This window comes from Bos grunniens, chromosome 18 (genome assembly GCF_055505025.1).
Source record: "Bos grunniens cultivar Pamir isolate PY7600 chromosome 18, Bosgru_T2T1.0, whole genome shotgun sequence".
NCBI lineage: Eukaryota > Metazoa > Chordata > Mammalia > Artiodactyla > Bovidae > Bos > Bos grunniens.
Window position 1 is genome coordinate 25,294,707 of NC_141182.1, and position 143,306 is coordinate 25,438,012.

Sequence of the window (143,306 nt, forward strand, 5' to 3'; positions counted from 1 at the left end):
AAACCAGGTTGGGATTCCTGGGAGGTAGCCAGAAGGGAATAATGAGGAGGCAAGGAACTAGCCTAAGCCACTCCTCATTAGGGGTTTGACTTTCAGTCTAGAATGCTCCTGAAAAAGTCTAGAATGCCCTCCCAACTCTGGGTTTGAGAAATCAGACCTCTCTCCTGGGCACAGGGCTGGCAACAGCATTCCTCATAGACAAGCTTTCTCCCTCACATGGTTCAAAGTTGTAAGACGACTACCACTCAGGACAATGCAATAGGTTTTAAGAAGCCACCCCAAATCCCAGTTTTATTTCTTATTATCTGGTTATAAAATCCTAATTATCTACTAAGGCAGGAGAGCTGCATTTTGTGATTTAGGCAGTGTTTCCTTCTATCTTTGGTTTTCCTGTTCTTTGGGTTTGAAACACACAGTCTACACTAGATGTTTTTCCAGGGCAGCTTCCTCCACTGGGCAGACCAGACCCTGCTTTGCTACTGATGGTTTCTACAGAACTCGTGTCTCAGCTCCAGGGCTGTCCACTAACAGGTATGGTGAAAGATGAAATGATCACCAGTGATCTTCAACCGCTCTTGTGACATACAGAGCAGAAATCGCAGTCTGAAGAGTCTCAACCTCCTCGACACAATCTAGCTGTTACAATGGACAGGGAGGGAGTTGGAAGCACAAGCTCCAGTACAGGAAAAGCAAGATCTTGTTCTCTGACAGGTGGATTAGCTTTCAAAGTAATGCAGGTTTTTAATCCATGCAACCGTTTTTCAACTTCTCCCAACATCAACAGAGGCCATGAGGCATAGTAATGGCCTCTGAAAAGTCAAACCACATGAAGATCGTGACTTTGGCTCCTCTGTCTGCCTCCTGAGATGATCTGAGGTTGCCCTGGGTACGGGCTGTAATAACAACAGCACAATCGCAGGAACAATGAAGCATAGGCAGAAGGTGCCTACAGTTTACCTCAGTCTTGTTTGTTAGGATGGAGCTGGTGCGCCTGTACTGACAGTCAGGAACAATTAGCACAGAGTAGCTCTGAAAAGGAAAAAAAATTCACAAGGCATCGGTTATGGGTGAAGGGAAGTCGCCATCTGCCAGTGGGCACCAGTGTGTCAGTGCTTTGGGAGGGAAAAGGGGTGGGCTGGAAGAGATCCAGGGGCCTCTCTGCCCACAATAAAACAGAGTAGCTTCTCTGCCTGCCAGCATCACAGTGTCAACACATTCTGTGTGTGTCTCTCTGTCTCACACCCAAGGAAGTAGAAACAATTGACGTACAAACCCAGGGAAAGAAAGAACTCCATGGGCTCATTCCTCTGAAGCAGGGAAGCCTCCAGATTGCTGTTGTTAAAGCTGACGGTCACCTCTGTTCTCAGTGCCTCCATACCTTGTCTCCCCTTGTCCTTCTTTCCCTCCCAAAGGGAGAGCCCCTGCCCCGCTTTAGGAGAGGGGTGGAGCAGCACCTCTGGGTCTTGGCTGCTCTGAATGGGAAGAGCAGAGCAGGAAGGGCAGCAGACCAAAGCAGAGAAAAGTAGGAGGGCAGCACCTTTAGGTTAGAAACAGCTTCCACAATTAGAAGCCACAAATATAAATGTATCCAACAGAGAGGGCAGTGTTCCACTGACTTGCAATACTAGAATCAGGAGCTGCCAGAAATAAGTAATCTTGTCCACACACTATCAGTACTTCTGATTTCTGGCTACAACAAAATAAGGCCTGCGTTTGTTTCTCTAAGATTTAGAATCTGAAGTGGGATTAGATGGAGGGAGAAGGAATAGCCAAGGGTAAGAAAAAACTTATTAATGAACAATAAGTGTTAAGTGACACCCCCTGTGGACGTAGTTTAGAATCTTTACTTAGTCACACAACATCAAGAATCGGCCAGTTCCAGGGCCTTGCGCGCTGTTCCATTACTAGGGCTCTCCTCGCCCCACCCCCGCCTGCCACACATTCCACAATGCAATATAATCACTTAGAATAGAATGTTTAAATGGTATCTATTCAATAAACTGTCCCTGCTTCTTAATGATGTTGGAAAAAGAAAAAAAAAAGAAAAAAGAAAAAACAAGAAGGCACCAGAATCCAAACTCTTTGCAAGCTGCATGGTACCTATCTTCCCAGGGTGTTTTTGGTGAAACTTCAGCTGGGCCGCAATCTGCATCAGTGCGGACAGAGGTTGCGGGACTGGCTTGGGCATCTGTGTTGGAGTAGAAAGAGAAACCAAACACAAGTCTGGCCACAGGTGGATTCTGGCACATTTTAGATGCAGTTTAAAATGTCATGGTGTGCATAAGGAGCAGGCAAAGGAGTTTTCTGTGGGAAGTAATGCCTGTAGGCAGAATGAACTGTCCAGTCTACTCTTGGGGAGGAGCACCCTTTGGTGAGAATAGAGGAGCTAGGGGGCCTCGAGGAAGGTGTTGGTTCGGAAGATGGAGGAGACGATCTTGCCCGTGGCGTTGATGGTGCCTTCGCTGTCTGAGCTGGACTCAGAGTCGCTGCTCCCGGAGTAGGCGCCCAGGCCCGGGAGGATGCCAATACAGACAGCTGCGGATGGACAGTGGATGGAGGGACTGCTCAGGGAGGTGCTTCCCAGAGACATGCAGGACGAGGCTTCTGCAAAAAAGCAGGTGGGATTGTTACTTCAGCACCCTTTTCCAAAGTTGATGGCCTGCTTTCCATGTGTTGAGGGCTTCACGTTTGGAAGCCTCAAAACAACACTATGCAGTCAACACTATCATCACACTCATCTCCTTTGAATTCTCGTTTGCAATTGAGAAAACTAAAGCCACAGCAGCGAACATTTTAAGACCACATAGGATGTCACCAAGTAGTTGAGGCTCTTCTCGCCCAAGGAAACCCACTGTCATGGCCTCACTTCCATGACAGAAAGCCTCAACCTAGAAAACACAGAACTTGAAGGTTAGAGGAAAAGTTAAGGACTCTCCTCCACCCCTTCTTCTTCCCTGTTTCAGCCTCATTTAATCACTGAAACAACCTGGTATGTAAGGATCCCCCATTTTGCTGATGAGGGAGGTCCAAAGACCCACCTAAAGTTAAATGCCACTTAGAGTAGAAAACATTATACTAAGCCTGAATCAAAAGATGATGTTCTAAAACGTTCCCAGAGCTCACTACACAGTACGGCTGGAGTTCCACTCATTGTCTCCGGCTGACAAGCATACTACCTTCTAGGGTTTTGCCTTAACAAGCCCCCGATGCTACTGCTGCTACTAAGTCACTTCAGCCGTGTCCGACTCTGCGCGACCCCACAGACGGCAGCCCACCAGGCTCCCCCGTCCCTGGGATTCTCCAGGCAAGAACACTGGAGTGGGCTGCCATTTCCTTCTCCAATGCAGGAAAGTGAAAAGTGAAAGTGAAGTCGCTCAGTCATGTCTGACTCCTAGCGACGCAACAAGCCCCTAACACCTCTGAAATGAGGAGTAAGTAAAAAGATACCACTGAGAAGCAGACACAGATCTCAACCAGCCAGTACACACAGTTCATTTGCTCATTCAGGAATTACCAATAAGGAAAAAGGAAGCTGCTACAGATAAGCAATGTGAAAACATGGAGATGCAGAAAAGTGACATGAGAGTTGACAATGACTGCAGAAGAGGTGGTAACAAGGTTACAAAAAAACAGGCAAATATTTACAATTAGTATCACAAAAGCTAACTTCTTTATGATATAAAAAATTATTCCAAAACCAACAACCAATCAACAACCACATAGAAAAGCAGACAGAAGACACAAACAGTTCACCAAAAAAGAAACAAATGACTTTAAAGCATAGACAATATGTAAGGAGGGGCATTTATATATGTTTTATATATGTTGCTGAGGGAATGTAGGCATTTATATATAATGTTGCTGAGGGAATGTAGGACAATGTGGCCATGTTCTTCACACTTAAATGATATTCATGCAACACTGCTGATAACAGAAACCAAAAGGTGCATTAATAGAGGACCAATGAAAGGGACTAGTATCCAGCCATTAAGAAGAGTAGAGCATCTCTGTGTGTACTGGTATTCAATGATCTGTAAGATAAAACAACTTTTCATTCCACACTCTTTTGTCCCTTTTCAATTTGTTATTATGTGCATAGGACTACCTAATTCATACAATTTTTAAGAAAGCCAAATGCAAAAATTTAAAGAGTATCCTAGGGTACTTAATTAGGAAGGACAGCCCCTCTAGCTCCATAACTCCTGTATTATAGCCAGGAAGGCTATAGAAGACTGACAGTCCTAATGACTCTCTTCTCCTTATCCACATTCTCTTAGACTGTAAGTCTCCGGAAGGTAAGGGCTCTTTTCTCTATCCCACCCCCTGGGCACAGAGCAGGACAACATTCAGAATGTGTGAGAACGCAGGAAAATGCATTACAGAGTTTCACTACAAATGGCTAGATTTTGGAGGTGGGAGTGAAGAGAATGTGAAAATTTAGGACAGAATATCAAACTGTATTTCATTTATTACCTGAACATTCATTGTATTACTATGCTCAGACATACAATGACACTTTCAGCATTTTGAGGAACGTTTAAAAAAAAAAAAAAAAAAAAAAACCCTGATGTCATAAGGGCATGAATCAGCTACTTAGAAAAGGAATTTGTGTGGAGCTATTCAGTGAGATGTATCATTTTATTAAGTATTTCAAGGATGAATTGAATTTTCAGGTCTATCTTAGAAAAGAAGGGTCAAGTTCACAGCACCTGTGGAGGACTAGAGCTGACCTAAAGGAAAGATGGAAGCCAGCCACAGAAATGTAACCAAAGGAATCGGGACCATGATAGCATTAGCAAAGTTTAAGTGAAAGAACCATATCTCCCAATTATCTAGGAAGTTTCAAGAAAGAAAAGAGATGGCAGCTCTAACAAATTTCATTCCAAAAGCAGTTAAATGCCCACAGAGAACAAGATGGTGCCCTCTGATCTCACCCATTTGGTGAAGTTTCCTGCCAACTTCTGTATTTGCAAGACCACATTATCATACTAAACTGACGCTGAAAATTACTAATGGAGAACATTCTTGGGATTCAGACAGATGCGTGACATGAGAGTAGATGGGACCAACTTGCACATTCACTGGATCTGCTCAGAGCTTAAGCCAGTGCTTCCAGTGGGGAAGCCTGAATCTCCATAAGGACAACAGAGCTATCTTCTGGGGGACTCAAGGGACAAATCTTTCTATTGGCCAAGGTCAAGACTCTAAAGCTTCAGGCGACAGTCTTCTCACCGGGCCTTAGCTCCTACCAAGAGGATATTTCTTGTCCAGTTTCTAAAATAAGAATGAAAGGGTAGGAAGAAGGGCTTTAGAATAACAAAGAAAAGATGGCTCTTAAATACAATTTGTCTGCCTTTAGAGAGTTTAAAGAAGCCCACAAGTTTTCCTTTCCACTGACTGATGGAGATAGTTCCTATCAGTGTATAAGCACCAGATACAGGGCTCCCTGGTAACTAGTTGTAATACATTTAGATTTCTACTGACACTTTACACACAGTATATATACTTACCCTATTTAAGCAGCCACAATTTAGCAAGTTTCTTATATATTAAAAAGATCCCAATTAAAATGGAACCCTTACATCACTGATGGGAATATAAACTAGAACAACTTCTTAGTAGGGCAATTCGGCAATATTTATCTAAACTACAAATGTATATCTGACTCAATAATTCTACTTGTAAGTATTTAACATGACATATTGTGAATGTGAAAAATAATGCATGCACAGGATTATTTAATGAAACATCACACTAGAAAATAAAAACAATCTAAATGTTCATCAATAAAAAAACTAAATAAATACACTATGGTACAACCATACTATGGATTACACAGCCTTAAATAGGAATAAAGAAGCTCTTTATGCATAAGTATGCTATGACTCCCAAGGTAACTAAGCAACAGAGCATATGTTAATTAAGATAATGATGATGATAGGAAATGCAAAACAACATATGAAGTAATCTTACCAAAAAATCAAATTGAATTGATCAAGCTCTAGATCTAATTACCATTTTACACAAAACAAAGGGTATAAAGGAATACCATGGGGATGCAATTAGCAAAACTAGAGGGCAAAAAACTCTACAAGACAGAGACTCAGTTTCTTTGTAAGTAAAATATAAAGGAAACAAAAATAAAGAAAAAGGAAGAACCCACAGGTTAAATGAAACTTAAAAGACATACTATTCTACTGTTAAGATGCTGTAAGATGGCAATATTCCCAAACTGATCTACAGATTTTGAACAATCCCTATCAAAATCCCAGCTGCCTTTTTCATAGAAACTGAATCAGTTCAGTTCAGTTGCTCAGTCGTGTCCGACTCTTTGCTACCCCATGAATCGCAGCATGCCAGGCCTCCCTGTCTGTCACCAACTCCTGGAGTTCACCCAAACTCTTGTCCATCGAGTCAGTGATGCCATCCACCCATCTCATCCTCTCTCGTCCCCTTCTCCTCCTGCCCCCAATCCCTCCCAGCATCAGAGTCTTTTCCAATGACTCAACTCTTCGCATGAGGTAGCCAAAGTATTGGAGTTTCAGCTTCAGCATCAGTCCTTCCAATGAACACCCAGGACTGATTTCCTTTAGGATGGACTGGTTGGACCTCCTTGCAGTCCAAGGGACTCTCAAGAGTCTTCTCCAACACCACAGTTCAAAAGCATTAATTCTTCGGTGCTCAGCTTTCTTCACAGTCCAACTCTCACATCCATACATGACCACAGGAAAAACCATAGCTTTGACTAGACGGACCTTTGTTGGAAAAGTAATGTCTCTGCTTTTGAATATGCTAGCTAGGTTGGTCATAACTTTGCTTCCAAGGAGCAAGTGTCTTTTAATTTCATGGCTGCAGTCACCATCTGCAGTGATTTTGGAGCCCCAAAAAATAAAGTCTGACACTGTTTCCACTGTTTCCCCATCTATTTCCCATGAAGTGATGGGACCGGATGCCATGATCTTCGTTTTCTGAATGTTGAGCTTTAAGCCAACTTTTTCACTCTCCTCTTTCACTTTCATCAAGAGGCTTTTTAGTTCCTCTTCACTTTCTGCCATAAGGGTGGTGTCATCTGCATATCTGAGGTTATTGATATTTCTCCCGGCAATCTTGATTCCAGTTTGTGCTTCTTCCAGCCCAGAGTTTCTCATGATGTACTGTACATATAAGTTAAATAAGCAGGGTGACAATATACAGCCTTGACGTACTCCTTTTCCTATTTGGAACCAGTTTGTTGTTCCATGTCCAGTTCTAACTGTTGCTTCCTGACCTGCATACGGGTTTCTCAAGAAGCAGGTCAGATGGTCTGGTATTCTCATCTCTTTCAGAATTTTCCACAGTTTATTGTGATAGTTGATCCCAAAATTCAAACAGAAGTGTAAAGGACCTCAAGTAGCCAAAACGATCTTGAAAAAGAACAAAGGTGGAAGACTAACAATTTCCAGTTTCAAAACTTCCTACAAGACCAGAATGATCAAAGCTGTGTAGCTGGGGCTTCCCTGATGGTCCAGTGGTTAGGACTCTGGGCCCTCACAGCCGTGGAGCACAAACAAACAAACAAGTCAAAAGTGTGTGATGACAGCATAAGAACAGCTATACAAATCAATGGAAGAGAAAAGACAGTCCAGAAACAAACCCATACATGTTGTCCAACTGATTTTCAACAAGTGTCACAACAATTCAGTGGAGGAAAGAAGTCCTTTCAACAAACTTTTGAGTCAAAAAACTAACATAAAATGGGTCAAAGATCAAAATTTATGAGCTAAAACTATAAAACTCTTCAAAAAAATTTAAGTGTAAATCTTCATGACCATGAATTAGGCAATAGCTTCTTAGATATGACTCTTAAAAGTACAAGCAACCGAAGAAAAATAAATTGATGGCATCAAATTTAAAACTTTTGTGCTCCAAAGAACACTATCACGTGTTCTTTCTATACAACCCAGAGAGACAATATTTGTAAATCACCTCTCTGACAAATAGTCTAGCATTCAGAACATATAAAGAACTCTTATAACTCCGCAATAAAAAGAAAAATAACCCAATTCTAAAGTAGGCTCAGGATATGAGTATATATTTCTCCAAAGAAGATAAACCAAAGGTCATTAAGTACACAATGCCAACATCATTAGTCATTAGGGAAACTCCAATCAGAACTACAATAAAGGATCACTTCATACCCACAGGATACAGTAACAAGTCTTCTATTTTTTCTTCTTCTTTTTTTGTGTGCCACATGACATGTGAGATCTTAGTTCCCTGACCAGGGATGGAACCCATGCCCCCTGTGTAGAAATGCAAAGTCTTAACCACCAGACCACCAGAGAAGTTTCTGTAATGAGTGTTGATAAGGATGTGAAGAAACCGGACCCTCATATATACTGCCGGTGGTATATAAAAATGGTGCAGCGACTGTGGAAAACAGTTTGGCAGCTCCTGAAAAAGTTAAGCATAGATTTACTATATGACCCAGCCAATTCCACAACTAGGTATATTCCCAAGAGAACTGAAAATAGTTGTTTACACAACTTGGGCATGAATGTTCATAACAGCATGGGTCCTAAAAGCCCAAATGTGGAAACAACCCAAATGTTCATCCACTGATGAGTGGACAAAAATGAGATGTATCATACGATGGGATATTCAGCTGTAAAAAGCACTGATACATGCCACAGCGTGAACTATGAAAACATGTTAAGTGAAAAGAAGTCAGACACAAAAGGTCATAGGTTGCATGAATCCATTTACATAAAATTTTCCAGAAAAGGCAAATCCAGAGAGACAGAAAGTAGACTGATGATTGCTAGGGCTGGGGAGAGGGAAGAACGGTGAATAACTGCTAATGGGCATGGGTGGGGCTTCATTTCTGGCATGACAAAAATGTTCTGGGATTAGACAGTGGTGATAAATGCACATTATTAAAAACCACTAAACTATCTCCTTTAAAAGGGTGAATTTTATGGTATGTGAATTATATCTGGATCATTTTTTTAAGCCATGTAAACCAAATACAATGTCTAATCCTTCCTTGGATACTGATTTTTAAAAAACCAATTATCAGACCAGAATTCAAATGGCAGAGTAGCAGGACATGGAACTCACCTCTTCCCACAAATGTATCAAGAATACATCTATAAATGGAACAATCTCACTGAACACTGACAGAAAATCTCAAACACCTGAAAGGACAAGACAGATTTCCAGGTAAACCAGTTAGTACAAAAGGAAAACGAAAAGAAGCAGAACAGGTCCTGAACCCCGGGGAGGGAGCTGAAGGAGAACAGAAGTTCCGGCACCCTGGGAAGTCCCCTCACCGGCAAGGAGGTCACCTGAGACGAAAAAGAGGCTCAGAGGAAAGCGCAACAACCAGTTAGTGGCAGGCAGGAGATAGACTTACAGAGATGGTCTGTGCCACCATCCTGTATGCTACAGCCTAAGACACATGTCTGCTGGTAGGGATGGGAGCTAGGTGTTGGAATGCAGGCTTCAGAGGACAGACCCAGGGAGAGGACTGCTGTTGATTGTGCAGAGACAGCTTGAAGGGGGTAAAGTGTAGGGCACAAAAACCAGGAGTGTAACCGGAAGAATCCTAGGCCACCAGAGAAGCTAAGCACCACTGTTAATCAGCATGCGAAAGAGAGGGGTGGGGTTGCCACTGCAGCCTCTTTCCCCACTTGCCAGCTCCTGCTTCTTCTCACTCCAGGAGAGGCCCCGCCCAGGCAGGCTCCAGCACTCTGGCCACTGCCTCAGCAGTCCTGGGAGTAGACGCTAGTGGGCTGCCCAACAGAGGTGGGGCTGAAATCACAGCTGAGCCCCCAGGGATCATGGGACTTAGAAAGCAGAGCTGAAATCTTTCCCCACAACTGCACAAACCACAGATTTACACCTATATGGCTGGTTTTGTGAATTCAGTGTCTGTGGAACATCTGAATGGACAACTGCTGCTCCTGAGACCAGGGAGGGCTAGGGTCTGAGCTGCCTCCACAGCTCCCACAGAGGGTCCAGATGTGCAACTACGGCAGTCCTGGGACCTGACTTCAGTGGATCTGCATTGGTGGCTTTGTGAAAACAAAGCCTGAGAGGCGCCAGGGCCGACTGCCAGAATACCCATAGTTGAGGTGGGGCAGAGGGTGGTGCCAATGACAGTATACTTTGTGAGCCCACACAACAGGTGAAAAGTGACACAGCAGAGCACACACACAGGTGATCAGCTCTAACAGAAAATACTCAGTGACTCCTCCCCGAGTGGGAATACTCTAATTCCACGTACCTCACACCACAGATCAGAAATGCAGCTCAGGGGGCTTTCCCTGATCCGCCTTGCAATACCAAGGACATGGGTTCGATCTCTGGTTTGGGAAGATCCCACATATAACAGGGCAACTAAGCCCACGTGCCATATCTACTGAGCCCGCGAGCTGCAACAACTGTGCTCACATGTCTTAGAGCTGGTGCTCCACAACAAGAGAAGCCATGCAATGAGCAGCCCGTGTACCACAACTAGAGAGCAGCCTCATCTCGCCACAATTAGAGAAAGCCCATTCATAGCAACAAAGACCCGACACAGCCAAAAATAAGATAAATAAATAGATTTTTAAAAAGAAATGCAGCTCAGAAATAGAGCTGGGGGCTTCTACTCCAGCACCTAGGGAGCAGATCCTGCCCCAGACAGGGCAATGACAACCAGAGAGCAAAAGGGAGGCCACGCTCAACATCCAGTGCAGGCTCCAATCACCACAATATCAATCACACCTCCTCTCAGGGGGACAACGCCAGCATGAACTACGGAAAGAGGTGGCAGGCATCCAATACTAAAAACAGCCCTCACATCAAAAAAAAGTAAACCCACGCAGGCTACAAAGGGTCGTTCCCGTATAAAAATAGGCCTCCAAGACTACAGTAGGTAATTGCTTCTCCTAAACTCACAGAGCAAGAGAAATGTAAGTAAAATGAGGAAGGAGAGGAATCACTCCCAATTAAAGATCAAGAGAATTCCCCTTAAAAGAGCAAACAATGAAACAGACCTCTTCAGTCTGATAGACACCAAGTTCAAAAAGGAGATAATGAAAATACTGAAGGAATTAAGAATATCAACAGAAATATAGATTACTATAAAAAGGAATTAGAAATGACAAGGAGGAGCCAAGAAAAATTAGAGAATTCATTTGACGAGATAAAAGCTGAACTAAAAGCTATGAAAAGCAGAATGAATAATGCAGAAAAATGAATGTGATCTAGAAGAAAAAATAATGGAAATCACTCAATTAGAACTGCAAATTAAAAAAAAAAAGATATCCAGATACAGGAAGCACAGAGGGTCCCAAACAACATAAACCCTAACAGACCTACATCAAGACATATTATAATAAAAATAGCATAAGCTGAAGATAAAAAGAGGATTCTAAAGGCAGCAAAAGAAAAATAAAATTAATTACAAGGGAACACCTATAAGGCTATCAGCTAACTTCTCTACAGAAACAATGCAGGCCAGAAGGGAATGGCAAGATATATTTGAACTCCTGAAAAGGAAATATCTGCAACCTAGGATATTCAACCCAGCAAGATTATCATTCAGAACAGAGGGAGAGAGGGAGAATTTCTCAGATAAGCAAAATGTAAAAGAATACAGCAATACTAAACCTATCTTAAAAAAAGAAATGTTGAAAGGTCAGCTCTAAATAGAAAAGTACTAAGAATCTATAGAGAGGAGAAAATCACAATAGGAAATAAATCACTTAAGACATTACACAGATTTTAAAAAATTTAAAACTTTCTCTGAAAGCAATGATAACCACAATAAACAGCAAAAGGATGACCATGAAGATGCAAAAGAGGACATCAAAATCATAAAATGTGGGAGAGTAAAGCAAGAAAACATGGATTTTTTTTTTTCTATAATGTGTTTGAGCCTACATGACCACCAGTCTAAAGCAAGTAGATAAAGGAAGGGGTTAACATACTTGAAAAACAGGGCAACCACAAATCAAAAACCTACAACAGATCCACAAAATCCAAAAAGAAGAGAACATAAGCTTAACGGACAAAAGAAAAAACAAAAAAGAGGAAGAAGAAATAAAATCAACAGGCAAACAAAGTTTAAAATGGCAATGAATACATATCTATCAATAATTAAATGTCAGTGTATAAGTGCTCTATCAAAAGACACAGAGTGGCAGACTGGATTAAAAAAAACAAAAGCCTACAACATGCTGCCTACAAGAGACCCACTTTAGGGCAAAGGACACCCACAGATTAAAAGTGAAGAAATGGAAAGTTATTTCATGAAAATGGGCATTACAAGAAAGCAAGGGTAGCAATACTTGTATCAGACAAAACAGACCTTAAAACAAAGGCTATAAACAAAGATAAAGAAGGACACTATATAATGATAAATGGATCAATATAAGGAGAGGATATTACTCTTGTCAACATGTATGCACCCAATATAAGAGCACCCAAATACATAAATAACATAAAAAGGGAGAAATTGATAGGAATACAGTAATAGTAGGAGACTTTAACACCCCTCTCAACATCAATGGACACATCTTTGAGACAGAAAAGGCAACAGAGATCCTAAATGATACAACAGAACATTTACACTTAATTGATATCTTCAGGACATTACATCCCCCCAAAGCAGAATACACATTCTTTTCAAGTCCACGTATAACATTCTCTAGGATTAAACACAAAAAAGCTTAAACAAATTTAAGAATATAGAAATTACTTCAAGCATCTTTTTTGACCACTACTGCTACTGCTAAGTCACTTCAGTCGTGTCCGACTCTGTGCGACCCCATAGATGACAGCCCACCAGGCTCCCCCGTCCCTAGGATTCTCCAGGCAAGAACACTGGAGTGGGGTGCCATTGCCTTCTCCATTTTTGACCACAAGGGTATATAAAACTAAAAACCAACCACAGAAAAAGAAACAAGAAAAAAAATTACAGGAAGGCTAAATAACATGACTAAAAAACCAATGGATCAACAAAGAAATCAAGGAAGAAATTCAAGAAATATCTTGAGGCAAATGAGAATGAAAACACAACCACACAAAATCCATGGGATGCAGCAAAAGCAGTTCTTAGAAAGTTCATAGCAATATAGGCCTTCAAGACAAGATAAATCAAACAGCCTAACCCATCACCTAAAAGAATGAGACAGAGAACAAACAAAACTTAAGTCAGGAAAAGGAAGAAGATAATAAAGATCAGAGAGGGAATAAATAAAAGAGATTTAAAAATAGGAAAAAAAAAAAATCAATAAAACCAAGAGCTGGTTCTTTGAAAGGATAAACAAAATTGACAAGCCTGTGGGCAGGCTCAACAAGACGAAAAGAGAGAAGACCCAAATAAACAATTAAGAAATAAAAGAGGAGAAATCACAATAGATACCACAAAAATACAAAAAACCGTAAGAGAATACTATGAACAATTATATGCCAACAAATTTGACAACCTCAAAGAAATGGACAACTTTCTAGAAACATACAGTCCACCAAAACTGAACCAAGAAGAAACAGATAACTTGAACAGACCAATCACTAGAAATGAAACCGAATCTGTAATAATAAAAACAAACAAAAGTCCAGAACCATATGACTTCACTGGGAAATTCTACAAACATACAAAGAAAAACTTACACCTATCCTTCTCAAACTCTTCCAAAAGACTGAGGAGGAAGGAACACTACCAAAGACATCTATGAAGCCATCATCCTGATACCAAAACCAGACAAAGACACTACCAAGAAAGTTACAGGCCAATAACTTTGATGAATATAGACACAAAAATTCTCAAACTAGCAAACAGAATCCAAAAACACATAGAAAAGGTCATACACCATGACTCAAGTTGAATTCATTCCAGGGTCATGACAATGGTTCAGTGTACTGATATCAGCATGATACACCACACCAACAAAAAAAAAAGGACAAAACCAACATGACCATCTCAATAGATGCAGAAAAAGTATTTGATAAAAATCAACCTCCATTCATGATGATGAATCCTTGCAAAAGTGAGTATAGAAAGAACATATCTCAACATAATAAAATGCTTTTATGACAAACCCACAGCCAATATAATATTCAATGGTAAATGCTGAAAACCTTTCTGCTAAAAATCTGGAACAAGACAAGGATACCCACTCTCACCACTTCTCTTCAACACAGTATTGAAAGTCTTAGCCACAGCAAATGGGAAACTAAGATCCCACAAGTCATGTGGTATAGCCAAAATAAAGAATAAGAAAATAAAACTTTCTTTAAAAAAAAAAGAAAATTGGACATGTTAAAAATTGAGGGTACATGATGGGGTTCATCATACTATTATCTCAATATCTACATATGTTTTAAGTTAGCTATAATAAAACTTTTTTTTTTTAAAAAAGAGCGTATTTGTAATTGCCTATATGTGAAAGTTGGACTGTGAAGAAAGCTGAGCGCCGAAGAATTGATGCTTTTGAACTGTGGTGTTGGAGAAGACTCTTGAGAGTCCCTTGGACTGCAAGGAGATCCAATCAGTCCATTCTAAAGGAGATCAGTCCTGGGTGTTCTTTGGAAGGAATGATGCTAAAGCTGAAACTCCAGTACTTTGGCTACCTCATGCGAAGAGTTGACTCATTGGAAAAGACTCTGATGCTGGGATGGATTGGGGGCAGGAGAAGGGGACGACAGAGGATGAGATGGCTGGATGGCATCACTGACTCGATGGACATGAGTCTGAGTGAACTCCGGGAGTTGGTGATGGACAGGGAGTCCTGGCGTGCTGTGATTCATGGGGTTGCAAAGAGTTGGACACGACTGAGCGACTGAACTGAACTGATACACACATAGAATAATCTGGATATACACATATATCCAGATAAACATGTAAAAAAATGTATTTCCCTCTGGGAAGGAGAATTGGATGGAAGAGTACATACAGGGAGAAGGAAAGTTCTTCACTGAAGATCCTTTTCACAAGTAACTTCTAGAGCAAAAAGGTATCAGCAACAGCCCACCGTTATTGGACTTCAGTGGATACGTATTTTAAAATATCCATTAAATTTTTAAAGAAAAAACATATTTTAAAATATCTTTTTTTAAAAGAGAAATAAATGTAAGCCCTGTTTCAATGATGGCACTTTGAGTTCAGCTCAGAGTCTCAATTCCACAGGAAGTCAGAAGAACTGAAAACACTCTTGAATTTCTTATCCCTGATTCAGTCCTGAGTAACTCACTCTCACTTATAACTTGGTGCCACTTAATACAGTACCAGATTTGATCACATGAAAGAAACCACCAAAGAAAGTGTACTCTTTGGAAACTATTTAGCTTCTTGGTCCAATCCAATCCACCCAACAGAAGGAGCCAGGCATTCTACCTCTCACTGGTAGCCAGCCAGGTGAAATGAAGAAACTTGACATTTAAGGGAGAAAGAAAAACTCTTTGTGAGTAGAGGTTGGTATCACCAGGGCTTTGGCTTTGTTAGCACTCCTGAGAGAACGTAACTGTCATTTATCAGTTCCATGGTTTCTAACATATTACTTTGTTGGGCAGCTGATATAATCCTAGGTTTAAACCCTGCATGGTTTAAAATGGCTTGCTAAGTTTAGGTAGGTTTGCTCGGGGATACACGTGTTCCTCCACAGATACAATGCATTCCAGCCTTTTACCATGGTTCATGTGTATGATGGGTAAAGAATGATATGAAAGCTGCCACCCACCTTGATTCTTGTCATCTGGGTCAGGGTCAGATTTCAGTCTTTTCACACTGTTTCCACTCTCTGAACTGTAACAAACAAACAAAAAAATATGTGATTTGAGCTAGGTCAAATCTTAGGGAATCAGGAGCTCCAAAAACCATTTTATATGGGTTTTAGGTAGCCTCAGGAGCTGAGATGATCTGAAAGTCTTCATTTCAGCTTCTTAATCTCCTTCCAATTATACTATTTTTTAAATCTATTTTTTAATTCAAGGATAATTGCTTTAGAGAACAATTAAATTATTGTTATAAAGAATTTAAACCTCTGACCAATTCAAGGGGTGAAGTAACATCCTCAAGTATCACTTAAATATCAGATTCTTTATTGTCATCATTCATCTTGGTTAGAACCACAGATCGATTTCAAGAATATCTAGACATGCTTATAAATGACAAAAATGTAGTTATTAAAGACTAAATTTAGTGACACGCTAGAGAGTCTGAATGTCACCCAAAATACCTTCACTAAAAGATTATCTAAAGAATGTACTTCTCTCACCACGCAGCTCAGAAAATGCACAACGTTCTCCAAGTCCGCCATTACTACTACTATGTGTAATGTTTGTAAATTTGTACCTATTAAACAAGTTAGGACAGTGAGAAAAAAAAGAATGCAATTCAAAGAGGAAGAAAACGGTCCTAAAAGGAAGGCCTTAATCCCAAAAGGAAGAGATGGCGAACAAAGAAACTGGCCAATACAAATCTAGACAAACATTGTCTATATAAAAAACAACATCTAATTTGTGGTATTAAACATGACCATACTAAAGTCCTGGACAGCGCGTAAGGAAGGAAGAAGGTTATTGTGGCTAAAAGTTCTAGGATCTATGGATAATTCTGCAGGCAAGTAAGCTATTTACTTTATGGTTTTGCTAAGTATTCCTGGTAAATTGCCAACTTAAGGCACAAAAGAACAGAAACAGAATACATAAATCCAAACTAATAGAAAAAAAGAGAATTAAAAATTTTACAATTATCATCAAAATTTTAATAAAAAGAATATAAGGAAAAGAGTTTTCAAGTAAAAAGACAAATAACATTAGATAGTAGAAACTGCAGAGTTCCTTGGTGGTCTAGTGGTTAGGATTCCAGGCTTTCACTGCCATTGTCCACATTCAATCCCTGGTCTGGGAACTGAGATCCTGCAAGTCACGTGGGATGATCAAAAAATTAATTTTAGAAAAGATAGTAGAAACTATACAAAAAAATCCTAGTAAGTCCAAGCCTACCTTTAAAGAGAGTTTAACAGATGATTTCAAGTCAGCTATTTATGATTAACTAAAAACTTAACAGAAGCATAACAAACAACTTAGAAGATTTACAGTAAAGGAATGGAAAGAGTCAGCGTAGCTAATACTAACCCAAAGAAGGCTGGAGCACCTATATTAAGAAAACAGACTTTAAAAACGAAAGTATTACAAGGGATAAGGAGGTTAGTTTATAATGAAACAAAGTTTAAATCACTACAAAGAAATAACAATCCCAAACATCTATGCTTCTAATTAAAGAGCTTAAAACTATATTCAATAGACTCTGAAGAAAAATCAAGAAATCATTACAATAATGGGAGATTTCAAAATACTCCCCTCAAGTACTAATAAAACAAGCAGACAAATACCTAAAGACACAGAAGATTTGAACAATACAATCCACAAGTTTGTTTTGTTGTACCTACATACAATCCAGAACAATCACATAACACAAATTCTCCTTAACTTGGAACATACACAAAAATTAATCTCAGGAAAAGGTCACAAAGCAAATCTAATTTCAAAAGAATTAGTACATACAAACCACAATGCGATTAAGGCAGAAATTTGCTGGATGGCATCACCGACTCAATGGACAAGACTTTGGGTGAACTCAGGGAGTTGGTGATGGACAGGGAGGCCTGGAGTGCTGTGATTCATGGGGTCGCAAAGAGTCGGACACAACTGAGCGACTGAACTGAACTGAAAGACTCATTGAAAGACTGAGGGCAGGAGGAGAAGGGGACGACAGAGGATGAGATGGTTGGATGGCATCAACTCAATGGACATGGGTTTGGGTGGATTCCGGGAGTTGGTGATGGACAGGGAGGCTTGGTGTGTTGCGATTCATGGGGTCACAAAGAGTAGGACACAACTGAGTGACTGAACTGAACTACCTCAGTATGTCTGGAAATTTTTTAAAATGTCTAAGTCATGAGTCAAGAAAGAAATCAAAATGGATATTTAAAAATACTTACTTGGAAACAGAAAATTGCATACAATGAAAGGTGAGGAAAAACTATAGTTTTCAATTCAGTTGCTCAGTCGTGTCCGACTCTTAAAGCGACCCCATAAATTGCAGCACGCCAGGCCTCCCTATTCATCACCAACTCCCGGAGTTCACTCAAACTCACGTCCATCGAGTCGGTGATGCCATCCAGCCATCTCATCCTCTGTCGTCCCCTTCTCCTCCTGCCCCCAATCCCTCCCAGCATCAGAGTCTTTTCCAATGAGTCAACTCTGCATGAGGTGGCCAAAGTACTGGAGTTTCAGCTTTAGCATCATTCCTTCCAAAGAAATCCCAGGGCTGATCTCCTTTAGAATGGACTGGTTGGATCTTAGATGCCTATAACTGAAAAGAGCTGAAAATTAATTAGTTTGGTATCTGACAGTTGTTTGTAACAGAAATAATAAAAGTATAAGCTTGAGAAAGTAAAGAATATTTCAAAGAAGGAATGCAGAAGACATTAAAGAGCAAAAATAATAAAAACTAAATCCAAAAGGCCTTTGAAAAGGCTAATAAAACAGACTACCTTCTCAAGAAAATAGTCAAAATAAGAATAAAAGTACAACTCATCAATATTTGGGGTGAAAAGGGGACAAGAGCAGTTAGATAAATAAAGAATACTGACAATTTAGCTAATGCATTCGAAAAAAGACAAAACGAACAAATTCCCAGAAAATACAACTAAAAAAACTGATCAAAAAGATTTGGAGAAAGGTAGATAGTCCTATAGTAACAAAATAAAGAGGGGCCCAAAGTGATTTTATTGAGTTCTACAAAACCTTCACAAAAGAACACTACTATCTTATACAAAGTGCTCTAGAAAAGAGAAAAAGAAAGAACACTCCCTAAATCATTCTGTGAAGTTAGATTTAATTTTCACATCAAAATCAGATAAAGTGGGGGAAAAAGTACAGGCCAGTCTCAATCATGATGAAAACTGCAACAACCTATACAAAACATTAGCAAGCCAAATCCAGCAAAGTTTAAAAAAAAGAGAAAAAAATATATCACTGCAAGTTGGGTTTATCACCAGGAATGCAACATCAGAAAAATCTTTATTTTTTTCACTGTAACAGTAAAAAAGAAAATTTTATTTTATCAATTCAAAAGCAGGAAAAAACTGACAAGATTTAATAATTCATGGCTACAAAAAAAAAAAAAAACAAAAAAAACCCTCTTAAACTAGGAACAGAACTATAAATACCATCCTTAGCAGTGAAAAGTTATAAGCATTCGGTTTAAAATTAGACATAAAACAAGGATGTGCACAGTAATTGTTCTAGTATTTTGCTGGTGGTCCCAACCAGCTCAATAAGAAAAAGGAATTAAAAGGTATAAGGAAAAAACTCATCATTTAGTGACCTTCTACATAGAAATTTCAGAGAATTCACCAATAAATTATTACAGTTGATAAGAATTATCAGTAAAGTTAATAAAAGTTGGGTGGCTGGATACAAATATACTAAAATCAAATGCATTTTTATTTACCAGCAACAAAAAAAGATAAAATACCTAGGAATAAATCTAATCAAAGACATGTACACAATCTTTGAAAAAAACAACAAAACTCTTAAGACTTTACTGAATGACTTTAACTAAAGGAAACAAACAAATGTAGATATAAACCATGAATAAAGGCTCAAAAACATAAAGATCTGATTTCTCCATAAATTTATCAAGCAATTTAATAGCATTCAATAAAAATCCCAATAGGGGCTGTTAAAGAACTTAAAACTACATCTAAAATTTATATAGAAGAATGAAGTGGCCAAAAATAAACAAGACATCCCTGAGAAGAATGTACCTTCTATCAAAAAAATAAGTTCTGAGGATATAATGTACATTACGATGACTATAGTTAGTGATACAGTATTGTATATTTGAAAGCTGCTAAGAGTAGATCTTAGAGTTTCTCATCACAAGAAAAAAGTGTGTAACTATGTATGGTTGTGTAACTATGTCAACTAGACTTATCGTGGCCATCATTTCACTATATATACATATATATTATCAAATCATTATGTTGCATATTTGAAACTGTTATACATCAATTATAGATCAGTTTTTTAAAACCGACCATCTTAAAATTAAATATATTTGACCACTTTAAAATTAAAAAGATAAGCTATAAACTATAGGAAAAAAATGTTAAAAAAAAAAAAGCCTGTTAATTAGTAAGAAAATTACAAATAACTCAGTAAAAAAAAAAAAGAATATAAATGAATAGATCTTTTAGGACAATGGGACACATGAATGGCAAACCAACATATAAAATGTCAACTACATTTGTTAGCAGGGGAATGCAAATTAAGACCATAAGGAGATACTATTTTATAAATCACTTTATTGCTGTATCTATGTTATCCCCTAGGGTAGCAACAAGCCACATGGAGTCATTTAACACTTAAAATGTGACTACTGTGGCTAGGAGACTGCATTTTAAATTTCTTTTAATTTTAATTAATTTAAATTTACAGAGCACTGGGACGACCCAGAGGGATGGTATGGGGAGGGAGGAGGGAGGAGGGTTCAGGATGGGGAACACATGTATACCTGTGGTGGATTCATTTTGATATTTGGCAAAACTAATACAATTATGTAAAGTTTAAAAATAAAATAAAATTAAAAAAAATAATAAATTTACATAGCCACAGGTAGTCAGGGGCTATCATACTGGACACATGACTCCAGAGAAACATGCACACACGTACAAAGTTTGTCCTTGGCCCATCGGCACCATGTGTCCTAGTTCAAACATTCACTCACAGGAGAATGAACAAAGTTTGATATCTCAAATAATGTACTATTATACAGCAATGAAAGTGAATGAATTACAGCTGCACACACATATACACAAAACTGTTTTAGTCACAGAAACAATTTGAGCAAAAAGCCGAATTCACAGAAGATGGTGTACTGACAATGAAATCATTTTTAATAAAGTTCGAAAACAAACAAGTTATTATATGGTTCATGGATACCTACATAGGAAACCTACTAAGTAAAGAAAGACAAAAGAATGATGAACTAGACTAAGGAAAGTGGTGTGAGGATGACAAGGCAGGGAGACAGAACGGGGAAGAGCACAGAGGCAGACTCGGTATCACTAATGTTCTAGGTCTTAAAATGAGTGATGGGTTCACAGGTTCTTGTTTTATTACTATGCTTGCTTTTCTGGTGGCTCAGTCAGTAAATTGTCTGCCTGCAATGCGGGAGACCTGGGTTCAATCCCTGGGTCGGGAAGATTCTCTGGAGAAGGAAATGGCAACCCACTCCAGTACTCTTGCCTGGACAATCCCATGGATGGAGGAGCCTGGTAGGCTATAACCCATGGGGTCGCAGAGAGTCAGACACAACTGAGTGACTTCTCTCTCTTCATACACACATCAGGCATCAGACTTTCACTGAGCATTAGAGTCATCCACGAACTTAAAGACTCCCAGACCTCACTCCATACTGAGCCAGAATCAGTGTGAGGCAATCCACAGGATTAACAAACTCCCAGGTGACTCTAATAAACCCAAAGCTGGGTAGATTAGGAACACCTGCCCCAGGAGACTCATTTATTACCTTGCTGCACAAAACAACAATAAAGGATTATCTAATAAAAGGTGGTATAGAAGGACTAGGAGGGGCTTCCCTGGTGGCTCAGATGGTAAAGACCTGAGTTTGACCCTGGGTTGGGAAGATCCCCTGGAGGAAGGCATGGAAACCCATGTCAGTATTCTTGCCTGGAAAATCCCCATGGACAGAGGAGCCTGGGGGGTACAGTCCATGGGGTCGCAAAGAGCCAGACACAGCTGAGTGACTAAGCACAGCACAGCACAAGGACTAGGAGAGATACTTACAACACCCATTCTGCTAGAAGCAAGACACTGGAGACACTGACTGACTACCTAGAGAGCCCCCTCTTGGTGCAGCCCAGTACAACTGACCCAAGTCCAAATCCCCAAAGATACTGGACCAGGCAAGCAAGTTTATATGAAAAGCTGAAAGGAACAATCCATGGCTTGGGTAACTGGCCCTTTTCAGGCCTCTGATATGCCTCCCCTTTGCTGCTATGCCACGATGACATTTTTACATGTAAACAATGTTGCGAGCAATGTTTCCAGGAAACTGTTCCAGCATTTAGTGTTTTCCAAACCACAAAACTCCATCAATGCACTTTCTTCAAAACATGTGGCTGGCTGCCAAAATACCATATTGATTTTCCTAACAGACTGCACTTCAGCTTAGTATCATTTTACTTATAGTAGAGTTGATCAAATTGAAATGACCAAATTTAATCACTTTGGTGCCATTTCAGGGTTTGAAAGAAGAGAAACAAACAACAGACAACTTACCAAAACCTCTAGGAAGTGCTGCCACCCCACATCAAACAAGCAGAGTCCCAGACAGGTGTGTAACCCTATCACAGCTGCCACCTTCTTACAGATCTCACAGCCTTTGACCCAGCTCTTCTCCCAGCCTGGGATGTTCTGCTCTCCTTGTCTGCCTGTTAAAGCCCTCATGCTGCTGCCTGCCAAGTCGCTTCAGTCATGTCTGACTCTGTGCGACCCCACAGACGGCAGCCCACCAGGCTCCCCCATCCCTGGGATTCTCTAGGCAAGAACACTGGAGTAGGCTGCCATTTCCTTCATAGTCCTACCTAATCAGTCTCCTTTCTAATGCCTTCCTTAACTTCCCCAACACAAGTCACATATACCCACTCCAAGCAGTTATTCCTCCTCCCTGCTCTCATTCAGTTCAGTTCAGTCGCTTCAGTCATGTCCGACTCTTTGTGACCCCATGAATCGCAGCATGCCAGGCCTCCCCGTCCATCACCAACTCCCAGAGTTCACTCGGACTCACGTCCATCGAGTCAGTGATGCCATCCACCCATCTCATCCTCTCTCGTCCCCTTCTCCTCCTGCCCTCAATCTTTCCCAGCATCAGGGTCTTTTCCAATGAGTCAACTCTTCGCATGAGGTGGCCAAAGTACTGGAGTTTCAGCTTCAGCATCATTCCTTCCAATGAACACCCAGGACTGATCTCCTTTAGAATGGACTGGTTGGACCTCCTTGCAATCCAAGGGCCTCTCAAGAGTCTTCTCCAATACCACAGTTCAAAAGCATCAATTCTTCGGCGCTCAGCTTTCTTCACAGTCCAACCCTCACATCCATACATGACCACTGGAAAAACCATAGCCTTGACTAGACGGACCTTTGTTGGAAAAGTAATGTCTCTGCTTTTTAATATGCTATCCTCCCTGCTCTCAATACACCCTATATAAATCCTTCCACAGAACTTGCTACCTTGTTTGCCTAGAAACACAGATGCTCAAATGTTGAATTCCACCTCTCCTGTTACTTTTTGACTTTGGACAAAGGTTCTCAACCTCTGAGATTCTCAGTCTCTGTACTTCATAGACGAATAAAATATCACCTGCACTGAAAGTACTTAAGTGTCCAATGAAGAGTGGTTATGTTGAACGAACAGAGACACAAAGGTCAAAGGCGTCAGAAAACACCAAATCTGACAGGGGAGCGAGGGAGGGTCATCACCAAGCCTTGTGCTTAGGTAACTCTGTGCTGACTACCATTACTCTGGCATTTGGGGGCACACAGGCAGAGGGAGATTAAAGTCGTGTAAATGAGGGCTGACCTCTTATGCTTCACAGCTCCTGCCAACAGCTTTGCCTGGGAGAACTTGTTCTTGGTTTCTATGGGTTTCACAGCTTTCTTCTCCACTTCCTTCTTGTTTTCTGAAGAAATTCCAACCTTGTTGAGATTACTGTGAGTTACAGGTTAAGGATCAAACTAAGCAAAAAGGAGAGCTATAGCAGGACAGGGATAAATCAAGACGTGGAAGGCACCTGTAACTCACAAGCACTTCAGCTCTGCCATGGAATGTTTGCCCTACTTATTTAAAAAACGCCCTCCCCAGACTTTTCTTTGAGTCCAGTGTTTAGGATTCTGTGTTTCCACTGCAGGGGGATAGATTCAATCCTTGGTTGGGGAACTAAGATTCCACATGCCAAGAAGCACTGCCAAAGGAAACAAAAACACCCCCCCGCCTTTATTCTGCCAGTCAAATCCAGCTGATTTAAAGAGAAATGAACATGACTAGGAGGAAGATGGTAAAGCAAGCCCAAAATAATACAGAGAAGCAAATTTTTTCCCTTTGATTCCCAAAGAAAATCCTGAGGATGACCAGAACACGTGCTATTACCAAAAACATGGCCAATATCATACTTGGGGAAAACAAAGATCCTGAAGAATCCAACAGAAAAAAGTGTAGCTTCCCTGACTGCAGAAAAATTACTTGCTTTTCCCCCTAAGAATAAAATAAAAATTTTGCAGAGTGTCCTATGACTAGTAGTATTCAGCTTTAGATATTATGAAGACTAACTCCTATTCTGCGGATGTAAGACAACATCAGAATCATCTTAAGGCTCATTTAAAAAACAGGGTCCCTCCCCTATCCCAAACCTACTTACTGAATGAGGACTTCCAGAGGCCCAGGAACCTGTATTAAACACTCTGAGGGTGATTTTAATGAGAAACTCCTGTGCATAGACAACACAAGGACTGAAAAACTGTTTAAAGGCATAAAACAACCAGTTCATTTGTTACATACTGTTTTCAAACTTGATTTCAATCTATGGCTCTCAAGGTTTGTCAATTTCTTTTGTTCTCTTCACCAACTCCCTCCTCTCCTTCCCTTTCATGCTCTCTCACAAGGTATTAGTCAATAAATAAGTACTGGAACATGGTGCAGTTCCTTACTTAAGATGCAGTGGTACCTTGCTGGAACAGCAGCGACATCTAGTGCTCAAGATATCCAAGACTATGTATTATCAGCCCAAAGGAGTGGAGGTGGGACTTTACGGTCTAAGCTATTCCTGTATGTTTGAACAATGGAAAAACTGGGTACCAGAAATTAGGAAATTTTAATTTCTAATTCTAGTGTCTAATTTTCAGACACTCAATTCTTGTGGGACCCAGTTATCTTAAACATTTGTAATATTCAACAGGGATTATACTTTATACTCAGCTTTATTCTGAGTTTCATCTATTTAATGTTTTTAAGGTAATCATGGAAACTGATATGTTAATACTAAATGTTCTTTTTTTTTAGAATAAAAATGAAATAGAAATTTCATCTTTCTAGTACAGAATACCAAAATCCATGAGCATGCTGTGATTTTTACCTACAACTCCACTATTAAGGATAGAAACTTTCAAGTACAACAGAAAAAATTTAACAAAATCACACATTTATAATACCAAGACAAAGACAAAAACCAACATTTAACTTTTATTCTTCTTAAGTGAAGAAAAGCTCTCAACTTCTTTTTTGGTGGGCAGGGAGGGAGGTGGTAATATTTTTGATCCACATCCAAAGCCCAAGTCCTTTTTCCCCCTTAAGATCCTCTCCCCCTAAAATGTTTTAAATATACAAATACATTTCAAAAGTCTCAAGGAATAGACTACATGAAGCAGTTTTTAAAAGGTCACATTGTATTTGAACACACATATTAATAAATACTGTTCTAACCTAAAGAAAACAAAAGTTCTGTTTATACTGGCACAAACTGCAGCTTACTTGTATTCACCAGTATCACATTATAAAATATATCTTATACCAACCAAGCAAAACCAAGAACCATCTCCTGATTTAGAGCTTTAATAAAAAGATGTCTAAACCTCAGTTCCTACCTCAACATGTCTCTGGCTACATGCATGCTTGGGATTAGCACATTATACATCAGTCGGTTGGAAGGCTTGCTTTGTCTTAGTTTTTCTAGACAGAACTTTAGCCTCTTCAATGTTGTACTGCAATGTTATCAGGACAGAAAAGTTTCTTTTACCTCAAGGCTGCCCTGTTCATCTTTCCCTTTGAACTGAAAACCCAAGGGCCTCTCATACTCATACCACACCAACAATACTCTCCAGAATGTTGCCTTGGGAGACACGGTCTTATTTGCTTGCCCGCCAAATTAAGCACATAAAACAAGGCATAATTCAAATGAAAATATATTTTTTCCTTAGAGGAAAAAGCTGGATGCCTGAAACAATGCAGTACATATACCTGCCCATCTCTGCCAACATCAATGCATAATACCATCCTGGGGTTATGACGCAATAGAGTAGGGGAGGGAAGCTTCATAAGAATCAGCCTCAATTCTACAGTTGGGATGGAGGTGTAATTTTTTCTATCAACTTCTACCTTAGTGTTATACCAGAATTCCACTTGGAAAACAGAGACTGGCAGCCATGTCTTTCACTACCTGTTCAGAGCACATTTTGTGGCAGCATGTTGCTACCTTATCTCAACCACCGTCAGTCACCTTGTCTTTAACCAAATTCCTGGGAATCTGTTCACATTTTCTCCTACATAACTCTTTAATGGGACCAACTGCACACACTCTGCAAAAAAAATACCAACTAGTGCTTACACACAGTCATAGCACCAATCTTAGAGGTAAAAAAGCCTGTTACCACACTAGTGAGGTTATTCAACATATAAGCTTGAAATACTCAAATAAGCTTTCTCACAGGAGGAAGATGCTAAGGTGGCCTTTTTAACCTCTTCTACGAGTCATTCATTAATTTCTTCACACATATACTGAGAACCTACTATATATACCAAGAACAGGAGAAATCAGTGGTGATCAAGTCTTTGTTCTTATGGTGCTTACTTTATATTTCAGCAGTAAAGAGGCAAACAAACCTATAAGTATATAAAGATTTTCAGGTAGTGACATACTATTTTAAAAAATGACATTATAGTCAGTGATGGGGTGGCTGCAACTTTACATGGAGTGCTTGGGGAAGATCTCTATGAGGAAGGGTGCTGAGACCCAAGTGTCATGAAATGCAAGCCCTGTAAAATCTGAGGGCAGAGCATTCCAGGCTGAGGAAATAGCAAATACAAATGCCTTGAAATGGAATCAGAGCTCAGTATGAGAAGAACATAAAGACGGGCAGTAAGCTGGAGTGTAGTAAACAGGAACAAGAGTAGTTCAAGATACAACAGGGAGGTGAGTTGGCCTAAATCATGCAGAACCTTGTAGGACCTGGTTAAGAATGCAGATTTTAAGTCTAAATGCAACAGAAAGCCACTAGCGTTTGAAACAGGAAAGTTATATGATCCCACGTATGTTTTCAAAAGTTCCCCAGACTATCGTCTAGAGAATGGACTGGGAGGGAGAACAGAAGCAGAGACAATTAGATGGTCACGTAGTCCAGAGAAGGTCTATGACGACTGCAGTGGCAACAGAGACACCAAGAGCTGCAAGATTTGGAGTACATTTTGGAGGTAGTTTGGCAGATACCAGAAAGAGATTTGGAGGGAGGTAGTATAGTGAAGGTAGGAGTAGTGAGGCGTGGAACTGAGAATTTTGATTCAGCCAAGTTACATTTGGGATGCCTAGTAAGACATGCAAGTGGATGCCAGAAAGATAACAGTGAGTCAAAGCAAAGTCCTCTTGGCTGCTTTCCCTACCCCTCTACGGAGACAGACCAGGCTGTATCTGTAGGGAAGGTCTGAGGACACAGGAGGGTTGCTAAAAATTTCCTTTAAAAAACCTAGAAGCCAGTTTCTCCCCTGGATGAGGTTTATTTCATCGCCCATCTGTTTCAGAGTCTAATCTCACAAGGCAAGAATACTGTGGTACTGACCATTAGGATTTAGGCCTTTAGTTAATCCTGAAGGATCTGGACTTTTGATTGCAACAGACTCTTGCACGCAACATAACTCTACATATCGCTGACAGTTATTCAGCATCACAGGAACACCACAGTTGAAAGGGAACTTAAAGATGACCAGGCAGAAGACCCTCATTCTATAATGAAAAAACTGAAATGCATAGATGTTGATGAGAAGCTGACACCTTACAGATTCCTAGCAAAGTACAAAGGATATTCTGTATTCCTTCAGTTCTTTCAGTTCTTCTTCTCTTCGCTGTTTTTCTATTAGCTCTTGCTGCCGAGAAACCTCATCAAGGAAGTTGGTCTCATCTTCATCTAAGCCTCTTACCATGTTTTCTGAGGAAATAATTAAACAAGGAACACTTAAAGCAGGCTAAAGGGAAAATACAGTCAAGATTTTTCCTTGTCCTATTTTTTAATAAACAGCAGATTGTTCAGGGGATTAGAAGAAAGAATTTGTAAACACCAAAGCTTTTGGATAGATAACATGGCATAAAATCAAAGCATCTCTCCCATTACTAGATGTTAGCATAAAATTTTAAATGGGTATACTGAGTTCTAAGCAAAAATGTTCAATGTGGTCTAGATGGTAGAAAGCTGTCTCTTTTCCACCAAATGAGCACCTAGAGACTAGATAATCAAGACAATTTCATGGCTGGTTAGAAAAAGTGTTGCACAAGGCAAAAGTGCACCAAAAAGGCCCTGCAGAGTCCCTCAGATGCTGTTTTTTCCGAAGCTTACTGAATTTGAACTGTTCTTCATACTCCTGCTGCTTCCTGTCTTTCTGTTCCTGTAGCCTTTCATACAGGGACCGAGGGTCATAAACCTCCTCTGGGCATTCTGAAAGAAAAGGGAGGGGAGAAAAATACATACTTTACAATCCATTCATATTATTTTGGAATCACAAAGGATTTAAAGATAAAGTCAAGTCTCTGCAAGATCTGAGGGCAAAGATAACACAAAAATAGTACAAAGTTCACAGCTTCCCTCTAGACCTCAGACAGAAGCCAGCAGTTCTCAAAGCCAACTGTGAGTGTGAACAGGGCCCATGGACTGAGACAGCTAACTGGATGAGGGATCCACTCCAAACAAACCCTGCATGGTAGCAGCACTCTCAGCTATTCAGATCCTGGATCCACCTGAATAGCTAGAAGACCAGTGGAATCTTCTGGAATAGTGTGGTAGAGTGGAAAGGGTATGGATGTGCAGATCCTGGTCTGCTCCCAGCTATGGAGATCTTACATAGGTCCCTTCAGCCCCTCAGCCTCAGTTCTTCTACTCTAAAGTGATGTTAATAGCCTGCAGGGTTGTGAGGATTAAAGATCTGTGAGCCTATATACCTTCTGGATCTTCAGGTTTTCGAACTTTTTCCCATTCTTCTTGTCTCCTTTTGCGCCGTTCATCTAGCTCTGCCTCAGATACAAACCTCTTTTTGATAACAAGGTTACCATCATCCCCTCCATCCATAATGGAACAGTCTAAAAAACAAACAAACAAACAATTTCAAGTGAGAACTGTAATTAAAATTCTGAAGAGACACAAGGAGATTGAACTCTGTCTCCCCCAAGCAATGGACTACCTCAAAACTTCCTTCAGCCTTAAACTGAGAAATCCTCAAGTAGTTTAACTCATAAGTCACTGACAAAAGCACAGGATTACATTTTCTTAATGTATTATGTAGTTTTATCAACATCTATGCTTATCTACAAAGTCAGCAAGAGGACCTGGAATAATTCTAAGGTGGTGAATGGTGGAGCTGAGAATCAGCTGAGAGCAAAAATTCATACTCTTACCCACTTAATCATACCCCTCCCCAAAAACCAGGGATCTTCCTTAAGAAGAAGGACATGTCAATTTCAGCTTTCTTCTTATATCAAATTCCAGTGCTGAGAATGTTCATGGAACATCTTCCTCTAGTGAAGACGAAAATGGAAACGGAGGAAATAAATCCAAACATGTAGAACAAAAGAATAGTCTTTGCCTAAAACCTACTATTGAAGTTTAGTTCATTGTAACAACACAGAAAAATTTTAAATTTACTAGAAAGAAAACCAAATCAATGGACACAAGTTGTTGCTCTTACCTAAAGCCTACAATCCTGGGCATTTCTGACTTAGCATTACTCAATGTCTCTAGCCAAAGGCCTATTCAGTTCAGTTCAGCTCAGTCTCTCAGTCGTGTCCGACTCTTGGCGACCCCATGAATCGCAGCATGCCAGGCCTCCCGGAGTTCACTCAGACTCACATCCATCGAGTCAGTGATGCCATCCACCCATCTCATCCTCTCTGGTCCCCTTCTCCTCTTGCCCCCAATCCCTCCCAGCATCAGAGTCTTTTCCAATGAGTCAACTCTTTACATGAGGTGGCCAAAGTACTAGAGTTTCAGCTTTAGCATCATTCCTTCCAAAGAAATCCCAGGGTTGATCTCCTTCAGAACCGACTGGTTGGATCTCCCTGCAGTCCAAGGGACTCTCAAGAGTCTTCTCCAACACCACAGTTCAAAAGCATCAATTTTTCGGCGCTCAGCTTTCTTCATAGTCCAACTCTCACATCCATACATGACCACAGGAAAAACCATAGCCTTGACTAGACGAACCTTTGTGGTAATGTCTCTGCTTTTGAATATGTTATCTAGGTTGGTCATAACTTTCCTTCCAAGGAGTAAGCATCTTTTAATTTCATGGCTGTAGTCACCATCTGCAGTGATTTTGGAGCCCCAAAAAATAAAGTCTGACACTGTTTCCACTGTTTCCACATCTATTTCCCATGAAGTGATGGGACCAGATGCCATGATCTTCATTTTCTGAATGTTGAGCTTTAAGCCAACTTTTTCACTCTCCACTTTCACTTTCTGCCGTAAGGGTGGTGTCATCTGCATATCTGAGGTTATTGATATTTCTCCTGGCAATCTTGATTCCAGCTTGTGCTTTTTCCAGCCCACAGTTTCTCATGATGTACTCTGCATATAAGTTAAATAAGCAGGGTGACAATATACAGCCTTGACGAACTCCTTTTCCTATTTGGAACCAGTCTGTTGTTCCATGTCCAGTTCTAACTGTTGCTTCCTGATCTGCATATAGGTTTCTCAAGAGGCAGGTCAAGTGGTCTGGTATTCCCATCTCTTTCAGAATTTTCCACAGTTAATTGTGATCCACACAGTCAAAGGCTTTGGCATAGTCAATGAAGCAGAAATAGATGTTTTTCTGGACCTCTCTTGCTTTTTCTATGATCCAGCGGATGTTGGCAATTTGATCTCTGGTTCCTCTTTTTCTAAAACCAGCTTGAACATCTGGATGTTCACCGTTCACGTATTGCTGAAGCCTGGCTTGGAGAATTTTGAGCGTTACTTTACTAGAGTGTGAGATGAGTGCAATTGTGCGGTAGTTTGAGCATTCTTTGGCATTGCCTTTCTTTGGGATTGGAATGAAAACCGACCTTTTCCAGTCCTGTGGCCACTGCTGAGTTTTCCAAATTTGCTGGCATATTGAGTGCAGCACTTTCACAGCATCATCTTTCAGGATTTGAAATATCTCAACTGGAATTCCATCACCTCCACTAGCTTTGTTTGTAGTGATGCTTTCTAAGGCCCACTTGACTTCACATTCCAGGATATCTGGCTCTAGGTAAGCGATCATAGCATCGTGATTATCTTGGTCGTGAAGATCTTTTTTGTGCAGTTTTTCTGTGTATTCTTGCCACCTCTTCTTAATATCTTCTGCTTCTGTTAGGTCCATACCATTTCTGTCCTTTATCGAGCCCATCTTTGCATGAAATGTTCCCTTGATATCTCTAATTTTCTTGAAGAGATCTCTACTCTTTCCCATTCTGTTGTTTTCCTCTATTTCTTTGCATTGATCACTAAAGAAGGCTTTCTTATCTCTTCTTGCTATTCTTTGGAACTCTGCATTCAGATGCTTATATCTTTCCTTTTTTCCTTTGCTTTTTGCTTCTCTTCTTTTCACAGCTATTTTTAAGGCCTCCCCAGACAGCCATTTTGCTTTTTTGCATTTCTTTTCCATGAAGATGGTCTTGATCCCTGTCTCCTGTACAATGTTATGAACCTCAGTCCATAGTTCATCAGGCACTCTATCAGATCTAGTCCCTTAAATCTATTTCTCACTTCCACTGTATAATCATAAGGGATTTGATTTAGGTCACACCTGAATGGCCTAGTGGTTTTCCCTACTTTCTTCAATTTAAGTCTGAATTTGGCAATAAGGAGTTCATGATCTGAGCCACAGTCAGCTCCTGGTCTTGTTTTTGCCTATTACAGAGAGAACTGTTCCGTCTCTGTGACCATGCCAGAAATTCCCAAGTTTTGCAGAACGACCTCTTATGGAACAAGGGCCAACATTTTAAATGTTTCTGGCAGAGAAACATCAAAGATGTAGAACTTTAGTGGATGGAAGAGACAATTTAGACCCTCACTGTCCTCTTTCTCAGCTGTAGCTCTCCTTTCTCATCCTATATTGGCTGTCTGGTTTCCTCCTCTCACCCTTATTTACTGGGAAATAATTCAGAATGTGATGGGTCCTCATAGCCCACCTCAAACAATTCTACATCTGGCAACAGAACCCACCATTCATACCCAGGAGATTTTCATCCAACCCATACTTTAAAACTGCACTCCCTTCAGGCAGCTGACTCTCTCTGAGCAGATCTGACTAGCTCGATAGTTATTCCTTAAACTGAACTGAAATCTCTCTTCCTATAAATTCCACAGATAGGTTGAATCCACTGGGACTACACAAAAGAAGCCAAATCCCTTTTTCAACACGACAATGCTTCAGCTGTTTGAAAACAACTCCCATTTTCCTCCTAATTTGTCACTTTTCTAGGTCAAACATTCCTAGTTCCTTTAATCTTATAAAACCATGAAAAAACTGTCTCAAAACAGTAACCTTAAACTGTTATGATTTAAACCTGGGAAAGCAATATTAGGATATGGTAATACAACTGGCATGCCATTGAATCCATCTCTTTACTCGTTACACTTAAAAAAATACAAGTATTAAAAGAACTCTTCTTACAGTTCAAAATAAAAATCTTGAATCTTACATGCTTCCATCCAAGTAAGAATTCAGACTCAAGATTTATACTCATAATGCAAAACTAAGGAAGTAAAGCCATCTATTTAATTTTCATAGCCTGTTGAGTTTTTGGATAAAGAAGAATTCATTTGACTTCAAAAAAAATGAATTTGACTTTAAAAAATAATTCATTTGACTTAAAAAAAAAAATCCCTGAAACTCAAGGGTCAGAGCCTTTAAGATACTTGTAAACAAAGGTTTGAATTTGAAATAGAGACTCTTAGAGAATAAGAATTTTCCCAACATTTATCAATTACTTTTGGAAAAAGACAAATTTATGGGATTCCAAGACATTCTTACTCTCCTTTTCATCTTTTTCTCCAGTGTTAGAACTGAACTTTTACCCAAAGAGTTTGCCCTGTGCTATTTCCCCATCTTTCACATGTAGGACTAAGTCAAGAATCACAGTTGGTTAAGGAAAAAGAAAACAAGGTAGAAGCATGTTTTAAAAAGGAAATGTAAAGACAATGGGTTTATACTTTGACAAAAAAATTCTTTCAATGCGTTGGTTTCCTGAGAAAAGTCGCACTATCAAAACTAATGTGCACTTGTAAAAATCTGTTCTTTAAACCTAACATAATCCCAACATTCCCTCATTCCCAAAATAAAACTAGATGGCCATGCCTAATTATAAAACATTTCTGTGAATTTAAAAGGACCAACACTAAACACAGACTGCTTCATCCATCTCTTTCTTCCATTTGCACATCTCCTATAGGTCGTCATTCCCTGGCCCTTCAACTACTATTCCCTTCTGGCCTGCAATGCCACCAGTGGCCCTCTGGTTAATGAATTTTCTATATTAGGAGAAGTCAAAGGACAGAAACAAGCTGGAATCAAGACTGCCGGGAGAAATATCAATAACCTCAGATATGCAGATGACACCACCCTTATGGCAGAAAGTGAAGAGGAACTCAAAAGCCTCTTGATGAAAGTGAAAGAGGAGAGTGAAAAAGTTGGCTTAAAGCTCAACATTCAGAAAACGAAGATCATGGCATCTGGTCCCATCACTTCATGGGAAATAGATGGGGCAACACTGGAAACAGTGTCAGACTTTATTTTTTGGGGGCTCCAAAATCACTGCAGATGGTGACCACAGCCATGAAATTAAAAGATGCTTACTCCTTGGAAGGAACGTTATGACCAACCTAGATAACATATTCAAAAGCAGAGACATTATTTGGCCACAAAGGTTCGTCTAGTCAAGGCTATGGTTTTTCCTGTGGTCATGTATGGATGTGAGAGTTGGACTGTGAAGAAAGCTGAGTGCCGAAAAATTGATGCTTTTGAACTGTGGTGTTGGAGAAGACTCTTGGGAGTCCCTTGGACTGCAAGGAGATCCAACCAGTCGGTTTTGAAGGAGATCAGCCCTGGGATTTCTTTGGAAGAAATGATGCTAAAGCTGAAACTCCAGTACTTTGGCCACCTCATGTGAAGAGTTGACTCATTGGAAAAGACTCTGATGCTGGGAGGGATTGGGGGTAGGAGGAAAAGGGTATGACAGAGGATGAGATGGCTGGATGGCATCACTGACTCTATGGACGTGAGTGTGGGTGAACTCCGGGAGTTAGTGATGGACAGGGAGGCCTGGCGTGCTGCGATTCATGGGGTCGCCAAGAGTCGGACACAACTGAGCAACTGAACTGAACTGAAGGACAGAAAATGTTTATGAACAACAAGTGGTCATACTCCTCAGTATGCTAGATAATATTCAGAATATTCCTTCTCCAGCAGTATTCAAAATTTCCCTATCAATAAATACTAACAAGAAGCCAGCTTAACTTCAGACACTTTTCATGACAACCTAATCTAACTCAACGAACATATAACAGATACCTTCTGTTGAAGTCTCCTTACAGGAGGGAAAACAGGTAATGAGGAGTATAGATTCTGAGATCAAGAGACCTTGGTTCTGCCACTTGTAAGTTGTTATGATTTTGGGCAAGTCATTTAACTCATCTAAGCCTTAGTTTCCTAATCCACAGATTGCACTCATCAATGGAGATTAAGAGTACTGCACAACATAAAGCTTTTGTGAGATAAACTAGATAATTCATATAAAGCAGTTAGCACAGTGTTTGGGACCTGCTTAAAAATGCTTTAAAAGGTCTGTCATTATTGCAAAGAGCTATGCTGAGCTCTGGTTATGGGAGTGAAAGAAATATACTACCCTATGCTCAAGGAGTGTAGGAGAAATAAATCAGTGACATAAACAACCATGATAAGTGAAGTGGGAAAGGGACCAGATGAAACTGAGGGAAATCAGGAAAAGCTTCCATGTATACGTATTTGGTAATTCTATAATTCCCCTTTACCATAGTTATTTTATTATTAATTCAACTTAAATAAACTCAACATCAGGCTGAATGCTGAACTCTGCGTCCAGGATTGTGCAAATTCTATGGGGGTGCATAAAGAAAATAAACTTTAAAGAGCTAGTACTCTTGTATTAGTTCCTAACAGGTAAACAGTGAATGTAATGAATTACCAAAGTAAATAGTACAACTAAGAGGCAGTAATGAAGGGCACAAACAGGGATCAACCCAGTTTCCCAAGCTGAAAACCTGGACATATACTTAAGACTCTTTTTTCCTTATTCCCTTACATCCCACTAGTCACCAAGTTCTGTTGTTTCTACTTCACAATGATCTCTCTTTAATTCATCCTTTCCTTTCTAATCTCTTCTTTTCAGGGCCTCATCTTGCATAAACTACTCTAAGAGCATTCTATTAAGACTCTCTGTTTCTCCTCTGGCCCCCATTCCAGCTATTTCTAATTCTACTACAGCATTTATTCATTGTGTTTTATCACTTAGAACTATTCCAACAGCTCTTTGTATCCACAGTGCTTATTAGCACAGTGTCTGACATATATTAAATATATAAGAAATACTTACTGGATAAACCAACCAGGGAGAGAATTTGAAGAATTTAAGCAGAGAGGAATGCTCTCACATACATATTCTTAGATACTGTCCAATGTAGATTATAGAAAATAATAGTCATCAAATAAGTATTCACTAATGTGTCTTTGTCCCATAGGGAATTCTACTCAAACATCATACAACTTGTGCAATAGGAAACACAGGACCAAAGATTACATCACCTTGCTATATTAGATAACTGACATCTTCTTCAAGAATAACTCTTGCGACTTACTTTCCTTTAATTTCAGCTAACTAAAAAAAAAAAAATCTCATACTAAAAATTTCTTAGACAAAGCATTTTTCTCCAAAGAGTCCAACATTCATTAGCTGTTTATTTTGCAACAGAAAGGTGATTTCTACCCTCAACTTATTTACCTTCTCCCAGAAGTAGAGAAATCAGAAACTAAAGTGTTTATTTCTAATTCCTACAGCTTACCTAAATTTTCACAAGTCTCTTATTCTCTTTTGTTAGAATAATTAAAAACAAAACACAAATAAACGAAAGCCCAGAGATCTGGGGATTTAATGATAAAAATTCATTTAGGGATGAAGAAGATTTACATTGAGAATGCTTATTTTGTCCTTATTGTATTTAATTTTAGAAAGAATAACTGTGCCAACTTTTCTTTACTTTCATAGCATTTTTTATGGTGATTCAAGTTCAATTATCAAATTAAACATTATAGTATTTTTAAAAGGATTCTATAAGTTCTTCAAATAGAGAATTCATGGAAATCCAAAACCATACCAAAATCACTTTGTCCCTACTTAAAAGTTTCAAGCTGATGCAAATTTTCAAATTTGCTTGACAGCCAAACAATGTTCTTATATTTCAAGCTGAAATAAATGTTAAACACTGCACTACTGTGTTTGTACTGGAGATTATAGTATTTAATTTCCAGACTGGTGAGACAGAATGGGTTTATGCACAGCATGCTATATAAGTTTCAAGAAACTAAACTTACATTGCTGCTCCCAAGATAATTGCCATTGCTGACATGAAAATTATTCCATTTAGCTCATGCCATGATGCAAGTACATGAGATCTGGTTTCCTCTGGAATTGAATTTTGTGATGGCACACTACTTAAGTGTTTACATCACTGACCACCATACCCTCCTAACTTCTAACATTAGATACACTGTACTTGTAAAAATACACCAGGGCAGATCAGATCTCTGTGTCACAATGTTCTAACATTTCCCCAAAGGGAGCAAAAACAATAGGCCAATCCACATTTTTTCTGTTAGTAAATATACTTAAGTACTGCTCTTCCAACATTATCCTGATGTTCAAGTCACGTGAGATTTTAAAATGTAGGACAGAAACTAAGGAATTTGGCAAACTAAAAATCATTCTAGAAAAGACTGCTTTCTGGCCAGAAGGCACTTCTATCAAGCTACAGTAATTTAAGTCAAGCCAACTTTCCCTATAAAACTTCAGAGCATGACAACTACTAACAGAGAACAGTCTGTTAGCACTTATTACTAGAAAAAGTAATTCTCAGTCACTCTTCTAACACTGAGGCTTATTTAACCTACTCCACTAGCAAAGAGGACTGAAAGAATCTAAAAATGAGGGCACAGCATTAGTAAATGCAATTCATATGTACAATGTTTACTATAAACAGCAATTTGAAGTAACCTCTTTTTGCAAGACATCTAGAAAACACATGCCATGTATTCTTCCACAGCATAAGAACAGTTTCATCATATGTACATTTACCTTGAATTTATCTACTGATAGATCCACTGGAAGAAAAAAAGGTAACAATATTGGTTCCCTTAGCTGATCCTCAACTCCCCAACTCATGCGTGCCTCTCAGAGTGTAAGCCCTTCCCTCACTATATGTAATTCTAATATGAGCTATATTTTTTACAAACAGTGATTCTTAAATGTGAACCAACTACTTTATCTAAAACTCAAAGGAAAAAAATAGCATCTGTTTCAAAGCTGGAGAAAAATCTGGCCATGTTGGAATTTTGCTACACTGGTATACCTATACCCAACATGGTGCCTCCCTAATAGATTTCCGAGGATAGCTTTGGCTACACGTTAGTTTACCATCTGGGTTGACTTTCACCTCAGTCCAGTCGCTCAGTCATGTCCGACTCTCTGCAACCCCATGGACCGCAGCACGCCAGGCCTCCCTGTCCATCACCAACTCCTGGAGTTTACTCAAACTCATGTTCATTGTGTAGGTGATGCCATCCAACCATCTCATCCTGTCGTCCCCTTCTCCTCCTGCCCTCAATTCTTTCCCAGCATCAGGGTCTTTTCTAATGAGTCAGTTCTTCACATCAGGTTGCCACCGAAGTATTGTGGAGTTTCAGCTTCAGCATCAGTCCTTCCAATGAATATTCAGGACTGATTTCCTTTACAATGGACTGGTTGGATCTTCTTGCTGACCAAGGGACTCTCAAGAGTCTTCTCCAACACCACAGTTCAAAAGCATCCATTCTTCGGCGCTCAGCTTTCTTTATAGTCCAACTCTCACATCCATACATGACTACTGGAAAAACCATAGCTTTGACTAGATGGACCTTTGTTGGCAAAATAATTAACATGCTGTCTAGGTTGGTCATAACTTTTCTTCCAACGAGCAAGCATCTTTTAATTTCACAGCTGCAGTCACCCTCTGCAGTGATTTTGGAGCCCCAAAAAATAAAGTCTCTCATTGTTTTCATTTTTCCCCCATCTATTAGACACAAAGTAATGGGACAAGATGCCATGATCTTAGTTTTCTGAATGTTGAGTCTTAAGCCAACTTTTTCACTCTCCTCTTTCACTTTCATTAAGAGACTCTTTAGTTCTTTGCTTCCTGCCATAAGGGTGGTGTCACCTGCGTATCTTGAGGTTATTGATATTTTTCCCAGTAATCTTGATTCCAGCTAGTGCTTCATCCAGCCTGGCACTTCGCATGATGTTCTCTGCATGTAAGTTAAATAAGCAGGGTGACGATATGCAGCCTTGACGTACCCCTTTCCCAATTTGGAACCAGTCTGTTGTTTCATGTCCAGTTCTAACTGTTGTTTCTTGACCTGCTTACAGATTTCTCAGGAGGCAGGTAAGGCGGTCTAGTATTCCCGTCTCTTTAAGAATTTTCCACAGTTTGTTGTGAGGATAGCTTTGACTACACACTATTTTACCATCTGGGTGGACTTTGGAACCTAATCCACACTAAATTATACTCTCTCTCACCCCCACCTTCCAAGCTTTATGGATCTCCTGTCCAAACCAAATTAAAAAAAAAAGGACTTTACACTACACCAAACATACAAGGCCCACTCATTCAGTTGTATTTTTGAAGTAAATCTTTACAGGGAATATATGTGCAAGGCAGGGCTTCCCAGGTGGCTCAGCAGTAAAGAATCTGCTTGCCAATGCAAGACTTGCAGGAGATGTGGGTTTGATCCCTGGGTAGAGGTTCCCTAGAATAGGAAAAGGCAACCCACTCCAGTATTCTTGCCTGGAAAATTCCATGGACAGAGAAGCCTGGTGAGCTACAGTCCCTGGGGTTGGTTGCAAAGACTTGGACACCATCAAGCAGCAATAGCATTATGTGCAAGTCACAATGCTAGGTACTAAACTGACAGTATTTTTTAGCAAATAAGAAATTTGAATTCAAAAGAAGAGATAAAGTAAGTACAGGAGCAATTTAAGGAAATGGAGAATGAGCGTAAATGCTCTAAGAGAAAAGAAATTAAGCACTAAGGAGTTCAAAAAAGGAAGACTAGAAAAAACCACTGGGGAAGCTTAATTTTGATAGCAGCTATGACACTGCTCCAATACTTTGGCCACCTGATGTGAAGAGCCGATACGTCGGAAAAGACCCTGATGCTGGGAAAGACTGAAGGCAGGAGGAGAAAAGGGACAACAGAGGATGTCCCTTTGTTGGATGTTGGTGTTGGATGGCACCACCGACTCAATGGACATGAGTTTGAGCAGGCTCTGGGAGATGGTGAAGGACAGAGAAGCCTGGCGTGCTGCAGTCCAAGGGGTCACATAGAGTCGGATACAACTGGGCAACTGAATAACAAGGACACTGCACTGTGAAAGGTGGTGGAAGTTTTAGATAGGTGAAGAAAAATAACCTTTAACTCAAAGTTGCCTGAAAGACAAATTTCACTCCTAAAATCAAAGGGGGCTTCCATTTCCAGAAATAGCGGGCTAGGTAATTGAGACCAATCCCTCACTTCTGCAACAAATAAAACTGAAAGAAGTTTTTTTTTTAATAATTCTTAAACAAATAGAAAAGCTAACAAGACAATAAAGAATTCAGCAAAAACCCAAGACACGGTGAAAACCAGAAACTGAGCCCAATATTCAAACTGGTTTTCATCCTGAGGATTTCTCTGATCTTGAAAGCTACTGTTAAAAAAAAAAAAAAAGAAAGCTACTGTTTTGGTGCTCTTGGTAAGTAAAAGTCAAAAGCAGAGAGCCCAGGTAACGTGTGTGGGGTCTGATAAGCACCTCTTTCTCCATCTTAATCTGGTATCCCAAAGAACTACAGCATCAGGTATAGGTGAACTGGTAAGACAAAAAAGCAGGAATAATGGGCAACAGAAAAAGACCAAAGGACATCCAGACAGTGGAATTAACACATATAGATTACAAAACAACTATGCTTACCATGTTTAAAGAAATAAAAACCAGGCCTCAAAATTAACAGCAGAGCATAAGAAACCGTTAAAGTGGAATGGCACATTTGAAAAGAAAAAACAGAACTTCAGTGACTAAAACATGCAATAAATTAATTCAAAATCACAACAGATGAGTTTAGTAACAGATTAGAAATAACTTATGAGAAAATTAATAAAAAACAAATTACGCAGACTGTAGTATAGAAAGTAAAAAGAGGAAAAGGCATAAAGAAGAGAGGGGGAAAGGTCTACATTAAATCAGTAAAGAAGGAAGATATACAACAGGGCAGAAACAGTACATGAATATAAATGACTGAGAATTTTACAGAACTTATGAAAGACACTAATCCAAATATTTAGAAGTGTAATAAACACCAAACACACTGAACAGAAACCCACAGTTGCATACATCATAAGGAAAATTCAGAAGACTAAAGATGAAATGAACTGTAAAACACATGCTACAGAAAAAGCGAAACAGGTGGTATTTGAGAATGAAGACAAAGCATCCTTCAAAACGAGATCAATAGTGAGCACACTGAAATTGCTTAATTTACCTGCCATGAAGATATAATTATGCTGATTGAGTCTACAGCTGAACCATGCGCTTAAATCACTTCATTTACCAGATACATGGTTTTCAATTTCTGCAGCAGCAGCTTGAGTCTAATCAAAACAGCAAGATTCTTAAACGGGAACGACTGCTAACCAGGTAAAAGGTATTGATATAATTGTTACAACCACGAAGAATTTCCCCATGAGGGAAAGGCACCAAGACCCCTCTGGGCAGCCTCAGCTTTCAGACCCTTACAAACTGTTCATCTCAAGCTCTATTTTTAAGACTGTAAATGCTGCCTTTATCTCTACTCAATTCCTTGTATCAAAAAGGAGTCTACACACTAATTCCTTTCAAGGCGTTCAGAAGCAGTGCTTTCCAAACCATTTTTTATGGGGTCCTTGTTAACACAGCAATAAGGCAAACAGCTGAATTATCAACGAATCTTACCCAACAGCTGGTACACAAGAGGTCACTGGGAATTCTGACCGCCAGATCTGCACTTGTCTTCCTGGGTCTCACTCAAGACCTGAGTCGGACTAGCTGGGATGGAGGAGAAGGCAATGGCACCCCACTCCAGTACTCTTGCCTGGAAAATCCCATGGACGGAGGAGCCTGGTAGGCTGCAGTCCATGGGGTCGCTAAGAGTCGGACACGACTGAGCGACTTCACTTTCACTTTTCACTTCCATGAATCGGAAAAGGAAATGGCAACCCACTCCAGTGTTCTTGCCTGGAGAATCCCAGGGACAGGGGAGCCTGGTGGGCTGCCGTCTATGGGGTCACACAGAGTCGGACACGACTGAAGCGACTTAGCAGCAGCAGCAGCAGGGATGCGGGGGGGGGAGGGGGGGTGGTCCGAGAATCTGCATTTTAAAAGGCCACAGAAGCTCCTGTTTTCTGCTAGTTTCAAAACCAGTGCTAAGAAGGAATAGGTCTCCACCTTTACCGCGATGCGCTCTGGCTTTCACCTGGGCCAGCAGCTCTCAAGATCCTTCAACCCTCAGTTAAGTTTTCTGCAAGACGAACACGCCAGTTTGATTTCCTTTACAAGAAAGTGCACTGAGCACAGAGACTGGTACACGGAACATAATTAATGTTTCCATCCTAAACTAATTCTGTGACTCAGAAACTCGCAACCAGGCAGGCAACCCCACATCTCCGGAGTAGCCTGGAGCCATTCCAAGACCTCTGAGATAGAGCCCACTCCTCGCTTGAAGCCTGCCACCTGGTAGAAAACGTAGAAGGGAGTCGACAAGAGACCCAAAGCCCCAGGACCGCTTGAAAGGGTCGGCATCCTCTTCCACAGGACCTGGAGGCGTTCCCGCGGGCTCCCTCGGCTTCCCTCAGACTGGGCCCCACAAGCCCCTGTCTCTGGTGACTCAGAACCCTGGGCGAGAGCGCAGACTAAGGGCAGGCCTGGCCCTAAACTTCACGTCAGACGCAGCCCCCCACTTCCTCAGCGAGGATGCTGGCGCCCTGGTCTCGCTGCCTGGCCAGGGCCCAGGCCGCACTCACCTACCAGCGTGCGGGAGGCGAGACCCCCTCACCTCGGCGGCGCCCACCCCAAACTGCCACCGCAAACGCCGCTCGCTCTTAAGAAAAAATAAAAAGAAGGAAAATAAAAACAGAAAGAATGAAAGCAAGAAAACAGCCTTTGCTTTGGTATTTCTTTCTACCCTTCAGGGCTTCCTTTTCCTCACCGCCACAACAAAGTCCCGCCCCTCTTCCGGCGGTGTAACCCAATCCGTACCTCCCTTCCTCCCGTGGAGCCAAATGGAAATCCGGTGCCTTGAAAGCTAGCGGGAGAGACTTGATTGGGCCATTCACACTTCAGCAAGGGGATTGGCCAGCTCCCTCTAGGAGGGCGGGCCGAGCCGTGTTGTCACGTGACGTGTTTCCTGAAAGATGATTGGATGTGAGGAAGAGGGCTTGCCACCGAGGAAGGGGCGTTTCCTAGGGGACTGAGGGAGGGCTGGGGCGGTACGAAGCGGGGGTGGGCCCAGCACGTAATGGCAGCGCCGTGGCCTCGCGTCCATCTTTACCGCTCTCTTGGACCTGTCACAAAGGAGTCGCGCCGCAGCCGCCGCCGCCCCCTCCCTCGAGTGCGCCCGAGAGCTGGAGAAAGTCAGTGCCGCAGCCCAGCCGGGAAGCCCCTAGGAACGCGAAGCGGGGGGAGTTCCAGGGCTGGGGACGTCCGTGAGGGAGGGGAACAGCCGCCTGAATCTGCGGCGGGGAGACGGGACTGGGCTGGGGGAGATTCTGAGGAGGGGGCTGGGAGCGGGTGGCGTTGGGCAGAGCCCAGAAAACAGCCCGGAGGTTCTCCAGCGAGGCCCGTGCTGAAGGCGCCAGGAGAGGACCTGGAAGAGGGTGTTTCCGCTTTAGGGGTTTCTTGACCGAGGAGATTGTTGGGGGTCGCCCTTCTGCGGAGGCCGCAGCCAAAAGGGCCCAGGTGAGAGGCAGGTAGCTCCTGGGAGGCTCCTGATACATAGTGGTGCTCCTCAGGGGTGGCCAGGATAGAAGGGTAGATGGGAGGATGCTTGGGGAGGGTTTCCTTTTGTGGAGTTTGAGGTTTAGGGGGAAGGAGTGGCAGAAGACCATCCCTGGGGAGGCTTAGACGTGCCTTAGGGTCAAGAAACGCCTCAGAGAGAGCGAGAAGCTAGGAGTTGGGAGCCAGAGCTAGCAGGTTTCCCTACTTCGGAGGCCCGATGTGAAAAATGAGTAAGAGCCTGGGGAGAGGGGATTTGCTGTGCGGTTCCGGGAGGAAGATCCCCCTCCCCCCCGCCCCCCCAAGCCATAGGAAAGCCCTGGTGGGAAATAGAGGGAAACGGGAATGGCAAGCTTTTTCCTTTGAAACATAGGAATCAGCCGTTTCTGGACATAGTGCAGGTGGAGTGGGGGGAAGTCCGTCCCACCGACACTCCGTGCGTGACTCTTGGATCAAGCTTTTGTTCTACCTGCTACCTCAGTTTCCCTGTGTTTGGGGTCGGAGACTGAGGCAGAAATGATCCGCTGAGACTCTTCAGTTCTATCCTGTATAGCTGTCTGAATGAGGTTGCTCCCCCTGGAGTGTTGTACTTTGAACTTCTAAAGGTTAGAAGAGTCTATTTAATTGACTGAAGGGAGTCCCCTGGTTGGCCAGGCCCCTTACCTGCCATCTCCTCCTCCTTAACCTCCTTGGGTCTCTTCTGTAAAATAACAGTGTGTGAAAGTGTTTTGCAGAGTACAAGCTGTGTGAAAGTATTGTGATTCTGCCATCAAAGGGGTTGCTGTTGAGGAGTGAAAGTGAAGGCTCTTTCTAAACTGTGAAACAGTATGTAGATGTAAGGGATTAGCATTAATACAGTTGTTGATCACCTATGGAGTGGGGGAGTCATATTGTACTGAAAGCTTCAAGGTTTCCAGCTTTTTAGGTCATATAGTCTAAACCCATGATTTCAGCTCCTGCTTAGATGGGGGTGGAGGATGGTTTTTTCCCAGAGTTTTAATTTACTTTGAACCTCTGATGATACTGCAAGAGATAGCACTATGATATACTCTTTTCCTTCAGGAATTTTTTTTTTTTCCTGACAGCTGAAATTTTCTTCCAGGCAATTTAATCTCATTATTGTAAACCCCCCGCCCCTTTTCCATATATATGTATTTGTGGCCTCTTTATGTACAGGTAGTGAGTATCATGTGTTCTCCCTCAGTTTTGATTTTATAAATGAGACCTCTGTTTTTTCTCCATAAATATTATGCCTTCCTGTAGTCACTCCAAACCATACATTATGAGGCACATTAGCAATGGCTTTAAAAGTTTTTTCCCACAACGGTTGTTTCTGCTTTTCACCCATGTATAGTTTGCACTTCCTGGGATGACATCTTGCTTTGTAAATCCCTCTATGAGGTTATAAGTACTGTGTCCATGTATGACATTTTCCTAATTTTGGGTTAGTTGCAATTGTTCGAGCTGGTTTAACGAATATTGAGTAATTTGTGATTTTTGAAGTTTCTTTTTTTTCTAAACAAAAAGCTGACTTGAATTTCCTGTTTTTCTAATCTTACGTTCCATGAGCCTTTTTTGAAAAAAATCCCTGTGGTGATTCTGTGAGCTTTCTGGTTCCCAAGATACACATTGTCCAGACCTGCTGCTTTAATTTAAAGTCCTGCTTTTGCCATTTTCATAAACACTTCATTATTTCTGCACTTCATGATTATTTTTACTTTATTGATTATAAGAAGTGTTCCAGCATAGTCTATGTGGACTTTTTCTGCTTCATCAGCAAAATAACTTTTCACTTAGTAAATTGGCCAAGAATCAAGGGGAAATAAAAACTTAGCATTTTGTGTGAAAAGTGAAAGTCGCTCAGTTGTGTCCGACTCTTTGCGACCCCATGGACTGTAGCCTGTCAGGCTCCTCTGTCCATGAAATTCTCCAGGCCAGAATACTGGAGTGAGCAGCCACCCTTCCCTCCTCCAGGGTATCTTCCTGACCCAGGGATCGAACCTGGGTCTCCCGTGTTGCAGGCAGATACTTTACCTAGGTTACTTAAACTTGGAAAATTTCTGTTTTGTGGTGGAATTCTTGTAAAGTAGGATGTGACAGTCACAGGGTTGCAAAAGTAAGTGAAAAGTCATTGGACACCACAGACGGGAACCACAGTGGAACCAGTAATCTATTTCAAAAGAGTTATGGAGTGGGGTAGTAAACTATTTAGCTTCTCGTCAAATATTTGGGCATTTTCAAAGCATTTCCCATTGAATTTGGATAGTTTTTCCTGGTATTCAAATTATAAAATTGAAAAACAGAATAGTTAAGAAATAGTGAATGCCATAACTTGGGCCACAACCTGAGGAGGAGACTTTCCCAACTTTGTAGGAATGCAAATAAGTGACTATGTTCCCTTTGGTTTATCTGTTCAATATGTTATCTTGTGAAATAGTTTTCTTGCCAACCTTTATGATTAGAAAAAAGTACATATTTGTTCTATTTTACTCTCAATGTCCGTTTTAAGAGGGAATGCTTGCTGGTTCAGTATGTAAAATCATTTTTTTACTGTAGATAACTATGATATATACAAGGCTAACTGAGGTAGTACCTAATAAGTAGTGGTGAACTCTTGGAGAGTATTCCACTTTCTCCCTCTCTAAGCTTTGGAAAACTAAAAATGCATTAGAGACAGCAGAGGATTGATACACTCCTTAAGTTTGTTAAGGAATGAACCCTGCATGTAACTTTCTTATTGCTTGAAATTATAGTTTTCAAGCATAATTTCATGGGTCTTGTATACATCAAGTAGAAAGTTTTGAAATACCTTATTTGGCAGGTTTATTATTACCTCAGTTTAATGTTTCAGTGTTAGTTGTTTTTTTTTTTTTTCTTTACCCTTTCTACCTCCTAAAGAATTAAGTTTCCTTTTCTGTGCTCCTTTAATGCAGTGATTCTCAGAGTATGTCTCCTACCCTGCCCCGCCTTGTTGAAAATGTGCTCTTTTTTTCCAATTCTTATTGCTTCATAGTTGTTCATACTTACCTGCACCTAAAGGCTAGTTATTAATAATTTACCAGGTCACTAAACCATGATGTTCATGAAGTAAAACTAGCATAACGTTGTCTCTGATACCTTGTTTTCCCAGAAAGCACTGTCGTGAGACACTTGGCAGCAACACAAGCTTCTTACCATGTCATGTGCAGAATAGGGATTCTTATAATATTCAGGAAAGGTGCTTATTTGGGAGTCATCATTAGTATTGTCTTGAATTGATCTTTGTTTTTCATTGTACTTCCTCTTTTATTTATTTTTCATTAGCATTACCATTATCTTCATCAACTAAGTTTATGGACTTTCGGTTAACCTTTCAACTGCATGGTCAGGGGTATATGTACCAACAATATTTTGGCTTATCATTTAAGACACCAATGTGTTGCAGTGCAGATCTAAATCCTTCATTCCCCTATTGCCAAGGCTAATATATATAGTCACCTAAAAACTTTCTGGTACAGATACTTGCATGTTCACTAAGTTCCTTTTCCACTGGAAAAATGGTGGAGTGAGAGGCTTCCTTCTGGTGGGCCTGACACTATATGCATGGGCTTCTATGGCAGGTGCTGTATTATGGATTGGGCACTCTGTTGTCTGTGGCTGCCCTTCATCCCTTTAAGAAAAGTATGAGGGACCTTTTTTCATCTTTGCTCTGTGCCTGGCATATTAGCATTGGATTCATATTTATTGAGTGATGTGTTCTCAGCTTTTCAAAGAATACTTTTTACAGATTTTAGAATGAATTCACTTAAAATACTTACTGAGTATCTGTTAGATGGGCTACAAGTCCACGTGGTCGCAAAGAGTCGGATACACCTGAACAACTAACACTTTTTCTCTTAGGTTCCAGTAGATAAACGGTCAAGTGTGCAACTGAGTGTTTCAGACACCATTTTAAGTAGATTTCATTGAGAAAGGTGTTGCTATTCATGCTATTTACTTTTTGTTTGCTTTTCTTAGCAGCAAAGAGTTTTCTATAACAGAAGAATCTTTTCAGATTTGTGAATCATGTGTTTGGATGACACATCTATATTATTTCCTGTTATTTGGTCTTCTGGAGGTGAAAATCCCCCATAGTATGGAGTATTACATTTGTTTTTCTCCTCTGGATGGCAGCTATCATTAGCACTTACCTCAGTTCTTCCTTAGCGTTTCCTTTTTGGGTCCAAGGCAAATTTTTCAGCCTTTGAGACCAGGCAGGATTATTCATTTCTCCTTATTTTTTTTCGCCTCTCTCCTTTTTACTGTCATTTGCTTTTGGTAATCCCTTATTCTGTCCTACCCTAAGTACTCCTCCAACAGTTCAACCAAAAAAAATTGTCTACTTTTCCCTCGAAAATGCACTTTCTTAAACCAACCTCAGTGCACAAGAGAAGTATTAGAATCATTCAGTGCTTTTCCCAGACAACTTGAAAGTTACAGTCCAGCGGATAAGAATACCTTATGTGACTTAAACCTCAAGTGCCCAGTGCCACTGCAGACAAATAGTTTTCAACCCCTGAGTGGCATGTAAAAATATCAGAGCTGCCCTTCCTTTTGGGGGAAAAGTGAAGCACCAACCAAATATTTCACAATCTTTCCCTTCCCTTTGCTCTGAGATATCTTAGATTCTAGAGGCAAAACATGCTCTTGTTAAAATGTCCTCAGGTGGTTTCTGTTTCAAATGGCAGTGTACTCTTGATATACAATACATCTTTCTTACCTATTTATTTTGCTACCAAATAATCTCGTTGACCTACAAGTTTTACACATTGACCTCCCATTTAAACACAAGAAAATTGTGGTCTTTGGAGTGTCCAGCAGGATATTTTAAAAGCAAATGTATGGGGTAAGCTTCCCTATCTTGATAGGGTTATACAGCTATATGCAGTAGACAGAGTTCAGCACCTACATGCTTAAGAACTGTACATTTTATGTAAATGTAACCTGAAAACATATTGAAGCCAGTTAGTGATATACATGCTGATTTTTTAAGGGGGAAGTACATAGATGCCTTTGAAATGCATCAAGAAAAAAAAAGGTGGATTGATGATGGATAAAGGTGTGTACAGATGTGATAAAGCAAGTACAGTAAAATGTAAATAGTAGAATCCAGGTGGTGGGTATATAGGTATACACTGTAAAATCCTTCTTTGCTGTATGTTTGAAATTTTTCATAATGAAATATTTGGAAGAGCATAGTAAACATCACACTAGAAGCTATCACTTGTAAATGCATTCACTGTCTTAGGAGAAAATTCCAAAACAATTTTTAAGAAGAGAAAATCATTAAGATTTCCAGTGTATTATATATTGTTATTGTTCATGCTGTACAATTTAGCCTCTGTGGGGTGGACTGGAAAAAAGTGCTGCATTCACTATTTTGGAACAATAAGGTGAAAATGACAGCAATAGTAATTTTATGCCCAAAGTTTGGTTTTTCTTCCTTCATTTAACCAGCCTCTCCTTTCTTGGCAGCATAGTCCTGAGATTTTATTTTTCAGAGAAAAGAAAATGTTCTTAAAGTTACTAAGCTGTATTATGATTGAATTCAAGCAAATATTTGAATAGATGAATCATTGATTCCTGGACCATTTGTTAGAGAGGGTTAGACCAGTTGGCAGATGTCTTTGTGGTGAGCTGTTTATGATGGTAGAGGTCTGTATTTTGAGTACCAGCCCTCACTGCTTTAACACTAACCTTACTGAGAGCCCAAGTTTGATTTTTTCCCCCTCTCAGAGCAGCTTTAAAATATATAAAATGGAGAATAAGTCATAAATGATACTGAAATGGAAAGAATAGCCTTTATTTTCATTTTTCAAAGGGGAGGATAAAAATAATACTGCACTTCAGAGAAGTAGATTTGCAAAGGAAATGTTTGATTGTAATTAGGTCCTTTCAGCAAAATGGTTATGAACACTGAGATGATTTTAAAAGCATTACCATTTAGATGGTAAGAGAAGTATACTAAGTAATGGCATCCAGTGCCATTTCATCTATCAGAAAATAATTTCATCCATCATGAAATCAGTTGATGGTTGCCACAGTTGCAGATCTGATAGTTGTATATACTTAAATTATGTGACTAGATTTTTTGTTTTGTTTCAAAACTAACTTGACCATCTAATGCTCCTGCTGCTGCTGCTACTAAGTCGCTTCAGTCATGTCCAACTCTGTGCGACCCCATAGACGGCAGCCCATCAGGCCGCCCTGTCCGTGAGATTCTCCAGGCAAGAATACTGGAGTGGGTTGCGATTTCCTTCTCCAGTGCATGAAAGTGAAAAGTGAAAGTGAAGTTGCTCGGTCATGTCCAACTCCCAGCGACCTAAGTAGTCTTAAAAGTTAAGGTGAAGTATATCAGATCAGATCAGTCTCTCAGTCGTGTCCGACTCTTTGCGACTCCATGAATCGCAGCACGCCAGGCCTCCCCGTCCATCACCAACTCCCAGAGTTCACTCGGACTCACGTCCATCGAGTCAGTGATGCCATCCACCCATCTCATCCTCTCTCGTCCCCTTCTCCTCCTGCCCTCAATCTTTCCCAGCATCAGGGTCTTTTCCAATGAGTCAACTCTTCGCATGAGGTGGCCAAAGTACTGGAGTTTCAGCTTTAGCATCATTCCTTCCAAAGAAATCCCAGGGCTGATCTCCTTTAGAATGGACTGGTTGGATCTCCTTGCAGTCCAAGGGACTCTCAAGACTCTTCTCTAACACCACAGTTCAAAAGCATCAATTCTTCGGCACTCAGCTTTCTTCACAGTCCAACTCTCACATCCATACATGACCACAGGAAAAAACATAGCCTTGACTAGACGAACCTTTGTTGGCAAAGTAATGTCTCTGCTTTTGAATATGCTATCTAGGTTGGTCATAACTTTCCTTCCAAGGAGCAAGCGTCTTTTAATTTCATGGCTGCAGTCACCATCTGCAGTGATTTTGGAGCCCAGAAAAATAGTCTGACACTGTTTCCACTGTTTCCCCATCTATTTCCCATGAAGTGATGGGACCGGATGCCATGATCTTCGTTTTCTGAATGTTGAGCTTTAAGCCAACTTTTTCACTCTCCACTTTCACCTTCATCAAGAGGCTTTTTAGTTCCTCTTCAGTTTCTGCCATAAGGGTGGTGTCATCTGTGTGTTGCCTTTACATAATCTCTAGTCTTACTCATTTTCCATCCCATGACGTCTGTCAGGCCTTGAATAACATTACCCATAAGCAGCGTACCATCGTGGTTCAGTATGATGCTTCATAGGGGGCTGTGGTGGGAAATACAGGGGACTGCTTCCTCCATTGTGTTGACGTGTACTGTACATCATCCGTACTAGATGTAACTGTATTCTGGTGGGTTTTTGACTGACTTCTCCAAAAGAGTATATTCAAAGATAGCCTCAGTTCATTTCTCTGGAAAAGGAGATTCACTTTTTAGACCCCAGAAGAATCACTCTTTAGTGTTCCCAGTTTGTCCTTTCACTCAGGCAGGAGGTCCTGCGTACAGTCCCAGTTTTTGTGTTAGGTTCCATAGCACAGTGATTTCCAGACATGGCCACCATCAGAATCATCTGAGGAGCCTTTAAGAAAAACACATCCTAGAAATTCAGATGCTGCCCATTTGGAGTAGAACCAGGACTTGGTATTTTAAAAGACACCTAAGTGATTTTAATGCCCGTCACCTTTGGGGTTGATTGTTAAGCTACATTCTTTTCCAAGGTTTTTTTCCCAAAATATACAGATAAGTAAACATCGTTTCAGTGCAGTGTAGATGAGTTCCATAAAAGGTAAGTTTGCTAGTTATCTTAGTCCTCATAATTAAGACAGGTCTTATTCCTAGCCCCCAACTCCCAGATTATTTGGTTACTTCTGATTAGCTGTGTACGCATTTGATAAAAACATCTTGCATGTGGGGAACCTTTTAAGAGTTGGGCACCATGCCATGTTTTACAGGTACTATTCCAAGTAGTCCTCACAGAACTACTGTGAGGTGTAAGAACTGTTACTATCTTCCATGTTTTGAAGTGTGTCAATTGTCAGCGTAATTAGAATGCATAGCTGTAAATATTACAGGGCTGGGACCTGCGCCCAGACTGACTGCAAAGCCTGTGCCCTGTACTGTAGGTGGCCTCTGGTGTCCTGTATGAGATGGTAGGCTGAATGTTACTGTCTTAAAACAATGATCTGTAGAAAGTGAACCACATAATGCTTTTTGGAATGAGATAAAACAGGGCTGTATAAAGTGTAATTGTTTAGCTTCACCACTCAGTCCTTTGCCTAAAGTATTCACAGTTTAGTTTCTGAGAAGTGTCGTGAGTGATGCTTTTCCAGATGAAAAGCTATCCATGTTTTAGTCCTGAATAAACCTGAAAGATCATACACTATGTTCACTTAATTGCCCTGCTTTTGGCTTTAACCTTCAAGAGCACTCTGTATGCTCATTTAAAGATCATGGCTAAAAAATTTGAAGATAACAGCTCTTATTTTTTTTTCCTTGTTTGTTTCATAGTCTTTCCTTTGAAATGCCTCATGGCTTCTCCCACCTAATTAACTTCTTTGCACCTGGTCTTTATAGCTAGTTCTTAAAAAAAAGAAAGTCTTTGGTTTTAAAATATTGAAAATATAATCTTTTGGTTTTTTTTTTTACATTTCCTTCCCTTAACAAATTTTGTAGCTGACATCATTTTCTAGGGCATTTAAAGAAAATGACTCTCTTGGAAGAAATTGACCTGAACTATACTTCAGTTCAATTTAGGAATAGGAAAAAAAAAAAAATCACATATAATTCTTCCAAATTAGTCAGATTTTTAGAAATACCCATACCCATTTCTTCCATTTGCTTTGAAATGTACTAAATAGAAATGTGCATGAATTATTCTACATTCAGTTTAAATAAGGCTTAGCAAAAATAATTTGGATGGAATAAAGTTTAAGAATTTGAGATCCAACAAACTTATTTTCCTTATATATTTATTTTTAAATTAAAATTTTTTATCCTTTTGGAATTTTCAAATATGGGGAGGAATCTTGTGATTGTGATAGGAATCTCATTCCCTCGACTTGGATAGTTAATTCATCACATCACATGTGTATCATGACTCATACTTTCCCACTGGTTTTCCATGTCTACAAATGTCTTTTTAATCCACTGCTTTCCTCACAATCACTCCCATCCTTACAGTGATGGGAATGGTATGGTATTACTTGCACTCTTTGCTGGTTTAGAGTGTGTTCTCTTTTATCTATTTATTTATGTTTGGTCACGCCACACGCCTTGTAGGATCTATTCCCTGACTAGGGATTGAACCTGGGCCACAGCAGTGAAAGCACAGAATCCTAACTGCTAGACTATCAGGGAACTCTCACTGTGTTCTTTTAAAAGGTTATTTTCAGCTGAATCCATGCATCACTCTCCTACCTATGCTTCAGTCACATGCTTTACAGTACAATCTCCAAATTTTGAAGATGGCCTGACTCTTTTGGAAGAACCAAGAACATCTGTGGTCTTATACTTGGCTCAGCTGTTGCTGTCTTGGTACTCTGGAGGGAGATAATGTCTATCCATTGCTTCTCCTCTCCCCTTCTTCCCCTCCCCTGCCCCTCCCCCTCTCTCTACATATTATATTAGATTAAGTATTATATATATAAAGAATTTTTATTTGTTGGTACTCTGGAGGGAGATAATGTCTATCATTGCCTCTCCTCTCCCCTTCTTCCCCTCCCCTGCCCCTCCCCCTCTCTCTACATATTACGTTAGATTAAGTATTATATATATAAAGAATTTTTATGGAGATAAAAATCCTTCCTTTTTTTCTTATGAGTAGTAATTAAACTGGGCAAATATTTGAAAGAATTTGCTGCAAATCTGTCCAAAATAACAGAAACAAGTTTTCTCTTGCTTCTAATCCCACCAAGTTATTTTATTAATATTTATATCTATCCCTAAGCCATTGCTCAAGATAGGATTTATTTGTAAATAGCAAATGTTGCATAGAGACTCCATACCAGTCTCTAATCCTTATGTGTCTGTTAGTGTCCTTACAGGTCCTGGTCTTCAAGTCTCCACATGATTTTGTTTTCATCCTTTGCTACTGTGTTAAGTCTCCTGCTTCCAAATCTTTACTTCCTTTTACACCTAACCAGATTTTCTCAACTTAATGAAGGGCTGACTCTATCATTAGGCTTTTTTTTTTTTTAATGATAAACATGCTGTGTGGGATGAGAATGGCCATCCACAAATTTCTGGAGGGTGGGGACTGTATCTTGTTCTTTATTCTCCCAGTGCTGACCTGGTGCCTGGTAGCCTGGTGCTTAGTATTTTCAGACAAAGATCATTCAGTTCAGTTCAGTCGCTCAGTCGTGTCCGACTTTTTGCGACCCCATGAATCGCAGCACGCCAGGCCTCCCTGTCCATCACCAACTCCTGGAGTTCACTCAGACTCAACGTCCATCGAGTCATTGGTGCTTCCCTATTCTTAACCTTGCAGCAGACATGTGCAGCAAGCTTATCATTGTGAAAAATGTAACCTTGTGATATATATTGACCTTCCCCAAACAAAGTCTTGCTTTCATAAAGGAAAAACTTTGTAACTACTTGTGTTATCTCTGTGAATTCTCAAGTGTCCTCCAAATGGGAAATCTATGCAGTTTGGTCATTTAAACGGAACACTATCCTTGTATTATTCTTGTTATCAAGTGGGTGCTATCACATTGTATCATAACTTTTTTTAAACAACAGACATTTATAATTAGATATTTTATTTGAAATATATTAAATTTTCTCATACACTCAAAAAATAGTGTTGTTTTTTTTTTTAATCCACAAAAGGAGCCCTTAAAGCAATTGCATACATTCTTCTAATGTATTTCTATATGGATAGAAAAATACATTTAAAAAAAATCTATTGTAACGCCTGTAGTTTACAAGGATGTGGTTTAGCAACCAACTTTATACTGTAATGATAAAAAGAAATCACTGGTTAATTCTTACATAAAGACATCTCTTTGCATCAGAAGCCTATAAAAATAACCAAAGATGATTCTTCACTGTAGTCCTAATATCTATAAAATCAAACTAGGAAAGTTTGAGTAATTGAGTAGCCAAGAAACCTTTGACTCATTTTCCTTTTCTCTTTTAGAACTGCCACTGGATGACCAGGATTCCTTATAATTGATAATGTTGGAGATCAACTCTGCAACTTTCTTCAGCATTCAGTTGTTAAAAACAAATAGGATGCAAGTTCCTCAACTCCAGATTATGAAAACAGTACTTGGAAAACTGAAAACTATCTAAATGATTGTCTTTGGCTGGGCCGTGTTCTTAGCAAGCAGAAGCCTTGGCCAGGGTCTGCTTTTGACTCTTGAGCACATAGCCCGCTTCCTGGGGACTAGAAGTGCCACTGCGACCATGGGCAATTCCTGTATCTGCCGAGACGACAGTGGAGCAGAAGACAGTGTTGACACCCAGCAGCAACAGGCCGATAACAGCGCAGTACCCACCGCTGACATGAGGAGCCAGCCCCGGGACCCTGTTCGGCCACCAAGGAGAGGCCGAGGACCTCATGAGCCAAGGAGAAAAAAACAAAATGTAGACGGGCTAGTGCTGGACACACTGGCAGTCATACGGACTCTTGTAGATAAGTAAGTATCTGGCTCACGGTCACCTCCTATCTAATGAAAAGCCTTATGCCAGGAATCATAACTCTTGGACTCCTTCAGTGCATTAAGATATATCTGCCAAGCCTCATTACTCATAGGGGGAGACTATTTCATTTCTCATGAGAGTAAATTATAAGGTTTGATCATTTTACTTGCTAATATCTACTCCAGTCTGGAAATGTCTAAACATTTCTGTAGCAGAATACACTGATGAAAGCTTTGATCTCTATTGGGGAATGTAGTCAATATGGAGTTTGTGTTGAAACCTACAAGAGGAAATGGTTTTGTGAAGACTCACTCTTATCTTGCTTGGCTATCTGCTGTACTAACTGGAGATTCAAGATAAGTTGTTTTACCAAGAACATTCAGTTCAGTCGCTCAGTCGTGTCCGATTCTTTGCGACCCCACTGTACCAAGAATGTAGCTGCATACAACTTCTGTTGGCAATGGAAGGACGTAGGTCAAGGAGAGTTTCTATCCTTCTCCCTCTTTTACCAGTATATCCCTTAGATGCCCCTCCTAGATCCATTTGGGAAACGGAAATTGAAAGAAACGGCAGGACACACCTGTACCCTGTTTTGTTTCTTCCCCTGCTTTGTCTAAGTGCAAAATCCCAGGTTGAATAACTGAGATTAAAGGGCATTGTTCAAGTTGAAAGAAGTACTTTAACTCAACCGTATAGCACAGAAAGTAGCAGTAAGTTTTAGAACTGTAGTGAACAAAGGTTCAGATTCTGGCCCAGCCCCTTGACTAGCTACATGACACTGAGCAAATCACTTCTTTAAGCCTCAGGTTCCTCATCTATGAAAAGAAAATAATACCTTTCTGACAAGGATTATCATGAGAAAATATATATAAATCATCTAGTAAGGTGGCGCTAGTGGTAAAGAATCCACCTGCCTATACAGGAGACACAAGAGACTCAGGTTCTATCCCTGTGTCAGGGAGATCCCCTGGAGAAGGAAATGGCAACCCACTCCAGTATTCTTGGCTGGAGAATTCCATGGACAGAGGAGCCTGGTGGGCTGCAGTCCATGGTTCAAAAAGAGGACGTGGCTGAGCACAGATACAAATGGTGCCTTGTACAGAACATGTCCTCAATAGAGGATAGATTTTTTTTTTTAAGTTCTGTCTGGGTTCTTTTTGCTTCAGGGTCTGCCAGTATATTTAAGTATCTAAATATTGATAATCACGTTTATGAGAAAACAGTTTTGTTTAGTTCCTGAAAAATAATAGCATAAACCAAGATATACCTGTGCATATTATTTTGAGGGTTTTTTTTTGTCCTCATAGAAATAAATTTATTTTGCACATTTTCTTTCTGCTATAGAGCATGCTAGGAAATATTCTTACATATATGCTCTGTAACCATCTCAGAAAGGCCTTCCTAAGTTATTAAAACCTGCCTTTGAAGTAGTTCTGGTATCTGAATTTAATATCATTTTAATATGTTTATAGGAAATATATTTAATATAAATCTATGCCACATACATCCCCTAAATTCAAGCACAGGTCTAGAAACTGTTACGTAAAGTTTCTTCATGGTGACATTTAAAGCATGCTGTGAAATTGTAATGAAAAATTGTCCTTCCCAAATAAGGAAGTAAACCACAGCAGTCTTATTTAAGCCCATTGGGAAAACAGGTACAGAATAGACTTCCACATATTTTTTATAGGGTGGTTAAGAGAGTGTAGGGGCAAAGCAGGAGCTTTATTTCTAAGCTTCAGAACAGTATTACACATTATAAGTGGACTTACGAGGCAAGTAGTGTACACTTGAATAATAGGGTAACTTTTACCTTAAACCTGTTTTTACTGAATTACAGTGAAAACTCTTCTGAAAATGGAAAAATTTGGCAGGTGCAGAACAACTATAAAGGGACATGTTGGAGAACATAATGGCAAAATCAGGTTCAGAGAGTCTGTAAACATAGTTACAGAGCTTTTTTTTTGAGAAACTGCTATAGAGAAAAGAATTTGCTAACCTACAAAGTTTATAAGGCTATTAAAACATAGAAGACAAGACAGATGGGCTTAGTAAGAATACGTGTAAAAGGATGTATGCAGATATCACATTTATAAAACGATCTTAATATTTATTGTTCTCCTCTTGTTACTTACAAGAGAATGACCTTGATTTGAGAGGACAGCATGGTTCCTAATGGCATAGTGAGAGCGTTGCTATAGGAAATACACTTGAAATATATACTTAATTTAAAAATCATTCTGAAGTTCAACTCTTTTGCTTTTTTTTCTTAGTATTATATCCTCAGATCGCTGATGGTATTAATGTTACTTATTCTCATGACTTTGGAATTTTAATTTGCAGGCTCCTCTCTATGGAAGTTTTTTCTGTGTGTGTGTGTGTGCGTGTTCTCTCTTTTTTTCCCTTTCTCTCTGTCACTTTTGTTGTCTCCATCTGGGGCCCAGGGGCCTTCAGGCTACAACTGAGCCTAAAAGTGGTGGTTCTGAGGCCCCACCCCACTCTAGGAAGCCCAGGCCCTGCTGCCTGGCTTTCTCTGCCTTTTTCTGTCACTGGAGACTTGCAACTTTATGTCAGCTGCAGCTCAGGCTACTATTTAGAGCTTTTCAACTCCTTTCACTGAGAGGGGAATGCTGTTCCCACTTGATTTGATAAATCTGCTCCATCCTTTGCAACAGTGGGGCTTTGGTCCCCCTTACCTGCCTTGCAGATGTAAAGCTCCTTGTGACCTCTGTCTAGTTCCTGGCCCAGAGCTTAGTGATCTTATGGTTTTAGCATTTGCCTCCCGCCACAAGTTCCTGCTCTGTTTCTGTTCCACAAAGAATTTTTGTCGTCATCTTTTTTTATATATAGTATTTATGTTTTATTTGTTTGGCTGCATTGGGTCTTAGTTGTTTCGGCCCACGGGCTTAGTTGCCCGGTGACATGTGGGATCTTAGTTCCCCAACTGGGAATCAAACCCACAGCCCCTGCACTGCAAGGTGGATTCTTAACCACTGGACCACTAGGGAGGTCTTTATATTATTTGTTTGAGGGTAGGGATGTGCGTGTCCTTTAAGTGTGTCTGTATAGAATTCAGGTACTCATATTCCTTACTGGTCACTGACCTTGTCATTTTTATTATTTTGCCCTTCCCTAATCACATTGTCCCTTTTTACCTCCCACATCCAAATATCAGTGGGTAACCATTCTTCTGAATTTAAGGTATGTTCTAATCTGCCTGACATATGTTTATGTCTGTGTAGGAAGCTTATATATATTGTTTTGTATATGATTTTTAAAATTAACGATTAGAGAAATCTCTTTGGTTTTAGTTCCTCTCAACATTGTGTTTGAGACTGCTACGGAGTATTCTGTTGTATGCTCAAAAGCACTATATTTTGTTACCCAATAATGTGGTGACAGTCACTTAGGTTACTACTTCTGAATTTTTGTTCGTACAAATAGCATTGCAGCAAATAGCCTCATATGTACCTGTGTAATTATTTCTCTAGCACTGGTGAATATATGCATACTTAATTTCATTATTGCCAGATTGCCCCAGAGCAGTGTTTGTATTAGTTAGTTATATCATTTAATACAATTTTTTTAAATAAGAATTTTCCCTTGTTTTGAAAAGGAATAGGATGCATCCAACACTGGCACCTAATGAGTACCTGACATGAACTGAGTAATTCCCATATTGCAAGGTTATTCTGAGGATTAAATGATTGAAGACAATAGTTGTTTTTTTTTCTTTTTTCACAGTGAAACAGAGAGCCACAATATATGGCTCTGTGAATATAAGCAGTGAGTATATTCTTTAAATAATTAGATGGTCAGTTTGGTGGAATAGATTTCCTTCATTTTTAAATTTCCCCTAAAGCATCTCTTTGAATTCCTGAGATTACAGTTTGAAAATCCACTGAATTAAGAGGAAAATGCCATTTTAGAGCAATGACTAATTAAGTTTGGTTTCTTTTCCTTCTAACCTCATTTTATGAAGTTTAAGCATATAGTGATATTTACCAGAACACCACCTAAAAACGAAGATGTTATGTAGGCCCTTGCTTCTGTAAGTCCTCATTTGGGATTGCATTTGCCTTCCTGACACTTCTTGAGGTATGTATGAGGAAGATGATGTTGGTCTCCTTGCCTTGTCTCTATTGGCATTGGGCTGTTAGAGGTAAAACTGAAAGTGGGCTCTGGCTCTCAGTGTTAGTCCTGTGCTTTGACTTCAGGCCACACGGTGGTCCTTTCATGTGCTTTTCTGCCCATTTTGTTCATGTTTGTGGGCTGTCATGGACAGTGACCTTGGAAATAAGTACATGTGGTGTGCATTTGTCCTTAAAGATTATAGCTCTGGTTGTCTCCTCCATCTTTCTCTACATTCATTCGTGTTCCTTTTTTTCTCTTTCTACCCCCCATACTTCCAGTTTGAACTTCTATTTGAAATTGTCATTTCTTATTTCTTCAAGTTTGATGTCTTGAATGTTTATTTTTCAGTGATCAGGAACCTCCCTATTCAATGATTACATTGCACGAAATGGCAGAAACAGGTATTTTTTAAGTTTTTAAAAAGTATTCCTAATTGATTAATTAATGATCATGAAGAAATGTAGCCACTTAAAAAAAAATACTTCAAAAATACTTAACATACATGATGAGGAAAAAAGCCCTTAGTCTATGGAAATTTTCCTGCACAAGGGCAATAATTAAAAGCACTGTATTGTATTCTGAATATATACTGCATCTTTTAGTAATGGTTTTATCTCACTGGAATTATTAAAATTATTTTGGCACTGACAGATCTTTGACTATAACTTCTAGAATGAGGAAGATGATTTTTTGTTCCTCAATTTTCTAAATGTCATTCAGAAAATAGAGCCAACTGTTTTAGATACTTAATTTTCTCAGTTAACTCCTGTGTCATAAATAAAGGCTGGAAACTTTTAATCATAATTTGAGAACCCAGAAACATAGCTTGAATTTTCTTCAAATAAAGATACCCCTAAATCACCAGATTCCTGTAAATTAGGATTTTTGTTTCTACCATGATAACCAGCAATTGATGACCATGTCCATGCCAGATACTAGCTGCTTAAAAGCTATAGGATGTTTCTATTCTCCAAGAATGGTTCTATTTTAATGTGAAGTCATCTTGTGTTATAAATTATATATTTTCACAGTTTAAAAATAGCGACTTTATCATATAATCTTCTTGATTTGCTCTTAGATGAAGGATGGTTAGACGTTGTCCAGTCTTTAATTAGAGTTATTCCATTGGAAGATCCACTGGGACCAGCTGTTATAACATTATTACTAGATGAATGTCCATTGCCCACTAAAGTAAGTTAATAATTATCTTTTATGAAACTGACATCTGTGCTTAAACACAGGATGAATGACCACAAAGAACATTTGGTATAATGCATTTCCTCTTTATATATAGTATTTTGAGTCTGTTTTATTTAATATTAATTTCATTGTATAAACATGTTTTTTATTACCCATGAATTGTTACATCCTCTATCTATAAGTAGTTTACTCAAAAACTTTAGTTTAAAATTTTTAAAATGTCAAAAATGGGAGCATTTATATTGGCTTGGCCAAAAAGTTCATTTGGGTTTTTCTGTAAGAGTGTATGGGTCCAACCCAGGTATCTATAATGGAATTCTTTGAAATTTGAAGGGAATGTTCAATTGCTAAGCTGATTCTCTCTCTAAAACAATTTCCTCATGGCAAAACTTTCTTTAAATATTTTCTATTAAGAGAAAAAAACTATTATACCAAAAGCACTTTTGAGTCTTAATATTGGTATATTGGCATAATTTTGATTATTCCAAGTTAGAACAAAAGTATCAAATTTTCAATGCCTTATTCCATATGGTCTATGGAATCCTTTCTTAAAAATTTTGGATTCTGGCATTTTTCATTTGTCTAAGCCCCACATATTTAGGCCCAACATGGAAAAACATGGACAAAGGGAAAAAGTCTTTGATCTTGTCACTGATGAATTGACCTTTACTTAGTCTTATAGGAGGTTTCTATTACAATTTGCCTTAAAAATTCTGGTGATATTTGTTCTTGATTGATAAAAAAAAAATATTTTTTAAGGAACTTTCTATTTCAATATCACTAGGCCCTATTGTTATCAATCATATTGGCATTTGGGTGGATTTAGTCTGTTTAATGACCCAAGAGTATATAGGATATATTTGATACAACTGGTACATTTTGAGTGAAATGTTATCTAGAAATTCATATAAGAAAACTTTCAGATTTATCAAATAATATTTCCCATCAATAATGGTATCCTTTGGGTATATTTTATCATGTTTGCATGGTAATTCTGAGTTAATTTAACACCTGGTTATTACTTTTGTGTCAAAGAATTACCTTGGGGATAAAAAGCCTAAGTCATATATTTATCAGATCCACTTGTATGTTTTGTTTTTAGGATGCACTCCAAAAATTGACTGAAATTCTCAACCTAAATGGAGAAGTAGCTTGCCAGGACTCAGGTCATCCTGCCAAACACAGGAACACATCTGCAGTCCTAGGCTGCTTGGCAGAGAAACTAGCAGGTAACTCTGGGAAGCTCCCGCAAGGAAAACCTTAAGTTGTTTGACATTAAGGGGAAGATGGAAATTTAAAACAAAGAGTTTTCCTATTAATACAAGAAATACTTTTCTTTCTTTTATTTATTTATTTATTTTTTTTTTTGGTAAAAATGTCTCTCCCCAAAGTCTCTTCTGATAATGGACCTCTACTGATAAGTTTCTTTTTTAATTACACCTTGCTGAGTACAGGCGCAGGATCTTTATTTTTTAATTAAAAAATTTTTTTTTAATTTTTACAATGTTTTGTTGGTTTCTGTCATACAGCAACAAAAATCAGCCATAATTATACATACTCCAAGATACAGATGAGTAGTAACATGAATTCTTCAACTTTGCTTTCTTTTTTTCCAAATTTGTCTTGGTTGTTATATATGTAGCCATTTGCATTTGTTTATAAATTTTAGAATCTTATCAATTTTGAGAATAAAGCATATACCAAGATTAAAAAAAAACTTTGCTTATTTGCTTTAAAAATTAAAAATAACAGAAAAGGCTAAGCTCATATGATATTGAATCTAATATATACATATATACACAGTTTATAAATTTTAACTAGATGAAAGAGTTCTATGATTTTGTTGGTCTTAGTTACCAATTCAAATAATATGACACATTTAATTATATCCAGTGATTGTTGCATTTGTCTAGGTCCTGCAAGTATTGGTTTACTTAGCCCAGGAATACTGGAATATTTGCTACAGTGTCTGGTAAGTGAGACAGCAAAGCTAGTTATTCTTAGTCATCTAGAACTGTGCATTTGTCTAACATTGCCAGCTTAGCCAATGGCACAGAGAATGGAATCAGCTATAAATTTTATTTGCAGGTGTTTCCTGAGTGTTTATCTATTCCCTCCTATGTTAAAAAAAAAAAAAAAGTAAGGGCAGGATAGGAATTTATTACAAGCAAAAACAGCTGAGTCGGTCTGGTTTTAAATTTAGTCATAAGATAGGTGCTATGATTGGCTTTTTTGTATGCATCCTTAGAGTCTGCCAAATGGTAGTAGGAACCTCCACAATAGAAACAAAATTACACAGCATTCCAAGCCAGGAAACTGTGAGGTCAGTTTCCCAGTGTATATAAATCTCTCTGTTCCTCCATCCCTCCCTGCTCCCTACTGCTGCTGCTCCTAAGTCACTTCAGTCGTGTCCAACTCTGTGCGACCCCATAGATGGCAGCCCACCAGGCTCCCCTGTCCTTGGGATTCTCCAGGCAAGAACACTGGAGTGGGTTGCCATTTCCTTCTCCAATGCATGCTCCCTTACTGCTCTTGAAATTATTGTTGTTTGGTATATGGTCTGTGAAGCTTGTGGTTTGCCAAGGCTATGCTGTCAGATCTCTTGCACTGTTGGACTAGGCTTGTCTGGTCTGTATTTTTTAGAGTCATTTTTTGCAGGACTGCTATTCATTGGCCTTTTTCAAAATCTGAAAAATATTTTCAGTACCTAGATAATATGTACTTAAAGCATTTAACACTATGCTAAGTAAGCACTGTAGAAATACAGAAGTAGTCTAACAGTCCTTCTCCCTCAAGAAGTTTCCTGATTAGTTCAGGGAACAAAACTACTCAGACAAGATAATTAGCCTCTACTTTATGGTGGGATATGATCAAGGGCAAAACCCCTTCCTTCAGACCAAGTGCCAGGAATTCTGAGAAGTGACTGGGAGGTGGGAGGTATGGGTGATGGGGACTGGGAATTGTGGGAGCTAGACTTCCTGATAAAGGTAAAGCTTCACCTGGGTCACAGCATAGGGTGAGAATTTAATTATGCACACAGGAGAGGAAAAATGGGCTTCGGGACTTCCCGGGCAGTTTAGTAGTTAAGACTGTGCCCTCTCAACGCAGAGGGCACAGGTTTGATCGCTGGTCAGGGAACTAAGATCCTGCATGCCACATGACGCAGCCAAAAATTTTTTTTAAATAAAGTTTTTTTAAAAATGGGATTCTTGGCTAAAGGCAAATCACTGGCAGAAGCCCAGAGCCAGAAATGGCTGTGTTCCCAGCATATTACAGAGAATTGTCTGATCAGAAGACAGTATTCAGAGACAGGAGGATATAGACTGAGTAGCCAGGTAGGGAGGGCTCAGGGTCTGAAAAGCCAGACAGAGGGATTGAGGATGGTTATGGCAAGAAGTAGAGTGCTAAACAGGCTTGTAACAGGGAAGAGCTTTGCAGAACCCAGTTGGGCACCAGAAGAGTGAATGGAAACCAGGTGATGTTCTGGAGCTCTCTTGCAGGCTCCTAACATAACTAGGGCAGAGAAGGCAATAGCACCCCACTCCAGTACTCTTGCCTGGAAAATCCCATGGACGGAGGAGCCTGGTGGGCTGCAGTCCATGGGGTCACTAAGAGTTAGACACGACTGGACGACTTCACTTTCACTTTTCACTTTAATGCATTGGAGAAGGAAATGGCAACCCACTCCAGTGTTCTTGCCTGGAGAATCCCAGGGACGGGGGAGCCTGGTGGGCTGCCGTCTATGGGGTCGCACAGAGTCAGACATGACTGAAGTGACTTAGCAGCAGCAGCAGCAGCAACATAACTAGGGAGGGATGGCTGGGAGCAGATGTGATGTTAAGCAGATAGACCTTTCTTCAAATGTGAACACATGTGATGTGAACTTAAGTGTAACGGAAAGAGCTTGCTTGTTGCTGAAAGAGCTTGTAACTGAAAGAGCTCACTTGTTGCTCTCGCCCACCTACAATCAGTATTTGTAGACTTCCTTTCAGAGAACAGATTGAAAATGAAGCCATGAGTTGTTAATTTCATTATTTATAATTTTGGAACCTGGTAGTGATGAATGGTTCTGAGAACAGATTGAAAATGAAGCCATGAGTTGTTAATTTCATTATTTATAATTTTGGAACCTGGTAGTGATGAATGATTCCTTTTAGGGTTCTGAATAAAAAAGCCATTTTTAGCTACACTTCTAAGCTTCTGTTTGGCTTGCTTAAATGAATGTAAGAATCAGCATGATTTCATTTAACAAAGTTTTCATTTAACAAATATAAATGTTACTAAGTAAAATAGTTCATTTAACAAGATACTTTTGATGTTTCCATATCTGTAAATGAACAAGAAAATAAGATTTTAGGAGACCATCATGGTCAGTTACTAACAATAGTAGCAAGTGGATAATCAAGGACTTGAATGAGTAAAACTTTTATGACTGCTCCAAAACAAAAGTCTAGCACACAATGGGTAAGAAGAGGAAACTGTCACCCCAGAAGGGCAATGATATATATATATATATATATGTATGTATATATTTATCTTTTGTTGTCTTTCAGAAATTACAGTCCCACCCCACAGTCATGCTTTTTGCACTTATCGCACTGGAAAAGTTTGCACAGACAAGTAGGTATAGTGACTTCTTGGACTAATGATCTATATTGCCTGTTAAAAATGTTAATTTTTCTTAGTTACTGGATGAGCTGACGCCTTTGAACCCCATCAGATATGCCCACATTCTGGGGAGTTCCTTGGTGGCCTAGTAGTTAGGATACTAGGCTTTCACTGCTGTGGCCCTAAGTTCAGTCTCTGGTTGAGGAACTAAGCTTCTGCAAGTCGTGCAGCTATATAAATAACATGCATACATTCTGATTTGTCTAGATAAACATCTCAAGGTCTATAGTATGGTGACAAAGGCAACAGTTTGTTTTCTCACTAAAGAATCAAAATTGGTGACCGTGATTAGCCACTTTTTATAGCTAGAAAATTTAGTGATGATATTGCTACCTTCTAGAAAATAGAGCTCTTGGGCTTTGTCGTTAGTATAGTTTCAAAATTCTCTAATCGTCTCTCTGTATTCCTTCCCTCCATCAATCTGCCCAGCAAATCCTCCTACTCTTCCGTGGTTAATTTAAGGTTTATGTCTTCCCAAACAGGTGAAAATAAATTGACTATTTCTGAATCCAGTATTAGTGACCGGCTTGTCACATTGGAGTCCTGGACTGATGATCCTGATTATCTGAAACGTCAAGTTGGTTTCTGTGCCCAGTGGAGTTTAGACAATCTCTGTAAGTAGGAGTTGTCCTGTATTAAAATGCCTGTTTTCATTTCCAAATCCACTTCTTAAATAGGATCACTCGTCTTCATTTGTGACAGTGTGAGTTTTTCCACATAAAGTCCTCTACTGGTAGGTTGGCTGTATTCTAGCGGTAATGAATCCTAGGGACTCTTCAGACAATTAGATGGAAGGAATGCTTCTAATTGCAGTGCTCTCCTATTCAGACATTGTTATTGGTCTCCTGTTTCCTGCTACATCCAGGCCACCAATCAGATACTATTGTGTAATCCAACTCTTCCCAACACAGACTCTTTTCACTGTCTTACAAGCAGTTCCCAGTCACTTCTATCTCTGGGCCTGTTCCTCTCAACTTGGAATTCCCTCTCTTTACTCTTTTCCCTATCCCAGCATTGCTCTTCAAAACTCAAATCATATCTATACCTTAAGAGTTGCTCCCAACTATTCTTTTTCTCCTCCAAGGGCTGCAAGAACTAAAACTAGACTGCTGCTCTGTCCTCACTTCCCCTGCCCCATAGTTAGCACAGTCCCCCTGCTCCTACTGCAACATTGTGGGGAATTGCTCAGTGCACAGCCTGTGTAGTGCCAGTTAAAGAATAATTCTGAAAAAGTACCATTTGGATTTTGCTGCATGCAAAAAAATGACAGTAAGGAACAGAAATATAAACCTACCTATGCTGCCTTTACTAATTTGCCTAATTAATCTTCATACGGCTATGCAGCCCCAAAGCTAAGGTTATGTCTACTGATTCTGCCATTTTTGAGCACCTCCACTTATTAACAAGAGTGGCAGCCAGCGAAGACAACAGTTTTTCCACAATAGCCTGCCTTAGAAATGTGCCCACTTCTTCTTTTGCAGTTTTAAAAGAGGGTAGGCAGCTGACCTATGAGAAAGTGGACTTGAATAGCATTAAGGCCATGCTGAATAGCAACGATGTCAGCGAGTACCTGAAGATCTCGCCTCATGGCTTGGAGGTAAAGTTTCCATAGATGGACCATTCTAGGGAGAAAATCTTGTTTTCATTTTCATGCCCTGATTCTGAACAAAAGCAATCCTTGCAAAATAGATGGAAGTTTACTACATACTCAGAGAGTGGTTAGAGGTAGAAGTGGTAGAAGAGAGAGTATCTGAGATATTATATACTCTTTCCTATCTCACATGATCCTATACATATAGTAAGTGCTATAATGTTTATTGACTTGTTTAAATGTCTGACTTTAATCTCTTCTATTTTATGCAGTTAAAGGTACAAAGACTAGTATTTTTAAAAGAGGCCCTTTCTTTTTTAATCCCTGTATAACCAGTTATATTCAATCTAGCACTTTACCTTCTCCCTGCATGTTGGAAATGTTGCTGATGGGGGGAGGGGGGGTGAAGGTTAATGAAAGAGCCGCTTATATACAGCTGCTTTAGGCACTAGACATGTCAAGATTAAAGAGCTGTTTGAAGAATGGCTGCAGACAGCCCTTTGATCTTACATCTTACCAAATGCTTTATGTAGTTTTCTGCTTTAGCTTATTTTTAGGTACTCCATCTTATACCCTTCAATATCCTCTCCCTCATCTCCCTCCCTAACAAGTACAGGTTAAGGCAGTGTTTATGCATTTGTAAAAGATTCTACTATGAGAGCAAAACTCTGTAAGTAATTAAAAATGAAGCCAGTAGCCTTCACTAATTCTTACTTTGAGGTCTTCCAGTCCTTTCAATCTGGAACTCCATGGAAACTAAACTGTAAAATACCATCCTTCCTTCAGTTTTGTATATTTTGTCACTGAGGATGCACAGAGAAGGAGACAGTAGTCCAGCAGGAGCTGTAATGAGAAAGGATAGATTCCACCTTCTGAGCAGTCTGTTATCTCTGGTGGTCTTCAGGCATTGATGGTGGGCTGCCATGCCCTTTGATTTTGCCAGGCTCGCTGCGATGCTTCTTCTTTCGAAAGTGTGCGTTGCACCTTTTGTGTGGACGCTGGGGTATGGTACTATGAAGTTACCGTGGTCACCTCTGGCGTCATGCAGATCGGCTGGGCCACACGGGACAGCAAGTTCCTCAACCACGTGAGTACTGTGGAGACCTGGACAGAAGCAGGCAGCAGCGGGTGATTTTGGCAAGTGGGTGGTGCATACTCATTTTTCAAGTAGGTTTGCCCAGTAGTCATTCCTTGGGCTGAACCACATGGTGCCAAATCTGCAACATCAGATTTACAAACTGATTCAGAAATAGGAAAACACAAGTGGACCTCAGCTATTTTTTTCCCCTCAAGTTTTAAGTTCATGTTAATTTTCCACCCAGAGGTTACATGTGTTCTTTTTCTTTTTTAGGCTCTGCTCCGGCCCCAGCCACATCTTTGGCTCAGTTTTTATATTGTTATCAGTGATGGTTTTTACCTTGCATTTAAGCTTTAGGAACTTTGTAGGAATTCTGTTCCTTTCATATAATCCTAAATGTTGGCTTGACTCCTCTCATTTTACCTTTATCTTGTAATTTGTAGGCATATTTGTTTTCGATATTTAGTACTTATCTTTTGTTATAGAAAGCTATCAGATATAAGGGGAGATTAAATCCACTAGAGGAAGCAGAGTTGGGCCACTTCTACTTGAGTGCGAGAGGTTAGGATTCTTTGCTTTCCTTCAGATGTTCATTTCCTGCTGCTTTATACCCTTATGATGTCTAACCCTCTTGCCTGGAAAATCCCATGGATGGAGGAGTCTAGTAGGCTGCAGTCCATGGGGTTGCTGAGAGTCATGTCATTTTCCCTTTTCCCTTTCATGCATTGGAGAAGGAAATGGCAACCCACTCCAGTGTTCTTGCCTGGAGAATCCCAGGGACGGAGGAGCCTGGTGGGCTGCCGTCTGTGGGGTAGCACAGAGTCAGACACAACTGAAGCGACTTAGCACCAGCAGCAGCAGCAATGTCTAACCCAATCAGCTTCCTTCTCATAGTCATAGTATAAGCTCTTTGGAATTAATCCAGTTTAGATCAGGAACATTTTGTGGCCATATGATTTTTACCCTTTCAGCTGGGAAAATACCCTTAGACTTATTTTTGTTATTAATCTAAATAATGACCTCTTATCTGGACTACCCTGGTGATCCAGTGGTTAAGAATACACCTGCCAGTACAGGGCACATGGATTTGATCCCTGGTCTCAGAGGATTCTACATGCCATGGGGCAGCTAAGCCCAAGGGCCACAACTATTGAGTGTGCTCTTAGAGCCCAGGAAGTGCAACTGAACCCACATGCTACAACTGCTGAAGCCCACATGCCCTAGAACCCATGCTCTGCAACAAGAGAAGCCACTGCAATGAGAAACCTGCTCATCGCAACTAGAGAAAGCCCTCGTTCAGCAACAAAGACCCAGCAAGCCAAAAATAAAACAATAAATAAATAAAAATAAATAATAGCCTCTTCGGTTCAGTTCAGTTCAGTTGCTCAGTCGTGTCTGACTCTTTGCGACCCCATGAATCGCAGCACGCCAGGGCTCCCTGTCCATCACCAACTCCTGGAGTCCACCCAAACCCATGTGCATTGAGTCGGTGATGCCATCCAATCATCTCATCCTCTGTCGTCCCCTGCTCCTTCTGGCCCCAATCTTTCCCAGCATCAGGGTCTTTTCCAATGAGTCAGTTCTTCTCATCAGGTGGCCAAAGTATTGGAATTTCAGCTTCAACATTAGTCCTTCCAATGAACACCCAGGACTGATCTCCTTTAGGATGGACTGGTTGGATCTCCTTGCAGTCCAAGGGACTCTCAAGAGTCTTCTCCAACACCACAGTTCAAAAGCATTAATTCTTCTGCGCTCAGCTTTCTTTATAGTCCAACTCATATCCATACATGACCACTGGAAAAACCATAGCCTTGACTAGAATAGCCTCTTACCCTCCAATTAAAAATAAATAAATAATATAGCCTCCCATCCCATATGTAAGGTCTTAGGATGGGTTTTAGAAGTGATCCAACAAAGTCAAACTAAACTTGGCCTGCCATAAGGATAGTTTCTAAAGCACCCTTTTAGCAAGGCTGTACAGCATCCTGGAATTGTTTATGACATTTTACTAAACTGCTCACTGGAAAGAGACAAATTAGAGGAAGAGGGCCCATGGAAAGGGCAGGTCTGGATTTTTGTCCAGGATGGAAAACTGGACCCTAAACGGCCATTGCTTTTGTTGGGAACCTTCCCTTTGCAGGGCCTTCTAGTTGACTAGGCCTTAATTAAAACCTGGAAGAATGAGGCTTTTTTGGTGGCACCACATAGTCAAAAATAAGTGGGACTGGAGAACAATGCCAGTTAGTCTTCTAGTGCCCAACTTTGGGACTGATTTAAAGAAAGTAGTATCAATTACACAGATAGTCTGCTCCAAATTATGTCCTTAAGATGATTTTTTTTAGGACTTAAAAAATCTTAATTTCCAGAGCACTTCATTTTAAAGCCTATCATCTGATTCCCACAACAGTTTTTACTGTTATAATTTCCATTTCACAGGCAAGAAAACTGAAACTAAGACTGGGACAAAAAGAAACTAGGACTTGAGTTCATTCCCCTTCCTATTCTTCAATAATTGTGTTCTTTACATTTGAAAATGGGGATAATCTCAGAGAATTAGCTAGTTGTCTCATTTGGAAGTAAAAATTTGTCCCAAGACTAGAAGAAATATGGACTTCTCTTGGGAGAAAGCTTTATAAATTGTGTATCTCCTAACATGGCAGCACACTGAAGGTCTGAGAGTAGTATATATGAGACTGAACGTTGCAGGTTTTCTTTTTAATGGCCAATGAAGCTGGATCATTTTATCTCGTGGATGAAACTAATTTCTGCCATAGAGTTGCAAAAACTTTGGCTTCTTAAGAAACTTAGAATACTATTTTCTTATCCCTCCAGATAAGTCTATCCAAATTAAGATAGACTTAATTTCTTTCCTTAAAAAATAAAACATTTTTCCCTGACTTAAGTACTGGTTGGTTAGAAATTGATGAAGTCTGATATATCTTTCCCCAAATACAGCATTTTCATATTGTTACTGTACTTAAAACTTTGCTTCCTATGGACGTTGTTCTGGTGATTCTGAATCTTTTTACCTGTACAGACACGGTGTGGCTTTGTGGAATTAGTCTTTCCTAGGACACACCCAGTTTCTGAAAATTTGAAGTCCATTCGTGGTGCCTCTTATTTTAACTCTTACTGATTGGGCTTTGCTGTTGAAAAGATGATGAAGTGTTAGGCTTGGAGATAGATCATTAATCTGAGAAGCTAAAGGGTAGGTCTTATTCAGGTCACCTACAGAATAGTTATCTTGTTTATCGTTACTTTTTTTTTTACTTGTTCAGGCTTTGAACGGGATAGCAAGGCATTCTTTCTGTTAATAGACTGGTGAATATTCTGAGAATTTACACAGGTTCATTTAACCTTTGAGTAGTCTGAGCAGTGCATTCGGAACAACTAATTCTCACTTTGGAGAACACACATCCGAATTCGGTATGTTGTGGTCCAAGTAATCAAGGAGTGTGTTGGAGCCCTCGTTCCAGTCTATCTTCTGATTGCGTTATCACACAGAATAAGTAGGCCATCCCCAGGATCTGAAGTCTTACTTGGATCTGGGCAACATTTTCAGTGGCCTTCTCTACTAGAATCTTTCACCATTGAGCCTTAAAGATAGCAATTGTCTGGTCTGCATGTTTCCTCTATTCATTCTATTTTTTTCTTATAACTGCTCAAAATAATTTCTTAAGATCTTACCACCCTTTTATGTTAACAATAAAAGTAATTATTAAACAATTAAAAGGCAATAAGTAATAAAAGAAGTTGCCAAGAACCTATATAATGTTCAGATATCTCGGAATACCTGTTTGCTAATTACCCACAATAGCCTCTCTCTTGTACCCAGGTTTAACATCTCTGAGCAAAGGGGTGTTTTGAAGTGTACTACAGGCAAAAAAGGTATTTGCCCACACCAGCCTTGGAATCAGAAAATCCCAAGGTCCAAACTTGACTTTTCTAGTAATGTGCTCTTGAGCAAGATGGTTGACCTCTCTGAGACTTTATTTCTTCTTAAAACGGAATACAATACTCTCAGCCTCAAGGTGGTTCATGAGAATTAAATAAACTAACAGATGTGAAACTTGGGAAGTATTTGTTGGTGAGGTCATACTGTCTTCTGACTCCATGTCAAAATTTTGGTACCTTCTAAGAACTATAATAGGCTCTCTCACTTCATCTAGAAAGCTTAGAATTCCAGCCACCAGCTTAATGGTTATAAAAGACACACTTAACTTTTCCCAGAACACAGCAGGCAGAGCCTCACTAATCTCTGGGCCCTATCTCCCTCCAGGAAGGCTATGGCATCGGAGACGATGAATACTCCTGTGCATACGACGGCTGCCGGCAGCTGATTTGGTACAATGCCAGAAGTAAGCCGCACCTACACCCATGCTGGAAAGAAGGTATGCATTCCTCTCCTTCATGAATTTATCAACTAGGTTAAGACATTTAGTTCTGACAAGGCATTATGTTAGGCTTTAAAATGTTTTGGATGACCCTGAGGGATGGAATGTTAGGTGGGAGGGAGGTTCAGGATGGGGAACACATGTACACCCATGGCTGATTCATGTCAGTGTATGGCAAAAACCACGACAATACTGTAAAATAATTAGCCTCCAATTAAAATAAATAAATTAATTTAAAAAAATGTTTTGATGGAAAAAGATTAAGTGTGGGAAGGGATATTAGCATTTGTATCCCCTACCATGGGTGTGGTAGTACTCTCAGGTAGAACAGTACTCTCCTGATACTCACCTCTGATGGAGCCCTTGCTTCAGCAAAACATTTCAGACTATAAAATTCTTAATTTAGTGGGGAAATTATTAATTAAGATTAATTAATATGAATTGAGATTCATATGATTCTTCAGATTAATATGAATTCCACTTTCCTCTCTGGGTATATGTCTTAGAGCAGCTGTGGAGATACTAAGGACACTGAAATTGTAATGCCAATAAAATGAGATTTTCTTCAGAGTGTTGGCACTATTCAGTGGACACATTCTGGGCCCCTCTAGATGCAACTTTTCAGGCTGACTTGAGCACTCTTGGCCTCAAAAACATCTGCCCAGCCTCAGCTCTCCAGACATCAGGCTCAGGACACTGCAAAGGTAGAGGCTACCAGGACTCTCAGTCAAAGCATGAGGATTTTAGCAAGAATACATCTTATCAACAGCCTCATCTTTTTTGCCCCATTCAATTTGTATTCCAACTGGTTTGCTGTATCCAAGGCCTTATACCGATGAAAACATTTATTTATGAAGGATTCAAACCAGCATAGTTAGAACCACACAGTTGATCTGTCCAACACTTAGAGCAAAGGATTTAAGATGAGTGAGTCTTTTTACCCCCAACTAAATACAGTGAAACAGGGCTTTTCTGCCTCACACCACAGCATCAAGGGTGGTATTCTCAGGGGGCCTCCTGGTGCACCCCACCTTGTACTGAAGACATAGAGTCATACGGTAGCAGATGGAACCTCTGGAAAATTTTTTTTCTTTTTTGGCCATGCAGTCTTGTAGGAGGGATCTTAGTTGTCTAACTAGTGATTGAACCCTTGCCTTTGGCATTGGAAGTACAGAGTCCTAACCACTGGGCCACCAGGGAATTCCCTCTCAGAATTTTAAATCTCAGCAGAGAAGCAAAGTTCATGATTTTGATCTTACCATGTTTTACTGGTCCAAGAATGCACATTGCCCCCACATTTCACATCTTTGAAATTGGGATGCATCTTACAATTGATGACTTTTCATAGATTAATTGGCAGCATTTTCCTTTCCAAATATTGATGTAAAGGGGTCAGATCAGTTGCAGAAGAAGCAAGATAAGTATGTTGAGTATAGGTCCACAAAAACAGACTTAATACAATGATATCAAAACCCTTGAGACAGCAGAATCTTCCCGTCCTAACAGTATTCCACTTCATCCTTTAGGAGACACGGTAGGATTTCTGTTAGACTTGAATGAAAAGCAAATGATCTTCTTTTTAAATGGCAACCAGCTGCCTCCTGAGAAGCAAGTCTTTTCATCTACTGTGTAAGTACCTTCTCTCAATCAAAAATTCAAGTAGATGCATGGAATGTCCTTCTCTCAAGAAAAAAAAGACTGTCCATTTATATAGTCAGTTGTGTGAGAAATCACTGTACTTCAAGTAATTGGGGACTCATTTGATCATAACCTAGAACTCTCCCAGAGTTTGATATAGGAAGATAAGAGCAGGATATTCTCTGGTTAATAGTGCCGTCTAGTTTAGTAAACAGAATGCCACCCTTCTTTCTGCCTGGGTACGACTTATTCTGACTTATTTCTTACTCCAGCTTATTTCTGAAGACCGCTTTGTGTATGACCTTCACTTTGTTTTTATGAATTCTCTTGATCTCTACTCATTTTTATTTGTAGATCTGGATTTTTTGCAGCAGCTAGTTTCATGTCATATCAGCAATGTGAGTTCAATTTTGGAGCAAAACCATTCAAATATCCACCGTCTATGAAATTTAGCACTTTTAATGACTACGCCTTCCTCACAGCTGAAGAGAAAATCATTTTGCCAAGGTAAGGAATCAGCAGTGTTGGCCTGTTGCGCCCTTAAGGGTGTCTATAACGTAACGTTGTAATCCTAGCTCCTGTTCTGGCTTAAAAAGCAGGTCTGTAACAAGCCCTTCTGGGCTGTACTTTACTTTGGACTCAGTGTCCCAAAGCTTGAGAGTGGCTCAGCAGTTTCCAGATGAACCAGAAAATGTCACAGAGTGATGACAGCCCTGCCTGTTGCAACAGAGCCTTTGTAATATCCCAAGAACTGAAGGGCCATTTATTTCCCAGCTCAGAGATCTGAGGTTCATTCTGAGAACTCCTCTTCATCTTGTCTTAGCGCCTGACAGGGACGCTAAGAACTTTAAATTCCTCCTGGTGAAAGTGTGAAGTAACACCTGTCTCATCTGCCATACCCCATCACTTGGTTATGTAGCCTTTCTTGGATGCGGCCCATAAACAGGTCTGTCTTCTCACCTACACCCTGAAAGTTCCAACTGATCCATCTAAGAGTTCCCCTGGAAGCTGACCTTAGTTAAAACTGCTTCAGCATTTAGTTAACCACCCCTGCAGAATTAAACTTTCCAAAAGTCAGATGGCAATAGGCACCAACTATCAGAAAGTCATCTTTTATGGGTGGTTTCTGTGTACTGTCAGTACCCTAAGATTTTGGTGCCCAAAGGGCAGTCTGCCTTGGATAAGAACAGAGTTACCAGCTTGGCAGTCCTGTGCTGCGTTGGAATTTTGTTTTCTGTGACAGTGACACCAACACAGAAGTTGTTGGAGACTAACTAAATGGCCTCTTTAATGCCAAAGTTGCCTGTTTTACTCATAGGAATAGAATTCTTTTCTGACTTCAGGGTAGGAGATCAGGGCCCTGTTTCTACTTGGCATTTTGTAAATTGTTCCATATTGTAAATCGTCTCTGTCTCTACCTCTTGTTCCATTCATTCTTTTTTTTCTTCTTCTTCTTAAACTTTTTATTATGGAAAACTTATTATTATGGAAAACTTCAAATACACATGAAAGAAAAAAAGAATAGCACAGTAAAGCACCATATAAATATATATATACCCACCTCTCAGCTACAAAAGTCATCCACTCACAGCCACGTGCTTGTCTTACGGTTTTCTCTGTTAATAGCTCCATTGTCGATTCTGTTTCCCTGGCTGTAGTCCTAGAGGATCCTTGACAAGGCAGAGTATGAGTTTCTGCCATTTCTATGACGGATTGTTCAGCAAATCCTATGGGCTGTACTTTCAGAATATATCCCAGCCAACAACTTCTGGTCCCTCTCCCTGCTCCCACCATGGCTAAAGCTTCCAATTTCCTACCTGGGTTGTTCCTGCCCTCAAACTAGTCTCCCTGTTCCCACCTTAACCCCTTCAGTCTGTTCAGCACAGCCTCCAGAATGATTGTTACAACATAAATCAGATCATGCACTTCTCTGCTCATCAGACTCTAGTGGCTTCCTCTTTCACTTAAGGTAAAACCTTGAACCTCAGCAGACGCTGTAGAATTTGTCCCCTCTTCTCCTCCAGTACTTCTTAGACCTCTTGCACTCTCCCCTGTGCTCCTGCTACTTCAGCCATCCTGGCCTCCTTGCTGCTCCTGAAACAGACCAGGTCTGCTACTATAGCCCCAAGGTCTTTGCACTAGAAAGTTCTGCTCTCACAACTCTTCCTGCTACCAGAATGGTCTGACATGTGTTTTCCAATACTACTGAGCAGTGAACTTGATTCTGACACCATCTACCTGGAAATAGCTTCAGACCCCCCCTGGAGAAGGGTTCAGTCCTACAGGATTGCTCTTTCCTCCCACTTTAGATGCCAGTCACAAGTCCAGGTCATGACCAACTCACTGTAACTGGAGGCTCCCATGCCCTCCACCTTTGGTTTGATTAATTTGCTAGAGCTCCCACCACAGAACTCAGGAAAGCAGTTTACTTCTGTGTATGTGTTACACTTTACCAGCTGAGCCCCCAGGTAAGATGAGAATGACCAGCCTTCTTCATTTTCTGTTTTAGAAAATTATTGTAAGATTGAAATGAGATGTCTCGTGTGAAAACTTTACTGAACAGAGCTTAGGGAATGACTCCCATGTACAGAGCATTTTCAAGGCATTTCATATGCATCACTGCTCACTGACCCCACTTATTTGTTGATAAAATGAACTTCCAACTGTGTTTTCTACTCAGGCACAGGCGTCTTGCTCTGTTGAAGCAAGTCAGTATCCGGGAAAACTGCTGCTCCCTGTGTTGCGATGAGGTAGCGGACACGCAACTGAAGCCATGTGGACACAGGTCAGAGGGTTTGTTTGGTTATTTCTTCTTGTGTACATTACAGTAGACAAAGTTCTACCTGTTCTTGAATTGCTTTTACAGTGTTACCAGTTCCCTAGCTGTTCATCAAGGTTCATAATATCCAAAGTGGGCTGAAGGAGGTTTCAGAGTTTGCCAAGTCTGTCTTCCAGAAAGTACCTGAAATAGAAGAGCCTTCTTGATACGGAAGACCCATGTTTTTGTTTTGTTTTACTTTGTTTACTCAGGACTTTATTTTTAACACATTTTTCATTCCAAAATGTAAAAGACTTAATGCTAATTACAGGTCTCTTAGGAAATCCCTTTTCGTTTTAGAGCCTTCTCATGTACTTACTCTTCACCCTCCTCAGCATTGAGAGGGCAGCACCACCCTACCATCTAACCACTCTGCATTTTTAGAAAATGAGGACAGCCTGGATCCTGTACAATAGAGTGTTTAAACATCAGCAAGAGTAGCAAGTAAAACAGTCCCCTAAAAAGGCCTCGCAACTAAGGTTAGAAGGGGAAAGAGGAGCTGGGCAGTGTGCTGACCCTGGCCTGGCCCAGGCATGTGTGCTGATTATATACGAGCAGTACCTCTATCCCAGTGTTCCAGACCAGCTCCCTGTAATTCAGCCCACCCCATACACTGCCTTGCTCTTATTCTTCACATAGCTTTAGCTACCAGGTCTCCCTGAATCAACTCTGTAGCCCAGAACTCCTCAGGATCTGGGCTTATTCTTCTTTGAACACTCTGGCCCTTATTGGTGGTTTGGCACACAATAAGTGCTCATGAAAGAGGGCTGAAATCTAAAAACTTAGAATCAGGTATCTTAAGTATGACCACAGTCTCCACACTAGACATATCTAGAACAAAGTTGGAATAGGAAATTAAAAGAATTATAAGAAAGTCTAGCTCCACTTTCAGCAGCAACAGTTCCATTGAGTAGAGGTTAAGAAAGGAAATCTGGCTAAACAGAATGACATGAGCCACCCCCTAGAATAGAGACTGAAAATCTAAACATTCCTACTATTAATACCATGAAAGAAATTGAAATTATTTTCCCCCTTTGCCTTCCCCGCTAAAAGCCCAGGTGGTTTCACAAGTACATTCTTTCAAACTTTGAGGGAATGGATGGATTCTATATAAACTTCTCAGACCACAGAGAAAATAGCAAAGTCACAATCTTTTTACAAAGCCTGCATGTTAATCATACAAAAAGCTGATGAAACACAAAAATGAATGAATGAATATAAACCTAAAAATCCTAAATTATCAGCAACTAGTACCCAGCAACACAACCAAGAGGGGTTTATTTCAGGAATGCAAGATTAGTGCAACATAGGAAATCAATGTAATTTCTCAAATGTATTTAATCAAATGTAATTTCTCAAGTAGGCCAAGGGACAGTGAAGCAGAGAATTAATACTTTCTGCAAAAATGCTAAAAATTCAATATCCATCTCGAATGACTACTACAAAACAGAAATGGATATAGGAAATAAAAGTATACATTAAGGATGGATGGATACTTCCTTTAAAATATAAAAAAACATATCTCAAACACAAGCATCTTTTTAAGGGGGACACACTAGAAGCCTTCCAAGAGTTGCTAGGGACCAGAAAAGGATGCCTGCTATCAGCACATAGCATCGAAGACCCAGTGTAGCCAAAAATAAATAAATTTTTAAAAATTTAAAAAAAAAAACAGTGAGAAAGAATATGTGTAAAATGCCACCTTGAGGGGGAAAAAAAGTTAATAGTTTTGTCCCAATATATGAAAAGAATGACACAGTAATGGAACAGAAGCCCAAAAGTAATACTACTTATAAAGAAAAATATAAAGACATTATGTCAAATCTGGTGAAAGACAGACTGTTCAACAAATGATAATGGGACAGATAGCTAACTGTCTGGGGGAAAAAAATAGCATTGTATTTCTACCTACAGATACACTTCTCTATGCATAGGCTGTATATATCCAGACTTTCTGGAAGAATGCACATGAACTTTTAACTTATTCCTCAGAAGAGGAAGATTGAAGGTCAGAAGTGGAAGAGAGACTTACTGTTTATATATTTACTTAATGTTTCAGCCATGTGTGATTATTACCCTTTCAGTTAACATGCTCCATTGAGTCAGCACATCGTCAGTCTGACTTTTTGAAGAACGGACCTAACTGGTATCTATGTCTTTCTCCTCAGTGATCTGTGCATGGATTGTGCCTTGCAACTGGAGACCTGCCCATTGTGTCGGAAAGAAATAGTGACTAGAGTCAGACAGATTTCTCATATCTCATGACACACGTGAAGAGGCCTCATGGACTTATTTCTACTCAATTCCAGCCAATGTTGAAAAGAAAAACAAAGAAAAAAATCTCTAATCAGTTGTATGCACATTGAAACTTATAGCCATGGCCAGATTTTATGCTAAAAAAAATGATAGTTTATCAAAGACAAAATTCTCCTAGAATCTAACCCAACCTGCTAGCCCTGAGAAATTCCTTTTAAGGCCAAGGAAAGCTGAATGCCAGTAGCTAGGCCTATGGTAATTCCATGAAAAGCAACAGGAGACAATGCCCTCTTGAGTGCTGAAACCACACTGGATTTCTCCAGGTTGGGTTCATTTGCTTGTGTAACACAGGATGTTTTGTCTCATAGTCTAAAGTTTTTATTTTGGGCAAAAGTCATTATCGAGAAGTAAATGACAGCGTTTCTGGGTAAAGCATCACTTCCCATTGGTCAGAGAGCCACTGGTATCTTAAGCATGGATACTGCACTGCAAGACTTGAAGCTGTAAAACTAGAATCCCACAGGTCAGTACTACAAGCAACATGGAGGGCCTGAAAGAGGGTGCACAGACTGTAGACAAAAAAAAACAAAACCCAATTTTTGATATTTCAGTGATCCCAAAGAACATGCTAGTTGGTTTTTTTTTTAACTGCAGAAAATTGGTGGTATTTTCACATTCATGATGTTTCTATCCAATTTCAGTACCCACATTTTGTGAGGAAAAAAAATGTTTTAACAATGCAGGAGGAATTCTTAAATTAATTGCAATGTTAGACTGGAGAAAATTTGGTATTTAAGGTATTTTTAAGGTACCATCAAATCAGGTCTTTTTGGTTTTTGTTTGAAATAATTTTTTAAAATCAGTATTGTTTTTGGAAGTAATATACTTTGAAACTCTTGAACTAATAGTCTCAAAAACTCTTAGCGGACAGTCTGAGAGCACGTATTCCTATTGTTTAAAATAAATACATGTTTTTGAATAGTAAATTCAGTCATGGATTGTTGACTATGTCTTCATCAAAAGTGTTATTCCCTCTCAGGGTCTCTGGTGAAGACCTTCAAGAGTTTGGTTTTTTCTCCCAGAAAATTGGAAGGTAGAATTGTAAATTCATAGAACTTATTTTATAATGGTGTACCTCAGCAGCTGCCTTTCAATTTATGCCAAGTCCTTACTGAGTTTATACTTGAATAGTAAATATGTCTTCTCAGTTTTACAATGTCTTAAATTCAATGCACATTTTTTTCTTCCTTCCCCACCCTTTCTTGTTTGTAGTTCATTAAATCGTCCTATTACAGAGCTGATTTCCTTCCTGGCTGTACTTGTTGGGGTGCTGGATTTTTTCCATGTCTTTAGTCTTCCATAAATTCAAATATATATATAAATATATATATATATGTTCTCTTCTTTAGCTTGTGGTAAATACAGTAATTTGCATTGAATAAATAAAACATTTGTTGCCTTTTTTGACTTAAGATATCACAACTTTCATTGGTATCTGCTGCTAAGGTTCCAAGATATTATACTCAGGTTTATCCTTTCCAGGTTAGGATAGAATCAAGTATTAGAATTCAGAAACAAGGTTAATCACTTATTCATCCAACAAACCTTTATTGGACACCTAATATATCTCGGGCACTGCAACTATGTGGTATGCAAAAACAGATCTGTTTGTGGAGCTGACGTCTGGTAGTGGGGAGAAAACTATGTTTTTCCTTATTGTAATAACTTGTTGAGTGCTTTGAGAAAGAACAAGGAGAACCTAATTTAGATGAGGGGAAGGAGAGAAACGTCACTGAAGGAGTAACATTAGTAAAAAAAAAAAAAAAAAAAGGAAGTAGGACCTAGGGATATAGCAAGGCAGAGACTGAAAATATTGAGCCAGTTTCTGGCCTCAGGCGGTTGAGTGACTGGCAGCTTCCACTTTCTGTCTCTTGAAATATTCTTGGACCTAGCCACCATGGTGTGGGAAAACCCAAATATCCATGAGAAGACCTACATGGAGAGGAACTGAGACAGCCCCCTACCCCTCAGGTCCTCCGTTCAACATCAACAACTGAGCTGTTCCAGCTAATACTAACTTGAGTAAGCTTCTTGGAGGAGGTTCTCTAGCCCCATTCCAGCTACCCCCAACTGATTCCAAGTAGAACAGAAACGGACTGTCCCTACCAAGTCCTGTCCAGGTTACAGATTACTGAGCAAAATAATTTTTTTTTTTTTTTTTTTAGCCAGGAAGTTTTGGGTGGCTAGTAACAGCTTTGCTGCTAAACCGCTTCAGTCGTGTCCGACTCTATGCGACCCCATAGATGGCAGTCCACCAGGCTCCCCTGTCCCTGGGATTCTCCAGGCAAGAACACTGGAATGAGTTGCCATTTCCTTCTCCAGTGCGTGAAAGTGAAGTCCCTCAGTCCTGTCCGACTCTTAGCAACCCCATGGACTGCAGCCCACCAGGCTCCTCCATCCATGGGATTTTCCAGGCAAGAGTACTGGAGTGGGGTGCCATTGCCTTCTCTGAGTAACAGCATTAGATAACCAGAACAGATGGAATCAAGTTTCCTTCTCTGCTCTGATCCTATGTATTAACTCGGTCTGGTTATTTACCAAACCTTTCTGAATGCCTGCCTTCTACTTGGTACTAAACAGAGATAGTACCTCTGAGAACTGATCTCACCCTAGATACAACTGTGTCATGGTAACGAGTTTAGTTCCACACCCCACTGATAGATATTTTACGTTCATTTAAAGATATCTGCCCATTCAGGCTGGCCATCTGACCCACAGATCAAACATGAACCATATCTAAAATGTACCACACATTTGGCCAAAAAATAAAATGCAACCGAAAAGACACAATGTCTAGTGATCCAATCAGAGAACAGGTATAGGGTACCCTTTTGTAAAACTGGGCAGTTTTGGAGGGGGCTTATCCTGGAGCAAAGTCACCTGATTGCGTTGCTCAAAGTGGTTCTGTCAACGTTAATCTTGCCTAGTTACCCAAGAAACGAGTTACTGCCAAATAATCTTTTTGATGTGAATGTTCATGATGTAAATTACAGGACATCCACTTCTTGCTGTGGGGTTGGCTTTGGTAGCTGTCTCGTGGTAGTTCCACGAGAGGGAGCAACTGTCTCGAAAATCAAATGTCTGCACTATCTGGCTCAAAAGCTAAGGGATTGACTCTGAAAAGATTTTCGATTTACAGTGCTCTTAAAACCAATTTGAATGACTCAATCTTCTTAAATCTTGTAATTCATTCCCAAGTAGCAAGTGGGGAAATAGAGGCTCTCTCTGGGCTTCCATTCCTTTCTCTTCGCATTGGGTACATCTTGGCTTTAATCGTCCGACAGCGTGAGTTTACGATAGTGAGTCCCTGACCTGCTGGATGCGGCCCAGTTTCCTCTCGCTATCCTCTATCCCTTTGCCTCACTTCCTTTCCCTATCTTTGTCCCGCCCCTGGTTTTGCGTAACGCAGGCCTGCGATTGGTTGCTAGGAGCCCCGAGGAGGCGGAAGGGTCGCGGTGGCCATGGTGACGGGAGGCGGGGCGTGGTAACTGACGCCGGACCCAGCGGCGGTAGGGGCGAGTTAAGCTAGGCCTGGTAGGGTTGGGGGGCCCGGCCGGCGTGTGGCCGCAGCCGGGGAGCCTGAAGCTGGGGCGTCGCGTGCAGGCTCTAACCGGCTAGGCCGTGAGCCGGCTGTGGCCTCGGCGGCGAGGCCTCGCGGATGCCGGTTGCAGCTCTGCGGTGCAAAGCAGAGGCTGCGCCCGGGCCGCAGGCAAAGGTAGAAGGCGAACGGGTCCGCTCCCCGACGCCCAGTGGATGCGGCGGCGACGATGGACGCCCTAGAGGAAGAGAGCTTCGCGCTGTCCTTGTGAGTCACGCCGCCCGAGCCCGGGAGGCTGAAGGCCGGGGCTGCTGGCGCTTGGCTTAGGCCTCCGCCCTGCGAAACCAGTGCCCTCAGTGGGGGTGGGAAACAAGACTCCCCCCTACCCACCCCACCCAAGTTCCCGCGGTAGACTGCCTCTGCGGCAACAGCGGGGTTTCAGGCGCGGAGGACAGGAGCGCAGCGTGGTGTTGCGCGATGATACACGCCTCTGTCACAATCCCCCGGTCTCCAGTCCTTAGTCGTCAGCAAAACCTGGTGGGTTTGAGCGGCTGAAGCCCGACCGCGGGTCAGAAGACCCTCCACCACTACCACACCACCATCCCCAGGGACTCTAATTTGTCCCTCCCCACCCCGGCCTGTGTGTTGACCGCACCAGGTTTACGCCCGCCCACAAGTAGATTGATGTGGGGTGATAGTGAAGATGCGGTGAGTAGAACCCACAGGAAATAAATGTGAGGAGCCTTAAGATGTCTGATGTGAGCCTTGACCCCTTTTATTTGTCCCTTCGTGACTCCTTGTGTCCCATCAGTTTTCTGAAAGTAGATCCACTACATTAAACTTCGATGTCACAGGTGTGTAAAATGTGTTTTCTTCAGTGTGCAACTGCTAGATTAAACAGTAAATCATTCTTAATTGTTTAAGCTGGGTGATGGAGAATTCATTTGAAAAGGGCCAGAGTACATTTGGGTGGGGGGAGAGGAATTAAGCTGAAACAGTATCTAATCCAGGTCTATTTTTCAGCTCTTCCGCCTCTGATGCAGAATTTGATGCTGTGGTTGGATATTTAGAGGACATTATCATGGGTAAGCTTCCCTACTCCGGCTCTTTAGTTTTTAGACTCTTGCTTATAACGACATTGAAAATCCACTTGGAGAGTTAATTTTTAAAAAGAGAGAAAACATCATGCTGCATATAATGTTGAAAGTGGCATGCTGAAATACGAAGGAAGCCGTCCTGTTGTTTGCCTTAAAGGCATACAGCCCCTTCTCCTGAAAATAATTGATTACCATAGATTCAGTCCCCAGAAGGGACTCATTCAGGTAACAGAGTACCTTGGAGTTATGGGGCTCATGGCAAAACTTCAGCAAATATTAACTACTTTATTTCAGAGAGTAAGAGCGGTTTGTAGTCTTGAGTCTTAATATTTTTGTGACATAGAGCAGTGTAATAGGTAACCATAGCACACGTGCCCATGAGGAACAAGGTGTCATGCTTCAGCTGGTTCCATATTTTCCTAGGTCCTGAGTTCCTATTTGTGGATTCATTTGGGCTTCCCTGGTGGCTCAGCTGGTAATGAATCTACCTGCAATGCGGGAGACCTGGGTTCGATCCCTGGGTTGGGAAGATCCCCTGGCGAAGGGAAAGGCTACCCACTCCAGTATACTGCCCTGGAGAATTCCATGGACTGTATAGTCCATGAGCTCGCAAAGAGTCAGACACAACTGAGCAACTTTCACTTTGGCATCCATAGGTCCTGCTAAGTAATAAGTGGTAACAGGCATCTGTCATTTAAGACAAAATGTGTGGGAGAGAAAAACTTGAAAAAAATCTCTCGTATGGGTGACTTTAAGTTTGCTGAGAATAAGGAAAAGAACACTGTTGTTTAGTGTTATTAGCTGTATTTGTTAGTCTTGTTTAGTGAAAATCACTTGACTCAGTTTTGTACCTTTGGGTCCTATAAAGGTTCATGACCTTAACTCCTAAATACAGATGAAGATACACCATTAAGGTCCCATGTCGATCAGAGGATTCCTGGTGAATGCTGAGGAATACCTGGAGTTCTTTTGGCCTCTACAAGAACCCTGTGTGCAGTGAGGGAAATGAACTTTCTGTAAGCCCAGGGCATTTATTCCTAAGTCTAGGCCATTTGTGAAGCATTCCTTTTGTTTTGGAAATGATATTCTATTTGGTTGTTGAAATTCCCTAAACCCTAATAAGTGTTTGCTATGACTCAGTCACTGTACGTGACTCCTCATCTAAATGCCACCTAGCAATCTTTTATGATAGGTACTCTGAAGTTGAAGAAACTGGGACTGAGAGAAATTAACCTGCCCAAGGTTACCCATTGTTAGTGGCTGAGGTGGAATTTAAACTCTGGTAGTCTAGCCTCTATCAGAGCCCATCCATCTAATCACTACACTGTTTCTACCACTGCAGCTGAATTTAAGAGAACGGTTTGTGGAGTTCCTAAGCCACCCTGCCCTGTCTGGCTGTGTTTAAACTGGACTAGAGGGTGGTGGCGGTGGTTGCACACAGTGTGAAGGCTCTTAATACCACGGAACTTTACCCTTAACACCTTCAGCTTTCCCACTCCTAAAGGTTGGCCATTTAGAAAGAAGACTTCCCTGGTGGCTCAGACGGTAAAGCGTCTGTCTACCATGCGGGTGACCCGGGTTCGAGCCCTGGGTTGGGAAGATCCCCTGGAGAAGGAAATGGCAATCCACTCCAGTACTCTTGCCTGGAAAATCCCATGGACAGAGGAGCCTGGTAGGCTACAGTCCATGGGGTCTCAAAGAGTTGGACGTGAGTTCACTTTCACTTTTCTGCTGCCATTTAATTCCTACATGTTAAAAAGAATATATGTTTCCTATTGCGATTCAGATGATGAGTTCCAGTTATTACAGAGGAATTTCATGGACAAGTACTACCAGGAGTTTGAAGACACGGAAGAGAATAAGCTCACGTACACACCTATTTTTAATGAATATGTAAGTGGGTTCCTATTATTCTTACTGGAGATTAGGATTTCTTTGAAATACGAATTTAGGATTTCTTTAAAATATGAATTTAGGATCAAATAATGTTGAAATCTGCTCAATTTTTAGAATCTGCCACCAGCACCCTGCTAGGAAGTCTAATTAGAATTGGGTTTAGTCTTCATTACCTATTGTTTTCCTCTGCATAGTTCTTGGGGCTGTTTTCCAAATAGTTAATAATCTCGTCTATTTTAAAAACATGGTTGACTTTATCATAATCCTGCTTTCAGTTACAGTATATGGGTTCACCATACCTTGCACTTACATACTTTTGACCTTTCAGCTTTCACACACTATTTTTTCTTACTACGTAATTCAATCAAGTGTGCATGACAGTTAGATAAAAGTGAAAACCAGTTGGTGGCAAAACCAAACTATAACCCAGGAACCTTGGCTCTGGACCCTTGGGTCTTTGTATATGCCAAGGCCCTGTGCAGCCTCCTGTTAGGATCTCCTCTGTCTGAGAAGTTTGAGCCTCCAGGACTTAATTCCTTGAATGCAAAAGTACGGCAGAGTTGGTTAAAGTTTCTTAAGCCAAGCCTCCGCTTGTAACAGATCCATGACTGCCTTTCACTGTATGCTTTTTCATCTGTTTCTTTCCACAGATTCTATCTACCCAGGCAGAAAAGCCCCCACTTACTCCACTCTTCATTTCATGCCATGGCGGGTGGGAGCCCTTCTGCTCTCTAACCCTATCCATCTGGGAGCATTCCTCTTGTTGCAGTGTAATTACCTGCGTACACCTCTCCCCTGGAGGGCGGAGGGCAGGGGTGGGATGAGCTCACTGAAGAGAGGAGCTGGGTTTGGGTTCTCTCTGGTGCCCCCAGCTCTCAGCTGGGAGCCAGGCACACAGAAATGTTTGCAAATGGCTGGAGAACAGGCTTTCTGAAAAGAAGTTTTACTGTTACAGATTTCTTTGGTAGAAAAGTATATAGAAGAACAGCTGTTGGAGCGGATTCCTGGATTTAACATGGCGGCTTTCACTACAACTTTACAGTGAGTTGAAGTTGACTTTTTTTAACCTCTTGGTACCTTGCTCCTCCTCAACTCTGAAAATTCATAGACCTTCCTCCTTTTTTTCCCCCCTAGTGCTTGAACATCAAGCTGCAGAGCACTTGGTGGTTAGGTCCTGGGTGGGAGGCCCTCCATACCTTTGAAGGAAATCTCAAGGAGATGGTCTGTGTCATCAATTGTTCATGAAGCAACCACCCTTTTCCTTCGCAGGCACCATAAAGATGAAGTGGCTGGTGACATTTTTGACATGCTGCTCACATTTACGGATTTCCTGGCTTTTAAAGAAATGTTTCTGGACTACCGAGCAGTAAGTCCTTCTTGTCTGTTATGCTACAGTGAACCACTTAGAAAATTCCAAGTGGACCTGTCAGGCACAAACCACCCTCTGTGCGCCCCGCTGTAGGACTGGCCAGTGTCAGCCAGACAGCGAGCAACGTGCCAGCAGAGCAGCTGCTGTCCCCCACTGGCCGGGGCCCGGGGCGCTTATGAAGAATTACACTCTCATAGTTTTGGTGAAACCAAAGGTCCCAGGCATCTTACAGGGTCCCTGTATAATCAAAAGGACAAAGCCAAAAAACAAGTCTTAATTGCCTTGCCTTTCTTGTAACGCAGGATCTTAATAGGAGAAGGAAATATTTTTCATTGAAGAGAGGTGTTTTTTGTTTTGTTTTGGCCTTGCTGCTTGGCACACAGGATCTTACTTCTCCCAATGAGGGATCAAACCCATGCTACCTGCAGTGGGGCTTAACCACTGGACCTCCAGGGTCCAGTGCACCCTGAGAGGTACATTTTTTGAGTGACCAGTGCTGAACAAAAATGCAAAATCACATCCTCCCTCTTCCTGTGTGCTCCCTGGTGGCCCGCCCTCCCACCCTAAGCATCTCCCTCCCCAGTCAGAGCTAGAAAGGACTTTCTTCTGTCCCTTGCCTCTTAAAGTTGTGATATTCTCTTGTAGGAAAAAGAAGGCCGGGGACTGGACTTGAGCAGTGGTTTAGTGGTGACTTCACTCTGCAAATCATCTTCTGTGCCAGCCTCCCAGAACAATCTGCGGCCCTAGGTCCCACTTCAGGCTCTGGGCTCTTTTGGACGTCACCAGCTCAATAGACTGGGAGAGGCTTTGGCTAATGATGTCAGAAGAATACATCTTGGAAAGACTGACTCTTCTGCAACTCTTCATTAATGTTAAGTGTTGATGGGTCAGAAGATAATTACCTGACCTTCCTGGGACAAGACATTCTTGTTTCTGGTAACCCTAGTACTCCTCCCTTAGTAGACCCCTCTCTGAGGCTTCAGAGTCTGGTCCTGCAGCACACCCAAGTCCAGCATTCTACCTGGGATGCCTGTCCCCAGCCTTCATGTCGGGGTGTCCATGTTGGGAAAATTCGCCATCATCAACTCTTCTTGGCCCAGCAGGCCTTACATATCCCAGGAGGCTTTTCGTGCATTCACAGCTCTTTATATGGATCACAGTTTTGAGTCCTACAGCCTCAGTGGGGGTTTTGACTGGGAGGATTTATTTAGGGGTTAACTGCAGCTAGCTGCCCATCTCAAGATTTCTGAAAATCCTACCATCACAGCTAGTAGGAATCAACTTACAGAGATTTCCTTTACCTAAAAGCTAACATGGGAAAATCAATTCCTAGTCTTACATGCACAGTCTTTGTATCACTGTCTTCTACAAGTCCAGATGTGGTCCCATTGTTTCCATAACCCTCGTTTACGTGTGTTTGAAAAACTATTTTTATAGATGAATACTCAGGCTAACCTAGTGGATACAATCTTGGAACTTCCATGATTACCCACTTCAAGATCAAAGTATTATATGCTGTGTGCTTTTTAGCTGTTAGTGCTATGAAAGCTAAAATGCTTTCTACCTTGGTGGTCCATTTACTGGGTGCCAATGAATGTATGCTGGAAGTAGTCTAAAATATATCCTTTTCTTAGAGCATGTTCGTATTTGTGCAGGTTTGCTTAAAACCCTTTCTGTGTAAATCAGCTCCTTAGGTTTGGGGTAGGGGCTCTGCACTTCCTTTTTCGCTGTCAAAATAACCCTACCAAGATAGTATTCCATGGTCTAGCTTAGCACGAGTAGGAGATAGCAAACAGCTTTACTGGTCATACTGCTTAGATTCAGTACATTGTCTTATTATAGTGTTGGATAGAACATTACTGGCCGGAAAACATGAGTGAAAGAAAAAATGTAGTAGTTCAATTCCCAATGTGTACTTAGTTTTTTGTTTTTATTTTTAAAGTAAAAATAGGAATCTCTACCAGTTGACTCTTTTGGTTTTAAAGGATGAGCTACAGGCTGTGTGTTTTTCTGTACCGACATGGCACTTATTAAATACTTTTGTACCATGAGTAGAAGTTGAGGTGTTTTGCATAAACCATCTTTCTAAATGAACCAGTCCCTTGTGTACTATTGCTGCTGCCATCAAGTTATCAGAGCTTTGGTCTTTCAAGCCAAAGGCTTCCTTAAACACTGACTCTCCTGGCCTTGCTTACCCTTCTTGCTCTTTTTATAAATGGGACTGCCCGTCACAGGCCAGGCATGTTGGAAGCACTTGATGAAGACCCCACTGATCAGTCTGGGTGAGAAAAAGCAAGTGGACAAATCAAAAGATGAAATTATGAAAAGTGAACAAGAAAGGCAGATGGGTTTTTTTTTTTTTATCCTTTTCCACTCAGAAAAAAAGCAGCCAAGCCTGCTGTAGCTTTCCATTAGGAAATAGGCTTTCTGATTTAAAAAAAAAAAAACTTACTAGAACTCTCTCTCTGTCCACTCAGGAACTTATGTCATCATGTGCCACCTTTAGAGGGGCTTAGGTGTCTCTTCTCTTCCAAGGAGACCGTTGTTCTGTGGAAGAAAAGCTATGACTAACCTAGACAGCATTATTAAAAAGCTAGAGATATTATTTTGCTGACAGAGGTCCATATAGTCAAAGCTGTGGTTTTTCTAGTAGTCATGTATGGATGTGAGAGCTGGACCATAAAGAAGACTGAGCACCAAAGAATCGATGCTTTTGATCTATGGTATTAGAGGAGACTCTTGAGAGTCCCTTGGACAGCAAGGAGATCAAACCAGTCATCCTGAAGGAAATCAACCCTGAATATTCATTGAAAAGACTGATGCTGAAGCTCCAGTACTTTAGCCACCTGATGCAAAGAGACTCATTGGAAAAGACCCTGGGGCTGGGAAAGATTGAGGGCAGGAGGAGAAGGGGACAACAAAGGATGAGATGGTTGGATGGCTTCACTGATTCAATGGACATGAGTGTGAGCAAACTCTGGGACACAGTGAAGGACAGGGAAGCCTGGCATGCTGCAGTCTGTGGGGTCACAGAGTCGGACACAGCTGAGCGACCGCAACAGGTATGGCCAGCATGAGAAAGCGCAGTGTTTGGCCCCAGCTTCGGAGGACACTTGCCTCTTCCTATAGCTTAGGCCTCAGCCCTGGGCAGCACTGTTCACCCACACAGCAGGGGCTGAGGACTTGGGGGGCATCGGCCTGAACCACAAGGTAGTTGTTTGACAAAGCATGTTAACATCTCCACCCAAAGAAGCTGTTTCAGGGTGTCAGAAGCCTAGATGAGGATTTTGTTTTCTCTTAAGCCTCAAAAGAAAATAGGTTGGTCCTCCTTAAAAATGCTCTTCTTATGGCTTGATCCTGCAATGACTATAATTTATTATTCAAACTCTGAGGAACTGGAGAGTAAAAAGGGATGCAGTTAATTGTCATCCCAGGACAACAGGCCCAAACTAGGCCTATACCGGGCCAGCTGGGAAATGGGTATCTGACTTAACCTACCCCCTCCACTGCCCCTCTCCCCCAGAGAGGAGCTCATCCACAATTGTTTGAATCTAGTTACACTTTCATTGTTCCCAGTTTTTTAAGGTGGGACCAAGGGGTGCCCAGAAATGCCTGTGGCTTGTTATTCAGAGCATGTTGTGCTGTAGTAGGAAAATAAGCTCAGGGGGACCCCCGCCTGCTGCTCCCCCTTCTCTCTACTATCAGCTCCACACACTAAGCACCTGGATTGTCTGATCTCTGAACTTCACAAGCTATCAAAGTAGGTATATCAACCGATTGTTTGAATCCTCGGATGTGAAACCCACAAATACAGAAGGCCAACTGTACTGACTTAGGTTGCGGCTTCCTGGTGTTTATAAGCATCTCTAACTATGATTCCCCAACTAAGTTCCAAATAAGTTCTTCGGTCTTTATTTTTGTAAAAAACAAAAAGTTACCACCACGCACAGGGCAGCTCACCAGCAAGGCCTTACTTTCCCTCCCGTCCCAGGTGCCTAATTAACAGCGTCAGGGAGGCAGTCAGCATTGATGTTAGTTTCCCCAAAGGGAAAATGAGAAAACAAGGGCTTGGGAAAGGGAGGGAAGCCTGGATCAGATTTTCATCACTGAGAGTCTCTTAAAACTGATTTGTTTTAAATAACTGGTACGTTCAAAAGGCAGGAAAGGAAAACCATGCTGTCAGAATCATAACCCTTTCTACATGCTTCCCTACAAGTGAACATGTTGGCTTGGGGGAGGGTCAAACCAGAATTAATGTTTTCAGGAATCAGAATGGTTTCATGGGTTTGCTCAGCTTTCCCAGAACAAAAACTAGGATAAATACTTGATGCTTGTTAGGCTTATTCTATGGTGGGCCAGGGGCTGTGGGTGTAGAGTTCACTGTTAGTGTATTTAGTGCTGGCGAGAAGGCTAGGTCTCGGCCTTGGACACGAAGTCCTAAGGACAAAGCAAGAGAGTCCTGTATCCCCCATCACCTTCTGAATATGGAGGGCAGAGAGGACTATCTTGGCTGTTGGCCTGTCTCCAGGCCACATGCCTGCCAGAGGAAGGGTCCTGATTCCTTGGGAGTGTCGGGTGAGCCCGAGGAGCCTGATGAGCAGAGATGAGCATGCGTAGTCTCTTCCAGGCTGACTCTGTACAGGGCGCAGACTTCAGGCTTCCGGAGCCACCTGCACTGGGAGCAGGCCGTAGCCTTCCGCCCGCAGTGGCCCACGGCACAGGTGCTTTAGGCATAGCCACCAGCCATCTGACTGGTGGCTGCATTGCTGCCTACTCCTCGCCAGGCCTGGAAGCTGAGGAAAGCGCTCACTCCGTAGGCAATCATCACTAAACACGAAAAGAACTGAAAGAGAAGACACAGAGGTGAGTCTGTCTGAAGCACGGCATGTGGGGCTGGGGGCCACAGCAGTGAAACACAGAGGGTAGGCACAGACAGGGGAGCCAGAGCCCCTCAATTAACCGAATGAGCCACACCAACTCCTGCTTACCCGTACAGTCATTTAATGACTATGAGGCTGATGGGTACCAGGTTCTGGGTACTAACTTTGCATTAACCATACAGGCAAGGTGTGTCAGACTGAGCGGGAAGCCTGGACAATATGCCAAGAGTGACAAACGGGTAGGAGCTGCTGTAGACACAGCTCTGGGATTTCGTTTTTTAAACGGCAACATTCGAAAGCTGCCCTAGGAATATTATGTAGTTCACATTCCAGAAGTCTCCATGTCTCTCTTCTGGTGACTGAGTTCACAGATTTCAAAACCATCCTCACCAGGAAGAATGAGGAAGCCCAAGTCCTGGTCTGGTCCTACCCGGGGCTCAGTCTAGGTGAGTCCCTTCACCGCTCTGAGCCTCAGTTTCCTGGCCTGTCAAAAGGGTTGGCAGTCCCTCTCCCCCCGACCCTCCTGTCTTCACACATACAGGGAGTGGAAGAACACTCATGGGTGATGCATGCCAGGTGTGTGGGGGTTCTGACACTTTACCCGACATGGAGCCCAAGTTTGGGTTGCCTAGGAGAACCTGAGTATCTCCCAGATAGTTTAAACCAAAGGGTTTTTGCCCATGGCTTTCTCAAAGGTGGATGATAGAGAGCTTCTAACAGACTCTCGAGGAGACATACAACCCTAGATCAGTGTGGCACAGCAAAGTTCAACAGGTAGCCCAAGCTTCACTTGCCAGCCCAAAGCATTTCCCAAGCATTCTGGTTCCTCGGGGTTAATTTTGCTGTTAATTTTGGACACCTGGTGGCTCAGTGGTAAAGAATCCACCTGCCAGTGCAAGAGACAGGTTCAGTCCCTGGATAGGGAAGATCCCCTGGAGAAGGAAATGGCAACCCACTCCAGTATTATTGCCTGGGAAATCCCATGGAAAGAGGAGCCTGGCAGACTGTGGTCCATGGGGTTGCAAAGAATTGGACTCAACTTAGTGACTAAGCAACAACATGGACACCTGTGAGTCCACTGGGAGCTGGAGGGTTACTGAGCATGTGTCAGGTGCCTGGCCTGGGGTCAGGGAGCAGTGGGAGCCCAGGGGCATAGACCTCACTTTAACCCGTCTCCCCTGTAACTGCTGAGGGTGCCCCAGGGAACCATACTCACGGAGGCTGCTGCACGCTGGTTATACGGCTGGCTGCCCTTCAGGGATGTCAGCTCAACCGAAGCAGAGCAGGTGATGAAGGCCGTGATGTAGAGAACAGTGGCACCCACGTTAAATACCATTAACTGGGGGTTGGGGGAGTGGAAAGAACAGGCTTAAGACATGAGACTCTTATAGTAACTATGGAACTTCCTGTTCCCACTGACACATCCCTTCAGTAGCCAGAACAGGGACTAGAGCTTGAGGAGGAGGATGGAGACCGCACGGGTTTTTCCCACTACAAGGGCCTCCAGAGACAGAGGTCTACACAGGACCAGCCTGGAGGCCCTATGAGCAGAGAACACAAACATACTGAAGGCTGAGAGATGGGGGGCTAAAGTGATCTGGCTGGAACATCAACAGATCCACGTGGTAAAACTCACTCCTGATGGCAAGAGGCCAAACCGAGCCTGTCTCTGAGTACTCCAGCTGAAGGGCCTGCTCCTCCGTGGTGGCTCCCCGCCAAGCCTGGTCCTTCTCATGGCCCCTGAGGGCTTGGCTCTGAGGCTGACCCCGAGATGGGGGGGCGCTGGGGGGCCCTCACATCCCTACCTCTGCCCCCAGTGGGAAGAACCTATGCCTTCTGGCCACATCCTAGGCTCTAGGCCCCACGTCAAATGCCATGGTAAAGACCCTCAGCTGGCTGGCAAGGAAGGGCCCTGGGCTAACAACCAGTCCCAGGTCCCAGTTCCCCAGTGCTTGGTCCCTGGAGTCAGTTCTTAGCAGATCTCTTAGCCCAGCCAGACAGCAAACTGATGGCCCTCGGGCATGTTTGGTTTATCTCATATTTTTAAAAAACAATTACCAACATTCTAAAATTAGATTTCATATAAAAACTAAGATTTCATATAAAACTTTCAATCTTAAAATATCAAGATTTGGCACCTGCATTCCCACTAACAACAGTTAGAGCTGAGTAGAGGCGGCTTCCTATGGACGGGTTCTCCAGAACCCCTCCTGACCTACTTTACTCGTATGTCTTTATGGCCTCTTGCCCGGCCCTAAAGGGAGCTTGTAGTCCCCATCCCAGAAAAGCCCGATTTGGCAATCTTAACTCCGCCTTATCTAGGAGTGTGAGGCACTGCCCTGCCATCATGGCCTGGGAAAGGAGCCTCTCCCATCAGCAGCTGTGACTGGAGCCCCACAGCAGTGCTGAGAGACACCAAGGCCCTTCCATCTCCGGAGATGTCTTTCTTCAAGGCTCCTAGGACACAGGGCAGGGGCTGGACCCCGTCCAGGAAGTCAGGCCACTGCCTCGTCACCCCAGGATCTTCCCTCCAAGCCCAGTGCCCACTGCAAACACCACCTGGCTCCTACCAGTGATGTCAAGATCTAACAAACCCGGTCTGTCTTGAGGATGACTCACGTTTCCTCAGCTTCAAAAGTCATTGAATTGCAAACAATGCTGCCTAGTCCCAGCCTTGCTTGTCTGACAATCACGTGCCTCTCTCGCCTCTCTGCTCGCTGAAAGCCTCAGACCCCAGCTGCAGGGGTTTTCCGGGCTGGAGAGAAAAAAAGCCCCAGCAGTTTTCTCTGTGTCTGGCCAGGGTACTTCCTATGGACACTCTCAGCTCTGTGTTCTAAGGAGACTGACCTGGGCAAACTGAGGACACCACCCTCTGCCAGGCTGCGGGGGCCTCACCCTGCGCCCAGCCCATCCTGCACACACCAGCCCAGCCTCGGTGACTCCTGCCAGCTCATCCCAGCCTGCAGGCCCAGGGCTGCCGGTCTGGGCCCAGCCAGAGCCACAGCACCCCCAGAATCTAATCCCGACTGCCCACCCCCCAAAAAGGAAAAATATTTCCAAGATCCCAAACAGCACCTCACTTGTACTCCCTCCGTGGGAGAAAGGCAAGCCTGAGTCATCCTGGATTCAAAGCTCTCAGCGCTCAGAAAAAATGGACACCCGAACCATTCATCCTCCTTCCCCCATCCCCATTCAGTTCTACAGGCCGAAGAGGACTTCAGTCAACCCCCAGCCGCCACTTCTCACTTAGGGAAGGTCACATTGTCACAGCCTGCCCAGAGGCAGAGGGGTCAGCCCAGAGCCACCCCTGGGGCTCCTATCCAGACTCACCACCAGCGGCCAGGGCACCATGTACAGCTTCATGTGCAGCTGAAACAGGTAGAGGACAAAGAAGATGATTGTCACCAGCCAGAGGAAGACAGCGACGAACATCACCCAGCCATAAGACGGATACAGGTGGTACGGAGTGTCAGCAATCAGGGCCCACACCAGCAGCCCCAGCACCTGGAGGGGATGAGACAGAGCCAGAGTCTCCCAGAGTCCCCAGCGCTCAGGCCGAAGGCCACAGAGCAGTTTCCAGGCCTTCACCATGGGGCGCCCCCTGCAGGACACATTTCTCATTGGCCCGAGAAATATTTATTTGGCTTTTACCACATGTATACAAAGCCCTTGCCTGGTAACTTACCTCCTTCAGACCCCAGCTGAAATGGTACGTGCTCCAGGGAACCTTCCCTACTCCTCCAGTCTGGGCTCCAGAGCCCTCTTCTGGGCTCACATGGCCCCTCAGGCACCACCCACCCAAGACGAATTCTGTTTCCTTCCCCAGACCAGAAGCCACAGCAGCACTGCCATCCACTCGGCTGCCTCCAGGGTGAGACCCCTGCAGCCCTGGAGAGGGTGGTCTCCCGGGCTCATCCAGTTCCCCAAGAAAATGACTGGCTCATTCATAAGTGCATGCTGGCACCCAGGACAGGACCCGAGCTCGGCCAGGGGCTTAGGAAAAGCTGCTGAAAGAAAGATGAAGTCACCAGCACATCCCTGAGGCAGGGACACAATCACAGAGGCCCGGAGGTACAGTGACATCTGCCTGGAGCCCCACCAAGCCCCCTCCACCCAACCTTCTCTGACTCTCCTAACTGCCTGATACAGGTGCTACCATCCCTGCCTTCCAGGTGAATCTGGGCCTTGGAGAAGCAAAGGGACTAGCACACCATTTGTATATGGCAAGGTGGGCCCCAACATCCCGGAGTGTGCAGAGTAGCTAACACCACGGCCTCCAGAGCCGACTGCCTGAGTTAAAACCCACTCCTCTTGCCAGCTGTGTGACACTGGGGCAACTCACAGCCACTCTGTGCTGTGTTCACAGCACAGAGCATGAAGAGCATACTTACTCTATAAGGTCAGTGCCCATGAGGGTTCATGTATATAAAGGAACTATTCCCAGCTGAGGACGCCATGCTGCAGGGAATTCTACACAGGCAGGTCGGCTGACCCACCTCAAGGGCATCCTGGGGAACTTGGCAGAGTGGTACCTTACTTGCTCAGGAGCAAAACCCCCCTCTGCCTGCTGGTTTGGAGGACAAAAATTTCCCCAGCTTCCCAGACAAGAGAGAGCTGTCACTCACCCCAGAGCAGCCAGAAAGGGTCCCCTAAAGTGAAAGATATTCAGTCATATCCGACCCTCTGAGACCCCATGGACTGTAGCCTGCCAGACTCCTCTGTCCATGGGATTCTCCAGGCCAGAATACTGGTGTGGGCAGCCATTCCCTTCTCCAGGGGATCTTCCCAACCCAGGGATGGAACCCAGGTCTCCCACATTGGAGGTGGATTCTGTACCATCTGAGCCACCAGGAAAGCCCCCAGAGAGGGTCCCCTGCCAAGGACCAAAAGGGAAGTTTCTGTATCAGCCCCCTCCACGTGTGGGGCGGGGCGGGGGTGACCCTAGCTGGGGCCTGGAGTCCACGAGCCCCTTTGACAGCTTTCCTTCCCCCCACCACCGGAAGTGAGAGGTAGAGCCCTGGGCTTACCAGTCAGCTGCTGGGCTTTCACCCTGCCTGTGTGGTGGGAAGTGTCCCCACCTCTGTGCAGCTCCCCAGGGCACCTCTAGTCCACCCGCTAGAACCCAGACCCCTGGGTTTTGGGCGTCGCTGCGTCTCCAGTGCCCTGCAGTGCCGAGCACATAGGACCTGCTCAGTAAACACATGCTCAGGCGCTAACCGGCCTCAGCTTCCTTATCCAGGAAATAGGGGCTAGACACCCTTCCCGCACAGGTGCTGTGTGTTATAGGAGGACTCAGGTCTGAGTCGATAATATGCTCCCAGCCTTGCCTCCCCCGACGCACGGGTGGGAATGGGAGACTCAGGGAGGCACCCTCTTCCCCTTCTCTCCAGGTTTTTGCACCCGCCCCTCTTCCTCTCCTGGGGGGGAGGGGTGAGTTCCCAGGGATGCCCACCTGGCACTGCACCCCGCCAGCCTTCCTGCCCCACCTCCAGCCTCTGGTGCTCTCCTTCAGCCACCACCAATAGACTAGGTGGCCCTTGGGGCCCAGTGTGTGGTGAGGATGGTGGGACAGGGAGCAGGGCCTTGTGGGCAGTCACACCACTGGAGGGGAGTCCTTATCCATGAGGACCCAGAGTCAGGGTGTCTCAGCCCAGACCCCCAAGCTTTTACCACTCATCCTTCAGACAGACACTGCCCTAAACAGACACATCAGTGGGGCCAAGAGCCCCCAGACCCAGGGGAGTCACTGCTGGAAAGGAGAAGAGACACCCCTAAAGCAGCAAGGCGCAGGACCCTTCCAGGGGCAGACAATTATCTCCTTGTCTTTTTTTTTCTGGCCATGCCACTGGGCGTGCGGGATCAAACCCATGCCCCCGCCCTGGGAGCGTGGAACCCTAACCACTGGACTTCCAGGGAAGTCTCTAATTATCTCCTTGCTTTAAAGTAGGGTCCTTATGGGCCTCCATGCCATCGTGTTGCCTGGTTACAACTATCTGAAAGGAAGTTAGAAAATGCAGTGAGTTAAAAATCACGAAGGGAATGATTTGGGTTTACATTAATGTACACTTATCAATTGGTGGTGTAATCACTCATGGGCTTGGTCACAAATAACCACGTAATGCCCTCTGGCTCATAATGTGCCAAGCCTCAGGTGAGCACCTTCCCTTTTATTTCACTGATTTTCCCATAACCCTCTCATTAGGCTTATTTATTAGCCCCATTTTTCAAACAGGAGCTCAGAGGAAAATGTGTCCATGGTCATCTGTGGTCACCCATGAGTCAAGGACAGGGCAGGGCAGGACTTGAACCCAGGTCGACCCTTCTCTGAAACCTGGTCTACTAAGAGTTACTTAGTGATGTACAAAAAATGAGGACACTTGGGCTGGCTCCGAGGGGTGAGGCCCAGCTGGCATCCCGGCTCCCTGGTCTCTGCCTCTCCCTCCTGCTCAGCCCTGGTTTCTAGATCAGCAAGTACAGCCTCTGGGAGACAAAGCTGCTGGAATAAGCAGTGAGAATATCTGGCATCCCTCTGGCCGTGCCTCCCTGGCCCTGTGCCCAGGGAGCCGCCTTGGTTTCTGCTCTCCAACAAGGAAGGTCCATCTGAACCTGACAGACTGGTTTTTCCCGTCCCCTCACCCCCAGCCCCAAGAATCTGCCGGAGCACCCCAGTCCAGGATAAGGCACCCCCACGTGTGCTGACCCTCTGCTGGCCATGGGAAGCTGGGCCCAGGCCTCATCTCTAGAATGTGCAGGAGCTGCTGGACCCTCCCTCCTGCTGTGGACCCACAGTCCAGCTGGAAGAGGCCAGAAGACTTGTCTTACAGTCCAGTCCAGAACGGTAAACCCCACCGTGCAGGGGAAGCGGGGGAGCGGAAGGCAGAGGGCAAGACAGACAGCCCTGACTCTGCCACCCGCCCGCTGGGCTTCGTCCAGGTCCTCGTGCAATTCTAACACCTGCTCTCTGAGCACAGGCCCCACCATGTGCCTCCCTCTGGGTTCACTCATTCAACAAGTATCTGTTGTGGGACTTCCTGGGTGGTCCAGTGGCTAAGACCGTATGCTGCAATGCAGGGAGCCCAGGTTCGATCCCAGGTCGGGGAACCAGATCCCACAAGGCACAACCAAGAGGCCCCATGTCACAACTGAAGATCCTGCATGCTGTAACTAAGACCTGGTGCAGCCAAATAGGTAAAAACTTTTAAAAATTGTAAAAGCCAAACATCTGTTCAGCACTTAACACTGTGTGAGCGGTAAACATGGGAAGCCCTGCTCTCCCGGAGCTCTCATTCTACAGCTGGGTTGGGGGTAGGGGAGTCAGATAAAACCCAAGTACACGAGGGAAGCACAGGAAATGTGTTATGGGGAAAATTCAGCTGAGAAGGGATAAGAAGGTCAAGAAAGATCTCACTAGGACATGAGAGCGGATGTGGGGGTGGTGGTGGGGGGAGGTGGCAAAGGGAAGGAGCCAGGTAAGGAAGAGCAGAACTCTGTGCTTTAACAAACGCTCGAGGTCCCTGTCTCTTGCCCCCATGTTCCTCTGTCCCCATGCTTCTCTACACATACACCTGTGTGTCTTACTCTTCAAAGACTGACACAGACACACACATAACAAACATGCACAGAATGAAACCTCACCCCTTGGCCCTTGCAAACACTGAGGCCCCTGTCATGCCTCCCCAGGCACCCCCTGCAGATGAACCAAGAAAACTGTCTGGAAATCCTGAAGGAAAAAAAGATATATATGCCCTTTCCTTCTTGAAAACCTAAAGATTTCAGATGAGGGATCTTATCTTTAAACGACAACTCCCTTGGTGGCTCAGACAGTAAAGAATCTTCAGGAGAAGGAAGTTCAATCCCTGGGTTGGGAAGATCCCCTGGAGAAGGAAATGGCAACCCATTTCAGTATTCTTGCCTGGAGAATTCCATGGACAGAGGAGCCTGGTGGGCTACAGTCCATGGGGTTGCAGAGTTGGACATGACTGAGCGACTAACACTGCCAAAAAGGTCACATTTACACATGCTCCAGGACGTTCGCGCTTCCAAAAATTTTTTTCTCAACTGGTTAACAGAGATTTTTTTAAAAACCACCTGCTGAGTCAGAGAGGAAAGGGATTAGTCACAAATGCCTGACCATGAGGCATTTGGTGGGGGGCAATCAGTTGGGGGGGGTGCAATCCAGGGGCTGAGGTTCTTATAAGAGGGAAGCTGGACATAGAGACACACACAGAAAGAACACCACGTGAAGATGGAGGCAGAGATCTGAGTGATATGTCTCCAAGCCAAGGAAAACAAAGGATTCCTGGCCAGAAGCATGGGACAGACTCTCATTCAGGGCCTCCCAAAGGAACCAACCTTGCCAGCACCTTGACTTTGAACTTCTAGTACTGTGAGACAATAAATTTCTGTTGTTTTTTAACTGACCTAGTTTGTGGCAATTTGTTATGGCAGCCCTAGGAAACGAATACATCTTTCTTCACTACTCTTTGAGGCTGTGAATGGCTGTTATGATCTGACTTAACTGGGAGATGTTGGCATTAACTGATGAAAAGTTGCTCTATTGACTCCCTGGGTTCAAGCTCTGGCCCTGCCAGCTTACGAGCTGTGTGACCTCCTGCAAGTTGCTGAGCCTCTCTGTACCTCCCTGTGCTCATCTTCAAAATGTGCCGACCTTACAAGGGTAGATGTCAATGAAGTAATGTACAGAAGGCACTCAGACCAACACCCAACACAGTCTTGACACTCAGTACAGGCCCTACTGTCATCATCACTTCGAGGGGTTAGAACCTGGGCTTTCCAGTCCATTCTCTGTGCCTGGTTTCCTGCAGTGGATAGGGTAGGAATAGCATGTGCAGTTCCTAGGGGTGTGAGGCTTGGTGAGATGAAGGTATTTAACCTTAAGCACCAAGCATAGTTCCTGGAAGATAAGGGTCACCTCCCCACACCCACCCCACCCCCACCCATCAGTGTGGCCCCTCCCACCTTTCAGATAAGGCAGCTGGGCTTATCCAAAGGTGGTGGAGATATGGAGGTGAAGGGGAGCAGAATGCAACCCAGCCCCACCCTAGGACTCCTCTTGCAGCTACACTCCCTCCACTCCTCACAGGCTAAGGGTCCCAGGGCAGAACCTTCACCCGTTTAGACCTGTCTTCCCCTCTGTACAGCAGAAGCAGGGAGGTCTGCTCAGCGTTCTCCAAGGCTCCTCTCAGTCTGAGCCCTGACACTCCTCAACTCAGGCCTCCTCCAGGGGTACCCACAGCCTTTCCTCCCTCGTACTGACTGAAGGGACTCTACCAATCCCAGGAGCACTCGCTAACTCCTCTCCTGCCCCAAGACGGTCACTCAACTCTCCTTTTAATATTCTCCATTCTCTGGGCCGAGTAAAGCCCTTGAGATTTGTTGGGTGGCCTTACCGTTGTTGTTCAGTCGCCAAGTCATGTCCGACTCTTTGCAACCCCATGGACTGCAGCGTGCCAGGCTTCCCTGTCCTTCACTATCTTCCAGAGTTTGCTCAAACATACTTACAGTGAGTCGGTGATACCATCCAACCATCTCATCCTCTGTCCCCTCCTGCCCTCTATCTTTCCCAGCATCAGGATCTTTTCCAATGAGTTGGCTCTTCACCTCAGGTGGCCACAGTATTGGAGCTTCCAATGAATATTCAGGGTTAATTTCCTTTAGGATTGATTGGTTTGATCTCCTTGCAGTCCAAGGGACTCTCAAGAGTCTTCTCCGATACCCCAGTTTGAAAGCATCAATTCTTTGGCACTTGGTCTTCTTTATGGTCCATCTCTTGTAGCTGTACATGACTACTGAGAAAACCATAGCTTTGACTTTGTCTATATAGACCTTTGTTGGCAAAGTGAATGCTCTGCTTTTTAATATGCTGTCTAGGTTCATCATAGAGTCACCTAACTTTTTTGGCTTGTGTTTTCATCTGACACATAAGAAGCTTGGGGACATACCCCAATGCTGGTCACCTTGTTAGGGGAAACACACCGACTGAAACCAGCCAAACTGGTCAGGCACCACAGTAACTCACAGTGCGTGAGATATTTTACAACAGGAGGTCCTGGTAAGGAACACAGGACTAACACGCCACCACTAACCAGAAGAATTTGGGAAAGGTCAAAAGGAGATGTCACCGCTCAGTGTCCGACCACCTCCCAGAATCCTTCTCACTGGCACCCGTCTTGGCTGAGCAGTGCATGCACCACCAGAAAGGACCCTGAATCAAGAGTGATTGGCCAGAGACAACGAATTGGCCTAGAAACGAATCCTGTCACCATCAAACCCGAGATCACAAGCCACATGGCAAAGCAGTTCTGGGTTCCCTTACCCTCCTGCTTTCCTCTTGGACGCCCTTCCCAATAAAGTCTCTTGCTTTGTCAACACGTGTGTCTTCTTGGACAATTCATTTCCGAGGGTTAGACAAGAGCCCACTCTTGGGCCCCGGAAGGGATGCTCCTTCCTGCAACCACCTCATAGGCATGTCATGCAGGTAAAGAAAGGAAAAAGTGAACAGTTGTAGAGGTTGTGAGTGGCTAGGAAGGCTGTTAGACAGCCTGGGGCTTAGAGGGAGCAAACCCGAGTTGGGGGGTGGGGTGGCAGGAGAGGGGACACTGTGCCCCAGAGCTAACATTGTGGTTTCAAACTCAGCAGCCACCGAGGCAGGCAGGTCACAGAAATGACTAAGGTGGGCCAGGGGAGGTCTGTGGAGCTGAGAGCAACCAGCTGATGTCTGGGGGAACACAGGCCTGGGATAGCCAGAACTTTTTTTTTTTTTTGGATTGTACCCACCACACAACATGCAGGATCTTAGTTCCCCAACCAGGGATCGAACCCGTGCCCCCTACAGTGGAAGCACAGATCCTTAACCTCTGGGCCACCAGGGAAGTCCCAAGAAGTTCTAATTTTTAAAGATATATTAGAAATCCAAAATTCTACATGAAATCTTCAGTTTTTTAAACATTGGTAATGAAACCAAATGTTTTGGGAACAATTTGAGGGCGGGGCCCATCCAACAGCCCCCAGGACTCCCTTCTCCCCACTGCACCTTCCAGAAAACTGAGGTCCAGGGGACCACGTGAACCCTTCCTGGGGTTTCCCCGCACAGGGATGCATCTGGGCAGCTCAGGACACTCAGAACTTGGCCTGGCCCGGCCCGGCCTCCACCCCCGCTCTGGCCCTTCTCCCTATGGTGAAAGGGACTTTATGGGGACAAAAAGCCACCCATTGTGTCACAGGAGACAAAGGCGCAGGGGACAGAGGCGCCGGGCGGCGGGGTGCCACCACAACTCCACACCCCACCTCCTCCCCTTGCAGAGGGGTAGGCTCCTTGGAATTCCCACTGTGTACTCTGCAGGCCACGCCAGGGCAGGTTCATAACCCAGCCTGGGGCCAACTGACCAGGTCTGGGCTGTTATCTAACTCTGCCAAACCTCCCTTTTGTCACCTGAAAAGCAGGCACAAAAAGTTACCACATCGAGTCACTGAACAAACTCTCCCCCAAGGGCCCACTCTGTGCCAGGCGCTGTTATAAGCATCAGGGAGTATGGGGCGGGGGGAGAGAGCCAGGCAGCCAGGGTCCCCACCCACAAGCACGAAGCTCCCAGCCTGGGTTGCCAAGGAGGAGGGGGAAGAGGGGAACACTGACTCAGGGCCTGGGTCACCTTCAGGGCTTTCCAAACAGAGCCTTTATCACATTGCTTCTTATTCCTGAGTCCTGAGTTAATTAAAGATGAAAGAGACCTCTACACCCCTACCCTCACAGCCCTGCCACCCCCAGAACCCCCTAACTGGGACCTCCAGCCCCTGCATGCAGACTGAATGTCAAGGAGCTCACTGCCACCATCTTCCTCTGGGGTCTCTCTTGGGGTTCTAGAAAAACCTTCCTAACCTGAAGCTCAAGCAGCACTCTGGGGCCAGAGACTAAGCAGGTCCCCTCCATGTACAGCCCCAGGTGTGTGGAGGTAGGTGGGGGCCCCCTGAGGCATCGCCAAGGCCTTCCTTCCCTGGGTCCCAGAGGCAACAGCAACACAGCCCCTCAGTGAGGTTCCAGAAATTTAGACCCTACCTGCCTGCCTTCCCACCCTCCTCCCTTCCCTCCACTGGGGTCTCCTGGTCTCCCCAGAAGGCCAATCTGTGCCTTCTGCCCAGCACAAAGACTCTTAACAGCCACACAGAGCTATCCCAGGAAGGCCTTAGACCCCTTGAAAGCCCAGGTCAAGTGCAACTCAATTCCAGCCCCTCCCCCCACCCCGCCCCAGTGCTTCACTCCCAGGAAGCCCAGCTCTTTACATAAAGCACACGGCCCATTTCACAGATGGGGAAACCAAGTCACTTGGAAAAGATGAACCTCGCCCAAGGTTATGCACAGTTAATGGTGGTGCCAGTTCTGTGACTCAGCAGATAGAGAGATGCCCAGTGGGGAACACAATTCCAAATCCCAGAAGGTAGGGACATTCCCTGGAGACTAACTGGGAGGGAATATCAGTGCCCTGGAGGTGGGAGCAGAGAAGGGGCAGGGGCGGTCCTTGAACCCTGAGGGGATGACAGAAGCAATGTTTTCAGCACCCTAGTCTGCTCCCTGCCATTGGCCCTCCAGAGATAGCTGGCTGCAGGGATCACAGGCACTTCACAGCCCCATGAGACCTGGCCTCTCTGCCTGCTGGGAATAGGGTTGGGGTGAAACCATTTACCAGACTGGGACTTGAACCCATGTGCTGGAACTCGAACCCAGCCAAAACCCAGCCTGGGACTTGAACCCACGTGGCTGGGACACTAACCCAGCCAAAACCCAGTTTGGGAAGCAGAAGGGAAGGTCCATCTTCTGTAATTCTGGATACCTGATCTAGGGGCCCCAGGGACAAGGGAGGCTCCTTGTTTTAGTCTACATGGGCTGAAATCCCTACGTAGCCATCTTGATGCAGAACTGCTGTAACTGGTTCCTTAGCCTTCTTATGTATCTTCTGGATGATGAAGCCTTTTTTGAACCAGCACCAGGGTACATAAATATGTATAAATGACAAAAGACTCAAAAGGCATGGTCAAACATCTGATTACAGTGTACGATAAAGTTGGTTACGATAACCAGAATTACAAATGATCATATTTAACATAATATACCAAATAACCCTAGTTAAATATTTCTCTTTGAGATAACACAGGAGCCCTCTAAAACATCCCAAAGTTAGTTTTCAGTTAGATAAGATCATAAGTCACTAGGAGACTATACTTTTTCCCTAACCTAAAGGTTTTTTCCCTAAAGATCTCAAAAGCAAATACAAATCACTTACAGGCAAAGAAACTCATCTCAATCTGTTTGTCCAAAGAAGGATTTCAAGAATTCTTTGGAGGGAGAAATCAAATCCAGTCTTATTTTACTTTAGCCCATTCCTAACAAAATCCATTTACCCAACTAAATTTAATTCAGTCTTAGAAAATCCTGATCATGTGTAACCCTTTGCCTATATTAATCACACCAAAAAGCTTAAACCACTTTCAATTTTTCAATCTTTCACTTTTCAATCACCAGATATCAGTTTTGTCCTGAGTATTTTTCAGATAACATGAGAATGAAATGAATTCTGGCTGGATTATTTTGTATTTTGAGTATTTATATGAGTATTTAATTTCCTTTAAGTCAATTAGAGCTCTTTTGTGAATTAACTTTTGGCAATATTAGACATCCAGAACACACATATAGACACATATGAACACACAAACACAGAGACCTCATAGTTTCTATTTCAGAATTTTAGTCATGATCTTGAGAACCCAAAGCATTCTCCCAAAATAATTCCTAAATCTGGGAGAGGTTCATTATCATTTTGTATATATTGAGGTAATCCGAAAGGTGTGATTATCTTTTTAATCAAATTCTTTGTTACTCTTTCTGTCCATGTGGGAAAATTCTCTAGCCATTTAATGAATGTCTGCTGCTGCTGCTAAGTCGCTTCAGTCGAGTCCGACTGCGACCCCAGAGACGGCAGCCCACCAGGCTCCCCCGTCCCTGGGATTCTCCAGGCAAGAACACTGGAATGGGTTGCCATTTCCTTCTCCAATGCATCAAAGTGAAAAGTGAAAGGGAAGTCGCTCAGTCGTGTCCAACTCTTAGTGACCCAGTGGACTGCAGCCTACCAGGCTCCTCCATCCATGGGATTTTCCAGGCAAGAGTGCTGGAGTGGGGTGCCATTGCCTTCTCCGAGTGAATGTGTCTACCTTTACCAATAAATAATTTGTTTCCTCTGGACTTGGGCATCTGAGTAAAATCAATTTACCAGTTCTTCTTGGTGTTGAATGGGTCTAAATAATGGAGGAGGGGGTGGCATTTTTCTAGGATTATTTTGTAAACATGTGTCACATGATTTGGTAATCTGGGCCACCACCATTTTCATTCCTTTACCCACAAGCAATCTTTGTAGTAAATTCCAAAGAGCTTCACATTCATATCTTACTTCCCTGGTGGCTCAAACAGTAAAGCGTCTGCCTGCAATGCGGGAGACCCGGGTCTGATCCCTGGGTCCAGAAGATCCCCTGGAGAAGGAAATGGCAACCCATTCTAGTACTCTTGCCTGGAAAATTCCATGGACAGAGGAGCCTGGTAGGCTACAGTCCATGGGGTCACAAAGAGTCAGACACGACTGAGCAACTTCACGTTTCACTTCACTTTCACATCCATAGTGGGTAGTTTCATATAAAACCTTGATTACTTTCCATTGCTGAGCTTGCGGAATCACAGTATTTTCATCTAACACATACCATCCCCTTTGACTTATTAACCCCCTATTTTTAGCCCAATTTTTTCCTTTAGTATAGCAAGGTTGTGGCATTTCCTCTATCAAGCCTAGGACTTTCAAAACTGCCTGTGTTTTATTTGTTGGTATGTAAGCTAAGGTTTCCAATCCTTTGGGCTAAGACTGAGAAGGTTGCACCAGTATCTGTAAGAAATTCCACCAAGCCACATCAATGATCAGCCGAGGCTTGACATTAGTTATGTAGATGGTATCTTTAGGCAGAGCCATTTTTGGCCTTGGGTCCCATCGGTCTTCTGATTGCAAAACCATCAACGGTTGAGGGGCCTCTGCTGCCTGGTGTCTGGGGCGTTCCCTCTGCCAATGCCTGGCTACTTGCAAAGGACACATGGACCGCAGTGCTTCCTCCAGTGCCCCTTTTGTCCACAGAGGCTACACTGGCCTTGTAGGTGTACCATGGGCCTCGTGGTCCACCAGGACCAGATTGTCCAAGAGAGGGCAGCCTCCTAGTTGGTGGTCTTTGAGCAGACAAAGCCATTGCAATCATTTGGGTCTCTTGCATGTTTCTCTGGGTGCATTCAGTCTTTTCAACCATATCCCCATTATTGAAAACCAAATAAGCCAATTGGAACAAATCATTCATTAGAGTCTGAGGACCAGCAGTTGCTTTCTGAACTTTGTGCCTGATGTCTGGGGCAGACTGGGCTATGAAATGCATGCATCCTGTCCCTCAGAAGAGGAGGGATATACTCCTTAAAGCTTAGGTATCCTTCCTAAAAGCGTCCACTAATCTCCTTTGGAAGACTGCAGGTTTTTCATCCTATCCCTGTTGGACCTTTTTCACCTTTTCATAATTAACAGGTTTTACTGTAAGTTTCTTCATACTCTCTATTAAACAGTTAATCATATGGTCCATCTATCTATTATCAATAGAATTCAGCTGGTAATTCCATTGCAGATTTGCCTCAGGGAAGCATCATTCCCCACCCAGTGCACTGCATGGCCCTGTTGGCTTGGGCTGCCAGTTGGCCTGTATGGGCTCTGGCTGCCAGTATTATATCCTGCTTTTCCTTGGGGGTGCAGCAAGGGGATAGTAAAATCTAAGTCCCCCCAGGTGAGATCAAAAGATCTTACTAATGGGGTAAATTCTTTTGTAAAGAGTTCAGGATCCTCAGAAAAACTTCCCAACTTGTCCTCTGCCACACTTAGATCAGACATTGAGAAAGGTACATAGACACATATTGTTCCTCAATTTCCATCAGGAACTTCTCTTAGAGGCAAAACTGTAGGGGCATTCGTTGGTAACTTATATCATTGACAGTGCTAGCTGAAAAGGTCAGTTTTCATTCCAATCCCAAAGAAAGTCAATGCCAAAGAATGTTTAAACTACCGCACAATGGCACTCATCTCACATACTAGCAAAGTAATGCTCAAAATTCTCCAAGTGAGATTCAACAGTACGTGAACTGAGAACTTCCAGATGTTAAAGCTGGATTTAGAAAAGGCAGAGGAACCAGAGATCAAATTGCCAACATCTGTTGGATCATAGAAAAAGCAAGTGAATTCCAGAAAAACATCTACTTCTGCTTTATTGACTACGCCAAAGCCTTTGACTGTGTGGATCACAACAAACAAAAAACTGTTGAAAATTCTTCAAGAGATGGGATTACCAGACCACCTTACCTGCCTCCTGAGAAATCTGTATCCAGGCCAAGAAGCAACAGTTAGAACCAGACATAGAACAATGGGCTGGTTACAAATTGGAAAAGGAGTATGTCAAGGATGTATATTGTCACCCTGCTTATTTAACTTAAATACAGAGTCCATTATGCAAAATGCTGGAATGGATGAAGCACAAGCTGGAATCAAGATTGCCAGGAGAAATATCAATAACCTCAGATATGCAGATGATACCACCCTTATGGCAGAAAGCAAAGAGGAACTGAGGAGCCTTTTGATGAAAGTGAAAGAGGAGAGTGAAAAATCTGACCTGAAACTCAACATTCAAAAAAACGAAGATCATGGCATCTGGTCCCATCACTTCATGGCAAATAGATGGGGAAACAATGGAAACAGTGAGAGACTATTTTATTAGGCTCCAAAATCACTGCAGATGGTGATTGCAGCCACGAAACTAAAAGACTCTTGCTCCTTGGAAGAAAAGCTATGACAAACCTATAAAAAAATATCTATGACAGTCATATAAAAAAGCAGAGACATTACTTTGCCAACAAAGGTCTACTCAAAGCTATGATTTTTCCAGTAGTCATGTATGGATGTGAGAATTGGACCATAAAGAAGGCTGAGCACCAAAGAATTGTTGCTTTTGAACTGTGGTATTGGAGTAGACTCTTGAGAGTTCCTTGGACTGCAAGGAGATCCAACCAGTCTATCCTAAAGGAGATCAGTCCTGAATATTCATTGGAAGGACTGATGCTGAAGGTGAAACTCCAATACTTCGGACACCTGATGTGAATAACTGACTCCCTGGAAAAGACCCTGATGCTGGGAAAGATTGAAGGCAGGAGAAGCAGGGTTAGACAGAGGATGAGATGGTTGGATGGCATCACTGACTCAATGGACCTGAGTTTGAGTAGGCTCCAGGAATTGGTGATGGACATGGAAGTCTGGCGTGCTGCAGTCCAAGGGGTTGCAAAGAGTCAGACATGACTGAGCTACTGAACTGAACTTGGGTAACTCAGGGTACAAACAAGTTCCTGAATATGGGTGGGGCCTCTTTTCAGCCTTAGCTGTGTCTTCCCCTGAGGTAATGGTTCCTCCCAGTAGGCAAGGAGTAGCTCTGGCTCCTCCTTGCAGAGGATTTAACCTTTGGATGGCTCCATACGGTAGATCAGTTAAAATGTCTTCTGTCTCCTTACTATAATTATCCCTTTGAACTACATGCACCTTAAATTCCTTTTGGGTCTCACTGTATAAATACAGTGAGAAGGCAATGGCAACCCACTCCAGTACTCTTGCCTGGAAAATCCCATGGACAGAGGAGGCTGGTAGGCTGAAGTTCATGGGCTTGCGAAGAGTTGGACACGACTGAGCGACTTCAATTTCACTTTTCACTTTTCACTTTCATGCACTGGAGAAGGAAATGGAAACCCACTCCAGCATTCATGCCTGGAGAATCCCAAGGACGGCGGAGCTTGGTGGGCTGCCGACTATGGGGTCGCACAGAGTCAGACATGACTGAAGCGACTTAGCAGCAGCAGTATAAATACAAGGCCATGAAAATTTGAACATATGGAAGCTCACTCCATTTAAATTTCCTTCTACAATATAAATCTAGCTGCACTATAGTATCATAACTCAGAGATCCATTTAATGGCCGCTTTTCTTAGTTTCTGGCTCAGACAGTAAAGTGTCTGCCTACAATGTGGGAGAGCTGGGTTCAGTCCCTGGGTCAGGAAGATCTCCTGGAGAAGGAAATGGCACCCCACTCCTGTACTCTTGCCTGGAAAATCCCATGGACGGAGGAGCCTTTTAGGCGACAGTCCACGGGGTCGAAAAGAGTCGGACACGACTGAGCGACTTCACTTTCACTTTTTTCACTTTTCTTGGCTTCCTAGCTCATGTCGTGGCCAAACATGATTATATAGCCTAACAAGTTTCTTTGTTTTTAATCCCAGTAGTCTGAATCTTTCCCAATCCTGGACGATAAGACCCAGGAGGGTATTGGTTGGGACTGATGCCGCCTGACCCGTTACAGATCCAAATTGAGATAATGTCTCTAACTCCCATCCTATCCAAAATTTTACCCTTAAGTTAAAATCCACCACACAATTTGATCAAGATTTACACTTAGAATTTTAGATCCCATCCCTTCCAAGATAGTTTCCCAAATGGTTGTAGTGCCCAAAAGTCGTTGCAAAGAAATGGCACAAAGATGTCCTCAACGGTGTTGAGGATGAGCTGGAATTGGTCTAGTTATAAGTTGGGAATAAAGGGTCAGCACTTGTAAGGGTTATAGGGAGGAAGTGAAGTGAAGTGAAGTCGCTCAGTCGTGTCTGACTCTTTGCGACCCCATGGACTGTAGCCTACTATGGCCCTCTGTCCATCGGATTTTCCAGGCAAGAGTACTGGAGTGGGTTGTCATTTCCTTCTCCAGGGATCGAATCCAAGTCTCCTGCAGTGGCTGGCAGATTCTTTACCACTGCACCACCTGGTTAGATGATAGCCCTGGGGTAAAGTGGGGAGAGGTTGGGGTATACACAGCAAATAGAACAGAGTGGGCATGGGGGCAGTCAACTCTAACCAAAGGGCACAGAGATTGCTCATGGTGCTCTTTCCCATTCTATTTTATTCTGGACTGTTGATAATATATTATCTATTAAAGAAATTAAGAAAGGAAAGGATTAAAAAAGAAAGATACATGTAGTTCTCTGTGCAATGATACAGGACATCCCTAGGTGTATTGCCAGGAGGGAAAGACTGGAAGGGCACAGGTGGGGCGGAGCTACCTGTATTTTGTGTAAATAACCCACTGACTCACCCTGGAATGTCACACTCATAATGCCTCCAGCAAGGGCCAGGGATGGGGGTGTGGGCAGTGACCCAACCAGGATGAGAGATTATATATTCATTGATAACCCTTTGTATTCATTAATAGCCCTCTGGACTGCTGAAATGTTTTTGCTATATGTCTGTATATATTTTTAAAAGAATAAAAGCATTAAAAAAAAAAAAACTGGCCCATCAACATTTACACAGTGCTACATATAAAATGGATAACCAACAAGAACCTACTGTACAGCACTGTTATGCTATATAATGTTATGTGGCAGCCTGGATGGGAGGGGACTTTGGGGGAGAATGGATACATGTATACGTTTGGCTGGGTCCCTTCCCTGTTCACCTGAAACTATCACAACATTGCTAATTGGCTATACCCCAAACAAAATTAAAAGTTTTTAAAAAACAAAGAATAAAAAAAGTGAAGTGAAAGTCACTCAGTTGTGTCTGACGCTTGCAACTCCATACAGTCCATGGAATTCTCTAGGCCAGAATACTGGAGTGAGTAGCCTTTCCCTTCTCCAGGGGATCTTCCCAACCCAGGGATCGAACCCAGGTCTCCCACATTGCAGGCAGAGTCTTTACCAGCTAAGTCACAAGGGAAGCCCAAAATAAAAAACAAAACAAAACAAAAACCAGGCCCATCCATAGAAAAACGGCTAAATGAACTCGGGTCCAACCAGCAACATTCTGGAATAGCCTGAACGGTTAAGAAGGAGGGAGACAGCTCGAAGAGATGCAGGTGCAGCGGTTATAAGACAAGTAACTGAACAAAGGATACAGAATTAAGCCATCAGTGTTTTTTCAAATGCATGGGAAAAAGAAATAGAAACACCCCAGTACAGCAGTTCCTTTGGGGAGACAGGCAGGGGATCCAAGGATAATTTTAGTCTTATCTGTAATAGGTTTTTGCTTTTTAAGGAGAACGTGTCCATATATTGGTTATATAACTACAAATTGACTCCAAACATTTGAGAATCCCCCAACCACAAGTGGGGCATGTAGGCGGAGCTAACAATACAGGCACTGCTGTGCTCCCTACAGTGGAGCATGAAGGTGGGGAGCGTGCAGCATCAGGAATGCTGCCCTAGGGAGATGGAACCCACAAAATTCAATGCTAAGGAAAACCCTGTGAGTCCCCAACACTGAGATCCCAATATGGCCAACCTCTGCTCGCACCTCTCAGACCTCAACAACATTGTCTCACCAGGCTAAAGAGCTGACTTTCAGGTCCTGTCCTGCCTCCAACCTGGAGAGGAGCTGCCATGCCTTGTGGGGCTGGAGAGAGACCCAGGTTACCAAGAGGAAGGACTTTCTCACACTCCCAGGCGTGCAAGGATGCAGCAGGCATCCTTTAGAGAGACTGAGCTCCCTGTCCCTGGGAGCCTACAAGCTCTTGCTGAGGAGACACCTGGGGACCTTTGGGAGCAAGCGTAAGAGCCCTAGATTTCTATGACCCTGTGAATCCTAATAATTTCCCTTCATTCTCACACACACTGTGCTAAGCCCTCTGCAGGCATCAGCTTCCACCTTCCCCAAAATCTCACCATTACCATTTCACAGACAAGGAAACTGAGGCTTAGGGATATTAGGGAACTTGTCCAAGATCACAGAGCCAGGATTTGAAACCAAACTTCTCTGCTTCCACCAATCCTCTCACTACCGCCCATGGATCACTGTCATCAAGTGGCAAGTGAAGCTTCCAATGTGTTTGTTCAACTGCTAACTGGGAATTGTGTGTGTGTTCAGTCACTCAGTCATCATGTCCCATTCTTCGTGACCCTATGAACTGGAGCCCACCAGGCCCTTCTGTCCATGGGATTCTCTGGGCAAGAATATTGGAGAGGATTGCCATTTCCTCCTCCAGGGGTCTTTTCCGACCCAGGGATCAAACCCACGTCTCCTGCATCTCTGCATTGCAGGTGGATTCTTTACCGCTGAGCCACTGGGGAAGCCCCAAGGATAGGATAGAAGCTTCTAAACACAAATGGCCCTACTGTCACAGACCATTCATAGGGCTTCTCTGTCCCAAGCCTTCTGACTGCCCTTGTACTAGTTCCTCAACCTCTCTAAGTCTGTTCCTTCATCAGTAAACCCACGTGGGGCTTCCCAGGTGGCACCAGTGATAAAGACCCTGACTGCCAATGCGGGAGACATAAAAGACATGGGTTTGATTGCTGGGTCGGGAAGATCGCAGGAGGCAATCGTAACCCGCTCCAGTATTCTTGCCTGGAGAATGCCATAGACAGAGGAGCCTGGCGGGCTACAGTTCATAGGGTTACAAAAAGTTAGACACAGCTGAAGCAATTTAGCATACATGCATGCAAACCCAGGAGATCACCTTTCTCCCCGGGGCTGGGGGAAGATTAAAAAAAAAAAAAGAAGAAGAAAAAATGTGCACTTCACTTTATACTTATTCTATATAAGTCTCTGGGATCAGCCAAGTTAACCACAGCTTCCACAAAGTTCCTCCACCCACTAGCCACACAAAGATCTGCAGCATCAAAGCTTCCAGGTTTTTAAGACCAAGAGTTATCTCTAGACCAGGCATGCCTGCTTCCTTTTTTATTTTTCTTCCTTTTTAGATGCTATCTGTATAAATTCATGCTTCCCTTTTTTACCTAGGCTGCTAGGAAACTCAACAAAGAATCAACAGCCTTAAATTTGTGACGGAGTCTAGATTCTTCTCAGCTCTCTTTAAGTCAGCCCCTACCCCATCTCCACACACACACACTACCAACTTTAAAAAATATATTACTTTAACTCTTCTGTCATATGTGACTTAATATCATATCCCATTTCATATTATTTCTGAAGCTAGATGGGGTGGGGGAAGTGACAATCAGTGACCACTGAGGTTGGTTCTTCAGGACACATTTAATACTAAACAAAGAACACATCTCCTTCTCAAGAAGCTGGGGTCTTCCTACCCAGCCCCTCTTCCTCCTCCCACATCTGGAACCCTTCACCAGATCTTGGGAAACACAGATGTCTGATACCTTCCCATGTACTGCCTCCTCCAGGCAGCCCACCTGATCCCTCCATAGGAAGCTCATCCTTTGAGCACCTCCCTCAGAGACCAAGAGCTCCAGAGAGCAGGCACTGGACCTGGGGTCTCCATTGCTCCCACAACAGCACCACACCCAGTGTCCAGCTGGGGAGGAGCCCAGCTGAGTGTGATAACTAAGTGCAGATCAGAAAAGTCAGGCCACTGGGGCCTTTGATCCCAGCTCTAACACTCTATGAGCTCTTGGGCCAAGAACTGACCCCTGAGCCTCAGTTTCCTCACCTGTAAAGTGGAGGAATATACAAGAAAATGAAGCTCTTAGCAAAGAGCCTGGAGCCTAGCTGGCATCTGAGTGGTGGGAGCCACACTGGCTGCCCAGCAGACGTGGTGCCTGTTGAGTGGAGCCCCGTTTGTCTCAGACCCCATGGAACTGTCCACTGCCAGAGAAACAGTTCAGGAAGCAGCTTCTCCCACAAGCCAATTGGTGAAGTCACGAAAAGGTGCAGGTCTTCAGCACTCCAATAGGAGACTCTCATCCTCCCACTCTGGGCTCCAAAAACACTGCTGGGAGGGCAAAGGACGGCCATCCCACTCACAGCCAGTCCCTGGAGTCTAAGTGCCAAGCTCCCCCACAGCTCTCTGGGCCAGTCCTACATTCCATCGACACCTCTGTCTACATCTGTGTGTGATGGGAGCCAAATGCTGCTCAGGACTGGGCTGCTAAGCCCACTGCTGCTGCTGCTAAGTCGCTTCAGTCGTGTCCGACTCTGTGCGACCCCATAGACGGCAGCCCACCAGGCCCCGCCGTCCCTGGGATTCTCCAGGCAAGAACACTGGAGTGGGTTGCCATTTCCTCCTCCAATGCATGAAAGTGAAGAGTGAAAGTGAAGTCGCTCAGTCGTGTCCGACTCTTAGTGACCCCATGGACTGCAGCCTACCAGGCTCCTCCGTCCATGGGATTTTCCAGGCAAGAGTACTGGAGTGGGGTGCCAAGCCCACAGGGACCCCCAAATCAAGAGACACAAGCCTCCTCTAGCAGAAGCTACTTCAGTTCTTGCAGACACAGCAGGCCCCTCCTCCGCTGCTGCTGCTGCTAAGTTGCATCAGTTGTGTCCGACTCTGTGCGACCCCATAGACGGCAGCCCACCAGGCTCTCCCGTCCCTGGGATTCTCCAGGCAAGAACACTGGAGTGGGTTGCCATTTCCTTCTCCAATGCATGAAAGTGAAGAGTGAAAGTGAAGTTGCTCAGTCGTGTCTGACTCTTAGCGACCCCATGGACTCCAGCCCACCAGACAGGACCTGAGCATCACCCCCTTTTGCATCTGAACAATGAGACTTGGAATAAGGGGAACTAGGCCCTTCCTCTAGTTCCCCTTATTCCAAGTCTCATTGTTCAAATGCAAAAGGGGCTGATGCTCAGGTCCTGTCTACCAAGAGTGAACCCTGGGGGACCCACCCTATGGCCTCCTCATCCTCAGCCCAGCTTAGAGCCCCCTGCGGTTCCAACCCCCCTAAGAATGCAAACAGAAAACCATCATCACTTATCTCCCTCAGCTTCTGGCCACCCAGAAACAAGTGCTTCAACTCCGGTGTAGCAGAGCAAAATTTACCATCCAAAAACTCATCTTTCTGGCATATCAATTTTAAGCTGGTTATTTGCTAAGAAAAGCAGGCAAGGGAAAAGCTGAAAACCAAGGCTCCTTACTCTTTTGTAAGAAATACTTACATTTGTAAGGATGTCTCCCTCACAGTAGCAGGGAAAGGAGGTTGACCAAATCTCTAGAAACACATCTATGGAAAAAGCAACGACTTAAATCCGCACAACCTTACCCTTGTTTCTTGTGCTTTTCCCGGTCACATCCCATTACTGACCTCACATCCTCAACATCCTCTTTTTCTTTAGCTGAAGATGGGATTTAAGGGGAGGGCTTTGGCCATTTTTTTAGCTTCTCAGTTTTCCTGGGTCTCTCCCATGTGTACATAGCATTAAACCTTGTTTGATTTTTCTCATGTTCATCTCTTTCATGTCAGTTTAACTCTTAGACCAGCCAGAAGAACTCGATGGGTAGAGGACAACTTCTTCCCCTCCACCAGTTAAATCAACCTGCTGGCTACTCTCCCCACGTGTGTATGTGTGTTCAATCACTCAGTCATGTCCGACCATTTGTGACCCTATGGACTGTAGCCCACAGAGCTCCTCTGTCCATGGGATCTGCCGGGCAAGGATACAGAACTGGGTTGCCATTCCATTCTCCAGGAGATCTTCCTGACCCAGGGATTGAACCCGGGTCTCCAGCATTGCAGGCAGATTCTTTACCATCTGAGTCACCAGGGAAGCCTGCTCCCCACTTCTCTTCAGCTTCCCCAGCCCTAAGCCTTGGCCTGCATGGTCACCTGCCCTTTTAGAAGGCGACCTTTCCCTACTTCTGCCTCAGATATCAGTGAAGTGAAGTGAAAGTCGCTCAGTGGTGTCCAACTCTTTGCGAACCCATGGACTATACAGGCCAGAATACTGGAGTGGGTAGCCTTTCCCTTCTCCAGGGGATCTTTCCAACCCAGGGATCAAACCCAGCAGGTTCTTTACCAGCTAAGCTGCAAGGGAAGCCCAAAGGGCAATGTCAAAAGCCACCTTTCTTCCACAAGCCTTCCTGAACTCAGAACTGATTCTCCCTCTCCTCTGCGCTTCCACACCCTTGGGTCGGGGACTTCCTTCGTGCTTGGCAACTGCTCCCTTCACAAGCAGCCAGAAGCCTAGCACTCAGCATTGCTCCAGACAGGCCCTTCCTACCAGCAGATTTAAATTTGGGGGAACCTCTGCCCCTTCTCCTCCCTTCCCAGAGAATCTGCCAGACAACTCAGAGGAGTTTAAAATGCAGATTTCTGGGCTGTAGTGACTGAGATTCCAATTCTACACTTTTTCCTGGGGTGGGGACAAACACCTACAAGCCCCTCCAAGAAACCCTGAGGGTGAGGTTGGGGACAGGGCTCACAGGAAGAGATCTGAGGAATTCTGAAAGAGATAGCAATAAGGAGTTCATGATCTCAGCCACAGTCAGCTCCCAATCTTGTGGTCTTGTTTTTGCTGACAGTATAGGGCTTCTCCATCTTCAGGAAAACCACTAGACCATTCAGGTATGACCTAAATCAAAGTGGAAGTGACAAATAGATTCAAGGGAATAGGTCTGACAGAGTGCCTGAAGAACTATGGATGGAGGTTCGTGACATTGTACAGGAGGCAGTGATCAAGACCAACTCCAAGAAAAAGAAATGCAAAAAGGCAAAATGGTTGTCTGACGAGGGCTTCCAAATAGCTGAGAAAAGAAGAGAAGCTAAAGGCAAAGGAGAAAAGGAAAGCTATACCCATCTGAATGCAGAGTTCCAAAGAATACCAAGGACAGATAAGAAAGCCTTCCTCAGTGATCAATGAAAAGAAATAGAGGAAGACAATAGAATGGGAAAGACTAGAGATCTCAACAAGAAAATTAGAGCTACCAAGGGAAATTTTCATGCAAAGATGGGCACAATAAAAGACAGAAATGGTATGGACCTAACAGAAGCAGAAGATATTAAGAAGAGGTGGCAAGAATACACAGAAGAACTATACAAAAAAGATCTTCATGACCCAGATAACCATGTTGGTGTGATCACTCACCTAGAGCCAAACATCCTGGAGTCCAAAGTTAAGTGGGACTTAGGAAGCATCACTACAAAAAAGACTAGTGGAGGTAACAGAATTCCAGCTGAGACATTTCAAATCCTAAAAGATGATGTTAAAGTGCTGTACTCAATATGCCAGCAAATTTGGAAAACTCAGCAGTGGCCATAGTACTGGAAAAGGTCAGTTTGCACTCCAATCCCAAAGAAAGGCAATGCCAAAGAATGTTCAAACTACAGATCAATTGCACTCATCTCACACACTTGCACAGTAATGCTGAAAATTCTCCAAGCGAGGTTTCAACAGTATGTGAACCAAGAACTTCCAGATATTCAAGCTGGATTTAGAAAAGGCAGAGATCAAATTGCCAACATCCTCTGGATCATAGAAAACGCAAAAGAATTCCAGAAAAACATCTACTTCTGCTTTACTGACAACGCCAAAGCCTTTGCGTGGATCACAACAAACTGGAAAATTCTTCAAGAGATGGGAATACCAGACCACCTAGCCTGCCTCTTGAGAAATCCGTATCTCGGTCAAGAAGCAACAGTTAGAACCGGACATGGGACAGCAGACTGGTTCCAAATTGGGAAAGGAGTACGTCAAGGCTGTATATTGTCATCCTGCTCATTTAACGTCTATGCAGAGTACATCATGCTAAATGCCAGCTGAATGAAGCACAAGCTGGAATCAAGATTGCTGGGAGAAATATCAAGAACCTCAGATATGCAGATGACACCACCCTTATGGCAGAAAGCGAAGAAGAACTAAAGAGCCTCTTGATGAAAGTGAAAGAGGAGAGTGAAAAATTTGGCTTAAAATATTCACATTAAAGAAAAAAAAAACTCAACATTTTATAAAACAAAGATCATGGCATCTGGTCCCATCACTTCATGGCAAATAGATGGGGAAACAGTGGAAACAATGACAGACTTTATTTTTGGGGGCTCCAAAATCACTGCAGATGGTGACTGCAGCCATGCAACTAAAAGACTCTTGCTCCTTAGAAGAAAAGCAATGACCAACCTAGACAGCTTATTAAAAAGCAGAGACATTATTTTGCTGACAAAGGTCCATCTAGTCAACAGTATGGTTTTTCCTGTAGTCATGTATGGATGTGAGAGTTGGACCATAAAGAAATCTGAGCGCCCAAGAATTGATGCTTTTGAATTGTGGTGTTGGAGAAGTCTCTTGAGAGTCCCTTGGACTGCAAGGAGATCAAACCAGTCAATCCTAAAGGAAATCAGTCCTGAATATTTATTGGAAAGACTGATGCTGAAGCTGAAACTCCAATACTTTGGCCACCTGATGCGAACGACTGACTCATTTGAAAAGACCTTGATGCTGGGAGAGATTGAAGGAAGGAGGAGAAGGGGATGACAGAGGATGAGATGGTTGGATGACATCCAACCATCCAACTAGATAGACGTGAGTTTGAGCTGGCTCAGGGAGTTGATGATGGACAGGGAAGCCTGGGTGCTTCAGTCCATGGGGTCGCAAAGAGTTGGACACGACAGAGTGACTGAACTGAACTGAAAGAGATAGCACTGGTCCAGGAGGAAGTGTGATCACCTGGGTAAAGAGGGAAGCTTGATCTGGGCCCCTGCCTTCTGTGCTGACCCCTGGCATTCTTGCTAGGACCGAGCAGTGGGACAGCAGAAGGTGCCCTAACGGAAGATGGATCTTGACCCGCCTCCATCTTCTCGCTGCTGCTGCTGCTGCTAAGTCACTACAGTCGTGTCCGACTCTGTGCGACCCCATAGACAGAAGCCCACCAGGCTCCCCCCGTCCTTGGGATTCTCCAGGCAAGAAAACTGGAGTGGGTTGCCATTTCCTTCTCCAATGCAGGAAGAGAAAAGTGAAAGGGAAGTCGCTCAGTCGTGTCCGACCCTAGCGACCCCATGGACTGCAGCCTACCAGGCTCTTCCGTCCATGGGATTTTCCAGGCAAGAGTACTGGAGTGGGGTGCCATTGCCTTCTCCGATCTTCCCGCTAGTCCCCTGAAAACGCAACAAGCCCCTCCCACAGGGCAGCCACCCAGCTCCCAGACTGGCACCAGAGGGTACTGCGGGGCGGGGCGGGGGTGGGCGGGAAGCTAACACCTCCAAGCCTGAAACTGCTGCCGAAAGGGGTGTGCCCATCGATCCGCCTCGGCAGGGGTCTACAGAGGGTATTGGATACAGGATTCCTGCCTCTGCCTTCCCACCAAACCCTCCCCCAACGCTGGGCGTGGTATCTTGGCCCTCAGGGGCCAAACCGGCCGGAAAGCGGCAGGTTACTCAGTGAAAGCTAGATGGGTCGGACTCCCTCACAGGGGCCCGTAGGGCCCGCTGAAGGGTCTGTGTTGCCCCCGGATGTGCCCGCTCGATTAGACGAAGAGTGTTCTGGGGTGCAGCCACCGGGAGCAGCTCGGAGCTCGGCAGAGGATCAGCTGAGATCAGACTTTGCCTCAGGCTGGCGGTGCTGGAGGGCTAAGGGCATAGTCCTGGCAAAGGGAGAGCCAGAGTCCGGGAGAAACAGTCGCGCGCAGTGATTGTGGCGTTTGTGAGCGCTTCTGTGGATGACCTCTTGGTGACCAGCGGGGACGGAATGATGGGGCGCTGGTGATGGGCACTCTGACATTGGTACATCTTGCGTGTGCTCTAAGAGACGGCAACTAGGGCGTCTCGCGGTGAGAGGGTACCAAGGAGATCCTGGGAGCGTCCGTCCTACAAGCGCCCCCCGAGGAAGGCAAGGCGCACTGGGGCGTGTGTGAGCCTAGGTTGGGGGTGTGCGGGGAGCAAAGAAAAAAGGCAGCTCCGGAGTCCCCGACCCCTCCAGGCCCGGCCGGGACCCCCCTACACCACTACCCTAACCCGGTCCCGGGGCCCAGGCCCCGCGAGCGCGCTCACCAACTGCAGGAGCATGAGCGCACCGAGGCTGGAGCGCACGAACCCCAAGTCCGGGCTCAGCGTCGACACCACGGCGCCGCCTCCCTGCGCCGGGCTGCTGGTCCTCGTGTTCACTTTGGACGGGAACTCTGCCATGGCGCCTCCGCTCGCCTCCCGAGGTTGCTCCGGCCGTCGTCGCCGCCCCTCCCGCGGCAGGTGCCGGCTTCTGCGCGGCTCCTCCCCGGGGGGCTCCCGCTGGCGCTGCGGCTCCCCGAGCTACGCGCGGCGTCTGGGCGGGGAGCCGCGAGCCGCCAGGTGCTACAGGAATCCCGGCCCGGCCCTCGTCACGAGACCCGCCCCGTTAACCCTTCGCTCACCGCCGGCCAGTCCAGCTCCGACCCGCACACGAAGTCGCCAATTCTTTACAGACGCGGAAAGTGAGGCCGCGGTCAATGAGATGGCTCCACCAGAACCAGCCTGGACATCCGCACCTGTCTCTCCCCGGAAAGCCGGCTGCTGGCAATTTCCCCCACATTCGGGGCGGCTTTGATCGCTCTGCGGCCTCCTCGCCGTTGGCTTCCGAGCCTCAGGATAAACTGGCGGAGGCTTGCAAAGCTACCCACATCCCTCCTGGATGTCTCTCTAGCGCTGTGTGCTCTTGGGCGAGCTCCTGCACTTCTCTGAAGTCTCCCCGTAAAGCAGGATCGTCATCGCTGTGTCGAGACTCCCGAAGAGTCCCAGATGACCGAGCATCCATGAGGGGAGGGTCTGGATGAAATGTGGGAGTGCGTGGAAGGAGATGCTTTTATGACTCAATTGATGTGGTCTTCTTTTCTGAACTGATGGAGCGGTAACTTAGAAGATCGTTGAGCCTCAGTATCCTCGTCTGTAATACAGGGAGAGGAATGAATCTCACTTCACAGAGCCTCCGGCAGAATGAATGAAATATTGCACGGAAAGTTTTTTGCCATTAGGTGTGGGGCGGGGAGGTTGTCAGAAAGCGGGAGATGATGTTGAAGTTACAGTTTCTTTGCTCCACTTGCGCCCTGAAACTCACTTGCGCGCGCGCAAACACACACACACACACACACACACACACCCCTCAGGCTATAGAGACCAGCACAGACAATTGTTTCGTTTATTCATCACCAGAGATTGTTGAGACCTTACTATATTGTCAGACCCTATCCCAGGCCATGTGAATACACAAGCAAAAAAACACACGAGGGCTTCTATGATCCCACTTCCTACTGGAGGTGACAAGTATAAACTGGAGAGAAAAAATAACTTCAGATAGTGACAAGTGCTATAACTAAAAACAACAACAACCAGGAATTCGTTGGCGGTCCAGTGGTTAGGACTCAGGGCTCTCACAGATGGGATGGGTTCTATCCCTGGTCAGGGAAATCAGATATCACGGGGTGTGGCCCATAAAGAAATACATAAGTAAAACAGGAGTGTGACAGAGATGACCACGAGGTAAATTTTAGACAGAGTAGTCAAAGATGACCTCTCGGAGATTTCCCTGGTGGTCCAGTGGCTCAGACTCCATGCTCCCAGTGCAGGGGGCATGAGTTTGATTTCTGGTCAAGGAACTAGATCCCGCAACTACAGATTCCACAGGCCACAAGGAAAATAGGATATCCCACCTGCTGCAGTGAAGACCTGGTGCACCCAAATGAATAAGCAGATATTTTAAAAAACAAAAAGAAATCAAAGATAATCTCTCAGAGAAGGTGACACTTGATATTTACTCAACTGGATATTCAACACCCCCCCTCCCAATCCCCTTCCCAAAGCACCTGAGACCCTCTTTTCCACCCCATGCAGACAGTAGATACTCAGGGAATGAGAAATGCTTCTTGGTAGCAGCAAAATCGTTACCCAGAGCCCAGCCTCTCTGCAGACTGCTCGAGGCCAAGTGCAGAACAAAGCTGTCGAGCAAACCCTTGATTTTAGGATGACACAGAAAACAGTAAGACAATTGTTTCCGAGGCAGATTCTAAAACAGTAGAGTATTTTTGTTTTGGTTTTGGTTTGGATTCTGTGTTTTTGCTTAATCCCACTTTCATTCCTTTCAAATGGCAACAAGCAAGACTCAATCACTGTACTGTTGTGTTTTTTTCCTTCGACCTTTTCTTCCAAACCAATTTCACTCGCCTCCGGTCAGAAAAAGTGGGAAGGAACCTGTCCCCAGACTGGAATGTGACGCCCACCCAGAGCCCCCACTTTTGCCAAGGAAGCCCTGGGTTCTTGGGACAGGGGGACAGGGAGCCAGCTGAGGTTGTGGAGGAGAGGGTCTCTCTGTTCCCAGGGTGAGTTCCCCTCCTGTCCGAAAGGCCACCTCCACACATCATCTAGAGCACCTGTCTAGTCTTGTGCGTGCTTAGTCGTGTCCGACTCTTTGTGGCCCCATGGACTGTAACCCCCAGACTCTTCTGTCCATGGAATTTCCCAGGCAAGAATACTGGAGTGGGTTGCCATTTCCTACTCCATGGGATCTCCCCAACCCAGTGACAGCACTCACGTCTCCTGTATCTTTTACATTGGCAGGCAGATTCTTTACCACTAGCCACCAGGGAAGTTTTCCGTAATTCTACAAAGTCTCCCTACTCTGATCAAGCCCCTACTGTGTGCAGGGCCTGTTGTCCATGGGGTGGGGATGGAGCATAATTGCAGAGGCTGTGGGGATTCCAGCACTGAGCACATGTTCGGTGTACACCAGGCAGAGACATTACTTTGCCAACAAAGGTCCATCTAGTCAATGGTATGGTTTTTCCAGTAGTCATGTATGGATGTGAGTTGGACCATAAAGAAGGCTGAGCGCCCAGGAATTGATGCTTCTGAATTGTGTTGGAGAAGACTCTTGAGAGTCCCTTGGACTGCAAGGAGACCAAACCAGTCAATCCTAAAGGAAATCAATCCTGAGTATTCACTGGAAGGACTGATGCTGAAGCTGAAGCTCCGATATTTGGCCACCTGATGTGAAGAACTGACTCATTAGAAAAGACGTGGATGCTGGCAAAGATTGAAGGCAGAAGAAGGGGACAACAGGGGGTGAGATGGTTGGATGGCATCACTGACTCAACGGACGTGAGTTTGAGCAAGCTCCAGGAGATGGTGAAGGACAAGGAAGTCTGGCATGCTGCAGTCCATGGAGTTGCAAAGAGTTGGACAGGACCGAGCCACTGAACAACAGCAGGCACTGAGAACAGCGCTGTGGGCCATCCAAGCAGAGACTCTACCCTCAGGGAATGTGATGGGAGAGACAGTCTCGAGATATATAAATCCACAGATATATAGATAATTTGATGATAATACTACAAGAGAAATCAAGATGCCCTGGGAAAGAATAATAGAGATTTGGGGGTGTCATTTAAATAACTGGGTCAGGGAAAGTGTAAGCACTTAGGCAGAGACTTGAAGAATGCATAAGAATCGGACAGAAAAAGAGCATTCTAGGCTCAGAAAACTACCATAGGTGCAAAGGTCCTGAGGCAGGAAAGACTTTGGCATCTTTGAGGGGGGACATAAATTTATAAAATGAAGGGATTGGGGAGAGGTGAAATTCAAGAGGCAGCCAAAAGCCAGGTCAGTGGTGCCCAATTGTGTTCAACTCTTTGAGACCCCCTGACCCCACCAGACTCCTCTGTCCATGGGATTTCCCAGGTAAGAATACTTGAGTGGGTTACCATTTCCTTTTCCAGGGGATCTTCCAACCCAGGGATCAAATCTGTGTCTCTTTCGACTTCTGCTTGGCAGGTGAATTCTTTACCACCTGGGAATCCTGGAACCAGGTCACCTAGGTCCTAAATCCTTGCTAAGAGAGTGTTTGGGCTGTGCCTTGTGGCATTCGGGATCTTAGTACCCAGAGCAGGGATTGAACCCGTACCCCATGAAGTGGATGCACAGAGTCTTAACCCCTGTGCTGCTGCTGCTAAGTCGCTTCAGTCGTGTCCGACTCCATAGACAGCAGCCCACCAGGCTCCCCTATCCCTGGGATTCTCCAGGCAAGAACACTGGAGTGGGTTGCCGTTTCCTTCTCCAATGCATGAAAGTGAAAAGTGAAAGTGAAGTTGCTCAGTCGTGTCCGACTCCCAGCGACCCCATGGACTGCAGCCCAGCAGGCTCCCCTGTCCATGGGATTTTCCAAGCAAGGAGTGGGGTGCCATTGCCTTCTCCGTGTAATGCAATAGCATATGCTAAATGACATACCCACAAGCTCCAGGACAGTTCTGAGGCTAAGCATGTGCATATGTGTGTCTGACTCTTTCCAACCCCATGGACTATAACCCGCCAGGCTCTTCTGTCCATGGGATTTCCCAGGTAGGAATACTGGAGTGGGTTGCCATTTCCTCCTCCAGGGGGTCTTCCCAACCCAGGGATAGAACCAAACCTCCTCTCTTGCGTTGCAGGAGGATTCTTCACTGCTGGGAAGCCTGAGTTCAGTTCAATCGCGTCCGACCCTTTGCGACCCCATGGACTGCAGCATGCCGGGCCTCCCTGTTCATCACCAACTCCCGGAGTTTACTCAAACTCATGTCCATTGAGTTGGTGATGCCATCCAACCATCTCATCCTCTGTCATCCCCTTCTCCTCCCACTTTCAATCTTTCCCAGCATCAGGGTCTTTTCCAATGAGTCAGCTCTTTGCATCAGGTGGCCAAAGTATTGGAGTTTCAGCTTCAGTATCAGGTCCTTCCAATGAATATTCAGGACTGATTTCCTTTAGGATTGACTGGTTGGATCTCCTTGAAGTCCAAGGGACTCTCAAGAGTCTTCCCCAACACCACAGTTCAAAAGCATCAATTCTTCGGCACTCAACTTTCTTTATAGTCCAACTCTCACATCCATATATGACTACTGGAAAAAACCATAGCCTTAACTAGATGGACCTTTGTGGGCAAAGTAATCTCTGCTTTTTAATATGCTGCCTAGGTTGGTCATAACTTTTCTTCCAAGGAGTAAATGTCTTTTAATTTCATGGCTGCAGTCACCATCTGCAGTGATTTTGGAGCCCACAAAAATAAAGTCTGACACTGTTTTCATTGTTTCCCCACCTATTTGCCATGAAGTGATGGGACCAGATGCCATGATCTTTGTTTTCTGAATGTTGAGCTTTAAGCCATCTTTTTCGCTCTCCTCTTTCACTTTCGTCAACAGGCTCTTTAGTTCTTCACTTTCTGCTGTAAGGGTGGTATCATCTGCATATCTGAGGTTCTTGATATTTCTCCCAGCAATCTTGATTCCAGCTTGTGCTTCATCCAGCCGGCATTTAGCATGATGTACTCTGCATAGAAGTTAAATGAGCAGGGTGACAATACACAGCCTTGATGTACTCCTTTCCCAATTTGGAACCAGTCCTCTGTCCCTTGTCCAGTTCTAACTGTTGTTTCTTGACCTGCATACAGATTTCTCAGGAGGCAGGTAAGGTGGTCTGGTAGTCCCATCTCTTGAGGAATTTTCCACAGTTTATTGTGATCCACACAGTCAAAGGCTTTCGTGTAGTCAATAAAGCAGAAATAGATGTTTTTCTGGAATTTCTTGCTTTTTCAATGATCCAGCAGATGTTGGCAATTTGATCTCTGGTTCCTCTGCCTTTTCTAAAACCAGCTTGAACATCTGGAAGTTCACGGTTCACGTATTGCTGAAGCCTGGCTTGGAGAATTTTGAGCATTACTTTACTAGCGTGTGAGATGAGTGCAATTGTGTGGTAGTTTAAGCATTCTTTGGCACTGCCTTTCTTAGGGATTGGAATGAAAACTGACCTTTTCCATTCCTATGGCCTCTGCTGAGTTTTCCAAATTTGCTGGCATATTGAGTGCAGCACTTTCACAGCATCATCTTTTAGGATTTGAAATAGCTCCACTGGAATTCTATCACCTCTACTAGCTTTGTTTGTAGTGATGCTTCCTAAGGCCCACTTGACTTCACATTCCAGGATGTCTGGCTCTAGGTGAGTGATCACACCATCGTGATTATCTGGGTCGTGAAGATCTTTTTTGTACAGTTCTTCTGTGTATTTCTGCCACCTTTTCTTAATATCTTCTGCTTCTGTTAGGTCCATACCATTTCTGTCCTTTATCGAGCCCATCTTTGCATGAAATTCTCCTGTTGGTATCTCTAATTTTCTTGAAGAGATCTCTAGTCTTTCCCATTCTATTGTTTTCCTCTATTTCTTTGCACTGATCACTGAGGAAGGCTTTCTTATCTGTCCTTGCTATTCTTTGGAACTCTGCATTCAAATGGATATATCTTTCCTTTTCTCCTTTGCTTTTTGCTTCTCTTCTTTTCACAGCTATTTGTAATGCCTCCTCAGACAACCATTTTGCCTTTTTGCATTTCTTTTCTTGGGGATGGTCTTGATTCCTGTTGCTTATACAATGTCATGAACCTCGGTCCATAGTTCACCAGTCACTCTGTCTATCAGACCTAGTCCCTTAAATCTATTTCTCACTTCCACTGTAAAATCGTAAGAAATTTGATTTAGGTCATACCTGAATGGTCTAGAGGTTTTCCCTACTTTCTTCAATTTAAGTCTGAATTTGGCAATAAGGAGTTCATGATCTGAGCCACGTCAGCTCCCAGTCTTGTTTTTGCTGACTGTATAGAGCTTCTCCATCTTTGGCTGCAAAGAATATAATTAATCTGATTTCGGTGTTGACCATCTGGTGATGTCAATGTGTAGAGTCTTCTTTTGTGTTGTTGGAAGAGGGTGTTGTTGGAAGGCAGTGGCTCAAATCCTGGAAATCTCCACCCTCTTCTCCAAAATAGTTAGAATAATCCTCCCACTTATTGGCCTGTGAAATTACCCAGCCCATAAAACTAATCACCTCATATTTTGGGGCTGCTATCCCCTTTCAAGACACCACATTTGGTTTATGAAATGTGTATATTTGTAAATAAATCTGCTTCTTACCTATCACTGCTTCTTGCTGAATTCCTTCTGTGCTGCGACATAAAGAACCCAGTCCTGAAACCAGGTTTATGATCCCAATTAAAAGATAACAGTTCTGAGTCCTGGCTTATGTGTTCAAGTTCCAATCTGAGAAGTTTTCTTTCTTTTAAAAAACTTTTCATTTATTTTTGGCTGCTCTGGGTCTTTGTTGCTCTGTGGAATTTCTGTAGCTGCAGAGAGCAGAAGCTACTCTCTAGTTGCAGCATGTGGGCTTCTCATCGCAGTGGCCTTTCCTGTTGCAGAACAGAGGCTCTAGACATTCAGGCTTCAGTAGTTGTGGTGCGTGGGCTTAGTTGGCCTTCAACATGTGGCATCTTCCTAGGCCAGGGATCAAACCGTTGTCCCCTGCATTGGCGGGTGAATTCTCAACCACTGGGCCACCAGGGAAGTCCCTGATCTGGCTGGGTTTGAATCCCATCTGAGTTATGTAGTTTCAATATTATATAAGCCTCTTATTTACATTTTTGCACACAAATGAATCCAGTCTTCAAAACAGAACCACTGGATTGAGGGTATCTGCAGTTTTTAAAATAGATACTGCCAAATTGCTCCAAAAGTCCCTATTAGTTAACACCCACATTAAGAGTAGGTGAACTTAACTATTTGCCTGTCCCATGCTTGAAAATGGGCTGTCCTGATGGCTCAATGGTAAAGCATCTGCCTGCCAATGCAGGAGATGCAAGAGACCCAGTTTCGATCCTGGGTTGGGAAGATCCCCTGGAGACGGAAATGGCACCCCACTCCAGTGTTCTTGCTTGGGAAATCCCATGGCCAGAGGAGCCTATAGTTCATGGGGTTGCAAAGAGTCAGATTCGACTGAGTAGGCAGGTGGCTGAAAAGTAGAGGTCGCTCAGTCATGTCCAACTCTTTGCAACCCCACCCCATGGACTGAATTCTCCAGGCCAGAATACTGTAGTAGGTATTCCATTCTCCAGGGGATCTACCCAACCCAGCAGTTGAACCCAGGTCTCCCTCATTGACAGCGGATTCTTTACCACCTGAGTCCCATGGCTATTGTCGTTTAATTGCTAAGTCATATCTGACTCTTTTGGGACCCCATGGACTGCAGCCTGCCAGGCTCCTCAGTCAATGGAATTTCCCAAGCAAGAATACTGGAGTGGGTTGCCTTTCCTTCTCCAGGAGATCTTCCTGACCCAGGGATTGAACTTGTGTCTCCTGCATTGCAGGTGGATTCTTCACTGCTGAGCTACCTGGGAGGCCAAATGACTATGTGTGGTGAGCTTTTTTTAAAAGAAGAAGTCTCTCTGTTTCCAAGTGTATTTCCTAATATTTAGCTGGTGGTGACAAGTATTGGCCATTCGTATTTCCTTTCCTGTGAATTTAAGGTTTGAGTCATTTGCCTTCTGTGTAGTAAAGAATTGAAAATTAGGCCAAAGAGTGGTCTGGCCATTTTTCCTCTGTTTCTGAGAAGTAATCTCCCTTGAAATTTCATGCCTCTGTAGGGTAGGGTCTGGTCACACCAGATAGTCTAACAGTGTGGTTTGGGGTGGAGGCACTGGCTGTCAGTTCAAGCAGCTCCACCTGGAAGAGTTGGAAACTAAGCTCGGTGATGTGAGCCGTTAACTCATAGCCAGGTGATGAAATCCCCAAAAAGGCTGTGGTCCCCAGGCGGTAGGTTAGATTACCTGGTTTGACAGTACTCCATATGGACTGTCACACATCACTGCTGGGTAAGGAATGCCTGGAGTGCATGACTCCCCGGGGAGAGGACAATGGATGTTCCACTTTGGGAAGTCAAAAGTCACCCTTTTACAATGTACACGATTCAGTGATTTCAGTGTATTCACTGTCATGAACTATCATCACCACTAGTTCCAGAACATCTCCATCACCCCATCTCTGATTGTAATCTGTGTACTTTAGCTGTAACAAACTGTAACAATGAGTATGAGAGCTTGCAGTACATTCTGGGAGGCCTTGTGGCTAATGAACTATTGAATCACCTGAGGGTGGTTTGGAGCACCCCCTGAACCTTGCAGAAGTGACAGCAGTCTTGGGGAGTTCTGTGCTCCCTCCAACATTGCAGCCCGGTTTGTGGATTTTTTTTTTTTTAGGAGCTCCTTTTACATTTTGGATCCCCCTCTCCCCATGGTTACTTTTCTGTGTTGCTATTGAGGCCCCAGGCTGAGCAGCTTAGTCTGTCCCCTGTGGAAAGATACTCCCAAATAAATATAATGGTAGGAACAAGGAAGAGCTGAATCCTGCTTGGATGAAAGATAGAGACCACATATTTCTCATTCATGAGGTCAAGAAGACCTTCCCGACTACACATTTGCAGAAAGGCTCCTTGGTGATGCCACCCCATAATAGGTGGTGTCGACCTTCCCAGAGGCTCCTGTGCTGGATTCCGTCTTGGCTAAAACATGTGTACCCCAAACAGGGGAGGACGCTAAGTTATACCAAATACAGACTCTGTTGCTGCTGCTGTTTAGTCGCTAAGTCATGTCCGACTCTTTGTAACCCCATGGACTGCAGCCCTCCAGGCTCCTCTGTCCAGGGGATTTTCCAGGCAAGAATACTGGAGTGGGTTGCCATTTCCTCCTCCAGGGGCTCTTCTTGACCCAAGGATCCAAACCTGCTGGGAGCCATCTCCCGGCATATTGCATATTGAGTGCAGCGCTTTCACAGCATCATCTTTCAGGATCTGGAATGGCTCAACTGGAATTCCATCACTGCTGGGAGCCAGTGTGAGGAACTCCGCCCATGGCAAAGGTCATGAGGAAGGAGGCTCGGCATATGCAAAGGCGGGATCGAGCCTCAGGAGTCCCTCTGGAAATTCTCCAGCATCTCCCCCCAAAACCAGAGTCTGCCTACTTTCTGCTTTGTGCTCTCACCTACACCTCTGACTTTACGGGGGGCTGTGCCCCACTACCTCTCTCTGAAAAAAAGAGTTAACTTACAGCTCCAGTTAATAAAGTTCCTGGGTGTGATAGTGTTTCAACCTACAAACTCCTTTGGAAGTCCTCTAGCCTGCCTCTGAATAGGTTTTTCCGGCCACATGTGATTGCTCAGAGCCTCCCAACTGTGAGAACTGTGAGAGACATGAGATGTTCTAAACTGTCTAAATACAGATTCCTTTGAGCAGTTAAAAGATTGATTAGAAACTGTATTGGTGAAGGGTTTTTCACTTGTTGGGCCAATGTTTGCTGCTAAGTCTCCACATCCCTTACCTGCTGTGTCCCTGGCAGTGCATTGATTAATATAATTGGTGTAAGTAGTAGCTTTAATGTTTGTAACCTTGGACCCTTGAGTTAATTCTTTTTCTCGTTACAGCCCACCACACCTTTGCCCTATAGGAATGCAACTTTAATGCTTTTGGAGGGTGGCGCCTGTCTAATCACCTTTAGAGAAAAGTAAGTTTTCTAAAGAAAGGGTCTTAAAATGTTAACAGGCCTCCGGGCCAGAAGATGATGCAAATCACCTAAACTTTTGCATATGGTAAGTTTGCAGGAAGAAAGCCTGGCTTACTGCATGACTCTACCCCTTCCCCCATTATCCTCTATGCATAACTTAAAGTATAAAAACTACTTTGGAAAATAAAGTGTGGGCCTTGTTCACCGAAACTTGATCTCTCCATGTCCTTCTTTCTCTCACCTTCTGGCTGAATTTTTCCTCTGAGGCAGGGAAGCTCGTCAAGCCTACTAATTTTGCCTGGGCTTCTAAGATCTGACCGGGGAGGCCTTAGTGTCTCCTCTCCTTCGGGAGAACGGGAGGATGCCTGCGGCCTTCGTAGGTGACGTAAATTCCCTGCTTTGGAATTTTATTCAGCCTCTTTTCTTCACTGAATTTCTTCGCTGAGCTCTCCTTATTTCACCACTCTTTATATCCTTAATTAACGTTTAATTAAGCAGTTGTTTCCTGATCTTCACCAACGCCGTCCCCGCTTCGAATTCCCTGGATCCGCCGGGGCTGGACCCTGGCACAAACCTGCATGTCTTGCATTGCAAGTGGATTCTTTACCATTGAGCCACCAGAGAAGCCCAAAGATGGACTCAGAGCCAGGCGAAGTAAGATGATTGACGAGAGGAAATCCAGATATGTCCCATATGAGTGACTTAAACTGCCAAGAAGCCAGAACCCTCTCTCTGAGCCAGTTCATATGTGTCTATTCACACATACTTCTTCCCCCTCCTAATAAATATTTCACTTGTTCCACTATTTCACTTGTTCCTGTCCCTTTGTCGAAATTCATTCCCACCAAGCAGACAAGCCAGGGTCTTGTCACTAGCCACTGGCCCTCGTGGTCTAGTGGCCAGGATTCAGTGCCCTCACTGCCATGCGCTGGCTTCAATCTCTGATTCAGGGGAAAACTGAGATCAAGCTGTTGCCAACTGAGACCACCCAAGATCAGTATCGTTTTTTTCTACTTTGTTTCTCGCACTCTGTGCCATTTTGATAAATATGTATAATAACACACAAAAATGTTTTCCCTTAAATTTTGGCCACTCCACCAGCATGTGGAATCTTAGTTCCCCAACCAATGATTAAACCCACATCCCCTGCATTGGAAACATGTGTGCTTAGTCATGTCCAACTCTGCAACCTCCATGGACTATAGCCCACCAGTCTCCTCTTTCCTGGGATTATCCCAGCCGAAATACTGGAGTGAGTTGCTGTTTCCTTCTCCAGGGTAACTTCCTGACCCAGGGATTGAACCCATTCTCTTGAAGCTCCTGCATTGGCAGGCAGATGGAAGGGTGGAGTCTTAACCACTGGAACACCAAGGAAGTTCCTCGCCACCAAAATTAAAATATAGAACATTTTGATTACTCCAAAAAGGTCCTTCATGACCTCCACTCTGGCTCCAGGCAACCGCTGATCTATTTTCTGTCATTGTTGCCTTGCTTTTTCCAGAAAGTCATATAAATGGAGTCTTATATGACATAGTTGTGGCAAGCTGAACAATGCCCACTCTACCAAGATGGTCCCTCTTAATCCCTGGAACCAGTGAATGTTACCTCTTCTAGCAATAGGGATTCTGCAGGTTTGATTAAGGGCTTTAAAATGAGATTATTCAGGATTATGTAATTGTGCTGTGCTGTGCTCGGTCATGTCCAACTCTTCACAACTCCGTGGACTGGAGCCCACCAGGCTCCTCTGTCCATGGAATTTTCCAGGCAAGCATACTGGAATGGTTTGCCACTTCCTTCTCCAGCAGATTTTTCCAACCCAGGGATCAAGCCCAAGCCTCTTGTGTCTCTTGAATAGCAGGCAGATTCCTTACCTGTTGAGCTACTACATTTAGAATGGATAAACAATAAGGTCCTGCTGTGTAGCACAGGGAACTATATTCAATATCCTGTGATAAACCATAATGGAAAAGAATATATAGATATGTATCAGTATTTATATGTATAACTGAGTTGCATTGCTGTACAGCAGAGATTGGCACACCATTGTGAACCAACTATGCATCAATCAATAAAAAATCTTTAAAAATCATGGAAGCAACCCAAGTGTTTATCTACAGATGAATGGATAAATGTAGTATACATGTAAAAAGCAAAATGTAGTATAGATGTACAATGGAACATTATTCAGCCTTTAAAAGGAAGGAAATTCTACACATGCTATGAATACACTTTGAAGTTTGTTGTTGTTTAGTCACTTATTTGTGTCCACCAACTCTTTGCAACCCCATAGACTGTAGCCCGCCAGGCTCCTCTGTCCGTGGGATTTCCCAGTCAAGAGTACGGGGATGGGTTGCCATTTCCTTCTCCAGGGGCTCTTCCTGACCCAGGGATTGAACCCATGTCTCCTGCAGTGTAGGCAGATTCTTCACCACTGAGTCACCTAGGAAGAACCAAACCTTGAAGACATCATAAATGAAACAGGTCAGTCACAAAAGGACAAATATTACATGATTCTACTTATATGAGCTATCTAGAATAGTCAAATTAATAAAGACAGAAAACAGAATGGTGGTTGGGAGAGGAGGGAATGGAAAGTTATTGTTTGATGGGTATAGAGTCTCAGTTTTGCAAGATGAAAAGAGTACTGAAGACGGATGGTGGTGAAGTTTGTCTAGTGTAAGTATGTACACATACACACATACATGTACGTAACTGTCACAATCAGCGATGCTAAAGTGAATTTGCTCATAGATGCAGAACTGGCTTCTACCAAGGGTGGAATCAATTTCATTTTATAGATAAGATTTGTTTGCAAATTTATGAACTAAATTTTAAACAATTAAAACAGTACGATGAATGGATAAGAAGTTGTGGTACATATGTACAAAGGAATATTATATATAAAATATTATTAGTCGCTCAGTCATGTCCGACTTTTTGCAACCCCATGGACTGTAGCCCACCAGGCTCCTCTGTCCATGGAATTCTCTAGGCAAAAATACTGGAGTGGGTTGCCATTTACTCAGCCATAAAAAGAACACATTTGAGTCAGTTCTAATGAGGTAGATGAAATGAGAGCCTATTATACAGAGTGAATTCAGAAAGTAAAAAAACTACATATATAAGGAATCTAGAAAGGTGGCACCGATGAGCCTATTTGCAGGGCAGCAGTGGGGACGCAGGCATAGAGAACAGGCTTGTGGCCACAGTGGGAAGAAGAGAAGGTGGGACGAATTGAGAGAGTAGCATGGAAACACGTCCATTATCATGTAAAACTGATAGCCGATGTAAGTCACAAACCCCGTGCTCTGTGACAACCTAGAGGGCTGGTATGGCATGGGAGGTGGGAGGGAGGTTCAAGAGAAAGAGGACATGTGTATAGCTATGGCTGATTCGTGTTGATGTATGGCAGAGACCAGCACAATATTGTAAAGCAATTATCCTCCAACTCAAATAAATCCATTTTAAAAATTAAAAAACAAGCCACACTCACTCTCTGCAATGGCCCCAACACTCTGTGGAGTGTGCTTCTCTCTGTATCTGAATAAATCCACTTCTTACCTTAAAAAAAAAAAACAAAACACACAAGAAGTCACAAGAGGAGCACACGCAAAAAACCTGAATACATAATGTGACTCCCACCAAAATATACCTGATTAGCCCACTATTTTAAAAATATTATTATTTAAACATGTAGCCAAAGGACTTCTCTGGTGGGCCAATGGCTATGCTCCCTTGGGGCCCAGGTTCTAACCTGTAGAATTGTAGGTCAGGGATCCTACAAGTTGCAAGACTCAGCCAAAAAACAAAACAAAACAAAACACCTCAAAATCCATGTAATCAATATAAACATTTTTATTGAGATATTTTGCGTTCCTTTTTTTGCACTAAGATGACAACACATCCCAAGTGCTCTGTAGCTACATGTGATTAGTGGCTTCTGTAATAGACAGAACAACTGTAGACAACACCTAATAGTCCTTTGAAAGAACATCCAGGAATCTTTTTGTCTTTTCAAATTCTTCTCCAAGTTTCCTAACAGTTAAAACTTTCTTTCTTTTAGTTAATTATTGTTTATCATTTGACTGTGCTGGGGCTTCATTGCTGGGTGTGCTTTCTCTAGTTGCAGAGAGTGGGGGCTACTCTCTAGCTTCGGTGCGTGGACTTCTCATTGCAGTGGCTTCTCTTGTAGCAGAGCACGGGCTCTAGATGCTCAGGCTTCAGTAGTTTAGGCAGGAGGGCACCATGGTTGCAATTCTCCGGCTCTAGAGCACAGGCTCAATAATTGTGGTGCCTGGGCTTTGCTGCTCCAAGGTCTGTGGGATCTTCCTGGATCACGGATCGAATGAGTGTCTCCTGCATTGGCAGGAGGATTCTTTTCCACTGAGCCACCAGGAAAGTCCTGAGTTTTTTTTAATTAAAACAGAATTACCCAAGTAATCCATGTTCAAAATATAAATATCACATGCAGGTAACCAATGAGAAAAAAAAAAATCACAATAAATGCCACCACGCAGGGATAATCACAGGTCCAGAAGGAAATGGCAACCCACTCCAGTATTCTTGCCTGGAGAATCCCATGGACAGAGGAGCCTGGTGGGCTACAGTCCACGGGGTCGCAACGAGTCGGACACGACTTCACTTTCACTTTCTTTGATGTTTCTATAGCCTCTGAGACTTTAATAGAAACATTTTATTATACACATATATTGTAAATAAATAATCTTTGTAATGAAACTGAGTTCCCCTGAAATCAAGTTCCTCTGCCAAGTTTATGAGTGATCGCTCTATTCAATACCTGTGACCATCAACATTGAGGCATATCAAAGGAAAGGAGGAACTGAAACTGTGCAGAACTCTGTGGGCCCCTCTCCAAATGCAAGGGTCTTTCTTTGGCCCCCGCATTTCTCTCTTTTTTCCCCCGCCCATTTCTAGGAAAAAAGTTTCAGCCTCCAAGACCTTCTCTGATTCAAACAGTAATTAGAGTGAGGGAATGCAGAAAGAAACCATAGCACAGCCTTGGGGTGTGCTCTTGGTTCCTCGTGGTGGGGATGTAACAGCCTGACACACATCACTGAGTTCTATGGGAACAAAGCGCCCAGCCCAGGCGGAGGACGGTAATTTCAGGCTGAGCACCCGCCGGCTGGAACCTGAATGCTAATGTCTGAGGTTCTTAGAACACCGCCCTCTCTCCTCACCGCCAACCAATCAGAGGAAGGTTACACACCCTGCAGCCCTTCCCACCCTTAAGGTGCCTGTGTAAACTTCCCTGGAACACTTTGGGGAGTTCAGACCGTCTGAGCATGACCCACCGCTTCTCTCCTTGCATGGCCCTTGCCATAAATCTTTCCCTAATCCAAACTGACCTTCAGGTGTGTTTGGCCTCGCTGTGCTTTGGGCACCCACACTTAACTTAGGTGACAACAAGAGGTTAGACAGGAGGGTCAGAGGCACAGAAGGCATTCTGAAGACAGAAGCAGAAGGTGGAGTGATGTGAGGGTATAAGCCAAAGAATGTGGGTGGAAAAGGAAAGGAAATGGATATTTCCTAGAGCAGGGGTCTCCAACCTCTGGGAGCTAATACCTGATGATCTGAGGTGGAGCTGATGTAACAATAATAGAAATAAAGTGCACAGTAAATGAAATATGCTCGAATCATCCCGAAACCATCCTCCACCCCTGGTCGGTAGAAAAACTTCCTTCCATGAAACCGGTCCCTGGTGCCAAAAAGGTTGGAGATTACTGCTCTAGAGCCACCAGAAGGGACACAGTTTTAACCTCTAGAACCATAAGATAATAAATGATGTGGTTTTAAGCCACTAAATTAGTGGCAGTTTGTTACAGCAGCAATAAGAAACTAATACGGGAACTGTTAAATCCCCTCACCAGCCTTCCTGCAGTGACTGTCCAGCCTTGTCTTGAATGTCCCCTGTGATGGGGATGTCACTGTCTACACAGGCAGCTTGTTTTCTTTTCAGCGAGCTCTTCGTGGAAAACTTCCTCGGTGGTAACTACCTACCCATTGCACCTACATATCAAGCCTCAGTTCCTGCAGCAGGATTCAACAAGCACAATTCCAACCCCTTAAACACAGCAGGCTTTTGTAAACAGATAAATGGTCTCTTCTCCAAGTTTAACATTCTCTAGCTTTTCCTTCGTTCAGTTTATTAAAAAGGTATAAAAGCCAACTTTCTGTTTCTTGATGAGGCTTCACCTAAACACGTGCGGAATGGAAGCCCATTGCCGTGGCTTCAATCCATTGAGGAGTCCATACAAAGTCCATAATGCTATGCTATGCTAAGTCACTTCAGTCGTGTCCGACTCTGTGTGACCCCGTAGACGGCAGCCCACCAGGCTCCCCCGTCCCTGGGATTCTCCAGGCAAGAACACTGGAGCGCGTTGCCATTTCCTTCTCCATAATACCCTCTTCCAAAAAGAATCCTCTAGACCTACTCTCACTTCCCCCCAGGGGCCCAACAATAGTCTAGACCCTTTCAGGTAATTTTAGTCATTAAAAATAATGTGAAAACTTAGTCACAGCGTTGGCAAGTGACTAGAATTCAATAATATAGTTTCATTTCCATTGTTATTTATTTTTATGGTTATTTCCTGTTGATGGCAAGAGAAACTAATTTTCCGTTTCTGTGTAGGCTACAAAGTTTCCTTTTAAAACATCTAAGTAGTAAAACGGAGAAGGCAATGGCATCCCACTCCAGTACTCCTGCCTGGAAAATCCCATGGACGGAGGAGCCTGGAAGCCTGCAGTCCATGGGGTCGCTGAGGGTCGGACACGACTGAGCGACTTCACTTTCACTTTTCACTTTCATGCATTGGAGAAGGAAATGGTAACCCACTCCAGTGTTCTTGCCTGGAGAATCCCAGGGACGGGAGAGCCTGGTGGGCTGCCGTCTATGGGGTCGCACAGAGTCGGACACGACTGACTCAGCAAGTAGTAAAAAGATTGAACTATTTTAAGGGTAACGATAAATCTTGGCAGTACGGTGGTTATTGATTGTGGATGACGAGGGGCTGTATGGCTAGATCTCGAGCTGCGAGAGACCTCAGAATTATTTGAATAATTCCCAAGCCACGTCACACCAATAGTGACTTGAATAGAATCCCACGAAAACATATAAAACAGGAAGTCAGGATGGCCGAGCGGTCTAAGGCGCTGCGTTCAGGTCGCAGTCTCCCCTGGAGGCGTGGGTTCGAATCCCACTTCTGACAGTACTCTACCTTTTTGCCGCTCAGTCGTGTCCGACCCTTCGCGACCCCATGAATCGCAGCACGCCAGGCCTCCCTGTCCATCACCAACTCCCGGAGTTCACTCAAACTCACGTCCATCGAGTTAGTGATGCCATCCAGCCATCTCATCCTCTGTCGTCCCCTTCTCCTGGCCCAAACCCTCCCAGCATCAGAGTCTTTTTGCCTTTTCCTCACTTCAAATGTCTGAAGAATGGCTTTGCGGTTTCAGAGAAGGACTCCTTTTACATTTCAAAATAAGTCATCAGGAAATAACATGTCATAAGTAGAAAATACTTGTTTTGTAAAAAGATTAATATCCACAGGGCATATTTCAGACGTCGCCGTTCGTGAAAAACGAAAAAGATCTAGCTTTGTCAGAAGTGGGATTCGAACCCACGCCTCCAGGGGAGACTGCGACCTGAACGCAGCGCCTTAGACCGCTCGGCCATCCTGACTAATGCTGAAAATGTTTTGCAAGTGATCCTCTTCGAAATAGTTCCAGTGTGCGCATGCGTGGCGAACGGCAGGAGCTGCGGCTTTGTTCTCCGCCCAGCGTTAGGAGCTAGATACAAGCTTTTGCTCCAACTGGGGGAGCGAAATGCGACGCGAAGGTACAGAAACCCGCCTGGGCAGCAGCAGAGGGCGCGCGCGGTGTGCTGGAGAGTCTGAAAGGCGAAGAAACAGAGGACTCCCACCTGCTTGCATTCGTGCCGCCGACAGGCTTTCATTCTGCACTCATGTACTTACTATTCACATCAGCTTTGATTTGCATGTCTGTATACATTTACATTTCTGCATACATGCCCTCATGCCTTTACCGCACAAAGCAGACAAATCCGCACATTCGCTTTGGCTTATAGGTCTCTGAATCAGGTGAAGCCAGGGGTATCGCAAGGCCTCCGGGCAAGCGTACCGCGTGATCTCCTTCCTAACATTCGTCGAAACGCCAACTTCACCTCTGTATGTGTGTTTAACTCATTCACGCAGACTCCAGGTTACATCGAGTCCTGCAGCGCGCAAAGCCATCAGATCCGTCTTTTTCCTGACCGTGTTCCTAGCGCCCCAACCTTGTTTGACACACAGTAGGCGGGCAGGGAATGTCCGTGGATTAATCCCTCCCGCGCCGCCTCCTTCCCGCATTCCGGTTCTTCCCTAGGCCCCCGCAGTACCTTCCACCCACTCCTTCCCCCACTCCACCCACCCAACCAGAATTACCCACGCACTCGCTCTGTCCAGGGACCAGAAGATCCCAGGTCGCGAGAGTACCTTTCTCCACGGGATTTCCTGGAGGCCTATATAATAAAGAGAATTTCTGCCCTCAAGACACATTCAAATCTGGGGTAAAGGGAGAGAGCTAAGAATTAGGTGAAAGGCAAAATGGCAAAAAAAAAAAAAAAAAAAAATGCTGCTAAGTGCAAGAAAGAGGATGTCAGGAAACTTGCAAGAGACTTTGAAATGGGCCAGGACAAATAACTGGGTGTCCTGTCTGGGGCACTAGTCCTGTTTGATTCTAGGGCCTGCACCTTTCATTACTACAACATACAAATGAGTCTTAGTCATGGAAATGCAAGTGGATTTTGTTGGAGTGGAATGCAATTAACTACTGCCCTGTGGATACTGGCCATTTTTACAACTGTATCCATTCTATCATTCTATCATTTCTGATTGTCAGTGTATATGTGTGTGTTTTTAATCAGTTGTAACATCTTGCTGTTTTTTTTTTTTTTTTTTTAAATTGCTGAGTTAAATGATATCTTTGACTTGTGTTCTTTTTATATTTAGGTGAGAATCATAATTTTACCTTTAAAAAAGCCTCTTTTACCAATGATCAAGAGTGACTAGAGGCTCTCATAGGTGGTCAGGGAGGGCCCCTCTCAGAAGACAGTGAGTTCTGAAGGGAGAGACAAGCACAGTCAAAGCCAGGAATGGCAGTGTTCCCAGGGCAGGGGGCAGGGTGGGTATAGCCTGTGCAAAGGTCCTGGGGCAGAGAGGGATTGTGGTCTGTTGAAGAGGCAGCAAGGCCAACGGGACAAGGTTAAGCGTGGGAGGCGGCTGAAGTCCATATCACACAGGGCTGGGGTGCCAGGAAAAGGAGTTTGGATTTTCTTCTGTCTGTGTTGGAGTCACTGGAGTGTTCAAAGCAGGGGAGTGACAAGATTCAGTTGGCCTTTCAAAATGATCCATTTGGCTGATCTACAGAGAATGGATGTGAGAGGCAAGAGGAGAATCAAAAGCCCAGGGAGATGGTCATGGAAAGAAGGATGAGAGATGATGGTGACTGAGCCAGGGAAGTGGAGATTGCAAAGGGTGGTCAAGTTCAAAATTCAGGGTGTGTTTTGGAGGTATAACTAATTAGCCCGGCTGGCTGGCTGATGTGTGTATGTGTGTGTGAGTGAGTGTTTTGTGTGTGAGTGCCTATACACAAGAAGGTGGAGAGAGTGGGGTGTAGGGATGCAACAGAAAGTTACCAAGATCAGAGGGCTTATCAGACACTCACAACTTCCCTCTGAGGCCAGTGCTCAGGCAGGAACCGTTAGCTCTGTCCTCCTGCCCCATTTTGCACAGCAGAGAGCTCAGGCTCACACAGCCTGAGTCATTCACCAAGGTCCTCTTTGGGGCAGAAGCCTTGTGCTCAGGACCTCTGGAACCCTCCCCTCATACCTTCTACCACCAACCTTTCTAAATGTGTATCATTTGGAGATAAGAAAACAATGTCAAACCCAGAGCTACAGCTCAAGTCAGTCCCACTCTTCCTGCTCCCCTCCTGGCCTGGCTGGGAGAAAGTGCTGATTTGATGAGGGTCAGTGCTGCGGCCCCACTCAGACCTGCCCCTGGGTTTGGGTGGATGGTCAGCTATCTTCCCCTGACACCTTTCAGGTGCTAGATTTGTGGCACGGAATAAGCCATTTTAGAACCCCATTCCAGTCCCAGATCTCCAAAAATGGGAAAGGGTCACTATTCCTGTTTATCCCAGTGTCCCGTTATCAGCAGCCCAAACACCAACAATCAATCCTTGAGGGACTAGCCTCACTCATTTTCTACTCTCGGAAGTTGTCCGGCTGAGGAGAGGAAAGTCCCCTGAGCTCACCCTGGAAAGTCTACTAGCAGCTGGGGAAGTCCCAGGTGACTATGCTCACCTCTGCTAGGGACAGATGGAGTCAGTCCCCGAATGGGAACCTGGTACTCAGCCAACCGAGGGGCCTGAAAATTCCAGGGATTTTGGCATCCCTGGAATCTTGGCATATATACCCACCTCTGCCTGGGTAAAGAATGGCAGGAAACTGAATTTTAGTGAATGTCTCCCTTACATCCATTATTTTGCTGAACATTCATAGCATTACCACAATACAGAGTAGCATTACCTCCATTTACAGAGGAGATAAATCAAGCTCAGAGAAGCAAAAGAATTTACCCAGAGTCACACAGATAAACGGAGCTTGATTTTTCTGGCTTAATACCCCTCCTTGAGAACTATTCTGAGCCTGTAACAGTGATTTGTTGTTGTCCAGTTGCTCAGTCTTGCCTGACTCTGCAACCCCATGGACTGCAGCACGCTAGGCTTCCCTGTTCATCACCAACTCCCGGAGCTTGCGCGAACTCATTCCATTGTTGAGTGATGCCATCCAAAACCATCCTCTGTTGTATCATTCTCCTCTTGCCTTCAATCCTTCCCAGAATCCGGGTCTTTTCTAATGAGTAGGCTCTTCTCATCAGGTGGCCAAAGTATTGGAGTTTCAGCTTCAGCATCAGTCCTTCCAATGAATATTCCTGGTTGATTTCCTTTAGGATTGACTGGTTGGATCTCTTTGCAGTCCAAGAGACTTTCAAGAGTCTTCTCCAACACCACAGTTTGAAAACATCAGTTCTTCAGCACTTAGCTTTCTTTACAGTCCGACTCTCACATCCATACATGACTACTGGAAAAACCATAGCTTTGACTAGACCTTTGTTGGCAAAGTAATGCCTGCTTTTTAATACGCTGTTTAGGTTTGTTATAGCTTTTCTTCCAAGGAGCAAATGTCTTTTAAATTCATGGCTGCAGTCACCATCTGCAGTGATTTTGGAGCCCCAAAAAATAAAGTCTCTCCCTGTTCCCATTGTTACCCCATGTATTTGCCATGAAATGATGGGCCTGGATGCCATGATCTTCGTTTTTTGAATGTTGAGTTTTAAGCCAGCTTTTTCATTCTCCTCTTTCACTTTCATCAAGAGGCTCTTAGTTCCTCTTCGCTTTCTGCCATAAGGGTGGTGTCATCTGCATATCTGAGGTTATTGATATTTCTACTGGCAATCTTGATTCCTGCTGTGCTTCATTCAGCCAGCATTTTGCATGATGAACGCTGCATAGAAGTTAAATAAGCAGGGTGACAATATTCAGCCTTGACGTACTCTTTTTCCAGTTTGGAACCAGTCCATTGTTTAATGTCCGGTTTTAACTGTTGTTTCTTGACCTGCATACAGATTTCTCAGGAGACAGGTCAGGTGGTCTGGTATTCCCATCTCTTTAAGGATTTTCCAGAGTTTCCTGTGATCCACACAGTCAAAGGCTTTGGCATAGTCAATAAAGCAGAAGTAGATGTTTCTCTGGTATTCTCTTGCTTTTTCTATTCTCCAATGGATGTTGGCAATTTGATCTCTGGTTCCTCTGTCTTCTCTAAATCCAGCTTGAACGTCTGGAAGTTCATGGTTCACGTACTGTTGAAGCCTCACTTGGAGAATTTTGAGCTTTACTTTGCTAGTGTGTGAGATGAGTGCAATTGTGTGGTAGTTTGAACATTCTTTGGCATTGCATTTCTTTGGGATTGGAATGCAAACTGACCTTTTCCAGTCCTACGGCCACTGCTGAGTTTTCCAAATTTGCTGGCATATTGAGTGCTTAGATAGCATATTCAAAAGCAGAGACATTACTTTGCCAACAAAGGTTCGTCTAGTCAAGGCTATGGTTTTTCCTGTGGTCATGTATGGATGTGAGAGTTGGACTGTGAAGAAGGCTGAGCGCCGAAGGATTGATGCTTTTGAACTGTGGTGTTGGAGAAGACTCTTGAGAGTCCCTTGGACTGCAAGGAGATCCAACCAGTCGGTTCTGAAGGAGATCAGCCCTGAGATTTCTTTGGAAGGAATGATGCTAAAGCTGAAACTCCAGTACTTTGGCCACCTGATGCAAAGAGTTGACTCATTGGAAAAGACTCTGATGCTGGGAGGGATTGGGGGCAGGAGGAGAAGGGGACGACAGAGGATGAGATGGCTGGATGGCATCACTGACT

General features: G+C 43.4%; 4 protein-coding genes, 1 long non-coding RNA gene and 2 other non-coding genes across 21 annotated transcripts; 3 read left to right on the forward strand and 4 right to left on the reverse strand.

Moving 5' to 3' along the window:
* Positions 1 to 1,824: 1,824 nt before the first annotated feature.
* Positions 1,825 to 42,929, reverse strand: PSME3IP1 (proteasome activator subunit 3 interacting protein 1). Of its 12 annotated transcripts, none has more exons than XM_086350788.1 (9): positions 42,432 to 42,621; positions 41,361 to 41,453; positions 40,912 to 41,020; positions 29,037 to 29,174; positions 28,438 to 28,536; positions 27,910 to 28,032; positions 23,645 to 23,774; positions 15,708 to 15,772; positions 1,825 to 2,604 (listed from the first exon to the last, which is right to left on the reverse strand). In XM_086350788.1, exons 3-9 carry the CDS (start codon positions 40,916 to 40,918, stop codon positions 2,387 to 2,389), a joined length of 780 nt encoding a protein of 259 aa, XP_086206914.1. In that variant the 5' UTR covers positions 40,919 to 41,020; positions 41,361 to 41,453; positions 42,432 to 42,621; the 3' UTR covers positions 1,825 to 2,386. The 12 variants fall into 12 exon arrangements, with proteins under 12 accessions (XP_086206914.1, XP_086206913.1, XP_086206919.1 ...); XM_086350787.1 differs by having other exon boundaries at positions 42,428 to 42,621; XM_086350793.1 differs by lacking the exon at positions 40,912 to 41,020.
* RSPRY1 (ring finger and SPRY domain containing 1) lies at positions 42,887 to 80,292 on the forward strand. Of its 4 annotated transcripts, none has more exons than XM_086350780.1 (15): positions 42,887 to 43,361; positions 54,538 to 55,039; positions 59,526 to 59,578; positions 60,256 to 60,368; positions 61,480 to 61,606; positions 62,291 to 62,349; positions 64,931 to 64,997; positions 65,528 to 65,659; positions 66,527 to 66,642; positions 67,580 to 67,723; positions 71,994 to 72,105; positions 73,635 to 73,737; positions 74,101 to 74,253; positions 76,427 to 76,531; positions 78,733 to 80,292. In XM_086350780.1, exons 2-15 carry the CDS (start codon positions 54,693 to 54,695, stop codon positions 78,827 to 78,829), a joined length of 1,728 nt encoding a protein of 575 aa, XP_086206906.1. In that variant the 5' UTR covers positions 42,887 to 43,361; positions 54,538 to 54,692; the 3' UTR covers positions 78,830 to 80,292. The 4 variants fall into 4 exon arrangements, with proteins under 4 accessions (XP_086206906.1, XP_086206905.1, XP_086206909.1 ...); XM_086350779.1 differs by having other exon boundaries at positions 42,887 to 43,036; XM_086350783.1 differs by lacking the exons at positions 71,994 to 72,105; positions 73,635 to 73,737; positions 74,101 to 74,253; positions 76,427 to 76,531; positions 78,733 to 80,292 and adding an exon at positions 67,988 to 69,065.
* A 2,060-nt stretch (positions 80,293 to 82,352) lies between these two features.
* Positions 82,353 to 88,831, forward strand: ARL2BP (ARF like GTPase 2 binding protein). The gene is made up of 6 exons (XM_086350800.1): positions 82,353 to 82,685; positions 83,442 to 83,503; positions 85,302 to 85,408; positions 86,367 to 86,452; positions 86,681 to 86,777; positions 87,426 to 88,831. The coding sequence occupies exons 1-6, from the start codon at positions 82,648 to 82,650 to the stop codon at positions 87,525 to 87,527; spliced, it is 492 nt and encodes a 163-aa protein (XP_086206926.1). The 5' UTR covers positions 82,353 to 82,647; the 3' UTR covers positions 87,528 to 88,831.
* A 1,845-nt stretch (positions 88,832 to 90,676) lies between these two features.
* PLLP (plasmolipin) lies at positions 90,677 to 120,758 on the reverse strand. The gene is made up of 4 exons (XM_086350799.1): positions 120,489 to 120,758; positions 94,991 to 95,164; positions 92,877 to 92,999; positions 90,677 to 91,623 (listed from the first exon to the last, which is right to left on the reverse strand). Exons 1-4 carry the CDS (start codon positions 120,621 to 120,623, stop codon positions 91,507 to 91,509), a joined length of 549 nt encoding a protein of 182 aa, XP_086206925.1. The 5' UTR covers positions 120,624 to 120,758; the 3' UTR covers positions 90,677 to 91,506.
* A 12,129-nt stretch (positions 120,759 to 132,887) lies between these two features.
* LOC147353287 (uncharacterized) lies at positions 132,888 to 134,359 on the reverse strand. Its single transcript, XR_015145512.1, has 2 exons — positions 134,292 to 134,359; positions 132,888 to 133,254 (listed from the first exon to the last, which is right to left on the reverse strand). It is a non-coding gene; the product is annotated as an uncharacterized LOC147353287 (long non-coding RNA).
* Positions 134,360 to 137,941: 3,582 nt separating this feature from the next.
* On the forward strand, positions 137,942 to 138,024 carry TRNAL-CAG (transfer RNA leucine (anticodon CAG)). The gene has a single exon. It is a non-coding gene; the product is annotated as a tRNA-Leu (tRNA).
* A 390-nt stretch (positions 138,025 to 138,414) lies between these two features.
* TRNAL-CAG (transfer RNA leucine (anticodon CAG)) lies at positions 138,415 to 138,497 on the reverse strand. The gene has a single exon. It is a non-coding gene; the product is annotated as a tRNA-Leu (tRNA).
* Between the last annotated feature and the right edge of the window lie 4,809 nt (positions 138,498 to 143,306).

Coding starts and splice junctions, on each gene's coding strand:
- PSME3IP1 (XM_086350788.1), bottom strand. Junction 28,033..28,437: donor TGAAGAACAGTTCAAATTCA/GTAAGCTTCGGA, acceptor TTATTTCCTCAG/AAAACATGGTAAGAGGCTTA. Junction 15,773..23,644: donor GGAGCTGTGAAGCATAAGAG/GTCAGCCCTCAT, acceptor TGTTTGTTACAG/TTCAGAGAGTGGAAACAGTG.
- RSPRY1 (XM_086350780.1), top strand. CDS start 54,693: ATGATTGTCTTTGGCTGGGCCGTGTTCTTAGCAAGCAGAAGCCTTGGC. Junction 65,660..66,526: donor GTGGAGTTTAGACAATCTCT/GTAAGTAGGAGT, acceptor CTTCTTTTGCAG/TTTTAAAAGAGGGTAGGCAG. Junction 74,254..76,426: donor GAGAAAATCATTTTGCCAAG/GTAAGGAATCAG, acceptor TTTTCTACTCAG/GCACAGGCGTCTTGCTCTGT.
- PLLP (XM_086350799.1), bottom strand. CDS start 120,623: ATGGCAGAGTTCCCGTCCAAAGTGAACACGAGGACCAGCAGCCCGGCG. Junction 95,165..120,488: donor CGCTCATGCTCCTGCAGTTG/GTGAGCGCGCTC, acceptor CATCCCCTCCAG/GTGCTGGGGCTGCTGGTGTG. Junction 93,000..94,990: donor TGGTGCCCTGGCCGCTGGTG/GTGAGTCTGGAT, acceptor CCCAACCCCCAG/TTAATGGTATTTAACGTGGG.
- ARL2BP (XM_086350800.1), top strand. CDS start 82,648: ATGGACGCCCTAGAGGAAGAGAGCTTCGCGCTGTCCTT. Junction 86,453..86,680: donor GCTTTCACTACAACTTTACA/GTGAGTTGAAGT, acceptor TTTCCTTCGCAG/GCACCATAAAGATGAAGTGG. Junction 86,778..87,425: donor TGTTTCTGGACTACCGAGCA/GTAAGTCCTTCT, acceptor ATTCTCTTGTAG/GAAAAAGAAGGCCGGGGACT.